Here is a 120,364-nt window from a genome sequence, read left to right on the forward strand (position 1 = left end):
ATGACCACCGCCTAGCTCATCCAAAAGTTCATCAATGGTGGGGATGGGGAATCTATCCTTGACCGTCACAGCATTTAAAGCCCGATAATCCACGCAAAATCTCCAAGAGCCATCCTATTTCCTTACTAACAAAACCAGTGAAGAGAGGGCTTGTACTGGGTTGAGTCAGCCCCTTTTGAAGCATCATCTCAACTTGGAGTTCTATTTCATGCTTTTGAAAGTGAGAATACCAATACGGGTGCACGTTGACTGGTGTAGTCTGAGGAAGCAAGTGAATGTGATGATTTGTAGCTCTCGCCAGCGGCAGGGACTGAGGGAGTTGAAACAGGGCATCAAACTTGATGAGCAAAGTTTGAATTTCATGAGGAAAACTTGAAGCATCCAATGAAGGGGTGTCGTTAGAAAGCATTGTGATGTGAAAACAAAATTCATCCCCTTGTCGGCGACATAAATGGTGGAACCGTGGAGAAGATAATAGTCTTAAATTGGCATCATTGTCGCCCTTCAATTCAACTAAGCGACCTTCATGAAAGAATTGCATGTTTAAGGTGTTGTAATAAGTGAGAACATGACCCAATGATTTGAGCCATTGAACTCCCAAAACTATGTTGGCACCCAGAATTGGTAAGACATAAAGGTCCACCGTGAACTTGGCGGTCTGAATTTCAACTGGAATGTTTGTACATAGGCAACTACACTCCAAGTGTTGGACATTTCCCACCATTACTCATAATGGAGTCGTCTTCTAGCAGGGCAGCCCCAATTGCGTGACCAGTTGCTTTTGAATGAAGTTATGAGTGCTTCCTCTGTCGATGAGGAGGATAACCTTGTGGTCACCGCAACATTTTTGGTGCCACGTGACCCACTAAGCGTCACCAGTGTTTAGACACTTCTGAATTTTTAAAATTTTGTCTCAGCGTTAAGCCTGACCTGTCAAGCTAAGCACCAATATGCTTATGTTTTTCAGTCCTTTGAATAAGGCTAAGCGCAGCTTGTTGCGCTAAGCCCTTGTTGTGTGTCAAGGAGGTTGAGCTAAGCGTGCCCTGCTACGCTAAGCTCAACTTTCTCACTGTTTTTGAGCTTTTGTAATCAGGCTAAGCGCGCCCTGTGCGCTAAGCCTGAGTGTCACTCTATTAAAGCTAAGCTAAGCGCAGCTTGCTGCGCTAAGCCCGTATTATGTTTTAGTGAGGTTGAGCAGAGCGCACCCTGTTGCGCTAAGCTCAAGTCCTCTTCTGTTTTAGAAATTGTAGATCTAGGCTAAGCCCAGCATGATGCGCTAAGCCTAATCTGCAGAAAAATATTTTCTGTGTCTTCAAGCGCGTGGCTATCGCCCTTAGCCCATGAGTAATTTTTCATAAGGCGCGCTAAGCCCAACATGTTGCGCTAAGCGCCCAATCCTGTTTTCAGTTTTATTTTTTGTTTTGTTGAAAATAACCTTGATTAATCTTGTTTGATCTTATATTTTCATATGGCCTCAAAGAAAAGAAAATCATCTGCTTCTTCATCTTCCCAAGTTAGATTTGACAGATCAAGATTTCATTCACAGGAAGCTTGGGACAGATATAATGACATTGTTGTACCTAGGAAGTTGCTTCCGGAAAGAAATGTGGTAGTATACCACACTGAATTTGATGAGTTCAAGGAGGAACTAGAGAGAAGAAAATGGGATGAGGAACTGACTAGCTTTGATGAAGGTAGCATTGATGTTGTCATAGTAAAAGAGTTTTATGCTAACCTTTACGACCCGGATGATAAGTCACCTAAGCAAGTGCAGGTCAGAGGTCATTTGATTAAGTTTGATGAGGACACGCTAAATACATTCTTGAAGACCCCTATGATTATCGAGGAGGGGGAGACATTATCAACTTACTCTAGATTTTCACTCTTGAGGCCTGATCCTCAAGAGTTGGTTGTTAAGCTCTGCATCCCAAGGAGGGGATTTGAGCTGAATGTTGATGGTCAACCTCTGAAGATCCTCAGAAAGAACATGACCACACTCGCTCAGACTTGGAGTGTTCTTTCTTACTCCAACTTGGTCCCTACCTCTCACACTTCTGACATCACACTAGATCGAGCCAAGTTGATTTATGGCATTATCATGAAGATGGACATGAATTTGGGCTACCTCATCTCCCACCAGATTTCTATCATTGCCCAGCATGACTCCTCTAGGCTTGGATTTCCATCCTTAATCACAACTTTGTGTAAAGCTAGATCTTTGGAGTCACATCAGATTCTAGATCTTTGGAGAGTCTTAGCCCTGCCATTAACTTGGCATATATAAAGAAGAACTGTTGGAATCTAGATGATCCAACAGTGACATTCAGAGGGCCAAGGAAGGCCAGGGGTAAGAGATTTGAGGCTCCCCCTACTTCAACAGCACCAGATGCTTCTGCTCCTTCTTCATCTACTTTACCAGATCCTTCAGCACCATTCACTTCGACTCCACATCTTCCACAGTTTCCAGTTCAGCTCCTGCATTAGATTTCTTGTTTACTCTAGAGATGTTTCACTCCACAATGTAGAGCCTTCACAAAGGGCAGGTTATTATTATGCAAAGTTTTCAGAGTCTAGGCCTGCCCTCTATTATGTCTATGGAGGATTTCCATGCACGGATGGCCTAGCCAGGAGTCCAGCCTTCTCCTTCTGGAGGGGGTGGGGCCTCCGCAGCCCAGGAACCTGACTCTGCTGAGCCAGTGGAGGAGCACACAGAGGAGCAGGTAGCAAAGGAGCCAGTTCTAGCAGACGATGAGCTCACTCCTCTTGAGCCCTTTTCATTTGCTGCAAATACATCTATGGCTCAGAAGGAAGAGACTTCTCCAGATCCCATGCTAGAGCCATCCCATGCCCCTCCATCTATCTCTGAGGATGCACCTATATCTGAGGACACCATGCCATCAGCACCAGCCATGGAGCCAGAGCAGCCCATTCTTCAGGATGTACCAGCTGCTCCAGTGCTGGATTTAAATGAAGATCAACCACAGGATGAGCAGGATGTTTAAATTTTGTTTTGTTTTAATTTCTGCAAATCATGAACAATTTAGTTTATTAGTTATTCAGTTTTCTTTATGTTTCAGTCATTTAAATTCCAATTATTTTAGTGTTGATTACTTGTACAAAAGCATGTTTGAACAGTGAACTGATTGATTATGATATTCAGTGGTGTGATTTTTCTTATGAATGAGGTGTTTGTGAATGACTTGAATGAGCAAATGTATGAAGTGAGTGGATTGGAATGTATGGATTTTGTTTTGATCAAGCTTGAGCCATTAGAAGAGAAAGAACATGTGAGTAGTAGTAGGACTAAAAATGTTAGTCAGATTTGTCAAATTGATTGTGAAGGAATGCATTGATCGTATCCCGGTGAGAGTGTGATCCTTAAATTTTGAGAGAAACAACTATCATTTAATACTGATTTTTGCATGAATCTCTGAAGTATGGACTAAATGCATGAAATTGAGGATGATGAAGGCCATGTTTGATTGTGATAGCCACTTAGCCAAAAAGTTGACCATGTGCTTGAATGAATTATCCCTTGCACCTAGTTTTTAGCTGAATGATTGATTGATTGATTGAACCTTGAGCCTATACAGTTTTATCTCCTGCTACTCAGTCTTAGGTTGTAGGAGAGCATCATCCACATAAAAGCTTGGTTCAAGACAAATTTGTCCCAAATTTGGGGGAGTTATTTGTCAAAACAAATTTGTCCCAAATTTGGGGGAGACATTAGGTAAGAAATAAAATTGTCAAAGAAGAGTAGCATATACACACTGTGTGTTCAAAAAAAAACTGTAAGTACAAATAAAAGTGTTTAAGTGTGTGTGCTGCAAATCAAATCAATGAAAGCTAAGTGCCAAAAAAAAAGGCAAGTATTGGGGGGCGATGAATGAAAAGCAAAGGTTATCTATGGATGAATGCTCTCCTAGAATCTAAGCTTTTGAATCCTAGAAAAACCATGATTTGTCGGCAGCCTAACCTCATTACAAGCCTAGAAAGTCCTTCGGATTCAGTTTGTGTGTTTATTTCTGTATGGCATGAGATGAAATGCAAAGGTTAGGATTTGTGTTAGTTTTTTATGATGGAATGAGCCTAAACACTTGAGCTTGAGTGAAACAATGACTCTGAGGTTTTGGTTGATGATCCTTCCTTGATTTCTGCCATTCTTACTAGCTTATTTCAGTTGTGAACCTAATGAATATGTTCCTATCTTTGAAAAGCTGCATGTTTGTGAAGGACATTTGATTGAAGCATTCCATGATATTCATTTCATATGATTAAATTTTTCTGTGAAACAAACACCATTTTGATTGACCACTGTATTTTGTCACTTGAGGACAAGTGAACTGTTCTTTCTTTGCTTGAGGACAAGCAAAACTGTAAATTTGGGGGAGTTTGTTAGTCGTCTTATACGACTAACTTTTGTATAGAAAACATTTTCTAAAACTTGTATAGTTCCCCAATTTATGGTTATTTTGTAGGAATTTGTATATAAATCTTGTTTTGTTTGAATAAGCTATCTTTAGAGTATCTTCCATGTGATTTAATGATAAAATTTGCTTAATTTTAGGTTTAAATGAGGCTAAGTCTTGAAGTGCAAAAGGAGTAGTTGCGCTCAGCAGACCATTTGGGCTCAGCGCGCTTAGCGTGGCAAAGGAATCTGGCAGAGTTCAAGAGTCAAGGCCTCACGTTAAGTGTGTGATCAACTCGCTAAGCGCGAGGGTTGTCCTTAGCCAGGCTCAATACATGACTGGCGCTAAGCTCAAAACCACTTACTCGCGCTAAGCGTGATAGTGGCACTAAGCACGACATTGAGATTTCGGAGCCTATTTAAACCCTGTTTTGCTCAAAATTAGGGTGAACAACTTGTACAATTTGCAAAGCACAGAGTACGAAATTGACACCACAAGTGCAGTACTTGGCTTAGAGGCAGCATAGAGGAGCAGCTGTGCAAAGAAGCCTAGGGTTCTTTAATTAGAGAGAGATTATTGAGCTGTAGAGTGATTGTGAGGTGCTGAGAAGAGGAGGAGGGATCCCCCTTCTTGTGTGAGGAACAATTATTTTGTACTCTCTATCTCATTTGTGTTAGGGTTTTTCTTTGTATGGCTGGCTAAGCACCCTTGTTGGGGATTTCTAAGGAATAGTTGATGTAATTACTTTAATATCTAATTAATTGTGTTTTATGTGTTCAATGCTTCTTTCAATGCTTAATTTCTGCATGCTCTTGGTCTGATCACCCATTTGTGTGTACAGTTAGGTGACTTTAGCATTGGGAAATGTACTATTGCCTGATAGAAGCAGGACTGAATAACCACATTACCAGGGATGGATTGTTGGGGTTTTGGTTTTCTGAATATGTTGTTACGATAATGCTGTTTAAGTTAAGCCTAGTCTTACAAGAGGGATCTGCGAATGAAGCTTAGGTTAAATTAGTCTAAACTTATGAGGGATCAAGGTTTAGTACTTTAGACTATAGCATAGAACACAAAAGCATGATTGATTAGAGAAATATCTTCATATGCATCAGCCTGTTTGTTAGAAAGACCCAACACTTTTACCTACTGTTGTCAACTTTAATTACTTACAATTTTACTATTTTTAACATAGACTTTAGTTTAAATTCTGTTTTTAATCATCAACCATCAATGTTTGTTTCAACAATGCCTTATTTCTGAATATAACTCTGTCTAATACTAGTTCCCTGAGTTCGATACTCGGATTCATCCGTTTTAATTTTAAATACTTGACGATCCGGTGCGCTTTCCGATATTTCATTTCCCTTGACTATTTGTGTTAAAAATTGGAGAAAAAGGAACCATATGGGAAAGTGAATAGTGGTCGAATGGGAGCCGGAAGGAGGGGTACCAGTGGTGGAGCTGGAGTGGATGGGTTCGGTGGCACGCGAAAGGGAGTGGGGTTGGTCGAGAAGGGTGGTCACGGTCGTGCGGATGGACGATGATCCAAGATCTTTTCCTCCTGGAGTTGCGCGAGCCCCGCGGCTTGGACTAAGGTCAAAGGCTGAAGCGCTTGAACCTCCCGGTGAATGTCCGGCGTCAACCTAGAAATGAAATAGTTGAGAAGAAAGGGTGGTGGAAGCCCGACAATGCCGTTCGCCAAATCCTCGAACTCTAATAGGTAAGCACCAACAGTTGCTTTCTGAGTCAATTTAAATAGAGCGCCGGTCGGGTCATCATACTGTGATGGCACAAAATGAGTCTATAAGGTGAATGTGAAGAATAGGGTGGTTAATTACTTCATAGTCTTCAATCAATCCCCATAAAGGAGAAGAATCCTTTTGGAAGTCATTAGTGGTGAATCTATAAATTTTTCTTACTCAGAACAAGAAATAATTACTAATATTTTCACAAAAGTAAAATATCACAAGGTACTACAAAATATATAATATCATGATAAAAGAAATTTAAAATTCTACAAATTATAATTGTCCTCTATGCATTTTCATACTTTGAAAATGTTCTATGATTTTTTCATTGTCACTATTATCAAAAATATTTCCCTCTATATATGTAACCAAACAATTATTCAATCATTCATCTCTATGTGATTCCGAATTCTATTCTTCACAAAATTCATTGCAAAGAAACATCTTTCAACTGTTGTAGTTATCACAGGAAAAATCAAAGCTAACTTCGCAAGCTAGTATACCACTAGATACACAATATGTTTTTTAGTTTTCACCAACATTGGAGAAAGATCAACAATCTCTTTTAACTTTAAAAATTGATCATCAGACTGAATATCTCTAATAAAAGTTTCAAGTTGACTTTCAAGTCCCATAAGTTTCACACAAGAAAATTATGATGTTCCCACATCATATCATATAGTCACAGGACACGTTCCCTTCCTATGTGCTCCCCCTTTTTCAACTACTTTTATCTCACTTTCTTCTTTATTTCTACGTCTCTCTCTAATTGATGTCTCTTGATTATTCTAATCTCTATTTATACTAATTTCTAGCAATTTTAATTATCTAATATTGATTGCATCTTATCTTATCTTATATATAAATCTTATATTTTATCTTATATATTGTACTTACCAAAATCCAGAACTAGCACACATTAGGGTGGACGTGGCTAAGATAGGCTCCTGGACTTCGCACGTCGACTAAAAGTGACCTTTGTTAGGAGGATAAGAGGGTGGACTTGCAAAATAAAGGACCCTGACACTCAAGTAAGTATACAAGTTAGGAGAATAAGAGAGAGTATGAATACAAAAGTATGTGTAACATCCCATTTTTTGTAAAATAAATTAAAAAGAATTTTATTTAAAAATAAATAAAGTTTTAGGAAAATAATGAGATTTTTGTAATTAAATAAATAAGGAGAAATATTTTTATTAATTAAAATAATGGGTTTAAGGTAAATAAAATAAATATATGTTCTTAGAAAATAAAAATGATGTTTTGCTTATTCATTTGATAGAAAGTAAAATAGAATTCTTTTTTGTAAAATAATAAAATAAATAAAAATAGAGTAAATAATAGGCTGAGAATACTCTAGCCATAAATAGATACATATTAGGCTAGTTTTTACATTTACGATACTTCTCTACGCTCTCTTTTTTATCAAATTCATTCTTCCTTCCCCTTCTCCCAAAACCTTTTTTTTCATACACTTAAACCTATCTTAATAAAACTATAATCTCGGACTTGTTAAACGTTGGATCATCGTGAAATCTGAACACCAGGTTCGGAATCTATTTTTGCACATACCCACCATTGAGACTTTTGAAATAATGTCAATGGTGAGAGAAATGTCCCTCGCTTATAGCTATCTTTTTCCCGCATACGTTCAAACCTATCTCAGTAAAACTATGATCTCAAACTAATTAATCGTTGGATTGTCGTGAAATTTGAACACCAGGTTTATAACTCATTTTCTCACATCCACACCATTGGGGTTTGCGAAATAATGCCTATGGTGAGATAAATATTCGTCGCATAGAAATAGTGAAGTGAAGGTTCCAATCTTTTCTTCTTCTCTCTAACGCTTGGAAACCCTGGCAGAGCAACCAGGGGAAAAACTTGATGAATCTTAGAGAATCTCTAGAGACGCTATTGTCACTACCAAACTACATATGTGAGTCCACTTAGAGGTAAGAGATGAGTTTATCGCAATTGGGGTTATAATGAACATATGTAGGGATTGTCAATCCGTATTGCGTACATGGCCCATATGATTTTTTATTTTTTTTTCAAAAATATAATTTACAATTGAATGGTCCAAGACGAGATCAAACTTGTGTCACCTAATGTATTGATAAAATACTCAAATCAACTGAGCTAATAAACACATTATGTTATAAACAAATAGTGTGTTATATATAACACTAAAATTTCTAATTTATATTTAATGTATATGTAAATTTACATAATAAATTTTGTGATGATTATTTTTTATATAATAATTATATATATATATATATATATATATATATATATATAAATTATAAATAAAAATGATAGGTTTAATAAGTATTTGCAAATGTAAAAAAAATATCAAATTTATTTAATTATCAATTGCTATAAAAAAACATCTAAATACATCATTCAATTAAATATAATATTCATTTAATTTTTAATCATTATAATAAACATCTAAATACATCATTCAATTAAATATCAAATTTTTTTTATTATCAAATTTTGTAAAGAAATTAAATGAATAAAAAATTTCTAAAAAAAAATTTTAAAAAAAATTAAAACATATGGATTAATAAATAAATTTTAAATCTTGAATTTTGGTTTCAATATATTTTATAACTACCCAATTTAACATATTTTTAAATTTAATTTTAATCATTATCTTAAACTAACCATCTTATCATATTTTAAATTTTAAATTTTAGTTTCAATATTTTTTATAACTACAAAATCAAATATATTTTTAAATTTAATTTCAATCATTACCTTAAACTAACAATTTGATTATATCTTAAATTTTGGTTTTCATATTTTTTATCACTAACAAATTTAATATATTTTTAAATTTGATTTCAATCATTATCTTAAACTAGCAATCTTATCAAATTTTAAATTTTAAATTTTGGTTTCAATATTTCTTATAATTATAAAATCAAATATATAACAATATTGGTGTTCATATTTTTAATATATTTTTTATAACTATTAAATCATTATCTTAAACTAATTTGATTATATCTTAAATTTTGATTTCCATATTTTGTATAACAATATTGAAAATTAATTGTTTCACCAATTTAATCTTAATTTTAGCAATCTAATCTTAATTTTAGTAATAACTAATATATTTTTAAATTTGATTTCAATCATTATCTTAATCATTATCTTAAACTAACAATCTGATTATATCTTAAATTTTGATTTCCATATTTTTTATAACAATATTGAAAATTAATTGTTTCGCCAATTTAATCTTAATTTTAGCAATTTAATCTTAATTTTAGTAATAACTAATATATTTTTAAATTTGATTTCAATCATTATCTTAAACTAACAATCTAATTATATCTTAAATTTTGATTTCCATATTTTTTATAACAATATTGAAAATTAATTGTTTCACCAATTTAATGTTAATTTTAGCAATCTAATGTTAATTTTAACAATCTAATCTTAATTTTAGTAATAACTAATATATTTTTAAATTTGATTTCAATTATTATCTTAAACTAACAATTTGATTATATCTTAAATTTTGATTTCCATATTTTTTATAAAAATATTGAAAATTAATTATTTCACCAATTTAATCTTAATTTTAGCAATCTAATCTTAATTTTAAAAAAATGTTTTTAAAATAATCATATGGATCAGTGATCTGTATGGGTAAAAAATAATATTTTTTTTAAAATAACCATATGGATCTATGATCCATATGTGTTAAAAAAAATTTTAAAAAAAAGGCCATACGGATCAGTCCATATAGGTTAAAAAAAAATTTTAAAAAAAAACCATTGATTCGTATGTGTTAAAAAAAACTTTTTTAAAAAAACTCATATGGATCAGTGGGTGAATTTTTTTTTTTTCAAAAAGAAACCCATACGGATCAGTGACCCGTATGGGTTTTCCTCTGCAACAAAAAAACCCAACTTTCCGGCAAAGCTTTCACAGAAATTTCAATACCAAAAACACTTACAAACAACAAACGCAGAATGACAAAGCAGAACGAAGAACACGAACCGGCACCACCACATGCGAACAGACACAGCGAAGAAGTCAAAGAAGCAGCAGAAGAGGAACATAAGTGCGCAAGAGTGAAATGTACGGACGTCTAACTTTTCAAATTTATATAAGCAGGGTTAAGGGCATTTTGGACTTTTCGCCCTGGGTGCTGGTGCCCCAGCAAAAATGTTGGGTGCACAAAGTAAAACCTATATTTAGCTTTGATTCCTCGGAAAAAACAAATACTATATGATAGTTTTGATTTAAAAATAATACTTAATTATTACTTAAAAAATAAAATTATAAATGTTAGAATTTTTTTCTTAAGAAGCTACGTGCCCATGTATTCTCCTTTATGCCAATTGTTATTTTTCTAAAAATTCCCCTTTTTCAACAAAGAAAAAGTCTGGAACTGTAAAAATTTAACACATCATAAATTTCTTTTGTTAGTTGTAAGAATAGCATGTGAAATGCATATTCAAATGATAGAAATTTAAATATATTAATATTAAGAAGGTCTAATGGAAAGAATGAGAATGTGAAAATATCACTCTTCTAGTTTTGTGTTCTAATTTATAATATATAGGAATGGCTATTTTATTTATTAAATTAGAATAAATTAGAAGATTTTTAATTAAATTAAAATTAAATTGTGAAAAAAAAATGAATTAAGATATATCAACATGACTGCGTATCTTCGAAGGGACTAACTAGTGAATAGTGGGAAAAATAATAATTTCAGAAAGAAAAAATTGAAAACTAGCAGAATTCAGCTCCTCTGTAATAAAAAAAATCATTCAGTACGTAGATAATCAGGTACCTTATCTCGCTATATCCAACTCTATTTTGAAATTTACTTTACTACACCAAATTACAGCACAGTGTCAAATTTGGTGTTGTAAAATGCATAATTATTTACTTTTATGAGCCAATAATGAGTTACTGCTCTGCATAGTTTTTTAAAGAGGAACTGAACTCATAGCCACCAACCAAAAAGTCCCTGTGCTCAAGCCTTAACAAGTGCATGATGCACTTGCACATTATAGGTCCTTCAAATACAGTACTGTAAAATACATCCACATATCTATAATATTTGATACAAAATGCATATGGAAACTGCCAAGCTTTATTCATTGGTAATTAATTAATTTCATCACAAAGTGCGTCTAGAAAGATACTTGAATACCAAGTAGTGCCATCAATTGAGCAATGAACTCAGGGTGCCCTGGCCATGCAGCTCCAGTAACTAGATTTCCATCGGTGAAGCAACGGCTTATGGATTCAGGCTCAAGCCATGCTGCTCCTGACAGAACCACATTAAGCTTCACAGCAGGATAAGCACTACACTTCCTTCCCTGTTACAGTAAAAAAATGTATGTCACCGTGGCACTAAGAAATCATTCTACCTTCCATTGCTCATCAATTATGTCATCACTTAAGCAAAGAAAAAAAAAATAGTAGTGCTACTTTTAAGTTCTGTAATATGTGAAGTACCGACACGGTCCCAAACAGCGGTGTCCCCATTTCTGACACGCCGCACGCACACCGAACACACATTGGACATGTGTCGGACACGCATTTGTCTTGTCCAGCGTAAAAAAAAAAACCTTTCATACGGTTTTGAAAGCAGGAAGCCAACAAACACAACAAGACTTTTCTATTTTTTTTTTTCAAAATCATATTTTTTAAAATCTTAAAAGACAAAAGATTATATTTTAAATTATAATAATAGATTAGATTTTTTATTATTTCTTCTTCACGCTTCCTCTTCACATCGTCTACGCTTCTTCTTTTTTTTAATCTTAAAGATAAAATATTATATTTTAAATTATAATAACATATTAGAATTTAGATTAAATCAAATTAAAATAACAACGCTTAGTAAGAGAAAGAGGAATAACTTAGATAAATTAGGATTAATAATTTTTTATTTATCTCTTCAATTATGATGATTTATCTTGGTACTTTTTTAGGTGAGACTCTTTATTAAATATATTAGCAAGTTATTTTTATATTATTTTTTAAAGAGGCAAAATTTTTGTATTTTAAAATTTTCTTTTGAATGATAATGATGCTCCTTAATATAATTTTTTGTACTTATTTTATATATGTGTGTGTACTTTTTTAGGTGAGACTCTTTATTAAATATATTAACAAATTATTTTTAGATTATTTTTTAAAGAGATAAAGTTTTTGCATTGTGAAATTAAGGGAATGACAGAAATACCATGTTTTTCTATCCATGATATTCAATGATTATCATTATGTGTTTTTCTGCCTACGTTCACCAATGAATGATGTATAGGAAATTAACAGAAATAATAGAAGTAACAAAATATACAATATCTCATCACTAATCATACTATCCATATATTCATGATAGAATTCAATAATCCATCAAGTATTTCAAGAGACGGCAGAATTAATCTAGAGATACCCATGACCAAAGATTTTAATCAATTCATTATAGATGGAGAATTAGAAGCGATCAAACAATTATGAGAAAAATAACAAACACAGTGTTTCTTTGGTCATGTTCCACGTATATTTAATTTCTTTATGCTTAATTCTACAAATTATCAGTCTTTATGTTCCTTGATGGGAGATAAAGGGCAAGGAACTAAGGATTACAATCCAATTGTCCGAGCAAGCAAACAAGGTATACAAAAGCTAGAAGATTGCCTAAGTGAGAAAGAGCTAAGATAAGAATAAACCTGAGTAACGAAAGTAATGATTTCATGAACACAAAATACACCTGGAGACAAAGTCACACAAAAGCTGGCTGCATACATAGATTTAGTTAATCCAGACTAATTAGAAAGTAAGCCTGCACAGAATATGTGTGATTTGGGGACAAAAGCCGGGGAAAACAAAATTTGGAACAAGTGCGCATGACTTATTCAAGGAAATGACTGTAATCCAGTAAATGATAAGTGATAACTTCCTACTTGCTCAACCTTACTAGTTACAGCTTTGTAGCCCAACAATTCAAAAGAATTTTGTCTTCATAGTTGGTACAAAACAAATCTTGACCAGAAAGACTAATAGAAACAAGTGTAGAATGAACATGAAAACAGTAGTAAAATATCTCTACTTCAAGATTGCCTCAACTTTTTTTTTTTTTGACAAACTATATTAATAGCCACTCAATTCAAATACTGGTTGATAGCATATGTGAAACATAACAAACAGTGTTTCTTTTGCGTTTACAGTAATAATACCTTTAGAACACCAGCAGCAGATAAAATCTGTTTGTTAGAATAAGCCAATATTTTACTGTACAACTAACTCTGCATTTGTTACTTGTATAAATAGGGAATTATTCCCCAATCAATAAGAGCGCTCATTTTCACATATCTAACATGGTATCAGAGCAATCAAATCAGCGAGTTGATCTTTGGAGAGACCAGAAAGTGCCTCAGAAACAGCAGATGGATTCAGTTCTTCAGATGAGGAAGCTGTAGCATAAATCTGATTAACAGATGCCTTCTTGGACTTCCAACCAGGAGGATAACCATGCTTTGCAAAGCAAGTATCAACTGTATGATTGTTTCTGCCACAGTGTGTGCAATGGCGAGATTGTCCTTGTTTAGAGTATCCTCTGCCACGACCTGGAGAAGCAGTAGTAAATGAAGGTGCAGACTGCACAGCTAACACAGCAGTAGGAGTGGGAAGAATTGCCAAATTCATATGCCTTTCTTGTTGTATGATGATGGAGAAAACCTTGTCAAGAGAAGGCAAGGGATCAAGCATAAGGATTTGAGACCTAGCCTGGTTATAAGGATCGTTGAGGCCTTGAAGGAAACACAAGACACTATCAATGTCTCGATATTTCTGCATAGCCACAACTGATTTGCATGAACCAGTGGGTGAAGACTCACATGAAGGTATCGGCCTGAAATTGCAAAGTTCGTCCCAGAGAATCTTGACCTTAGTGAAGTAATTTGTGATCGAGAGATCACCTTGCTTTAAAGAATAAAGATCAGAATGTATTTGAAGAATTCGAATGTAGTCCCCTTGAGAAAACCGATTGCGCAGTGCATTCCACACATCAGAGGCTTGAGTGAGCCAAATGACGCTGGTTGCAATTTCTGTGTTTTTCTGTGCATAAACTCAGCCAATACCTTGATTCTCCTCATCAAAGTCATTATTATGCAGCACTTCATATACTTAGGTATATCAAGGGCTGTCCAGGGAAAGGTCTTTTCTTCTCTTCCACTAATGATCTTAAGCTCACGGCCTTCAGTGATTCGGACTGGCCATGAAAGATAGATGCAACTGGCTTCTTGTTTTCAAAGAAATGTTTTCACCAAGGCAATGACTGACTCGTTCAATGCCAAATACTCAGGTGCTTGACCTCCAGGGATAACAAGAGCATCATAACCTGAAGGATCCACATCATCAAAGGTAGCTGTTAAAGCAAAAGTATGACCTGGCTTCTCACTGTAAGTTTGATACCTTCAAAATCATGAACAGCAGTTGGGCAAGTGTCACCAGCCTTCTTTGAGGGGCAAACTGCATCAACATGGCTTCCTAAAGCCAGAAGGGACTGAAAATGATCCTTGACCTCATAATCTTCCATGTAATCCTGCAATTAATGTTATTAAAATTTAAAACCCATCTTCATCAATCATCATTGAAATAAAAGTGAAAAGTTTTATGAAAGAAACGTGAAATTATTCGGTACACTAGATTCAATAACTATGGCAAATGGCCAGCACAATTTAGGTGGAATTACTCAAACAAAATCCCTTTTGGTACTAAATAGTAGATAGTCTCTCAAGTCTCAGCTCTACCCAAAATATTCTACTCCTACAACTTGTCATGCCAAAAGAAGCAAGGTGAGCAGTATTGCAGCCCATGATTATCAACTGTAGGCAACACCATAAACATTATAACCTACCCCACAAATAAAGAGGATTTTCTTATCAAAGCCACTTATTTTGCCTCCAAATGCCTTCACAAAATGGCGAATGAGTTCCAGTGCCCCTCATAAGTAGCTGCAGTAATGAGATTACTTTCTACCACTGTTGCTGCCTCAGTGTCAGGTTCAACCCAATGAGCACCAGCAGCAACCAGCACTGGTTTAACAGCAGGAAAAGCGTGCACTTGCGACCTTCAACCACTCCAGCAGCTGCCAGAATCAACTGTCCATGACAAATGCTAGCAATTTGTTTTCCCAAACTGACAAACTTGGTCACCAGCTCCACAACACCGGGAATGTGAGCAAGATACTCTGGAGCCCTCCCACCCGGCACCCACAACCCATCATAGCTTGAAGCATCAACTTCATCAAACGTTGCATTGAGTGCAAAATTGTGACCAACCGTCTCACTATAAGTCTGAAAGCAGCCAAAATGCATCACCACAAATTAAAACTCCATTATACCAAATACAAAGTTCACAAAGAGTATGCTTGGAACTAAAATTCTAGGAATTGATTAATTAAGAGTTGTTTAGTTTAAGAAAACATTTTATGTTCACACTTTTAATTTTTTTTTTAAAATGACGTTGGTTTTTTGTCCTGTTTTCAAAATTTTGTATGGAAACAAAACTTTTTTTCTCACTATTTCATATAAACTTTTGAAAAGGGAAATTAAAATGGATACAAGTTGGCATTTTTTGTAATTAAAAGTAAAAATAGAAAATAAAAATTCTCATACCAAACTGTCCAAATGAGTTTTTCTTTTCTTTTCTCTAAACCTATGCAATTATATTAGATTTGATATTAAGTTGTTGAGAACATATCAAATATGAGTGATTCCTAATGTAAGAAATGAAAGCTACAAATATTAAATCATTACATAATATTTAAATAACTAAGATTAAAATAAATAAAAAGTATATATGATTTTTTAAAGTATTTTTTTACCTTCCATAGATAGGTGTGTGACTAATATTTATAAATTTTTTTCCACCATATAAAAAATGTTAAAATTCTATTGGTCCATCCAAAATTAAAAAAAAAAAAAACAAGTAGGGAGATTTACACTAATAAACCATGAGCAATCACACTTTAACCTAAAATCTTAAAACTCAAGTTTATGGGTCTTCTCCTCAGTTATATGGTACTCAACTTTTCCACTTATATTCGATGTGGGACTTCATCTCACACTTATACTCCAACAGTTTCATATCTTGCAAATCAATTGAATTAGAGATTTCAATGATTGGAAACACTATATAAGAAGACAGAGACCTGGGTGTCGGCAAGTACATGGATGGCGGTGCAGCAGACATCGTCGGATTTCTTTCTGGGATAGATGGCGAGACCGAAGGCTTGCAATGCCTGAAATGGAACCATGGCCTACAAGCAACACGATGAATGAATGAATGAAGTTATTGAAGAAGAAGTGAAGTGCGAAGAAGGTAGTTACTTCATAGTCTTCCATGAAGTCCCTCCAAAACAAGCTTGTTAAATTAAGATTTTTTACTTTCAGAAAATATTTACATTGAGATTTTGATTCTTCCTTTTATCGAACTAACATGCTATTGATATACGAAGTAATCCTTTCGAAAATGATGACTAATCTTCATCAGATACCTTAAGCATACAAGATGAATATTTTTTTCTCTAACATAATTTATATTTCATACTAGGTGCAATCAGATTCAAACTTTGAACCACTGAACCACTTGATTAAGGGACAAAACAATTTAAATTCATCCCTGTCCTTGGGATAACAAATATGGATATACTTTAAAATTCTTTAATTACCCAAAAAAGAATACTAGTACGGCTATGTTCGGTAAGATATTTTCTATGTTTGGTAAAATATTCCAAATAACTGATAACTTTTTTATTAGTTGAAAAATGCATTTGATTGTTCCATAAACAAGGATTTTAGTAGCTTATACTATGTTTTGAAACATTACTTGAAATAAAAAATATTAGCTTCTAACTTTTTATTATTTTTCCACTTTTATCTTCGATATATTTATTCATTTTTATTGTTATCTTTTTTACCTAAATTATGGTATTACTATTTTTCTCTCATTTTATACTTTTTAGTCACTTCAATAGTTAGTTTTACCGACACTTCTAAGGCTATGTTCAGCAAAGCATTTCAACTAGATTTTAATTTTTTTTACTAGTTGAAAAGTTCATTTAATTGTTTTATAAGCAAGTTTTTTAAGTAGCTTCTAGCATTTTTTGAAACGCTAGTGTTTTTTAAGGTTATACTCTGTTAAAATAACTTGTAAAATGACATGAATAGACATATTTATATTTTACTATTTTATGTTATATTTTTTTTATGTTAAGTATTATACTATTAATCTTATAATATTTCTTAAAACATTTTTAATCAAGTTTAAAATAATATAAGAAAATACACTTAAGTAGATATTATACTTTCATTATGTTAATTATTGTAATAGTTCAAATAAATCATCAAATATAAAAGTATTAAAAAAACAATAGATAAAATATAGTGTTCAAATAATAAATTAAATACTATAAGTGGTAGAATGGTTAAAATAAATAATGTAACATAAAAAAATATAAAATATAGTAACAAAAACAAAAATTATCATCTAACATTATCAATGATTTTATAGTGCTAAATTAATAAAATAAATAGTATAATCATTAAATTAATAATGTGATATAAAAATATCTAAAACATAATATAAAAAATAAAATAAAAGTTTAATAATTCATTTAATCCCTATAATTTCCAAACTTATCCCTTTTAGTTTCTATAGTTAATAAGTGAATTTTTTAATTCTTAAAGTTTACATTTTAATTAAAAAAATGTCTCTGTCATTGAAAATTTTTTAAAAGAATTTTAACGGCAGAGCCCTTTTGGAAATTAAAATATAAGTTGACTAAAAATTTCATTTATTAATTATAAAGAATAAATTTTATAAGTTTGCCATCTTTATCATCAAAGTGGACGTGCCGGAGTGGTTATCGGGCATGACTAGAAATCATGTGGGCTCTGCCCGCGCAGGTTCGAATCCTGCCGTTCACGTTTTTTTGTCATTTTTATAATACATTTCATGGCTTTTTAACTGTTAGTCAATAGTCAATACATTCTAATCAAATCTTTAAATAAAACCTCATTTTTTTTTATTCATAATAATTAAACACGGTACCAATGGTTGACCATACTTGCACGTCCTGCGTAAAAATATTACAAGGCAATTGTTGTACAAACACTATGGAAAGTGCTAGATTTAAGACCCAGAATAAGCAAAGGCAATTTAATTTTAAAAGATTATTATCATCATCATGATTTTATACTGTGATTGCGATCATGATTACGATTTTATCGCAATTCTTGACACGGGAGGAAAATGTGGTTCACACAGCCACAATTGCATTTGTGATGCAATTGCAGTAAAAGTACATGGTGAGATGAAAAGAGAACAAAACACGGAAAGAAAAAAAAAAATCCAATAAAAAAACAAAACTTAAAAAAGGATAACAACACTAAATATATTTTGGGTATCAGCGCAACTAAATAATCTCACAACTGAAGTTATAGATGACAAAAATAAGAATTAACACGTAATATTTTAACGTGAAAAATCCTCAATGAAAAAGGAAAAAAAAAATCCTTAATGCATTGCATTTTTTTAAAATGCATAAACTCATATGATTTCATTGGCAAAAACAACAATAATACAATGATCCGAAGGATAAAGAAAATATTGAGAGGGCTAGCATATCCTCTGGAAGCCTGATCAAGGTATGCCTTACTAGATTAGTTTACCTTCTAGCAAAAATGAACAATATAGACTAAGGTTCTAATTTAGTGCCCTCCATTCTCGAACAAAATAGAGCATGAAAATAACACAAAAGTTAAATCCAATTAATGAGAGATAATTTTCAGGATCTAGCCCAATTTATCATATCAACTTTGTTTCGAACTAATTTTGAAACACTGCTACTTCATATTACTTTCAGTGGATGTGGTTTTTCACGTTGGCACTGGATTTTCAAACACAAATAGTGATGGAATAAATTATACTTATGATATATAAAAAAAAGAAAAAAAGAAAACATATGATTTTGGTGAGTAGAACCCTTCCTGCAATAATCTCTGAAATTGGGAAAAAACTAATGAGTGTGAATGCTCAATAGTCAGTGCAAGGTTGGTTATAATGGACATGAAAGTAGTAGCATGTAATAATGGAGTTTTCTTTAGAGGACATTATATTGCAAAAAAAGGAAATTCAGATAATTTAAACATGAGAAAAATAAGGTATGGGATAAATCAATACCCACTGTCACAAGAAACTTTGCGTGTTGTAGTCGGGCAATTGTGGCGTCCCTAAATAATGATTGGTTTAATAGTAATAAATTAAATGGCAGAAATCATGGAAAAAAAATTTCTTTTTCTCTCTCTCATTTTTTTTCGCACTGTTATTCATTTCACGATTATTAAATTCAGAAGGAAAATTATCATTATAGAGTCCTGAATGGCCAATTCACAACTCTATTCGGATTCATTTCTTTCTGATCACTCATAACCTCCAAACTATTTTTTTCTCTTTCAAAAATATACCAACCATCATTTTAGGTCGTCACGTGAGAAATAATAAGATACGATCGGTAAACTCTTTCCAAATAAAATTTGTTAACACTTCCTTTTCAAATAACAAGATTAAACATAATTATATTTATCATCTAAAACTGTCCAAAATATGGGAGTTTGCAAAATAACATGGTGACATCCAGAGCAAGGTAACCACTGTGGTGACTTCAGCCACATTATATACAATCATCAAAATTTCTATACAATAGGTCTACCCACTCAAAAATCAAAAGAGTAAACCTAGCAGTCTGAACTAGATATACCCACCCACAAAAAGTATGTACGCCTAGTCTAAGGAGTCGTCTGCTACAATGAAGAGTCGTCACTATTCGCTGTTCCTCCAGGGCCACTCTCCTCTGTAGAGTCTACCTCAGATGCTGACATAATATCCTCTGGAGAATCAACATCAATGAGTGGGTCTTCATCATCCTCAGGTAAGTCAAGGGCGTCCATAGCAGGTTCAGGAGATAACTCCTCTGGGTCCTCTTCAAGATCCTCTTCAGAGGATGACACCTCTATCACTTGAACTAGCTCCACTAGTCGATATGGAGTAGGTGTAGGTAATATCGATTCCACAAGCTGCTGAAGTGTGCGTGCGGGTTCCTCCGGATGAACTAATGAAGTAGCAGTGAGTCGAATTGTGCCACGGAATCGGCACCTCTCATTGCCTTCGAGGGTCTCCCAAACACCCTCTAGGCACTCCATCACAACACGATCATGAATAAACTGCGCTGCCATTGCGATCTACAAGAGATAAAAGGAAGAGGGTAGACTCTTTCACAAGAAATCTAACTACAGGTAACACTACAATGCATCCCATAACCGCTACGCATAGTCAAAAGGTCTTTCTCGAGGAATTTCCTCTCTCGTAATCGATTACCAAAGTATGTAATCGATTACCAGTGCCCAAACACAAATTACTCAGCCTTTGCACATGGAAATCTACAAATTACATTGTGTAATCGATTACCACTAAATGGTAATCGATTACCAGTGCCCTATCACCCTGTGTAATCGACATTGGTATTCGATTACCAGAGGCCATTTAACATTCTGTCTGCATTTGTAAGCCCTGTAATCGATTACACACACTTGGAAATCGATTACCAGAGGCCATTTAACCTCCTGTCTCCATTTTTAAGCCCTGTAATCGTTTCCACACCCTTGGTAATCGATTGCCAGAGGCTAAATTTCAGATACCACCCAAGATACATAGCTGGCCAGCTGCCACACAAGCCTCCTTACTTCGTGGACTTTGTTCTTTTATTGGTTGACTGCCAGGAGCTCACCTGTTTAGGTACGTCACAGGTTCTCACTGACTGACTATGCTCGGGTTGGGTCGGGATTGGTCAAGCTTGGCTTTGGGCAATAGCACCCCACCTGACGTCCCCAAGGTCTCCTGATCCCCGCGACATATCTCCAGGTACCACTCTATGGTCAACAAACAAAAGTAGGAAGACTGACTCTTCCACACTTTCTCACATCAAGCTTAGTGGATTATGGGGTACCCGTCATATGTGGTACTAGGTGGAGATCGGGCGATGGCGCAAATCAACTCTCCCACTTCCACAAGTCAAACATAAACACACCATCCCCACTTGCCCACCTTTCAACTGAGCTCACGCACTCCTACGTAGCCCTTATCCTCGTTCCTCTCAACATCGGGTCCCCATCAACCCCTCCAAGCATCCATAATATCCAAACAATTCAATTTCATTTATCATGAAGCTACCCTAAACCAAGAAAACAGAGTAGAGGCAGAAAACTCTGCCCAAAACTCATTCAAATTCCACAGTTTTCCCTACTCAAATATCCCAGTAACATTCTCTTCGTTCCGATTCTTCAACCGTTGGATCGCCTTGAAAGTTTTACTGGACGTTCCTAGTACATAACTCTACATTTTGACCGTTGGGATCTGCTAGCAAATGCCTGGAACACGAGATATACTACCTTTCCCATAACCAGCAATGCACAAGTATTTTTCTGCACATGTTAAAAATCTGCTGCACAATTCAACAACATTTTTCTGCATAATAGGGTAAATTTCGAAATCCAACTTGCCCACATCCAATTTTGCTCAAATTGGATCCTACAAGTCCTAAATCATGTATAAATCATATTTAAACCAAAAGCAAACTTCAGACCAAGGCAAATCAAAATATAGGTATCCAAAACCCACCAATTTAGTGAATTCTCAAGGTTTGAGAAGTGAAAATGAGAATTGGATAATTTTGGGGTAAACTCTCATCCCAATCAAGTCTATAACATTGATTTAAACTTGCTCAAACTAGTTTTAAGGCAAAAACTCGACCTATTCAAAATTTGGCCTCTCAACACCCAATTTACCCTAGAAAATGGCTCTTTTCTTTCACATTTGTCACTCATTTTTCTTATTTGTTCTGCCTAAGCTTTCCTACAAGTCCTAATTGACATTTTAAACTAGGATCAACTCACTTTAGACTCCAATTTCCACTAACCCCAAATTTGGCTTTTCTAACCCTCAAATCTCACTTTTCTACCTACAACATTATCATTCTCACATTTAACCCTAAGTTAACTCTCCCCATCATCTCTACCAGTTTTCTATCAACAATTTCAGCATACATAAATCACAAAGCATCATCATAAAACCCTAAATCAGCATGGGTAATTTTACTCACATCAAACATGTCAAGTTTAGCATGATTTCAACAAATTCCTTCACAAATGACTACCCTAAGGCAATAACCTAGTAGAACTACCCATCATATCTCCCAAAAACCCAACACCCACGAATTTCATGTGAGAAGAAGTCCACCCATACTTGAAATTTGAAGCCCCACAATGTAGAGGTGTGCTCCAAGACTCCAAAAATGGCTTCTCCTTGCAATTTGGAGTAGAAATCAGAAGGAATTTTGGAGCTTCAATGGACAACAATGGTGGAGAAGAAGGAAGAAGAAAAGCAACGTGGGAAGAGAGGAAAAGCTTCTGAAATTTCTGAAGAAGGAGAGAGAAATTTGGCTTTTATTTTAAAAAAGATTTTTTTTTCCTTTTTTTTAAAAGGCACTTGCCACGTGTCCTCTTTTAAGTGGAACAAAAGGGTCCACCTTTTTCTCTTGATGTGACTTCATACTCATCCATAAGGAGAGGAAAAATTTTGACCTTTTGAATGCTGAAATCCTGCCTCGGTTTGCATGCCGCCTCTCAAGTTCTAGTTACCCGCGATTCTCTGCACCCTTCGGGGCCCGTTTTTGAAAGTAGGCAATATATATATCAAAACGCTCAAAATGAGACCCTGAGCGTGGTTCAAAGGTTGGTTTTGTTAAATTTTAAGTTGTACGCAAAACGATAATTTTTAGACTAATTAATTGAGAATTAATCTATAACTGTTCGGTTATGGGTTACTCTTTGTTAATTAGTCTAACCCGCGTATCTTTCCCCCAATGTACATACTTCTACCAAGAATATATATATATACACTGAATAATACATACATACACACACACACACACACACACACACACACACACACACACACACACACACACACACACACACACACACACACACACATATATATATATATATATATATATAATTATTTAAAATATAACGCTTACAAAATTCTGGGTAGAAATTCCAGGATGTCACAATACTCCCACCATTTAAGGAATTTCGTCCCCGAAATAAACTACTCTAGGAACAAACTTGGGTACAATTCTCTCACCCTATCCTCTAACTCCCAGGTTGAATCACCCTCGTCGGGTCCTTACTGCACTTTCACCAACGCGATCTCTTTTCCTCTCAGCGACTTCATTCTTCGATCAGTAATCTCCTGAGGTCATGCTTTATAGGTGAGGTTATCCTTCACTTGTACTTCGTCCAGCGTGAGTACATGTGATGGATCCGGGTTGTATTGTCTCAGTTGAGAGACATGAAACACAGGGTGCAAATTCGATAAGCTCGGAGGTAAAGCGATTTGATAAGCTATAGGCCCAACCTTCTTCAAAATTTGATATGGACCCAGATACTTGGGCGTCAGCTTCCTAGATTTGAGAGCTCTCCCGACTCCAGTTACAGGAGAAACCTTCAAAAACACATGTTCTCCTTCCTGAAAATCTAATGGATTTCTTCTTTTGTCATAATAGCCCTTCTGCCTATCCTGGGATGCTTTTATTTTCTCTCGAATCAATTTCACTTGTTCGGTAATTTGTTGTAGCATTTCAGGCCCAAGGAGTACTGCTTCCCCATCATCGTACCAACAAAGAGGAGTATTGCACTTTTGTCCATATAGAGCTTCAAAAGGAGCCATACCAATGTTGGCTTGGTAGCTGTTGTTGTAAGTAAATTCAATCAATGGCAAACATTCCATCCAACTGCCTTGTTGCTCTATAATACACGCCCGGAGTAGATCTTCTAGAGTCTGAATGGTTCGTTCAGTCTGGCCATCTGTTTGAGGATGATAAGCTGAACTGAGCTTCAGCTTTGTCCCCAATGCTTCATGTAGACTTGTCCAAAATCGCGAGGTAAACCTCGGGTCCCTGTCTAATACAATACTGGAAGGAATTCCATGCAACCTTACTACTTCTTTGATATACAACTCTACTAACTTCTCCATTTTATATTTCATATTTACCGGAATAAAATGAGCAGATTTGGTGAGTCGATCTACTATGACCCACACAGCATCATGTCCACGACTCATCTTGGGTAAACTAGATACAAAATCCATAGATATGCTCTCCCATTTCCATTCCGGAATTTCTAGTGGCTTTAATTCTCCTTATGGTCGCTGGTGCTCAGCCTTAGCCTTTTGACATGTCAAACATTTTGCTACATATTCAGCTACATCTTTCTTCATGCCATGCCACCAAAAACTTCTCTTCAAATCTTGGTACATCTTAGTCATCCCTGGATGGAAACTAAGACAGCTTTTATGTGCTTCTTCCAAGATCTTAACTTTCAAATCATCTAAAGGCGGTACACATATCCTCCCCTTGAATCTAATTAACCCGGTTGTGTCCTTCTTAAACTCCACATCCTTACCTCCCATTGCATCTAACACTTTGCCTTGCAGAAACGGGTCATCCTCTTGAGCCTCGCGTATGTGATCTACGAATTCATTGGTGATCTGCAACGCTCCCACAAATAAGCTCTTGGGTCGCATCTCGATTGCTAGATTCAGATCTCAAAATTTCTCTATCAATCTCTGTTCCAGAATCATCATGGTCGCAACATATAAAGACTTCCGGCTTAGCGCGTCGACTACTACATTAGCCTTTCCTGGATGGTAGGAAAGACCAAAATCATAATCCTTGAGGAACTCCATCCATCTTCGTTGCCTCATATTGAGTTCCTTCTTATCGAACAAGTATTTGAGGCTCTTGTGATCGCTGAAAACTTCAAAACGAGTACCGTATAAATAGTGCCTCCAAATCTTTAATGCAAAGACCACAGCTGCTAGTTCCAAATCATGGGTCGGATAGTTAACTTCATGAGGACGCAATTGGCGTGAAGCATAAGCCACTACCCTTCCCTCCTGCATCAATACACACCCTAAGCCTTGTCTGCTCGCATCGCAATACACTTCAAATGGTCTCTTAGGGTCAGGCAAAATTAACACTGGAGCTGTTGTCAACCGCCTCTTCAACTCTTGGAAGCTTTGATCACATTTCTCATTCCAGACAAACTTCTCATTCTTACGAGTCAGCTTAGTTAGGATTAGCGCTAACTTAGAAAATCCCTCAATGAATTTCCTATAATAGCCGGCCAACCCCAAGAAACTTCAAACTTTTGTTGGAGTTGTCGGTTGTTGCCACTCCATAATCGACTCCACTTTAATCGGATCCACCGCAACCCCGTCTTTAGAAATCACGTGCCCCAAGAACTGCACTTTCTCTAACCAAAATTCACATTTCGACAATTTGGCGAACAATTTCCTATCCCTCAGGATATGCAACACAATTCTCAAGTGCTTTTCATGCTCCTCCTTATTCCTTGAATACACTAGGATATCATCAATGAACACAACCACGAACTAATCTAAGTAATCATGGAATATACGGTTCATATAGTCCATGAAGATAGCCGGAGCATTAGTCACTCCAAATGGCATGACAAAATACTCATAATGCCCATACCGAGTCCGAAACGCAGTCTTTGGGATATCTTCCTTCTTAACTCGGATTTGATGATACCCCGATCGCAAATCGATCTTTGAAAATACCGTCGCTCCCCTCAATTGATCAATTAAATCATCTATCCTCGGTAGGGGATATTTGTTCTTGATAGTGACTTTGTTCAGCTGCCGGTAGTCTACGCACATCCTCATACTTCCATCCTTTTTTTCAACCAATAAGACCGGCGCTCCCCACGGTGATACGCTTGGACGAACAAATTGTTTACTTAAGAGATCCTGCACCTGTGCCTTCACCTCTGCTAGTTCTACTGGAGACATCCTATAGGGCGCGATCGACACTGGATTCACCCCAGGCACCAAGTTAATAATGAATTCCACTTCTCTCTCAGGTGGTAATTCACAAATGTCATCAGGAAAGACCTCTGGAAATTCTGACACCACCGGTATACTGCTAACTTCAGAGACCTCTTCCATGTTCATGGAGAACAACACCATGTAGGTTCGAACATCCCCCACTCCATCGTTGGCAGCATTCTCTTTCGATGGTTCATTTGGACTTACATTTCCACCAAATACTAGCATCTTCTCTTTGCAGTCTAGAAAGATATGGTTAGTAGATAACCAGTCCATTCCCAAGATCACATCTAGATGAGCTAAAGGTAGGCAAATCAAATCCGCCATAAAAGATCGACCCTCAACAGTTATAGGACACTTCAAACACACCCGAGAGGTGGTTACAGACTCGTTAGTCGGAGTAGACACCACCATATCATATGGTAACTCCGTCGTACATAACCCCAACCTCTCCACACATGCATGAGATATGAACGAATGCGTGGCACTCGAATCATAGAGTACATCTAGCAGTTTATCAGCAATCAAACACTTACCCTGTATCAAATCATCGGAGGCAGTAGCTTCTGATCCACTCATAGCAAATACCCGGGAGGGTACCTTTGGTCTTCCACCACTAGTGTTGTTGTTGTTGCTAACATTACTGCTCCTTGTGGGATTAGTAGATCCACGATTGGCGGTGTTAGAATTGGCAGTTACCGTCGGTTTCCCAGTCATTCTACACTCTCGAGCATAATGGCTCACCTTGCCACAAACATAGCAACGATTCTCCTGTGTCTGCTGGAGTTGTGGGCAATTTCTCTTAAAATGCGGTCCTCCGCACTGAAAACACTGTACCCCAGTCCCCTTTGACAAGCTCATGTTGGACGTAGCCATAGGTTGTTTCCCCTTGTTGCTAGAATATGGCTTCATCCTCTTATTACTGTTTCCTCTAAAAGGGTGGCTTCTTTGTGGTCCTCCAAAGCCTCTAGCTTGCCTCTCTTTCATCTTGTCCTCAAATATTCAGCACTTCGTCACCAGTTGATTGAAATCTGTGATCTGCATGTAACTAACTGCCTGTTGAATCTCCAGTCGAAGCCCATTCTCAAACTGAGCACATAAGTCTTCTTTGTTTCGAGCATCTTGGTATTGAGGCCAGTACTGTAGAAGTTCATTAAATTTGGCCGTGTATTCTCCAACGGACATGTTTCCCTGCTTCAAATCCAGAAATCCCCTTGCCTTTCGCTTCCTAAGATCTCATGGAAAATAGTTGTCTAGGAATTTTTCCTTGAAGGCATTCCAAGGAATCACGCCTCCAGGTGCTGCTAATGCAGGTTTCACGAACTTCCACCAGTTCTCAGCTTCTCCTTGGAGCATGAACGTCGCATAAGGGACCTTATGCTCCTCAAGGCAACCCATCGCCTCGAAAATCTTCTCAGTCTCAGCTAACCACAACCTAGCACCTTCTGGATCATAGTTCCCACTGAACTTTGGCGGGTGGTTCTTACGGAAAGCCATGAGTCCCCGATACTCTGCCGGCTCCACATCACGTTCCTGCACTAGAGTTTCCAGCACAGCTGTGATGCGGTCTAGGACATCACGGTTTTCATCCCTACCATGTCTTGCCATACCTAACCTGTAGGGAAGCTATTAGTACCCAAGAAATTCTACTGAGAGAGTGTACCATATAGGTTATGACAGTTACAACAATATCTCTCTCTCCATATATATATACACAACAATTCTACTAAGTCAATTGCACATTCTTGCTTAAGACAAGAAGGTAGAATCACACACAATTTGTGACTTAACGTCACTCCCCGAAACCTACTTCCAAGCTTCAGAGACACACAACATTCACACAGTAAGACCATGAACAGGTTCACTAGAATCCAACTTTGGCTCTGATACCACCAATTGTGCAATCCCTAAATAATGACTGGTTTAATAGTAATAAATTAAATAGCAGAAACCATGGAAAAAAAATTTATTTTTCTCTCTCTCATTTTTTTTTCGCACTGTTATTCATTTCACGATAATTAAATTCAGAAGGAAAATTATCACTATAGAGTCCTGAATGGTCAGTTCACAACTCTATTCGGATTCATTTCTTTCTGATAACTCATAACCTCCAAACTATTTTTTTCTCTTTCAAAAATATATCAGCCATCATTTTAGGTCGTCACGTGAGAAATAATAAGATACGGTCGGTAAACTCTTTTCAAATAAAATTTGTTAACACTTCCTTTTCAAATAACAAGATTAAACATAATTATATTTATCATCTAAAACTGTCCAAAATATGGGAGTTTGCAAAATAACATAGTGACATCCAGAGCAAGGTAACCACTGTGGTGACTTCAACCACATTATATACAATCATCAAAATTTCTATACAATAGGTCTACCCACCCAAAAATCAAAAGAGTAAACCTAGCAGTCTAAACTAGATATACCCACCCACAAAAAGTATGTACGCCTAGTCTAAGGAGCCGTCTACTACAATGAAGAGTCGTCACTATTCGTTGTTCCTCCTGGGCCACTCTCCTCTATAGAGTCTACCTCAGATGCTGACATAATATCCTCTGGAGAATCAACATCAATGAGTGGGTCTTCATCATCCTCAGGTAAATCAAGGGCGTCCATAGCAGGTTCAGGAGATAACTCCTCTGGGTCCTCTTCAAGATCCTCTTCAGAGGATGACACCTCTATCACTTGAACTAGCTCCACTAGTCGATAAGGAGTAGGTGTAGGTAATATCTATTCCACAGGCTGCTAAAGTGTGCGTGCGGGTTCCTCCGGATGAACTAATGAAGTAGCAGTGAGTCGAATTGTGCCACGGAATCGGCACCTCTCATTGCCTTCGAGGGTCTCCCAAACACCCTCTAGGCACTCCATCACAACACGATCATGGATCAACTGCGCTGCCATCGCGATCTACATGAGATAAAAGGAAGAGGGTAGACTCTTTCACAAGAAATCTAACTACAGGTAACACTACAATGCATCCCATAACCGCTACGCAGAGTCAAAAGGTCTCTCTCGAGGGATTTCCTCTCTCGTAATCGATTACCAAAGTATGTAATCGATTATCAGTGCCCAAACACGAATTACTCAGCCTTTGCACATGGAAATCTACAAATTACATTGTGTAATCGATTACCCCTAAATGGTATTCAATTACCAAAGGCCATTTAACATTCTGTCTGCATTTGTAAGCCCTGTAATCGATTACACACACTTGGAAATCGATTACCAGAGGCCATTTAACCTCCTGTCTCCATTTTTAAGCCCTGTAATCGATTCCACACCCTTGGTAATCGATTGCCAGAGGCTAAATTTCAGATACCACCCAAGATACATAGCTGGCCAGTTGCCACACAAGCCTCCTTGCTTCGTGGACTTTGTTCTTTTATTGGTTGACTGCCAGGAGCTCGCCTGTTTAGGTACGTCACAGGTTCTCACTGACTGACTATGCTCGGGTTGGGTCGGGATTGGTCAAGCTTGGTTTTGGGCAATAGCACCCCACCTGACGTCCCCAAGGTCTCCTGATCCCCGCGACATATCTCCAGGTACCACTCTATGGTCAACAAACAAAAGTAGGAAGACTGACTCTTCCACACTTTCTCACATCAAGCTTAGTGGATTATGGGGTACCCGTCATATGTGGTACTAGGTGGAGATCGGGCGATGGCGCAAATCAACTCTCCCACTTCCACAAGTCAAACATAAACACACCATCCCCAGTTGCCCACCTTTCAACTGAGCTCACGCACTCCTACGTAGCCCTTATCCTTGTTCCTCTCAACACCGGGTCCCCATCAACCCATCCAATCTTCCACAATATCCAAACAATTCAATTTCATTTATCATGAAGCTACCCTAAACCAAGAAAACATAGTAGAGGCAGAAAACTCTGCCCAAAACTCATTCAAATTCCACAGTTTTCCCTACTCAAATACCCCAGTAACACTCTCTTTGTTCCGATTCTTCAACCGTTGGATCGCCTTGAAAATTTTACTGGAGGTTCCTAGTACATAAATATGCATTTTGACCGTTGGGATCGGCTCGAAAATGCCTAGAACACGAGATATACTACCTTTCCCATAACCAGCAATGCACAAGCATTTTTCTGCACATGTTAATAATCTGCTGCACAATTCAACAGCATTTTTCTGCATAATAGGGTAAATTTCGAAATCCAACTTGCCCACATCCAATTTTGCTCAAATTGGATCCTACAAGTCCTAAATCATGTATAAATCATATTTAAACCAAAAGCAAACTTCAGACCAAGGCAAATCAAAATATAGGTATCCAAAACCCACCAATTTAGTGAATTCTCAAGGTTTGAGAAGTGAAAATGAGAATTGGGTAATTTTGGGGTAAACTCTCATCCCAATCATGTCTATAACATTGATTTAAACTTGCTCAAACTAGTTTTAAGGCAAAAACTCCACCTATTCAAAATGTGGCCTCTCAACACCCAATTTACCCTAGAAATGGCTCTTTTCTTTCACATTTGTCACTCATTTTTCTTATTTGTTTTGCCTAAGCTTTCCTACAAGTCCTAATTGACATTTTAAACTAGGATCAACTCACTTTAGACTCCAATTTCCACTAACCCCAAATTTGGCTTTTCTAACCCTCAAATCTCACACTTTTCTACCTACAACATTATCATTCTCACATTTAACCCTAAGTTAACTCTCCCCATCATCTCTACCAGTTTTCTATCAACAATTTCAGCATACATACATCGCAAAGCATCATCATAAAACCCTAAATCGGCATGGGTAATTTTACTCACATCAAATATGTCAAGTTTAGCATGATTTCAACAAATTCCTTCACAAATGACTACCCTAAGGCAATAACCTAGTAGAATTACCCATCATATCTCCCAAATACCCAACACCCACGAATTTCATGTGAGAAGAAGTCCACCCATACTTGAAATTCGAAGCCCCACAATGTAGAGGTGTGCTCCAAGACTCCGAAAATGGCTTCTCCTTGCAATTTAGAGTAGAAATGAGAAGGAATTTTGGAGCTTCAATGGACAACAATGGTGGAGAAGAAGGAAGAAGAAAAGCAACGTGGGAAGAGAGGAAAAGCTTCTGAAATTTCTGAAGAAGGAGAGAGAAATTTGGCTTTTATTTTAAAAAAGATTTTCTTTTTCCTTTTTTTTAAAAGGCACTTGCCACGTGTCCTCTTTTAAGTGGAACAAAAGGGTCCATCTTTTTCTCTTGATGTGACTTCATACTCATCCATAAGGAGAGGAAAAATTTTGACCTTTTGAATGCTGAAATCCTGCCTCGATTTGCATGCCGCCTCTCTAGTTCCAGTTCCCCACGTTTCTCTGCACCCGTCGGGGCCCGTTTTCAAAAGTAGGCAATATATATATCAAAACGCTCAGAATGAGACCCTGAGCGTGGTTCAGAGGTTGGTTTTGTTAAATTTAAATTGTACGCAAAAAGATAATTTTTAGACTAATTAATTGAGAATTAATCTATAACCGTTCAGTTATGGGTTACTCTTTGTTAATTAGTCTAACTCGCGTATCTTTCCCCCAATGTACATACTTCTACCAAGAATATATATATATATACACTGAATAATACACATATATATATATATATATATATATATTTAAAATATAACGCTTACAAAATTCCGGGTAGAAATTTCAGGATGTCACAACAGTAGGATCCTGAAGAGCAAAAGATATCACTATTGTTCACCACACCAGACCAAATATCAGCACTGCCACAAGTATGATTTGTTTGTCCCTATGGTATTTGGTATCTATATCTGCAAACTTGAAGAAAAGTTATTAGCACCTTGACTAACAGAATCAAACTTGAAGAAAAGTTTGTTTTTACTATTTATAAAAGTAGTCACAACAATATAGATCAACATGGATGCTAAATATAATTCAGGTTTCATACTCTATTCATGAAGCCATGCAGTAGCTCTACCCTTGTGATAAAATTTGCCTCATAGTTCATTCTAGCACAATACTAACATTTAGTGTGTTTTGGAGAAACTCTCAGTTGCATTCCTAAAACTAGTAATTCAGGATAATTTTCTTTTTTACTGACTCGACATATATGGAACCAATCCTTTTTTGTATGCTTTGGTAACTATGAGTTAGATTAACCCCAACCCCAAGTTCATGATATTGCTTCTGGTTCTGAAGAAAATGGCAAGGGGGTTAGAATTATCCTTGAAATCTTGAATATATTAGTTATTCATTCATACTATACAAACAAAGGGGTTTATATGGGAAAGTAATTTCTTCATGGAATTTATTTTTCTGTAATTTACTTTGTTTTTTAAATACTAAAACCTATGTTGAATAAGCTAGTTTAATGCTTGAGTTATTCCCAAGTAACTGGTGAACTGAATGAAACAGCAAAAAGTTATGTCATATATTCATGGCTTATATTGACCTATATACTGCAACTGAATGATGTATGAAACCAAAAGGGAAAAGAAAAATCAAACAAAACCATCAAAAGGAAACAAAAAGACTAAATTAAAGGCTATCTAGAAATTCCAAAATCCAGTCTTCAAATGCATCATAGAACTATATTAGATTATTGTGTCCATTCAAAGCTCAAAGTATTTTCACCTCTCTTCTCACATCTTCAATAGCAATTGTTGTAGTCATTTGGCAACAAAAGGGGTGAAGATCAAAACACAATCTTTATACACACAAACAATGCCCCGATAATAAAAAGTAGGACTAATTATTAACTTAAAAAGCATAAAAAAATAACAATGAAAAAATAAAATTTATGTGATATTGCACCCATAGATAAACAAATGTAATAATGTAAGGATTTGTGAGTTTTGCTATGTAAATTAGTATTATCCAAATCATATTATCCAACAAAAGTTAACCTGAATTCACCTCTGAGAACTTGACTTTGAGACTCCAGGTCCAATCACCAAGTGTTCTGATATGAACGCTAAGGTAGTCATCACCAGGGGCGAAGGTTATAGAAAATGGATGCCTGTGAAATCATAAATAATAATATCAACTTAGATATTGGGAAATAATAAGATGAAAAATAGTGGGGGTACAAGTACCTTGAGGGTGGTATTTAGATGCAAAATTAAATATAAAAGACAATAGTTATTGAACTACCTTCAAATTTATACCATTCAAATGGAGACTCAACAACACAATTGAGAAACATGTATTGTCCACTCTTGTATCTAAATCCTTAGGGCTTTGACATGTGAAGAGACAACACATTTACAGGATAAACAGCCACCTTCAAATTGTGCAGTGAAAATGTGGTAAGACATACCTTTCGAGAATCTTTTTATGTATCCTACTTTATAGATTAGTCAAAAATTTATTCAATGGAATTATGGGACCATATATTTCTTACATATAATGAGTGATTAAATTATTCAAGGCTCACCTTTAATATTCTCACAGGCTTGATGCTTGATCTGAGTGCTCTAGTCAACCTTTCTGATAGGTAAATCATGATGGGAATAGCCAAATACATCCAAGTCTACAAAACACATATAACAAGTCCCCACAGTATTAATCAGAAGACACTAACAATGATAATCTTAGGTAAAGTGAACCTAGGGGTGGCTAAAGTGAAGGCTATTGCCATTAGAAAAACCATGATAATCCTTGTTACTCCTTCCCATGATTTGACAAAAAAACCAATAACTTGATGGTTGATCTCCGAAAAAAGGTTCCATGAGCTTGTACTTTTCACTACTTGCATCAAGAAGGCGAGGAAAGTCACAAGCAAGATGGTAGATGCCATGTATACCAACTTCAATTGTTACTGCCACAGCTATACACTGTAAAAAAAATACTCTCATTATGTTCTTACTACTTCAACTTTCATTACCTTATTGACCTATGAAAGCTACTAAGTCTCAACAAACATTAGAACAAAGTAGATACATATGTTCCTTTTTAGTCACCTTTAATTTAAGTGTTTTGGCTGCACCTTTGGCCATGCATACACAATGGCCCATCACCTCATATGCAGCTTTTCTCCTATACTGCACAAATTTGTAGGCAAATAGACCTAACATCACGCCAATCCACAGTAGCAATACCTAGGTTCTCTGCCAATTGTCCTGCAGGAAGTACTTGGTGTTTTTGTACCACCTCTTAATAGGATTGTCTTCATCTATAGGCTTAAGCTTTAAGCTTAGCATTTGACTCAGGTACTTGCTATCTCCTCTAGTAGAATGGCTTGGTCCATGCAACAAGAGCATCTCTAGATAGTTTACCTGTTTTCACATTAATAACCACCAAATGGCCAAAGAAATGTGGCTAAGATGAGAATCTATAATAGTGAAAACATTTTGATTCCTGTTTTAAGACTAATAGGCTTATCCAATTACTAATTACCATGATAAATCTTGTGTCTTCAGGGTCTAGTTCTTCCATGACCAAAGTCGCATATTCCTCTGCTTGCTTCTGTATGTTTGCAAGTTTGTTGGTAGTGGCGCTAAGGCAGATAATCTGAAAATAAATTTCTATAGAATTACAAACACATGTTGAGGCAAGGGAAAAAGTACGAATTTAAGATGACAAAACAAAGTCTTATATCTATATTAAGACATTATAATGAGACCGACACGTTCAATTTCAAGCCTAAAATAGGGCTTACAATTTTCCCCCAAATCCGAGAATATGCATTCTAGTTTCTAGGTTACGAAATAAAATAGAATAAAAACCACGAAAACACAAAACGAGAAGCATAAAACAAAGTCTTATTTCTCAAAGCAGAAGAGCCTTCATCATCATCAATACCTCCTGGTGAAGGGGAAGCTCTGCTGAACAGGGACAGGGTCAACCTGGGTGATACCGGGGATGTCATTGATACCGAGGGAGTGGAGCATGTCGAGGGTTTCCTTGTCGACCTCGATGTGGTCGGTGTTGATGGCGAAGACGTCGGGGACGAAGTCCATGCGGCACTCGCGCTCCTCCTCCTAGAGCATGAGGGAGATGCCATGCATGGGGCCCTTCTAGATGCGCTTCATCAGGTGCGTCGAGAACCCCACGATCTTGTTCCTTAGCCTCTTTGATGGGATTATCGCCACTTCCTCCAGAAGCTTCTTGTTCGTATGGAAGTCCAGGGTCATGCACACTTCTTGTCGGAAGTGGAACTGAAAACTGAAGAGACAAAAATTTTATTGATTTAGGGTTCCCCAAGCTAGCCCAATTAAAATGTGCCACATCAACAACAAAAAGTAGAAAAACAATGTTTTCAAAGATGGTTTTAAAAAAATGATGTTGTAAAGCATTTTTAAAGTCATTTTTTAGGAAACCGCCTTTAAAAAGTTACAATTATTTACAAAAATATCACCGCTTTACTTACTACATCGGTCTTTGTATAACCGTCGTAAAACCAGGGTCTAAAAGGCTTTTTTTCTAGTAGTGCATAAATGCACCATAATAATTATTTCTTTCGTGTCAAAAGTTGTTTTACCCATCCACAACTTCATAATATACACATGTATTTTTCTTAAAGTCAAGAGGTACATTTCCACCCATTGAATTCTATGTAGGTCCATCTATGATTGTGGATGTTCAAAGTCAAACTAAGTTCTAAATCACTAAATTGATAAAAATAAAAAATAAAAATCAATCAAATCAAAAAGGAAAAAAAATGAAAATAAAAAGACTACTAGCAATTACGGGTGAGCAAGAAAAGAGAACCCAACCGAAACCATCCAAACCGCCCCGAAAATATGTATTTCAGGCAAGTGAATTCAAGCCATGAGTTGAAAAACTTTAAGAATCAAATTCAAATAGTTAAGTTCAGGCGGGTGCAAATTGAAAATCATGTATAACAATTAGCTTGCACTTTACTTTTGTTTGGTTCAAAATTCATATTTCCAAAGTAAATGATTATACAAGTTTAGAGTTGTCAAAGAGTTGAACATCAAGTCATCAACCTCACTCTCGTGTAATCACTAGTTATAAGCATAAAGTTTAAACTTAGTCTAGAGAGAAGGAAAAGCTATCGCCCTCCCTATATCATTGTCTGCATTCTGCCACTGTTGAGTAACACCCTCACCATACTCTAGCGCTAACATCTTTACATTTTTGTTAGCATGAACGGTGTTGTTCTTTGATGTGTTGGCAGCTATGAGATGTGTGTTTGAACCCGCCATATTGAGAAGGGGAGTTTCATCCTCATTATTGCATTGTTGCATCATTGTTCACTTCTATTTCTTCATCTTTGGTTTTGATTCCTTTTGTATTATTCTTCTTTTTCATCATTGTGTTTTTGATTTTTATGCCGACCTTTGATTTGCAGTTGTTGTCGGTGGTTCTACAATGAAAGTTGTTGTCTTCAACCCGTTTCTACCTAGTCAACTAAACTTGTGAACCAAAAAATTTAAACTAGACGTAACTAAAGCTTCTCACGGTCGAATATGGGTCAAATATTAGCGTGGTCGATTTTGGTCAGATCAACCATTTCAGGCCCAAATCTGACTGATGCTTAGCCCTATTAGCAATAGCAATCAGAATTCTAAAAATTAGAATAAACATGCACACACACGAACATGAGATTTAACGAGGTTCAACAAGTGTGTCTACATTATCGGGAGTAAAGCAACAAGCGACTATTTTCATTGTTTATTTGGCAAATAGGATTATGCTCAGTTGCACTATGCTTCATTCCACTAAACTCCAACATTGTTTGTCCATAAAACATGAGTCATACACATCAAAGGCTATCATATTTGTACACTCTGGCTCGGGTTTTTTATTTCTATTTTGAAAACCAAACTTTATACTTGTATTGAATTTACTTAATGAATATGTAACATTATGTATTCTATAACTGCACCGTTACATGTCATTTTCATATGCAGTATGGATCCACCAATTTTTTTTCTTTTTCTCTTTTTACTTCTCTTGCTCACCCATGTGTACACACGGATCAATTTGATTGATACATTTTTTTAACACTTATTTTTATAAGCATTTTGTAAAGAAATTTAAGTTTAAGATAATAAAATAATAAGATGAAAATGTTTTCAAAGGAGCAAATAAGATGTGATTGTATATTATAGACCAACATGATACCATGCAAAATAAGAATATTATAAAATGTAAGTCCAATTTAGTATATTACAAACTATAATTAAAAGACAACATGAAACTTAGAGTATATGATCTTATTTACTATCTTCATTAGATTTAATGTTAACAACAAATAATGTTTATGTTTCTTGATGTCGTTTCATATGAAGATGTCATATCCTAATAATTAAAATTAAATGTGTTAATAGAAAAATGTATACATTTTTATATAATAAGAAACCTCCTTATTTAAGATATTAGTTGTTTTTGGTAATGTAACATATCGCACTTTTCCCTCCATTTGAAGTCCAAATTGAGTTGAAAGATAAAGGTCAAACAAAGATAACATAATATTAGAGTATGACTTTAGTTGATTGAAGTTATGAAAATTAAATTTTAATTAATTCAAAGGATTGAATATCACATTGGTTATGTTTCGGATTAACAAAGTCAGAATAAAGAAAATAATTCAATAGCGTTGTTGCCTGCAAAAAATGTGATTAACAAAGTCAGAATAAAGAGAATAATTTAACGTTTTAAAATTAATATAGATTGTATCACATATGTGATTTTAAGATATGACATAAAAAATAGAATGTAAAATTATAACTTATACAGCTCAAAATAATTTATTATTATATATTAAATTCCCAAAAGTAAAATGGTTAGAAGAAATTGTACAAGTTTATTAAAAAAATGTAAAAGGTTATTGATGATATATTAATTAGAGAGACTATCTATTTATAAGCTTGTAAAAACAATTTTTCTAGAAAGTTAGCTAATTCCAATAAGAATTAGAATTTTTGTTCGTTAATGTGCATAAAATTTACATGTAAGATTGACATAGATTTTATAGAGGTCAATCTGTATTTTGCGGCCTTTAAGAAAAAATTTCATTATGAATAAAAAATTTTAAGATTTTAATTTTTTAGCATCATGTCAAAATTAAAAATCAAATTTAATTAGATAAAATAAAATATTCAATACATTAGTTAAGTAAAAAAATAGTAAGTTAAGGAAAAATAAATTAATCTTAAAATTTAAAATATTATAAAAATAAATTAAGAAATTCAATTTCACTCTTACAATAAATAATTGATCCTGTAGCTAGGTCAAGTGTAAATTTCCTACTTGATTTTTTAAAAAAATATAAATTTCAATGAATTTTATTTTATATATTATTTCTATATTCAATAAATTTGTCATTCGATTTCAACGTATAAAAGAAAATTTAAACTCATCCTTGCAGCAAACAACACGAAGCTCAATTGATGGAGATGGTACTTAATACTTTGTCAAGCTCAACTATGAAATTGGATGTCAAATCTGAACTTTCTTTAAGGATACATACAACACATAAATATATAACAGTCAACCTCTTGATTGTGTGATTAAGACAAATGATTTCATCTTTACATATATTGGGGCATAAGTCAATAACATTAGCTCCAAGACATTCAATTCCTCTTCTATATAAAAACTTTAAACCTACTTATCAATTCATTAACCCTCCTATTAATCTTTCCCCGTTTGAATTCCAACTTTCCTATTTCTTGAGAACACAACCTTTCTGCTGGCAACAAATACTCCCATACTTCTGTTAGTAGCTCTATTACCCCCATAGACATAGTAGAGTTAATGTCAAAGCATTCGGCACCACTAGATCTCAAAGAATCAAATTTCATAGTGGTCAATCCTTTGTGATCATTCATCATCTAGGGGACCAGCATAAGCAACTTGCATAATAAGATATAAGCTATGATAAAAACGAATGAGACATTTCAATACATTACAACCCTCCCACCCAAATTAAAGTTAAATAATAGGCTAAAAGCTTGATAGTAGCTGATTTGTTAGGTTTCCCAGTTCACACATACATCATACAATTCATCAATTTTAAACTACCATTTAAAAAAAAAAACAACTAATCATCCAAAAATAGAAAACTCAGTGTTTGGGGTTAGAATTTTCCTGCTAACTTCTTAAAAGTTCAATAAAGCATTGAGATTTTTCTCATAATTTTGTAACTATCACAGCTACCTCAAACCAAGTCCCATTCCACAGCCAAAGAAAACAAACTGTAGATTAATTCCATCTCATACCCATCTTATCAAATTCATAATTAATTCTCTAAGGGTGAAAAACCACTTATTCCAAATCCTATAGGACCCTTGTCAAGTCTATTTCTCACTAAAAATATAAAGCAAACATTAATCTATGTCAAATAATACAATTTAATATTTTTTTATCTCGCAACTACACATGATTGTAATCAACAGGGCAGGTTACAGTATAAAAATCCCCAAGAATTGTACAAAATTTGAAATGATGAGACTAAAAGAATTGCAGAGATAATAAATAGATCTACAACACTACCAAAAGGCATTAAAAACAAAGATCTGTAGCATATGCAGTCCAAAACATAACTCGGGTGATGTTGTCACACAATTCCAGCATATAGTGGAGCACAATTATGGGAAACCATCGCAACTAAAATTCAATAACAAAGATTTGTACATTGTTAGTGCCTACCAAGGAGTAAAATAGTGGGATCTACAAGGGATTTTGCTGCTAAAGTGTTAATAGAAGCTACCAATTGATTTTTTTATGACAAAACTATAATGCTAACACAGTGCCAAAATTACTACAACATGCCAAGATTACTGTAAGATCTCAGTGGCAAATATTAACAAAGAGAAATAAAAACACAACAATTGTGATGGCAAATATTAACAAAGAGAAATAAAAACACAACAATTGTGATGGCAAATATATGATAGGGAAGTTAATTATTCATACTACATTCTTCATGTTATGCTGGGAAAACTACTAATTTTTGGAACCTATATTATTACCATTTTCATTGTAGTAGTTAGCTACACCATTGACTATCTCAAATAAAAAAATCAATATGGTGGGATTTGATGCATGGAAAGAAACACTTCAACCTTCTCTAAAACAAAAGAGAGAATAAATTTGAAATCGTTGTTAAAGAGATAGACCCCTACCCTAAATTGTCCTTTTAATACAACTAAATTTATTCATAGCACCAAATTTAACAACATACCATAAAAGAAACAAAAAAAATAAAGACCACAATTGATAAAAGAATTAAACAATAACATGCAATTACCCAAAACATAGAATTCAAGACAGGTCTCTCTATCCCCCCCTCAACTGTAACATGTAATTACCAAAAACTGACCTTCTAAAATTAAACAATGTGGGAAATTAAAGGAACTTACCGTAAGCAACTAATGTTGTTATGGAACTGCAAAACAGACCTGCACCCACATATGTATGCTTTCGATATTATTGACACACTCCAAAATAGACTTATATTGCTTCTACCACCACCATCCGACCCCTTTAAGATACCACTAATCTGCAAACTTTCTAGGATCGAGGTCCATCCCTAACCCCTTTGATGAAGAATATATAAATTATGAAAAATAGTATTGATCTGAATTGGAAAAAATAAGGGACACAACTATGCTAAATTATATTATTAGATGCTTTGCATAAAAGCTATACACACTTTTTATATTGAAGTGCTAAATTAAATCTACAATGGTCTTTTAGCTTAGTGGTAGTGTTATTGCAAAATGTAGGATGTTTTGATGATTCCTGAATTGCACTTAACATTATCTTTTGATATAGAGGGCAAAGGAAAATATGAATACTCAAGCTTTTATCTTTTGATATAGCTTCCCACTTGATTGAAAATAGCAAAAATCCTTCCATGTGTTGTTGCTGAAGTCGAAAATCATGAACGTGGTTGAACTTCTTGAGACGTGGTAGTCACTGACCTAAAAGGTTTATCTGCGGTATCCCACACAAATCTCCCAGGATACAATAAGAACGTCTTAGCAGAGTTAAATTTATAGAACTTGCAAATATACACAACCTAGGAATAAAGAGGAACAGAGATTAATAGAAGTAAAAAGGAGGAACAACCAATATCATTTGAAAATTTTTTTCTCACACCCATACCGTAGTAGTAAAAGTAATAATAATAAAAAAAATGATCAAACCAAGTTGCTCAAGTATGCACCCGTAATAAAGCACCTCGTATTTCTTCCTCTGCCTCCGGTTGTCATGCAATCCCTTCTAAAGCTTGCCCTGCAGCAGTGCCTTGACCAACCCCAGGTCCAATAGAAGCAAGCCCTACGGCCAACCCAAAAGCGCGCAGCAGAAATAATTGGATTCATGATAATTTCCTAGTAACCTAAATATAAAATAAAGAAATAGTTAATGATATATTCAACCAATAAATTATGACTTAATTTTTTAATTATCAAGATTTATTCGGTTTAAAGTAATTAATAAGAATTCGAAAAAATGCAAAAGGAATTATATTTATTTGTAAGCAGGAAAGGCATATATATGGAAGGTATATGTGTGGTCCTTAGCTTAAGCAATAATACCATGGAGCTTTCACATGTTGCATTTATATTCTCCATGCCGTACGTGCCACAAGTTGTGCTTGATTGGTGAGTGTTAGTTAGTTAAACAAATATACAGGCACATCAAAATTGAAAGGTATTATCAATGAATTGTTTTAAATAGTCAAAGCAAATATTGTTAGTTAACAAAATCTCCAACATTCAAAAACAAATTAGGTTAGTTATCAAAATTTCCAACATTTGAATAAGTCAAATGAGCATTGAACCAATATAAATTTATAATATTCTTTAATTAAATCTTTTTTTAAAAAGGAAATTCTTTTGAAATAAACATTAAAATTACAACAATCCCCCACATATTTCAAAAGAATAAATTACATTTAATAAATAAAAGAAAATTCTTGGGTTAACATGAGGTGTAATGCATCGAGCTTGGTATGACAAGATATATGAACTAGACCTAGATTGGTAGGACTTTACCCATAGTGTAGTTGGTGTAACAAGTTATATGAACCAAAAACACTTGGCGTGTGATAATGGTCTACCAATCACAAGACACCCCCACAGTCTTTGTTGTTATTGTTGTATTGCACTACTAGGCCATGCGCATGCTCGGAATTCATGAGTGCTCTAGAGATCTCGTCAAAATCTCATGCAAGCGGCCCCACTTGACACTCATATAGGTGATTTCATCAGGTGCATGCTGCAAATCATACACCACCCCATAAGGGATATGAAAATCATTAAAACCTTTATAAGATATAAAGTTTTCTCAAACATGTAAAATTTATTATAAAGTTTATCCTCTTATTAATGCAACTCTAACACTTTCTCACACCATAGGAAAGGACTAAAAGGAAATTGATATAAATCAATTTGAGTGTTAGCAGAACTAACAAGTGACTTGTTTTTACTCTTAACCTTCTTCATGGGATCTCCAATCACAAAGGTTAGGTTACCGTTACTTGTTTGTTTTCAAGTGGCTTAAGTCCCATTCCCCTCGATGTTTCTAATATCATATTCCTCCCTAGGGGTTTTGTCAAAGGATCTACTAAGTTTCCTTATGACTTCACATAATCTATGGAAATTGTTTCATCTTTTAGTAGTTGTTTAACCACATTATGTCTCAATTGTATATGTCTGTTTTTCCCATTGAATGTTTTATTCTTAACCATAGTTATCGCGAACTTGGAATCACAATGCATAGATATTGATGGGGTCGGTTTCATTCCCAAAGGAATGTTAGCTAGGAAATTTTTCAACCACTCAGCCTCACTACCAGCTGTTTCTAGAGCAACAATCTCCAACTCCATTGTTGATCTAGCAATGATAGTTTGTCTAGCTGATCTCCAAGCTACAGCACCACCACCAAGAGTAAACACATAACCACTAGTGGATTTTTTCTCATTTGAATCAGAGATCCAGTTAGCATCGCTATATCCTTAAAGTACTATGAGAAATCCACTATATTCAATACCATAATCCATGGTACCTCTTAGATATCTTATGAGTCTAGCAAATGCATCCCAATGATCCTGATTAGGACTATGGGTATATCTATTCAATCTTCCTACTGCATATGCAATATCAGGTCTAGAAAAGTTCATTAAATGCAGTAAGCTCCCAATGATTTGGGCATATTGAGTTTGAGCAATTAGTTCTCTTCTATTTTTCTTTAATTGAGAGTTAGCATCATAAGGGGTATTCACTGACTTAAAGTCATAATATTTATACTTCCTATGAAGTTTCTCAACATAATGCTCTTGGGATAGTAATATACTATCTCCTTTCCTTATAACTTTAACTCCCAAAATAACAATTGTTTCACCCATGTTTTTTATATCAAATTTAGATGCTAAGAAAGATTTAGTTTTAAATATTATATCATTGCATGTACCAAAAATAAGCATGCCATCCACATACAAGTATATAATAACATGATCATCATTCACAAATTTCATATACACGCATCTATCAGCATCACTACTAGAAAAACCATCAACAAGTAAAGTCTCATTAAACTTTTCATGTCATTGTTTAGGCAATTGTTTTAAACCATATAGGGATTTCTAAAGTTTGCACACTTTGTTCTCTTGGCCATCCACCACACACTCCTCAGGTTAAGTCATATATATCTCTTCCTTTAAATCACCATTCAAGAAAGTTGTCTTAACATCCATCTGATGAATCACTAACTTATGGATTGAAGCTAAGGCTATCAAAATCCTAATGGAGGAAATCCTTGTAACAGGTGCAAAGGTATAAAAAAAATCTATGTTAGGTTCCTGAGTAAACCCTTTAGCAACCAACCTCGCCTTGTACTTATATATAGATCCATCAGAGTTATACTTCCTCTTAAAGATCCATTTGCATCCAATAGGATTTGCACCCTCGGGTAGATCAACTAAAGTCAATGTATTGTTCTTTTTAATAGAATCAATTTCGATCTTAATGGCTTGCTCCCAAAGTTTTGCATTTGTAGAACTAATAGCCTCTGAAAAATTTAAGGGGTCGTCCTCAATAAGATATGTATAAAAGTCATCTCCAAAAGATTTCTCTCTCTTATGTCTTTTACTTCTCCTCAAATCCTCACTTATAGGTTCACTATAGGTTTCAACTAGTTGTTCAAGACTAGAAACAATACTGGAACTAGCACTAGACCTCAAAGGGAAAATGTTGTGGAAGCAAAGCTTTCCAAGTTTATTTTGATGATGCCAAAGACTCAAGTCAAGAATCAAGAGTCAAGCAAGTATTAAGAATCAAAGAGTTGTTCAATCAAGATTCAAGTAAAGATTCAAGAGAAGACTCAAGATATGCAAGAACTTCAAGAAAAGCATCAAGATAAGTATAAAAAGATTTTTTTCAAAAGAAAAGATTGAATAGCACAATTTTGTTCAAGAGAATTTTTCAAAGAAAAATCTTTTATCAAGAGTTTTACTCTTTGGTAATCGACTACCAGAAGTCAGTAATCGATTACCAGTAGCCAACATTCTTTTCAAACTGATTTACAAATCAGTAATCGATTACCATAAGCATGTAATTGATTACCGATGTTTTTGAACGTTGAGATTACAAATTTCAAGAGTCACAACTTGTGATAAAAAAATTTCAAACTTGTAATCGATTACACAATATATGTAATTGATTACCAGTGTTTCTAAATGTTTTGATTTTAAATTTAAACATGAAGAGTCACATCTGTTGATGTGTAATCGATTACACTATAATGGTAATCGATTACCAGTGACTTATTTTGAAAAATAAATTACCAAAAGTCACAATTCTTAAAGTGACTAGTTTTTGAAAAAATTTTAAGAGTCACAACTTTTAAAGTAACTAGTTTTCAAAAAGAGTCACAACTTTTAAAGTGACTAGTTTTCAAAAGAGTCACAACTTTTAAAGTGACTAGTTTTAAAGAAATTGCCAAAAGTCACAAACTTTAACTTGAGTCATCAAATGACTATAATTATGTGACCATTGCACGAATTTTATAGAAGAGATTCCTTTCATTCATTTACGAATTTTAAAAACAGATTTCTTTCGTTCATTCAAAGCATTCTTCTAAGAGTTTTTGTTCAATACTTTCTTTATCAAGAAAAGTTCATTGGCCAAAAACTTGTGTTATTCTTCTTCTTCATTCCTTCCCCCTCTTACCAAAAAGAATTCAAAGAACTAATCGTCTGAGAATTCTTTTGATTCTTTCCTTCTTCCTATTGCCAAAAGAATTCAAAGAACTAACCGTCTGAGAATTCTTTTGATTCCCCAAACAAAGAATTCAAAGAACTAACTGTCTGAGAATTCTTTGCCCAAACACTAAATTCAAAGAACTAACCGTCTGAGAATTCTGTGTAAGAAGCAGGTAGCTTCTTGGTTGTTATAGTGAACACAAGGGAGGGTACATCCTTTGTGGTTTGCTTCAAGTAGAGGGTACATATACTTGGCTGTTCAAAGAGAACAAGGGAGGGTACATCCTTTGTGACTCTTTGCTTGTAAAGGATTTTACAAGGTTATTGGAAATCTCAAGAACCGTAGGTTGCTTGGGGACTGGACGTAGGCACGGGTTGTGGCCGAACCAGTATAAATCTTGTATTTGTTTTCTTGTTCCCTACACTCTTTACTTTTCCGCTGTGTGCTTTTTATTTCCGCTTTACTTTTGTCTAAGTTATTGTTTCTGTTCTTTACTTTCTCATAACTTAGTAGTAAAGCCTAATTGAATCTAGTAACATTAAGAAGGATAATTTTTAATTAGTCAAGACACATTAATAATTAATTCAACCCCCCTTCTTAATTATTCCGAGGCCACTTGATCCAACAAATTTCCTCAAAGAATTTGGCATTCTTAGTCTCCATAATGGTGTCACACTCAATCATATCACTTTTAAGAACTAGAAACCTATAGGCAACACTATGTTCAGCATAACCAATAAACAAGCAATCAAAAGTCTTAGATCCTATTTCCCTTTTTTTTGGATCGGGTAACATCACTTTGGCTAGGAACCCCCGCACTCTCAGATATTTCAGGTTCGATTTATATCCTTTCCATAACTCATAAGGGTTCAAACCTATTTTCTTATGTGGAATTGTATTTTGTAAAAAACAAGCAGTCAAAAGGGATTTTCCCCAAAGGTTGTTAGGAGCATATGAACTAACAAGTAAAGCATTCATCATTTCCTTAAGGGTTTTATTTTTCCTTTCAACTACTCCATTTGACTCGGGTGAATATGGTGGGGTTACTTCATGAATTATACCTTTCTTTTCACAAAATTCATTGAACAAAGTGTACTCACCACCCCTATTGGATCTTAGCCTCTTGATTTTTCTATTCAATTGATTTTCCACTTCGGCTTTATAAGATAAGAACATATCAAACACTTCATCTTTGTGTCTAATTAGATAAACTTTAGTATATCTAGAGTAATCATCTATAAAGGCTACAAAATAACTCTTACCTCCTATTGTCATAGTTTGTTTTAAATCAACAAGATCAGAATGAATTAAGCCTCAATTCAATTTCACATTGTACAGAAGGACATGATTTCTTAGTTAATTTTGATTCAACACATATTTTGCATTTCTTACTTTGTTTATCGTTCATGTTAATTAAACCTAGTCGTTGCAATTTTATAACACATGTTGGAGTAACATGTTCTAATGTAGCATGTCATATATCATAAGAATCGATCAAGTAAATAGAAGAAGATGCATTCTCATTAATCACTTCAGAAACATTGAGTACAAAGAGACCCTAATCACAATAACCCTTTCTCCATGAATACATTATTCTTAGTCATAACTATCCTATCAGACTCGAAGGATATCTTTACCCCAACCTTTTCCAACAATGCTACAAAAACAAGATTAACTATGGTAAAGAGAACATATAGCACATCATTCAAAGCCAATGTTTTCCCAAATTTGAGCTTGAGAAGAACTTTTCCCTTTCCTTGAACTGGAGTAGTTCTCGAGTCACCAAGATAAACTTGTTCTTCTCCATCCCCCACAATAGCGTAGGAGGTAAACTCTTATTAGCACAAATGTGTCTGGTAGCCCCAGAGTCTACCACCCATTTGTTCACATTGATGACAACATTCACTTGAGAAATGACTATAGAAATAATGTCATCTCCTTCAATCAGGCTAGCCCTAGGCTTAGGAGGATTGTAATTTCTCACAACTTTGAACTTGCACTGAGGAGCAAAATGTCCTAGCTTCCCACAAACAAAACAGACACCCTTTTTCTTGAAAGAAGAATTAGAAGCAAAACTTTCCTTCTTATTTGTATCTTCAATGATAATGTGGGTGATAAGGTCTGGTAGTGACATCTATTTGTGCCTAGGCTTTAACTGTGTTTGTAGTCTGTCCAGGACTCCGACAGCTTCTCAATCAAGAGTTCAAAAACAAACTCGTCAGGCAGAGAGATGTTTTTAGTCTTTAGGTCTTTCAGCAGCTTGTGGTATTCGTTGATTTGTACCTTGATGTCTTTTTCTTTGTTCATGGTCCAACGATACTAGTTGGCTATGATGAATCTCTATCTTACCACATCCTCGGCAATGTATTCCATATGAGAAAGTCATATATCTCTTTGGATTCCTTGTAGGAGCAGTAGACATCGAAAAGATCATTAAACAAGACTTTTAACAAAGTGTGACAACATGTCTTATTGGCTTAAACCCATTGTTGAAGTTGACTGGCATCAGGGTTGGGAGTGGAAAGAGCGAAGAGAACTCCATGGATGTCCAACATGGTATGAACACGCAGTGAAAACCTCAATTTTTGAAATGTCAGGCAGCTGCTTGGCAAAGGTTGCAGTTAATGGCGTGGGGTTGGAAGCATCGACATTGTTGACAGGTTTTGTGGCTTCAGCCATGATATAAACCTTTTAGATTGTTGTTGTTGAAGTCGAAAATCACGAACGTGGTTGAACTTCTTGAGTCGTGGCAGTCACTGACCTAAAAGATTTATCCACAATGTCTCTCGTAAACCTCACAGGATACAACAAGAATGTCTTAGCAGAGCTAAGGTTACAAAACTTGTAAAGATAAACAACCCAAGAATAAAGAGGAAGCGAGACTAATAGAAGCAAAGAGAAGGAACAAACAATATCACGTGATTTTTTTTTCTCACACCCATGCCGTAATAATAATAATAATAACAATAATAATAATAATAATAATAATAATAATAATAAGATCAAACCAAGTTGCTCAATTATGAACCCGTATTTTTGCAACAAAAATGCCAAAGGAATTATATTTATGTGTACGCAGGAAAGACATATATATGACTGGTATATATGTGATCCTTGGCTTAAGCAATAATAGCATGGAGCTTTCGCATGCACTTGCATTTATAATCTCTAATGTTTGAATAAGTTAAATGAACATTAAATCAATATAAAGAAAACCAGAAACAAAGAAATTGAGAGTTACAAATAATTTATAATATTATTTAATTAAATCTTTTTTAAAAAAGAAATTCTTTTTAAATAAACATTAAAATTACAACAATGTACCCATTACCCAGAAGGCATACGATACTATAAACATGTAGATTTCCTTCAGAAGAAGACAATCTCTACAGTAAGTGACACTAATCATTTTCAATCAACATAAATCATTTTCTATATCTTTTTCAATCAACAGATACCAACTTCTAATATCTTTTTCAACCAACACAAATATTCATTATGTTAACAAATAACTTTTAACTAACCATGTAGAAATCATTTTGTTAACAAATAGAGTTACGATTTTGGAATAGATTACGTGAAAACATAGGTGAGTTGAAATCTCTATGTGTTATTACCATCAAAACAAAGAAAACGCAAAGGTCCCTATTTTGGTGTTCTACTTTTCGAGAGAGAACTCTATGAAACTTCGAAAACCCATAATTTAAAAAAAAAATTAAAAAATCAAAATTGGAAGAAAGTTGTTGGAATGTCTGACTGAAATCGCACTCAATGGGTAATGTAGCCGAGCTTGGATCTTGTTTGTTGTATGGATGAAGCAAAAATCGTTCAATCTGTGATTTCTCCTCAAATGCTAGCTAGCACCATTCTTGAGTTCTTTGGTCTGTGTTTTGGGGAAGGGAATAAAAAAAGGAAAAAAAATAGAAAGAAAGAAGATATTGAAAGGGCAAGAGATATCCATATGAGAAAAGAGATGGAGGGAGCACGAGATGGGAGAAGAAGGGGATCAAAAGTGTCTAGGATAGGAAATTTTGAAAGTTGAGTAGAAGAAGGATGAATAGAAAACTCAAAAGATAAAAAAAAAAAAAAACAAAAGACGTAACACGTGTCATTATACCAAAAAGAGGATACAATTGAGTTTTCTAAAACCTATTGTATGCATAAAGAAATAGTAGATTTTGAAAACCAGACATATATTTATATTAAATTTATTTAAAGAATATGAAACATTATGTAATCTATAACCACACCATTACATGTCACTTTCGTATGCAGTATGAGTTTATTATTTTTTTTCCTCTTTTATCAATTCTTTCTCTTTCTCTTTTTATTTCTCTTGCTCATCTAGATTGTTATAACATGTGATTTATAATGTAGAAGTTTGTAATGTATCACCTTTGTTACTTTACTTGTAACAAGTATTAAATTATTAATTTCTTTCTATCTTTTTGCGTGTAATTTAGATGCATAACTTTTCTTTATATATTATAAAAATGGCATGTCAATATTGTTAAAATACAATACTAAAAGTAATTTATATGGTGCATAATTTATTTTTATGTTAAAAAAGATATACAGATATTATCAAAGAATAATGTTAAATGGGAGGGAATGAAATGAAAAGTAGATGATTAATTCAAGTGTTTAGTTAAAGAAAACTACTCGGCAGTTAAAAAAAAGTTGAAGTAAACTAAAAAAACAGAATGAAATCATTTTTGTGAATCTCACCAAAACTAAATTATATTTAGTTTAACATAATCCAAATTGTGGACAACCTGAAACGAATTGTTTAATTTTGTACTTGAACTGCTTGTAAAAAAAACTTTATACTTGAGCCCTAATTTATTTAGATTGATTTGGATTTACATGTTAAAAAATAATTAAAAAATGAAGATATTTTTTTTATAAACTCCATTAATTTATAAAGGTACCATATAACTTATTTATATGATTTTGTATAAGATTAATATGAAAATATTATAATAAAATAATAAAAATAATTTAACCTAAAAAAATAAAGCAATACAGTAATAATTTTATATTAATCTTCTAATTTTTATAATAAATAAATACCTCTCATTTATATAGACTTATTTGCAAATCTTACCACTAAATTTTTATTTTGTAAATTTTATCATCTAAGTTTATTTTTTAAAATTTTATTATTCAAGTTTCAATTCATGAAATTCATAAAAATGTGTAAAATTCGAATGGTAAAATGTGTAAAAATAAAAAATTTGAATAGTAAAATTTATTAAATATTAAAAATTAGAAAATAATTTTTTAAAAAAAATTAATGATAATTTTTTTTTAAAAAATTAAATGATATAATTTACAGAAAAAAAGTTAAATAGTAAAATTATCAAAATAATAAAAATTAAATGATAAAATTCACAATTAATTTTTTTTATATTAAACTTCAATTCCCACCACTTATTAGTAAAACAATCTTCCTTCCACTCCACTAATTTTCACTCCTAAACGACATCGTCGTTCAAACAAACACTTCTTCTGCAAACAAAAATAATCCCGCGTTAAAGCTTTCCTTCTCCGGCGACAACAGCGAACGCGCGAAACCCCGCCACGAAGCGAAAGTCGTCGACGTCGATCTCTCCCTCCTCGAAGCCATTGAGAAATCGCAGAGCGCCGTCGAAGCCCTCGACCTCCGAGCCCTAAAGAAGCACGTTCTCTCCTTCGAGCGTCGCCTGAAAGAAAACATCGAAGCGCGCCTCAAATACCCTAACCAACCGGACCGCTTCGCCGATTCCGAAGTCGAACTCCACGAAGAGCTTCAGAAGCTAAAGGTCCTCGCTAGCGCGCCAGAGTTCTACCCGGACCTCGTGAGCCTCAACGTTGTTCCCTCCATCGTCGACCTCCTCAACCACGACAACACCGACATCGCCATCGATGTCGTGCAATTGCTCCAGGACCTCACCAACGAGGACGTTCTGGACGACAACGACGACTCCGCTAGGGTTTTGGTCGACGCGCTTGTCGAGAATAGCGCACTCGAGCTCCTCGTGCAGAACCTGCACCGGTTGAACGACTCCGATCCCGACAAGAACGCCGCCGTGTACGGCACTCTCGCCACGGTGGACAATATGCTTCGGAGATTTTTGGCGATTTTTCATGGGTAAGGCAAGTGATGCTGCAACTTAACACTGTTGCCCCTTTGCAGAAGTTGTTGAGAGTTTATCTGGTGCTTGTTTTTTGAATTGTTGTTATTGGTGTTTGTGGTCTGCTATGTTGTTACTTTTTTGGTTTGTTTGAATTGCATTGTGCGTTTGCCTTTTGCTTGTAAATGGATTATTCTAAAGGAGTTGTTTGCCTTTTGCTTGTAAATGGATTATTCTAAAGGGATTGTATGTTTTGATGTGTAGATTCCTGTAAGTAAGAAGAACAAGAAAGGAAGGTACCAGGAGGATTTGGAGGAGCGCATTGTGTCACTGAACGCTTCATTATTTGGTAAGCAGGCATGTGAAATTTTATTTGAGTTTGGATTTAGGATTTCTTGTTTGGCAAGCTACTAAAGTTTCCAGATTGTATGTATAATTAGTTTTTTTTTAATTTATTATGGTCAAGTTGCAGTTGCTCTGCAAATACACTGTGCGTCTGCGTTTGACTGGGTATGATCATCAATCTTAAACATGAAGGAGGATTTTTGCTTTAAACGGGTTACTGAAAATTTGGTTTTTAATAGAGCCCAATTACATCACTCCATCTAACTGATCTCACCTAGTGCGATAATGCCTGGTTGTTGTTTGTGAAGGTGTCTTCAGCATTGTTGCTTATGCCTGGAATGTGGTCCATGCCTTTATGGATTAAAATGCTGTTACCTATTACATGTTATTTGTATATGATTAAATGATTAATGATGCCAAATTTTTTAATTGTTCAAGTGAAAGTAATTGAATCCAGTCATAAAATTGAAATATGCATTGCAGTGAGACATGCGTGTGTATGCCACTGTTATCACTTATCACTATAGTATGATTCATGATACTATTTGTGTGATATTATACAACTTGGGTGACTGAATGCAAATCGGATGCTGACTCATTTTGGCGCTTGAACCAAACCACGAATTGCAGAAATCATATGGTTCTGAGGCTTAATAGTTTGATTCTACCACAACTGGGTCACACGTCTTAACTAAGTTGGGTCATTCACAACTTGGTTCTAAAAACCCTAAAAAACTATTTTTGTTCCGAAAAATTAGTAGAAAAGAGAGGGAATCAGCTTATTCTATCCCCCCGATCAGACCCAGGGTGGCCCATTCTTCATATGCATCTCTTTTGCCTATTTTTTGTTCTCTTCTTTGCCTCTCCCTCACTTTTGTGTGTGTTTCTCTTTCTATGCGATTTTAGGCCTTCTGATTCATGATTTGAATATGGATTCAATTACCATGGTGTATACTTATATATCATTCGTGATATTGAATTTCAGTGTTCTATATTTTTGCCAGGTGGAACTGTGGAAGCTTGAGGGGTTCTAGGAGAGAAAGACTATATTAAGTAAATTTGTTGAAAATGAGTGTGAGAAGATAGACAGGCTAATGGAACTATATATCACGTAGGTTGGACTTGTTCTCTCTTCATTGTGAAGTTTATGATTATTGAACTTTGAGAATGTTAACTAGTGCCTTACTAGCACTGGTTAAGGAATTAAAAGTAGAAAGTTATTACGGGAAGTTGCATTTAATGTTATTGATGCACCTTGATCATGATTTTCAATAAAATACTTCTATTTATTGTTTCTTTAAACACTTAGTGCACTTGTTAGCAGGACCCAATGAACTTATTCCTTTTGATTCTTAACCAATGCACTTAGCACACTTGTTAGTCTACATCTTGTCTGTATAGAATTTTAAATTTGTGGTAGTAAGCTCTTGATTTAGAGCTCATATTCTCATTTGAACATACTATGTTTTCCCTCACTAGATATTCAGAGAGTCAAAGCAGAAACTAAACAGTTGGATCAAGTTGAGCCTGATGACTTGGAGGTAGTTGACATATTATGCTTCTACATTTCATAAAATAACCTTTTTTAGCACATTCTAATATTTCTGTATTTTGTAGATAGATGAAGATGAAAAATACAACTGTAAACTAGAATCTGGGCTATATACTCTTCAGGTAAGATTTTTTTTTTTTTTAATACGCTAACTGATGCTGAGAAAAATGGCATAGGTGTAGCTTTTTGCTGTTTTATGAAGTCGTCTGTAATTATTTTAAAAAATGGATGTCTTTTGATAAGCATAAGCATCAGCCACACATCACCAAGGTGTACACCCGCAAACAGCAAGCAAGAGAAGCAATAACCACCAGCAGCAGGGCGCACAACACTCAAGGGGTGCAAACCACCCAACACTTACGACCCTCCCAAGGGATGCAAACCACCCAATAGTTACGACCTGCCCAAAGTGTGTAAACCACCCAGCAGTTACGACCCACCCAAGGTGTGCAAACCACCCAATAGTTACGACCCACCCAAAGGGTGTAAACCACCCAATAGTTACGATTCACCCAAAGGGTGCATGGTTAGAAGATGTGAATCAAAGGGACATGACCCTTGGGAACAGTCACAACCAACCATTATGATCCGCTCAAGGGGTGCAAGGTCAGGAGATGCGAATCAAGGGAATGACCCTTGGAAACAGTCACAACCATTCAGAATAATTGTGTCAATTAGATGTAGTATAAATATAAGTAAACCAGAATGGGAAAGACACTTGGGAATTAGGAAGAATCTGAATTGTGGAGAAACAGACTCTCGAAAACTTGTGTAATAAAATATCTCAAATTATCTATAAGAACTTTTGTTTCATCTTTTCAAATCTGTTCCATTTTTATCTGTTCTTATCAATTTGGTATCAGAGCACCAATCCGGTGCTTGTTTCCAATAATGGTGACAACTCGATCTAATTCTGAAAATCCAGACACAACGGAGAGAATTTTGGAGATGCTAATGGCGGACCGACAAATCTGAGATGCAGAACGACAACAACTTGAAACACGTTTTGCGTGCCTAGAAGCCATGATGAAAAATTTGTACAAGCATACAGATGATGGCACACCCAAAGGTTCCGTCAATAGAGAAGAGACACCTAAAAACCACACCGACGAAGGAAAAACAGAACGATGGAGAAAATTGGAAATCTCCATATATGATGGGGAATCTGATGCTTATAGTTGGATAAATAAATTGGAATGCTTCTTTCAAATGAGAGATATACTGGAAGAAGAGAAAATTCAAGCAGCTATGGTGGCACTTGATGGAAAGGCGCTATCTTGGTTCCAATGGTGGGAGACTTGCAATTCTGATATTGGATGGAGCGATTTCAAAGTTGCCATTCTTGAAAGATTCCAAACTTCAACCACTCTCAACCCTTTTGCCGCCCTCCTTGCACTTAAACAAGAAGAAACGGTGGAAGAGTACATTGAGCAATTCGAAAGATTTGCAGGAATGCTGCAGAATGTTGATGAAGAACATTTAAAGGACATTTTTGTGAAAGGATTGAAGGAAGATATTGGGGCAGAAATCAAACTCTACGAACCCCCCCACTTTATCAATCATGGTCAAGAAGGCATTAATGATCGAGCAGAAAAACAGAGTAATTTGGAAGGTGGGACCAAATGTTGCTTCAAACTCAATTTCAAAAGTCAATACCTCTTACCGAAATCCATCCTATACGAAGACTGATACTTATGGTATGAGTCAGAAAGGTGGAGGAAAAAGTAGTGGCCCTTCTAATTCTTTCACTAGCAGTACATCCGTGAACACACCAAAAAACAGCAACTGACCCAAATGATTTCAAAGATTAACCGAAACAGAGCTTTAAGAGAAGAGGAAGAAAGGGGAATGTTTTCGCTGTGACGAAAAATGGAGCACCTCTCATGTATGCAGAAATAAACAACTTTGGATAATGTTAGTAACAGATGAAGATGATGCTGAAGACTCCGAAAAGGAACCTGGACCAGAAGTTGGAGAAACACCCCAATTATCCATGAATAGTATTGTGGGATTTACTTTTCGATGATCCTTAAAGGTTTGGGGAAATATTGATGATCACAAAGTCAAAGTATTGATAGATTGTGGTACCACCCATAACTTCATTTCCAAGGAACTGGTGAAAAAATTACAATTAAAGGTGGATGACACTCCGTTATACGTGGTAGAAGTTGGAGATGGACACAAAATTAAATGCAAGGTAGTACGTAGAGAAGTTCCCCTGAAAGTGCAAGAAGTACCGGTACAACAACAGTTCTTCTTGTTTGGCCTCGGAGGTGTAGATATGGTTTTAGGTATGGAATGGTTAGCAAGCTTAGGAGAGATTAGAGCCAACTAACGCTGGTCCTCAAGATTGATGGCAGAAAGGTGATTATAAAGGGAGAACCCGAACTTTTAAAGAAAGACGCCTCACTTAAATCTATGTTGAAAGCTTTGCATCAGGGAGAAGGGTTCCTTATCGACTATCACCACATTCAAACAGAGATAGATTGGAAGGATACAATTCCGCCATAATTAAAAAATGCGCTACATGATTTCCCCTCCATTTTTGAACCTCCAAAAGGACTTCCTCCGCAACGGCGTCAGGACCATGCCATTCACCTCAAAGAAGGAGCCCACATATCAAATATCAGACCATATAGGTTTCCTCACTATTAGAAAACAAAAATTGGTTGCTAAAATGTTAGAAGCAAGAATCATTCGACCGTCCACGAGTCCTTATTCCAGTCCTGTCATACTAGTCAGAAAGAAAGACTGCAGTTGGCGGTTTTGTGTAGTTTACAGAGCTTTGAACAAAATCACCATTCCCGACAAATTTCCCATCCCATTAATTGAAGAGTTGTTGGATGAGATAGGAGGGGTTATCGTATTTTCAAAGCTGGATTTAAGATTCGAATACCACCAAATCAGAATGAAGGAAGATGACATTGCAAAAACTGCTTTCCGCACACATGAAGGCCACTATGAATTTATGGTACTTCCATTTGGACTTACTAACGCACCTTCTTTTCCATCATTAATGAATGAAGTTTTAAGGCCAGTACTCTGGAAATACGTTTTAGTATTCTTGGATGATATCCTAATATATAGCCCTTCCATGGAAGAACACAAGCAACACCTTCGAAATGTATTGACATTATTGCAACAAAGTGAATTAAAGATCAACGGCAAAAAATGCTCCTTCGGTCGAGCAAACTTGGAATATCTAGGACATGTTATTTTCGCTGGAGGTGTATCCGCAGATCCTCAAAAGTTGGAAGCAATAACATTATGGCCTACGCCCAAGAATGTCACCAGCTTAAGGGGATTCTTAGGCCTTACTGGTTATAACAGGAGGTTTGTTGATAATTATGGAAAAATAGCTAAAAGGATTAATGAAAAACTCCCCTCGATTTTATGATCCTTTCCAGGTGTTAAACAAGGTGGGTGTTGTTGCTTACAAGTTGGAACTTCCATCTCACAGTAAAATTCATCCGGTCTTTCATGTCTCTTTCCTCAAGAAAGTCATTGGTGACTCGTTCCAGTCCCAACCTTTACCACCTATGTTATCTGAGGATCAGGAATTACAAGCTTATCCAGATTCTGTTTTAGATATTCGTGAATTACAACCTGGCAATGTGGAAGTTTTAATTCAGTGGCAAAATCTCCCTCCCAGTGAAAATAGTTGGGAATCTGTGGCTAAATTACAAGAGGTTTTTCCGACTTATCACCTTGAGGGCAAGGTGAGTCTTTTAGGCGGGAATATTGATAAGCATAAGCATAAGCCACACATCACCCGCAAACAGCGAGCAAGAGAAGCAATAACCATGGACCACCAGCAGCAGGGTGCACAACACCCAAGGGGTGCAAACCACCCAACAGTTATGACCCACCCAAGGGGTGCAAACCACCTAATAGTTATGACCCACCCAAAGGGTGTAAACCACCCAATAGTTAGGATTCACCCAAAGGGTGCAAGGTCAGAAGATGTGAATCAAAGGGACATGACCCTTGGGAACAGTCACAACCAACTGTTATGATTCGCCTAAGGGGTGCAAGGTCAGGAGATGCGAATCGAGGGGGCATGATCCTTGGGAGCAGTCACAACCATTCTCAATAATTGTGTCCATTAGATGTAGTATAAATAGAAGTAAACCAGAATGGAAAAGACACTCAAAGTGTGTTTGGATGAGGAAATTTAAAATTCTAGAGAATTTTAAATTTTGAGAATTTCAAATGCTTCAATTTAAATTCCTTCATTTCTAAAATTTTGTGTTTGGATAAGAAATTAGATTTCTTCATTTTTAAAATTTTGTGTTTGGATAAAGAAATTAAATTTCTTCATTTTCAAAATTTTGTGTTTGGATAAGGAAATTGAATTTCTTCATTTTTAAAATTTCTTATTTTGATAAAATAATCAAATGCATTCTCTTTTAAAATTTTATATTTTAATAAAACAATTTTTTAATAAAATCATTATTTTTTTCATTAATAAATTCTATGTACTATTTGTCGAGTGTGATATTCCAATAAATATGTACTATTTTAATCTATTTCAATTAAAAATATATAATTTAACTATTTAAATTATTATTTCATTTACGACACACTACACCACTCACAGCATAAACAATATTTAGTACCGTTTCACCTTAGAATGTTATTTAGAAGTCTATAGATGAAACTTGTTTTTTTGCCAAAGTCATTGGTCAGTAATGCAATTACACCAAAAAAAACTTAGACGGAAATAAAATCTAGTCACAAAATAAGTCCAACTTCCAAAATAATTCTGAATTTTCTAATTGCATTTGTTTCAACACAGGAATTCCTTCACATATATTTTGCAAAAGAAGACATAATGTTAAGTGTCACTAAACAAATCATATTTGTTAAAACATAATTTGTTATATAAAATGAAAGATATAAATGTAAAACATAATTATACAACATCAACATACTTGTCATGATATCAAATGTACCTGTAATTTGACATCAAGGCATAAAAGATAAGATGTAATCCTCTTTCACATCCAATGGAAGAGCTTTTATAATCGCAAATTTAATGGAATTTTCTGTCAACCAATCAATTGCTCTATGTCTAAGTGCACCATTAAAATTAGGTATATTATCTAGCTCACCCACCACTTCTTGTACCACTTCTTGAGCTTCTTTTATCTCCATCTTTTTTTTGTTCTCCATCTTCTTCTTAGTCACTTCAACAAATTCTTTCAATGACTCGGCTACTTCTTTCATTGAGGAAATCATCCCTTCTTTCTCTCCACTCTTACTTGGGCGAATGTTTTTTCTCGTGGCAGAACTTGATCCCTCTAAGTCAAAACTCACACTATGAATTGCTTCCTCTTCATTTGTTTCTTTGCTCATGATATCATCTGCATCTAATGCATTTTCTACTCCGAGTCCAGTAGCTCTATCCTTTACACATAGCTCAACAATATCATCCCAATTAGGAATGACTTTGAATCGAAATTGTTTGTTCTCTTCATGTGACTTGAAAAAAAATAGAAACATGTTAATAACAACACAAATAATAACTACTATTGAATAAAATTAAAAGATAATTGGCTACCTTAACATATTCATTCCATGCAATTTCATTTTCAACGGTAATCATGTACTTTGTGTTGTCCCAGTCAAATCCACTTTGACTAAGAATGTCACTCACAATTCCATACCATATTCTCCAAAGCTTAAAACGATTCTTAACATTATCTGCTATGAGGTGAACTCCAAAACGCTTGGACAAAATTTGAGCTGCAGTACTGTATGCTACTGCTTTCCAATTTCCATCACCTTTATTGCCCAAATTTCTTTGATCTCTAAGCACATCAGCTAGCACACGCTCCATTTCCAAGTTCCATGCGAAGTAACTTCTTGTGTCCTCACTAGACATCTTTCTTTTTCCACTTGACTTGTTCTTCACATTGCTTGATTCCATTTCTCTAAACAAAAAAAAATAATCTCACATATATAATTACATATATATAAAGGTGAGACATGTCAAATTAGCATTCTACGAAAGTATAAAATTAACTACACATAAAAAGAAAACAAAATCCAAAATATTATGAAATACATAAATCCAAAGTATCACACATACATGAGTATAGAGTCAATTACACATAAGAAACAAAATCCAAATCCACTGAAAGCATCTCCCTAATCAAAGTTTCTTCTTATTTGATAGGTGGCAAACATATTCATTGCTAAAGTATCACGAAATCTTGTCCATTCCTCAGTTGCTTGGATAGTTGTGACTTCATCTCCAATATTATTTGTGACTCTTTTCATTTGTTGATTGATTAACTCATTGTCAACAACAGATAAAAGTTCCAAGTCTTGGGCTTCCAAAATTGGATCACTATGTTGTTCATCTCTTATGAAATTATGTAACATGAAACAAGCATTAATAATTCTTATTTGTGTTTTTATATCAAAAAAAGAAGTTCTTAATATACTCCTTTTCTTCAATACCCCAAATGACCTTTCAATAACATTCCTTGCACTTGCATGATAAAGATTAAATAACTCCTTATAGTTTTGAGGAGTGTTTCCTATCCACAAGAAAATATTTACCTACAATGGTTAAAAAATATTATATATAAAAATATGCATATTTCTTTTATATGTTAAATAAAGTTTCATCATTTCATGATATTACCATTTGGTATATGGAGACAATTTTGACGACGCAAAGCATCTCGCAATACTCGAGAATCTCCTGCTGACCCTTCCCACCTGGGCAACACATATATAAACCTTAAATCTGGATCACAAACTCCTAAAACATTTGTAGAGATATCACCTTTTCTATTACGATATCTAGGTCTATCTTCTGCAGAAACTGTTACAGGAATATGTATCCCATCAAGTGCTTCAATCGAATTCTACAAACATTTGAAAATAAAAAATAAGTCACAATCACTTAAAGTACCTTATAATTACTAACAAATGACAAACTTACCTTAAACCATCTCCATTTGTTTTCCATCGAGCCCTCTATATTATACTCATGGAACTTCAAATATTCTTTACTTACTTTCATTATAGCTCGGAGGACATTCTTGAATTGCCTACTAATTGTTTCCATGGATCTACAATAACTAAAGTGCACAACTTTATACTTTAGGTTGTGAGCAAGGATATGCAAAAACATTACCACAGCTTCATTTATAGGAACATTTTTTGTTTTTACCAATTGCCCTTTCTCTTGTAAAATTCTACAAAGCTTAAAAGATGCCTTTTTACTGACCCTTAATTGTTCAATGCAATCAGTTTTTGTTCCCCTGTATAGACGATTGAGGAAACTATGCCTTTCTAATTCCAAATTTCGGGCAGGTTCCTTAACAAAGTACTTGTCATGATACCAAGTCAATGCACCCAAAAGCATAGTGACAACACTAACAATAATGAAAAATACTTGTTCAAGTTCTTCTTCCTCCTCTTCATCTCTTCTACGTTTTCTTGAAGCAGCCGAAGCATCAACTATACTACTTTCCATTTCTTGACTATCCACACTATATAACTAAAAGAAAAGTAATATAATAACAAAGAATGTTATTAACTTTAATAAACTATTCACAAAAGCTCTATGACAAAGAAAGAAAAAAAGAAAATAACAAATAGTATATATAATGCATAAAATTATGGGTAAAGTTTTCTTTCCCTTACCTATGAGGCACAACAGAATTTGTATTGAAATCCTAATGGAACAACAAATTTATTATACATTAAAAAATCCTAGTGCTGACAAGTTTATTATACATTAACATTTTTATAAAGACAAGCAGCATGGTTATTAAGAAAGTGGAGCATGGTTATTAAGTTTCAGCGGTAATTTATTAAGTTTATTATACACATGATAGTCTGATTTTGTTAACTTTTCCTTGTAAGTTGAAAATTTTGATTAAATGAAAGGTTTTAAAACAGCTTCGTAATTATAATTTCAGCTATAACCTCAAGGTTTTTGGATTTTTTTTATTTATTTATATTAAGAAAACAAAATGTATCTACAATTTCTCACTTACAATGTCAAAACTTGCGACAAAATGATGATCACAATTGAAAACCTTAGTTATATGCCATGTGGAGATTTAAGCAAATTATAAATACACTCATGACCCACCAATAATTTCTCATCAGCTTGGTTCTGATCTCAGGGTAGAAATCAAAGTCAAATCTATTTTTTTCAATTTAAAAATAAACCAGTTGGGTTTCGTGAGCTGTCCTACAACTTGTTTATTGGTTGACTAAGATTGCATACCACCGGCTGGTTCAATGTCTCTAATAAACAACCACATTTTGAATATGTATCACCAAGAAATTGACTAAGACCATAGACACATAATGGTCTAAAACTTCCTAATAATTGTTCCTAGCTATGTAGATCAAAATTTAGGTTGCTTAGAACCTTTAATCAATCATCTTCATATGTCATTTGGACATAAGATTCACATAATATATTTACTCTATTATTATTTTGTGTAATTGGGTATGCATAGGTGGTGGTCCAAGGAAACTGTTGCTGTGGTTACAGGTGGAAACAGAGGAATTGGGTTTGAGATATGTAGGCAACTTGCTGGTCATGGAGTGATTGTTGTACTGACTTCAAGAGATGAAAGTGTTGGTGTTGAATCAGCTAAGGTCTTGCAAGAAGGTGGCTTGTCATCAACTTGACATATTGGATCCTTCATCCATCAACCAATTTGCTGACTGGTTGAAAGAAAATTATGGTGGTTTAGACATTCTGGTCAGTTTCTAAAACGTAATTACTTCCTTACAATCTTACTGCACTTGAATTAGTGGCCTATCCTATAGTTTTGTCCATTTTTTTTTATTACCGCTATGGACTAGCTTATTTTCTCAACAAGTTGGGAAACCGAGATCGAACTTCTATTAAGGGTCCATCATAAGAATCTCGTTGGTCTTGTTGGTTTCTGTTTTGAGAAGGGTGAACAAATGCTGGTGTATGAGCACATTCCAAATGGCACTTTGATGGATAGTCTCTCGGGTACTTTCAATTCCTTCACTACTCCGTATATACCATGCATGCTAACAAAAACTAAAAAAATAACTATTGACATTTACCCGATAAAAAAAAACATACATATTGTATCAGACTCAAATATATAAATAAATAAGGATGGAGTGAAGAAAATTTTTTTTCTGTAAATTTATACAATCTCATTTCTCTTGACTATTAACAAGCAAACCTCTTATATGTCCATTTCATTGTAAATCACCACAATTGTTCTTAATACTAAGATGGTTTAACATTCACTTGTCAATTATAAGCCCCATATCTATTTACCAGATCAGTATACTAAAATGGACCTGTTAAGATCCTGATTTTAATACAAACTTGTAGATGAATAACAATGGACATACTGTTGAGATTTTAATACAATCTCATTTCTCTTGTCAATTATTCTTTCCTAAACTAAAGGTATCAAACATATTCTCAATAGTTAGAAATACAAAGTAATGGCTTCTTCTTCGTTACCAATTCTAAGACTAGAAATCTGTGTGTCATGGAGAAACTTTGATAAGAGTTAACCGGAACATAACACAAAATAGTAATATAGCTCTGATGCCAATAGTCACAAATTATTAACTCTATCACATTACTTAAATTATTTTTCTTCATTTGATTTTGCCAATGCAGGAAAGTCTGGAATCTGGATGGATTGGATAAGGAGGCTTAAAGTAGCATTAGGTGCAGCCAGGGGTCTGGCCTATCTTCATGAACTTGCTGACCCACCTATCATAACTAATTAAATACTATTCTATTACCAGCAAGAGCTTTTACAAAGAGTATGGGCAATCTTCTAACACTTTTTCCCAACTAGACTTTGAACCCTCTCTTCCAACACAATAAGCCCTTTACCCTTCTTCCATCAACATTAATTTAACATTAACATGGAATAAAACGAACCCCACTTATTACAAATAAAAAATATATTCTTAATCATAGATTTAAATATAAAAAAAATTCCCCTAAACTGCTTACTATCTTTCACTGTTTCTTCAACTAACAGATCCCAAAAGCTACATCTCTCTCAAAAAACCGGATGATTTATTGCCCCTAAAACACATTCTTGAATCTCATATTTATACCATAAAAAAACTAAAAAAACCAACTTCCCTATCACAAACCTACTAATTTCACTAGCTTTCTTTCTTCAGCAAGGATTAACTTATAGGAATTGAATCTTGTTTGAATGAACTATTATCAAAGGAGTCAAATTGCAGGCATCAATAAGAATTAGAAATTCCAGCACAAACTACATAGCATATGAAAATAGACAAGAAATAAATGAACACCGTGATTTCTAGATCTACGCCTTATTACACTTAGATTGAACAATAAGGATAGAAATAGAAATAATAATTGTAGGAATAATGAAAAATGAACCATCTATTTGAAAAGTGCATCGGTGGAGGCGAGAACTGGCCTTGCTTGTGATCGGCACCTTTTTCGGAATAATGCAGAGGGAAAAACTGCTGCAAGAGAGAGACAAGAGTGAGAAACTTTGCAAGAATGAAGGAGGTTTTCGATGCCGTCAAACTTTCCGTTGCAGTCAAGAATGAAGGAGGTTTTCGATGCAGTCAAGAGTGAGAGAAGAGGCGAGAACTGACCTTGCTTGTGACCAACACAAACTTTCCGATGCAGTCACCGGAAACCACCACTGGCAGCTGAGTGTGGAGGTTTTCGGGAGAAGCCAAGAGAGAGAATAGTGAGAGGATGAAGGATGTTTCGGGAGAAGCTGTGGTATCCTAGCATAAAAGAATTTCAAATTATTTCCTAAAAGGAAGGAATTTGAAATGTTAATATTTAAGTTAACTAAAATCCCTTATCAAAATACTCAAATTTCAATTTCTTTTCAAATTTTTATCCAAACATCTTATTTAATTGAAAAGTAATTAAAATCCTTTAAAAAATTGAATTATCCTATTAAATTTCTCCATCCAAACATACTCTCAGGAATTAGGAAGAATCTGAATTGTGGAGAGACAGACTCTCGAAAACCTGTGTAATAAAATATTTCAAATTATCTATAAAAACTTCTGTTTCATCTTTTCAAATCTGTTCCATTTTTATCTGTTCTTATCATCTTTTATGATTTCTTTGGAATTGTTCTTTGTACATAATCAACTGTATTACCAAATGGATTTTATAATGGTTTAGTTTCTTTCCATTTCGGAAGAATTTTAGTAATCAGGTGGTTCTTCTACTAGCATCATCTATGTAGAAGCAGATACCAGTTTTACAGCACCTTTTGTGCACTAACAATTTTATATATTCTTCTGCAGTTGATTGCTGTCATTTTGGGTCATCTTTGGTGTTCAGAGCAAGTATTTACATCTAAATATTGGTAATGTCAAGAGCTTTGATATATATGTTTTCGCCTGACTAGCGTTGATTAAAAATTGTGTGATCAGGCATCCACAAATGAGAGGGAGAATTGAGCTACTTCTCAAGCAGAACAAACTTAGTGAGAAGCATATCAAGGATCTACTTCAGGTATATGTCCTCAAGGACTTATTATCTTTTCAGTGTTGGTTTCTGTGTGTAGAATGAATTGATGAAGTCCGATGCCCAACTAAATATCAGTTTGCAATATTTCTTTTGCTTTTCCGCATTTCAAGGCACCACCAATTGCATGATTTAAAAAGAGTAATATTTTAGTCCCTGAACCCCCCCTGCCCCCTAAAAAAGAAATTTCAGGATACGAGTCTGTGAACTTGATTATCCCTTAGTGCAGTTTACCTGTCTTTAGAAGGTTGCAACCTTGTACTTAAATTTTGGTAATTTAATTATATACTTAAATTTTGGTAATTTAATTATATTTCCTTTTTCTACAACTGACGATGCTTAGCTTCCCCACTTATGATGTGTTTGAATGATTCAGTGCATCACCCATAGAAACCCAGTAATTTAAAAAAGAAATAGCAGAGGTTCAAATCTATTGAAATTTCTTCCAATTTTCAGGAGTATCATGACAATATTGGTGACCTTGATGGACCGAAAGAGAAGGAGAGAGCACAGACAAAAATTCAGAAGTTCATAACGGCATTATAATTAGTGTAAGACAAATTTAAATGGAAGTGACTAAAGTTATTCCTTTAAGTGCATTTAAAAGAGAATAGATTAGTCAGGATAATGGAGAAAGAACGCCGATCTGCAAATGTTGTTGAGTTCATAGCCATGTAGTGCTTTTTCCACACAACTTCTTAATGTAGTTATAATGGACATTATTTTTTCCCTTGGTGGGATGTCTTGAATTTTGTTCCTCTATAAAGCAATTTCAGTCCAATAGGAAAACTTTAGTCTTTCGCTGCCTATTTTCATAGGTATAACCTGAAATTAACCGCTACGCTAAGAGTGGTAGTTAAAGTTTTCCTTGTAGTCATTTACTCATTTTAACATTGTAGGTAAATTTGTCTGGGGTTATAAAATATACATTGGCTACAACTAACTATTTTTACTTTCATCAGAGAACCTAACTATAGTTTGGTAATATTCTTGTGTTCATAATAATAAGATGATGAGGATGATGATGAAATACAGTGTATTTCAAATTTGTAGGAGGAAAATATACGTAAGAATAGGGCTAAGTTTACAATGTTCAGTTGTACTTACGGCTTACGGGACGGGATCCAAGTTCTTGTTTGATCATGATCTGAATGGTATGTTATTGGGGATTCAGTGTCAAAAGATGAAGCGGAAACAAATGAAACTAATCATGCTATCAAATTTGATCGAAATGGAAGAATGCTTTGAACATGTAATTCGTATATATAGAGTATAACATTATTTTTATTGGATTTGAGAAATCACTAAAGTTATTTTTGCTTTACTTTGACCCTTGTACACAGATATACAATATATTAACTCCCTCGTGGATTTAGCATACTTGGAACTGGCACACCCTGACGCCCTTTCTCATTCACTCTTCGACAGTGCAGATACTCGAGATAAGAGGGCACATCTTACACCATCTTCAGGTAAACACAGCCTTGGATTTGCCTTAAGAGGAGTGCTAGCATTTCTCTAATATAATATAAAAGGACACATTTTACAACATCTTCAGGCAAACTATTACAACGTGTATCATTGTTCCCCGGTGCAAATCTATATAATCCCTTCCCTCACCATCACCACCTTGGTGTCCTTGGCCTGCCCCTGAAAGACCCTCTGGTATGTAGGTTAAATGATTAGTTCTTCACACTAGCTATAACGCTAATCTAATGTGTACATTATGCTTTTGCATGCTTGTTACGCCTAAATAAAAGCATTACTTCATCTTTCAATTGCCAAATTGGTTATTAATGAGTAAAATGAAAATTAATGGCTAGGCTAATTTCCCCTTACCTGAAGGTGGTAGCAGTTGTTCTTGTTCGTGAAGTGCTCCCTAGACTGAGTTTCTTAAATGGGGACTCATATTCATCAAGTAGTTCAATAAGCAAGGATTCTTCCTCAATGGCCTTTGCCAGTTTCTTGTCATCATCAGCATTATGGAAACACCCTCTTTCCTTAGCATCATTGACTAGATTTCTCCATAGAGAGTAGTCACTGCTTAAAGTGTTTTCATTCCCTAATATCCACAGGCAATATCTGCACAAATTAAACCCAGTTTTTAATCAACTTATATCTGTTCTCATAACTTGAAAGCAGCAATGCATGAGTATCTTATATTAGTAACATACCTAGCGCGAGTCAGTGCCACATTAGCTCTTTGCCTATTGTCAAGGAAACCTATTTTTCCATTCTTATTAGATCTCACAGTGGAGATTATTATTATATCTTCTTCACCACCTTGAAAGCCATCAACAGAACGAACACTGACAGAGAAGTTAGGATCAGAAACCAAATTTTGCCGTGTGATTCTTTCCTGGATTTCATACACTTGAGCATTATATGGAGATATGATTCCTATGCTAACTTTCTTCCCTGTACTAAAAAATTCTGTAGCAAAAAAAGGAACAATGGTATGTTATTGTATCCAAAAGAAAGTTATATTATTTTAGATTAATACAACTAACGATTCACAAACACATATAATTGGACACTAGAGAAGGAGGGAGAAAAAAGTAACCATTTTCAAGGCTTTCAATAATCTTGCAAACAGCAGCAGCCTCAACCATGTTCTTCCAACCATGTCCAGCACGAGGCATCTTCTCTTTACCCTTGGCTATGTTTATAAACGAGTACGAATCATACATTTTTCCTTCAAGGAAATGCCTGTTGTAGCTCACTTCTCTGACAAAAGGGGAATCAGAAAGTTGCTTCTCATAGAACTCCTTATTTGGGAATAAGCTGATGGATGGGTGCATTCTATACTGAACATTAAGCAGATGCTTCTTGTGTCCCAACGATACCAGCCTCTCAAACAAACTTCTTCCATATTCAGCTTCTTGAGAAACCTAAATTTTGATCATTATAATCATATTAGAAACTAACCCTTAATTATGCACACAATCCAAATCACAAAGAATGACATAAAAAAAAGAAGCAAGTACCTGGCTTTTGACTACCGCAGGAAGTTGTTTTTCATCACCAATGAGGATTACATGGTGAAGGCCTGGTAGCTGCAACGGAATGGTTGATTCACATTCTTTCAGCTGAGCTGCTTCATCAATAACTAGGAATTCTACGGGTGTCATTCCATCTGCGAACAATTTAGTAGAACTCGCAGCAGTACAGAAAATCAGGCGTGCACTCATCAAGCAAAATTTTGCCATTTCATATTTGTCAGTAATGTTTGGAAGTGAAATTGTCTGAGAAAGTGATCTCAGTTTGACAAGGCACTCTTCATTTTTAATGCTTAACCTTCCAAGGCAGTCAAGAATGCTTTCTCCATCCTCACAGCCATCAGAAGTTTGCTTGAACTTATCTTTACTCAAAGAGTTTTCAAGAGAACTTAGCAAATCAAGAGCTACAGGCATTTTCTTTATCTCCTCAAGTGGAATTAAAGAAGTTGGTAGGTGTGTATGCAAGGTTCGCATGTATTCCTCGAGTTGCTCTCTATTGGAACGCAATCTCTGCATAAAATATTGCTCCATTGTCTTGATATTTTTCCTTTTATGATCCTTATACAAAAGGTATTGCTCTTCAATGCAAGTGGATTCCTTCTTCAAAAATTGCTCTAATGTCAGATGATCATCATGCTTTTCATTAAAGTACTTTTGCTTAGCAAATTCTTCCAATGACTTAAGACTATTTTCTTCCTCACGCTTATACGAATCATATTGCTGCTTGGGGTACTCGATTAACTTGATCATTGATTCCAGGGAATGTTTCCATCCAGAACACTTCAAGAGATTATCTACGCGATAATCAAGAAAGACATCGTTGAGGCACCGGTAACTGTCTACTTTCATTCGAGATTTATTGCCAAATACAACTATGTCACCAAAGCCAAATGTATCACACTCAAGTGTCTCCATAACTAAATTCTGCAGGCGAGCAGCCACTTCCAAAACTGCAGTATTAGTTGGAGCACATGCTAATGTTCTGGCTTTTAACTTGAGCAGGGAAAATAACAAGGAAGCCACTGTCTTTGTTTTGCCAGTTCCTGGTGGGCCCCAAATAAGTTTAATAGTGTCATTATGATGACATTCCCTCGAAGTAACACAGCTTACAACTGCTTCTTTCTGGGATTGATTCAGATTTTGAGACCGGATTATGTTTTGTACACTAGAACAAGCTACACTATGGTTTTCCCCAGAAAAGCAAAGTTGGCAATTTTCTCCATTCTGTAAAATATAAAGCAAGAAAGAATTAGTAATGAATATATAATACTCTCTCCGTCCCAAAATGACTACAGTTTTAGTCTTAAAAAAAATCCAAATTGACCGATGTTCTCATTTTTTAATGAGATATTAAAACATCTATTCCAATTTTACCCTTAATAAATAATATTGTCTTGAAGACTTAATAATATATTTATTAAAATTAAGAGGGAGAACAAGGATATTTTAATAAAATTATTTTCTAATAAATATTAATTCTCTTGGAATACTTGTTTTATTGGTTTGTGTAAAAAAAATCTTAAACATTAGTCATTATGGGATGAAGGAAGAAGCATTATGCACTAGAAGTGTTAAATATTTGTTTATGTTTTCACTCAATCACAAACTATCATGTATAAGTTTGTTGACTTTTATCATATTATCAAAAAGTAATAATAAAGATGATATTTGATTGACAGAGACTAAATGCTTATTATATGCATTAGTTATTAAGGCAAATATGTTTCCTTGACAAGTATGTAGGGATAGAATCTTACAAACAGAAGTAATCTTAAGAAAAACATTGAATTCCTGTCCAGCTATTCAAGGATTGAATTTGAACATATATGGCATCATGCCACTTGCACAACAAATACATGAACATTTTAAGTACCCATGTTTAAGAAGTTACAAATGATACTTCATACTTAAGTAAGAAAAAATGCTCAAGTAGTATGTTATCAAATAATAAAAAAGCTCGTTATGAGTTGACTTAGTGATTCTTACATTTATATCAGCTTGCAGCACTTTCTTCATCATGCTCAAGCTTGCACCCTCAAGCTGTGACTTCAAGGCTTTCCAAATTCGAACATTTGTGGTAAGGTTCAAAAGATGGAAGGCATAAAGCTTTGGTGCATCACTCTTGCTCCTCAAGGCAAACTGAATGTCCATGTCAAAGCTTTTGGATGATAATATTGAGATCTTGTCAATACTTTCTTTTATTCCATGAACATAACCGATATGGTAGTTTCTTTTAGGCCTGTTGATTAAGTCATCTACGGTTTTCGGTTTAATATCAGTGAAGGCAATGAGGTCTCCAACCTCAGGCTCATATTTTCCATTCACATCATTGCTGCTTCTGTTCACAGATATTTGGTAGAACAAGCTCTTGGTAGGTATGAAGCTTCTTGACCTCTCGAGTTCAATGCTTGAGATTTCGCAAAAGGAAGCCCGCGACACACCTTTCAAGTTCGAACATAGATCGCTCCGAGTTTCCTCAATCAGTGAAGGAATGAAGGAGTTCAAGTAATCTGTTGTTGACAGGAATGTCTGTGGGATCTTCAGTACCTGAGTGGAAACAATGCTTCAAGCTTACATATTTTTATAAGAATAATGTTTTTTGTAGACACCAATAGCTAGTCTACACCAAAAGAGAGAAAGATATAAAAGAGGGAAGAGTGACAATATGATAACTGATAATGATATGATGTGATATAGGAAAGTAGAGACAGGGAAATGAGAGGTGTTAAATGCCAGAAATGGATTCTCTTGCGTGATGTTACCTCTGCATGAGATCCTAGCCCTTCAATAAGTTTCATTAACGTAAATATATTTTTATTTTAAAAATGAGATTTAAAAGAATAAACGGTGAGATTGTGACACTTAACATGGTCAAATAGAGAATCCATTCCAACTAAATGAGTGTTTATATGATTGAGGTGTCTATGCATCATTCATTGTTGTTTTGATAATGTGTCTTTGGAGGGATACAACTAGTTAATATTTAGATAACTCAGACTGGGTCAATCTAACTCAACTTGGTCTTAATTTATCAAAAATGGGTTGGGTTTTATCCGTTTTGAGATTAAGCTGAAAATCTCAATGCTATTCACGCTTTGGATTGATTTGATTTGCTTGCCAATTTTTTTAAAAAAAAATAATAAAAAATGGATGACTTATAAATTGACTCAACAAATAAACAAATATAAATAATTTGAAAATAATATCATAATCATAACAATATTATCCTATTAAGTTGGTTTTGGCTGAAGTGATTTTTAGAAGCTATCATCCGAATTTAAATAAATGTGGTGTAAAAAAATAAATAACATAAAATTCATAATAGTCTACAAAATGTTATATCTAATAAAACATTACTTAACAAAAATATCCATAAAAAAGAAACACAAAAACCTCAACTCAGCTTGTTAAAGCAACCTAACCTGCCACCTATGAAAGTTTAGTTAATTTACATACTCCAACTCAATTCTTTTTTGTCAGTTAAATGGACTGATCCCTCCAGTTCAATCCACATTTTGACATCCCTATTAATGTTAATGCATGTGAATCCTCCTAATAGATTGTGGAGACAACCATGTATCTTGTGTACATAAAGTAAGGTCTTGTTTGAATAATTTTTTTATAAGTGCTTATAAGAGAAATAAAAAGAAGAAGAAAAAAAACGTATCCTATATGTTAAACTTGGCTTTTGCATACATTAACATAAGCTCTGTGAGAAACAGGGGCGGCCAAGAATTGACAAAATAGGGAGGGCCAATAAAGACAAATTTTCTAAAAATTTGTTTTTTTTTTTGTCACTAACACCAATTCATAACAGGAATTAAATTAAAATGATTTTCAATAGAAAAATAGAAATTAAAATAATTAAATTATGGACACAAAAAATTAAATTAATTACATTTTTTACAAATAAAAATTAAAATATAAAAATAAACTAAAACAATTTTAGTTATGAGATAAAAAAACAAATAAAACTATCAAAATATGCTTGTTAATACCACAATGTGAGAAAAAAAAATATGCACATGTAAAATATTTTACATAATTATTCAATTACAAATTATTGTCTAGTAAATTTGTTAACTTTTATAATAACTAATTTTAAAATCATATAAATATTATAAAATTATTTTATATTATCAATAGATAATTATTAAACTTTTATAATATACTTGTATCAATCTATATCGATACGTAATTAAATATGATGTTATATTAATAAATTAATTTATTAAGATTTTTTAATAAGAAATTAATTTATTCAGATATGTTCTACATTTCTAGAAGAATTTAAATTTTTCTTAAAAAAATTGAATGAATTTTCTAAATTTATCCTATCTTTTTTTAACAATCACGAACTGGAAGAAAAAATGTCCACAAGACATGTACAATGTTTAAAAAAAACCTTTAATGTAGAGTAAAATCTTATCTAATAATTAAAATTAACAAAATAAAAAAATTTATATTCAAAACATTGATATTGATTGTGAAACTTAAAAAAAAAATGAGGGGCCATGGCCCCATAACCCGCACATAGGTTCCCTCTTGGAGAGAAGCTAATATAAAAGAATTCCTTTTTTTTTAGAAAAACTCCTGAATAATAAAATAAGCTAGTTTTAACTTATTAAAAACACCCGTTTTACTTTTTTGTCCTTCTATAAGTATTTATAAAAATAAAAAAAAAAAAAGTACTCAAACATGTCCGTAGTAGGACACATATAGATATATTTCTCATGCCAAACTAATAAAAAAATGCAGAGGATAGATAAGTAAGCTTAGCAACCAATAAAGTTATCATATGCCCCCCACATATTCCATGAAGTATATTTCCTCACTAAAACAATATAACCAAACAATACAGAGTCTAAGAGAAACATACAGGATTTTGTTCAGCACGTGACTTGCTGAGAGAGCTAGGATTCTAATGTTAATTATCTATTTCAAATTGGAAAAAAAAAATAACTGAGGTGTAAGAAAATATAAAGCACATAAGCAGTGAGGATCAAATGAAAAGCAAATTTCATATTTTTCAAATCATTGTATATGAATGTCATAGAATTAATGGTTTCTCATCATGCAGTTCTAAAATTCAATCTCCTCTCTAACTAAAATTTCATATTTGAGGTTAATGTGCCTTTTCATGTTAAGTACTGAGAGGAGGGTTGAACAACCTTGTGTTTGCAGAGGTTGTCGTTGAGAACATCCTTGAGAGACCAATTGAACACAGTCTCTACCAAATCAAGACCTTCCTCATTGTCTTTGGCAATACAACTCCTCTCCATTCTTTCTTTCTCTTTGTGCTAAAACCACTTCTTTCTCAACAAGGAGCAATAGCTAACACAAGAATGTTATGTGCAAACCAAAACAAAAGGGAAGAGAGATACAAAGCATTCCTTACATCTAAAGGAAATAAATAGTTTGCACAAAACTTCCTCAACAAGGTATACCTACTTTAATATCCATGATGAAAGTTAAAAGAAGATTCTCATAGTTGATGGACCCTGTTTTATGGTCATCAAAAGCAACTCACCGTACAACATAAAACGTCACAGCTATAGAAAAAAAGAATGGTAAAGGGGTGTGTGTGTGACTATGAAACAAATTAAATAAATGCACATAGGCATTGACGCCAAGTCAACTACAAGTCATTCCATTGGAGCGTGTAAAAGAGGTCGGCTACTCGCGTCTATTGGTTACTTACATTGCAATTTTTGAGGAATGTGAAATGAAGCAACCTGAAGGGTACTGTAGAAGACTGAAAATTACTATGAGAAATTTAGTTGGATCTTTCCATCACTTTTAATGTTGTGTACTAGTTTGTCGACTCTGATGGAAAATGTTGAGAACCAGCATAAGGAATTCTACTATGTTGCTTAATGTATAAGCATCCATAAAACATAGAACATAAATAATATGAGTTTAATTATCATATACGCTTAGTATATAGATTTTTACATAATTAACTAATCAAAAATATAATCCCATATAATTTTTTTAAGACGGTTTAATTTAAAATAAATAAATTTATCATACATATATTATATAACGTGATTGAATGATAATAATGTTTACATCGTCAATAATATTCTAATTAAATTCAAATAATATTATCATAATCCTACTCAAATCTTAATTAAATATTTTTTTCTTAATAATGCTAACATTAATTTCTTAAAATCAATAATTGATCAAGAAATATAAAATTTTAAAAGTAAAAGAAAAATCTGATGAAGATAAACTTTTTAACAATTTTTTTTTCTGATCTAACATGAATGGATAACTCATGATCATTTTGCTATTCTTTTCTATGCGTGAGCTAGGTTTCTATGCATAATTAATCATTTACCATATTAACACATGTTATAAAATATGCTATATAAAGTTAGTTAAATAATTTATACAACACATATTTATTAGATCATTAACCAGTGATCAAGATAATAAAAAGTTAGTAGTAAATAAATAAATTAGGACTAAAATATGATTTGAGTCCTCATAAATATAAAAATATTCGAAATTCATTCCTATAAAATTTTTAATATATTTTTTATTTTCACAAAATTGAAGACGAATTTTAAATATTTTTATATTTACGAGGAAAAAATATTTTAACTTTAAATTAGTGATGTCAAATTACAAAATACTCATAATAAATACTCAAATATTCAAAATCATTGAAAAAATTACAAAAATCATATTTTCCTCATAAATGAGAGTGTGTACAAATAAAGTCAAAAAAGTTTAGAATTAATAATTAATTAAGGATCTAGGTTAATGAATTAATAAAAAAATGTTAAAAAAATACAGTGCAACTGAATTGATAATTATGATGAAGTGTTCTGATAACACTAACTAACTAACTATATATATATATATATATATATATATATATATATATATATATTACTTTTAATTCCTTAACTAAGTTACTAATTAACATTCTTTTCTAATCAAAAGAAGAATAACTTCATTATGGTATTTAAAAAGCACATTTCAACAAAACTATGATTCAATGAAAATAGTTTGGAGTGTAAAATGAATTATGATTTATAAGCAAATTATCATTAGGAGTGTAAAATGCAAACAATGGCTTTTTGGAAGACTATACTGCAGGATGACTTTTGGTTCATCCTTCTTGGTCAATTTTCACTTTTCAGGATAGGGCAAGTATGTATTAATAAGTGTTTGCGTGTTTAGTTAATGTAACATTGCTTTCTCTTTTCTAAAAGTATCACTATTATTATTACTCCATTTCAATACGTGTAATGTAAAAAAAAAATGTTTATTTTTATAAAACTAAAATTTGTAATTAATAAATTTTTAATATATAAAAATTACATTATAATTAAAATTCATGATAAATAGATATTTTCAAAAATATAAATTAGATTTTAGATTTAAAATAAATAACTTATATTGTGATACAAATTGATTCACATATTTGGTGATACACTTTTGTTAGTTTAGTGAAGGGAGGAATATCCAAATTTTATTTTAAGTTTTTTTAATTTAAAGACTATAAATATTATTTACGAAAAATATTCATGTTTAAATTAGATTCCACTATTATACACAACACACTATATTTTTAACCCAAAATTACTAATTAAATTGAAATAAAACCTCACATCATCTTATCTAAACACTCACTGGTAGATTTTTTTTTTTTAATTTAAAGTATGATACCAATATCACTTTTCCAATTTACTGTAACTTGATTTTAATGTTTGGTAATAAAACACCCACTGGTAGATTTTTTTTTTAATTTAAAGTATGATACCAATATCACTTTTCCAATTTACTGTAACTTGATTTTAGTGTTTGGTAATAAAGAAAGCATAATACTTTTTAAAAAAATTAAAAATTAAACCAATCAATTAGTCAATATAATTTTATCAAATCTGAATTATGGTCACTGCGATTATCTTTTTAAAATAGTAGTTCACATGTTTATGTTTTTCTGAATCTTGATCTTTATCGTTGAAGATTCCATTCTATGTTTCTCACTTATTGAAATTTTAACCACAATTTATTTAATTTAAGTACTGTTCTTTACATTTTATTAAAAATTGCTCCTTCCCGTTTTCAAATTATTAAGTTGGCACTTTTCCCCAAATCAAAATGCTTTCCACTTTATCAATTCATACTACCGAACTTTACAATCTTTAAGAGCATATTTCATTTTCAATGGTAAAATTACGTTTAAAACAAAAGTAATTTTACCAACAGATTATATAGCCTTTAATTTTATGTTCATTTTACTTTTATTCGTTGAATTTGCATTAGAATGAGCGTCACAATATTTTTAAATGCAAACCAAACATGTATTAGGATGGAAAAGCGCAGGCAAGGATTGACCTCTTAAACCTCTTACAACCCTACTACTTCAATTACAGAGCTTAATGACAATTAATCAATTTCATCTGATTAACCAATTGTCATTAACCAATCATTTGCATATGACCTAAATCTTATTAACTACAGAAAATTTCCTCATTCACCTTTGTTGGTTCATCTTGATTTTATATGTGCAAGTGCATTAGAAACAAGGAAATCAACAAAAACGCAAATGACAGAAAAAAAAACACCCAATATATTATAAACAATCAGCATGCGATGTGGCAGAAAAGAACATCCCTTACACCAACCTCATGCCTGATCTTGTACACATATAATCGGACTACTCAAATATTCATATTTATAGAGGATATGATAATTTTTAGTTCACTACATAGAGGAAAGTGAGACACCTCAATCAATAATGAAAAAATTACGACAGGAGATTTTAACAACTATATATGGTTTTGTTGGACATGTTCATGTAATATCAACTGTTGATCTATGAATGATTGAGATCTTTTACTTTTCTCTCTAAAGTGAAAGCTTACTCTAGAAGAGTTAAATCCTTGGAGAAAAATATCACCGCTTCTTCCTTATCATGTCAGAAATATAGCCAAGGCAAACCCAAAAGAGACATTATCTTACTTAACCTATGACTGTATGCATAGAGTATACTCTTCTATACTTACACCATTGCTATTGACATTGCAGTTGAAGCAGATGTTTACCCAAACTTCAAACTCAGTATTGCTCTCCATACCAAAGCTGCATGGTATAGGATTCCAAAATCCAATATTTCTGAAAAATGAAAATGAAAGTATCATCATCTGCCTCAACATCAATAAAAAAAAAAAAAAAAATAAACAATGAGAAAGCTTGCGAAGAAACCAAATTGGAAAGCTCAAACAAATTATTCTTAGTTGCGAAAGTGTAAGAGACCCAAATGTTGATTTCTTATCAAGTTTTAAGATGGACATACAAAGTGATAAACAAAGATAAATATCTCATTTGGATTAGCAAAAGGAAAGACTTACTTTAGAATTTAGAATTACCACAACAAAAAATAAAATAGGGCATGATCACAACATTGAAGTCCCAAAAAGGCAAAAATGAAAAACTTACCCGTAACTTCTGACTGGTTGAAATTGAGAGTAAATTACTCTGACTCTTGTATTTTACTTGCGCTACACTAACCTCTTCTGTACTTTAAAAACCTTCACTTAAAATATGCATTGGAAACCCTGCATGCACCACTCTATTTTTTTACACATTTTTTTTTTCAAAACAGAGGAGAGATTTGTGTAACAGAACAAAATTTAAGTGAGGTGAGAGTAGTATACTACTGATTCCAATTTATGTTCCCCAGTCCAAGAGAAGAAAATTGGTTACATTGAAACTGCACAGGATCAGCTTGTGGAAGATTATAATTGGTTTGATGATTTGAACTCTTGTATGAAATGTCAATATCCCTTGACAAATTGGATACCTCAGGCAATGGCAAAACATCCCAAATCTTTAAAACTTAAACATTATTTGAGTTCTCCTCAAGAACATCTATGGTCCACGCAAGATAAAGTGACTCATTGACTTTATACAGTTCCAACTGTTGGGAAGTACCATCCACAGCTCTAGTATTTATCTCCTGGTGAGGCTGATGCCAACCACTAGAAAGTTGCATCAGCAGGAAACATATTTTCTTGCAAATCTCAGTGCTCTTAATTCTTGCCATAGAGATCAGAAAACCTTGATTGAAGCAAATCTATAATAAATATAGATTGTCACGGAAAAGACTAAGAATACATGAAAATAGTAAAGCTGGTTAAGAATTGTCAAAAGATTTTCATCCGCTGCATCTGTCATAAGGGTTAAAGAGCAGCTAAAATTCATCAATAGCTTCTCCTAACTCTTCAGGAGAAAGAATTTTAATTTTAGCGCAATTTTCTGCGTATGAAAAATACATTGATTTGTTATGCATTTATTATGTGAGAAATTTGTAGGTTGGAAATATTCTCTATCTCTTGTTATGTATGCTTTTGGGAGATTTTGCTTGACTTATTATGGCAGGTTTAATAATAAAAATAAAAATAAAGGTGCATGAACAATATTCAAGCAGCATACCTTCCACTTTGCTTTCTTAAAGAGCAGAGAATTCAAATTCAATAGATCATTAACTTGACCAAGCTCAATCACAGAAGTTGCAGTAGCATCAGATAACCTCTCATCCTTGTCAGCATTATGCCCTAGCATCAACGATTAATCTCTCCCAAATAGAGCCACGATTCACCAAAGTTTCACCATTACCTACTATCCAAAGGCAATACCTGTATAGATAAGGAAAAGTACACCCATAATTAGAACATATGTAGAACAAATAGTGTGTACAATATCAGGGCACATATCATACCTTGCTCTTGTTAAAGCAACATTAGTCCGTTGAAAATTAGAAAGGAATCCCACATCCCATGTTATTACATCTCACATCCTCTTTGCCACCTTGGAAACCATCAACAGTGGAAACCTTCAGGGAAAAGTCATTATCAACATCACCACCAAACCTTTTTCCAATAGAATCTTATATGGCAAGAACTTGAGCTTTATATGGAGATATAACACCAACACTAACAGTCTGTTTGCTAGAAGCTGATTCTGTAAGTATCAACAGATGAGAATAACAACCCCAAAGTTAGGATAAAAGATATATTCATAAATTATATGGATGAAGAAACTCATCACTACCATTTATATTTCAGTCGGTTACTTTTGTTCATACCCATACATTAGATCACATTATAAAATTACCTTTATAGAGGTTGAGAACAATCTCAGATACCACAGCTACTTCCACCATATTTTTTCGGCTATTCCCTTCATCAAATTCATCTTGTCCATAAGCAACATTTATGAAAGAGTAGAACTTAAACATATCTCCATGTAGAAAATGTTTCTCATGGCTTCTTTCTTCGACATTTGGAGAATCCAAAATCTGTTTGTCATAGAATTCCATATTTGGAAACCGGCTTATGGATGGATGCACTCTATATTGAACATTGAGAAGGTGTTTTTCATGACCCAAAAGAACCAGCCTTTCAAACAAACTTCTCCTAAACCCTGCCTCGACAGAAATCTGCATATTCATAAAATTATCTAGATGTTGAAACCAATTGGAGCAGAATTTCTCAGACCATTGCCCAATTTTGCTGAAACCTGCAATGGTTGACTAGGGCCCGAGACCCTTCCAAGTTCTGAACTACTGGTTTCAAGATAAATCATTTAGGAGAGTTGTTCAAGAGTGTTGGACAACCAACCCGATAAGGGGCTGGGGGGGATTTGTGCTAAAAGAAAAAAATTAAAGGAATTAAGGTGAGGCTGAAAGCTTGGAACAAAGATCAATTTGGTGATATGCAGAAGAAGCTATCAAGGATCGAGATCGATTTAAACAAGCTGGAAATTGAAGGAGATGAAAGGCAGCTAACTGACCAGGAGTTAATGGCACGCAAACAGCTGTAGGAGGACCTATGGGTGGCAACTCAATCTCATGAGTCTTTATTAAGGCAAAAGGTCACGATGGAACAAAGAAGAGGATTGTAATTCCCGCTTCTTCCATATGATGGTGAATTTTAATCGTAGATACAGTACCATGAAAGGAGTGCTTGCTGATGGGTGTTGGATTAATGAACCTGGAAGGGTGAAAAAGGAAATTCACTTGTTCTTTAAGCAGAGATTTGAGGAGATCGAATGAGAGAGACCCAAATTAGATGGGGTCAGATTTCAAGCCATTGAGCACCATCACAATGACCTATTGACGGAGCATTTTGATGAGAAAGAAGTAAAGCTTGCAATGTGGAAATGCGGGATTTTTTATTTTTTTTTGGAAGGCAGAAAATATATATTATTAATAAGAAAACATCAGTACCAGAGGTACTGGTGAAAATAGACAAATACAAAGACACCTATGGTCATCCACACCATCTGCTATGATTTCTCCCTACCCCAAAACCATCACAGAATTGGACAAAGTGAGATGCTGGGGAAACTGAAAGTGCTCCTACAACCTGCTTCCACCTCATGGATTCCCACCATAAGCCTCTAGTCATTTTGCAATTGAAAAACAAGTGACCAGCATCCTCTTGTTCATTCCCACAGAGAGGACATTCAGTTTCCTGAATGGGTACGTTTCTTCTAAGAAGGTTATGTCTAGTGGGGAGCCTATCTTTAATAAGTCTCCAAGAGAAAACCGCAGCCCTTGGGGGGATTTTCAACTTCCAAATTGTCTGGAAAATGTTTACCTCTGAAACCTGTCTATTACAAGTCATCAATAACCTGTAAGCTAACTTAGGGGAATACACACCGCTAGGATCAGCTTTCCACAACATGGTACCCTGCAGATGACACTGAATAGGAATAGCATTGATTTCTTCCATAAAAGCCACTGCAATATCATCCTCATGGTCAAATAAGTTCCTCCTCCACTTCAAGTCCCAACTCCAATTACCCTGAGAAAAATTTCCCATCATAGAGATGGTATTAGTCTGCTGTCTACTAATCATAAACAGCTGATTATACTTCAGCTCAAGGTTACACTCCTCCCCCAACCATTTATCTTTCCAGAAATTAATTTTATCCCCACACCCAACCTTCCAAACCATCTGATGCTAGATAGAGCTAAAATCAGATTGCTGATTTAGCTTTCTAAGGTCCCTCCACCACTGGGAATGCCAAGCTTTGTCTCTACCATTCCTGAGTTCTGACCATCCTCCATATTTAGAAATTAAGATTCTGGTCCACAGCTGATGCTGATTATAGGATAAAGCCTAGATCCATCTACCCAACAAGGTTGCATTGAATTTAGAAAGGTCCTTAATCCCGAGGCCCCCAATCATCCTTGGGGAGACAAATCACATCCCACTTCACCCAAGGGATTTTCTTATGCTCTTGATTCCCCCCCCCCCCCCCCAACACAAAAAATTCCTTTGCAAAGACACCACTTTGTCAACTATTCTTTGAGTTGAAGAAAGATAGAAGGTATATTGGTAGGGCAGTCAAGACAGAATTTATCAGAGTGACCTTCCCAGCCATGGATAAAATTTTCTGGTTCCATTTAGATAATTTAGCCTCAAATTTTCTGATCAAAGGTTCCCACACCAAACGACTTGAAGGCTTAGCCCCAATAGGAATTCCCAAATAGTAAAAACGGGTATCCATGTGACTGCAATTCAAAAATTGGGCTGCTTCATAAACCCAATTGGTTTCCTCCCCAAAAACCCCAAAATGACTTTTTGTAAAATTAATCTTCAAACCAGACACCATTTCAAAACCTCTAAGCATGGCCTTCAAAACAATAACATTCTCCCATGAAACCTCACCAACAAACACTGTATCATCCGCATACTGCAGTATATTTATAGGCTCTTTTTTCTTTTCAACCATGTAGCTTCTGTAAAGGCTTTTGTTAATTACTTCCCTCATCATTCCAGGAATTCATTAAGGAATTCTAGGAAATTATCAAACCTGATGAGCTCTGCTTCATGGATGAATTCGTCGTTAACGGAGTTTTTGCGAAAGGAAGTAATGCTTCATTCCTAGCACTAATTCCTAAGGTTCATGACCCAGAGAATCTCAATGAATATAGACCTATTTCATTAATAGGTTGCATGTATAAAATTGTGGCCAAGTTACTAGCAAGAAGGCTGAAGAAGGTGCCGGCAATAATTATAGATGAAAGACAAACTGCTTTCATAGAGAGCAAGCATATGTTACACAACATTCTTATTGCTAATGAAGCGGTTGAGGAAGCAAAAAGGTATAACAAGTCATGCCTAGTGTTCAAAGTTGATTATGAAAAGGCTTATGACTCAATCTGTTGGGATTTCTTGTTGTACAAGTTGAAGAGGATGGATTTTTGCTCTAAATGGATTACTTGGATTGAGGGTTCCCTCAAATCCGCTTCTATCTCGATTTTGATTAATGGAAGCCCTACAACTGAGTTCACCCCACAAAGAGGACTCAGACAAGGGGATCCACTAGTTCCACTTTAGTTTAATATCGTTGCAGAGGGTCTAAATGGCATGATGAGAGAAGCAATGGAGAAAAAATTGTTTAAAGGTTTTTCAATTGGAAGAAATAATGTAGAAATCAGTATTCTACAGTATGCAGATGATACAATTTTCTTCGGGGAAACCTCAATGGAGAATGTGAAAGCAATCAAGGTGATATTGTGGAGTTTTAAGCTGTATAAGGGCTCAAAATTAACTTTGCAAAGAGTAGTTTTGGGGTAGTTGCAATATCGGAGTAGTGGAAGAAGGATGCTGCAAGGTATCTAAATTGTAGACTGTTGGTTGTATCTTTTCTCTACTTGGGTATCCCAATTGGGGCAAACCAAAGGTGTTGTGAGGTTTGGGATCCCATTATCAAAAAATGTGGGAGGAAGCTATCAAAATGGAAACAAAAGTATTGTTCTTTGGAGGTAGGGTGACCCTCATAAATCAATCCTAAACTCCATTCCTATTTACTTCTTTTCTTTTTTCGGGGTACCTAATAAAGTATTGGACAAGCTGGTGAGGCTACAACAGTGGTTTTTGTGGGGTGGAGGCTTAGGACAGAAGAAGATTGCTTGGGTAAACTGGGATTCAGTGTGCCTACCAAAGGAGAAAGAGGGGCTGGGGAACAGGGATTTGAGGAAATTTAATTATGCTCTTCTTGGAAAAAGGCGATGGAATTTATTCCATCACCAAGGGGAATTGGGGGCTCGGGTGTTGGATTCAAAATATAAAAGATGGAGGAACTTGGATGAGGAAAGAAGAGTCAAAAGTGAATCCTTTTGGTGGCAGGAGATCAGCTTCATTACTCATTCTACTGAGGATGGTAGTTGGTTTGAAAAAAGGATAAAATGGAAGATGGGGTGCAGAGCAAAGGTGAGATTTTGGGAGGATGGTTGGAGAAAAGATGATGTGCCACTCATGCTGAAGTACCCTAGGCTATACATTAATTCTTATCAGCAAGAACAGTTCATCCAACAAATGGGGAGTTTCTGAGATGCAGTCTGGGAGTGGAGATTTCAGTGGAGGCGACCATTTTTTGATGCAAAAATAGATATGGTTGCTAAGTTCCTGGAGGACATAGAAGGTATCACCACACATCCTGATCAACAGGACAAGTGGGTCTAGAAGGGAGATTCAAGTGGCAACTACACAATGAGGAATATGTACATGTTGCTTATGAGAGATTCAACAGATGAGAATCAAGATGGAGCTTTTAATGAATTGTGAAAATTAAAGATCCCAAGCAAAGCCTCCTTCTTCGCTTGGAGATTAATCTGGGACAGATTGCCAACAAAGATGAATTTATGTAGGAGAAATATTGAAAGTATTCATTCCATGTGTTTGTTCTGCAGAAATAAGTAAGAGGACGCAACACACCTATTTTTCAATTGCAGTAAAATTCTACTGCTTTGGTGGAAATTAATGTCTTGGAAAAACATCAGGAAGCATTTCCACAAACTTCGAGACAACACTTCCTCCAACATGCTTTTGGGAGGTCTTCTGGTATCAGGATGCAGTGTTGGTATATTTGGGAATTTCCTTAACTTGGAGTATTTGGTAGCATAAAAATAAGATTGTCTTTTTAAACAAAAGTTTCAATGATAGTAAATTGATGGAGGGTGCTATTTCCGTGTGTTGGACATGGCTAAAAAACCTAGAAAAAAAGCTTTGACATACCTTTTCACCACTAGTCCAGTAATATTAGGGATGCATTTTGTAATCAGGGAGGGATAAGTATATAGACATTGGGTAGTTTTGGGCTAAGCATACTGTCAGATATAGGGTCTCCTAATTCTTGAGATATATAGCTTGTATTAGGGTACCATATTTCTGCTTATCTTGCTCATGATCTGTAAATTCATTAGTACCCTTGGTACTGAATTAATTTTGTTGATAAAAAAAAAAATTGAACCTCATAAACATTTTTGTCGTCATTTTTCTTTCTAACCCTCCTAATTAAAGCAATAAGATAGAAATTTCCATGCTTGTTCAAATCATTAATGCACGCTGCCCTCTTATCGGTCAAAGCAATGAGATGTCCAACCTCAGGCTCATACACATCCCCTTTTTTTATCACCATCTCTACTGTTTTCATTTCTATCTGGTAAAACAAATATGTGGAGGTGAGTAATCTTCAGACAAATTAATGTCAGTTATTTCACACACCGGAGCTCCTGACAACATCATCATGCTTGAGCATAAATCTGTACGAGTTTCCTCAGTAAGTGGAAAAATAAATGATTTCAGATAGTCACTTACTGACCAGAATGCCATTGGAATTGGCCTCACCTATTAAAACATACAAACATGATAGTTTTAGTAGCTAATTATTATATTCAAAAAGCAAGGAACTTCCAGTATGCAATGAATGTTGACTGCACAATCTGTTATTTATCAACTTTTTAGCAAAATGTAAATGCTCAGTACTCAGTCCCACAACTTCCTGTAGAAAATTCTTTTGGTTTACGCATAACTCATTGTAAAAAAAATGCATATTGTTCACGTCAAAGAACATACTCAGTGATCACTGCCTATTTATTGAGCGTGTCTTTTCAGACGATCCAATTCGAACAGTCCATTTATGTTGTCAAACAAATTGAATTACACAAACACTTAGGAACGAACAAATTGAATTACACCAACACTTAGGAACAGTGTAAAGAGGAAAAATTGAACTATCACACCAACTCTAAGGAACAATGCATAGACCAAACGAAACTCAACAGCAATGCGGCAATGGAATTCAGTTGCTGAAACCTTACTACCGGACAGTAACATTACAAAAACACTCATACATTAACCAAATTCCATGAGAAATTTATAGCATAACTATAACCTAAACCTAGTAATGATGTTTTCAAAAACAGGTAATAGAGGAACGAATGATCATATATATGATAAAAGTTGAATATGTGATGAAAATGAGTAACCTGACCTCGTCTTTGTAATGATCATTGTTGAGTATATCCTAAAGAGACCAAGAAAATATCAATTTCAATAAGCCTTCACTATTAATTTCCATCACCTGGGTTTCCCAGAAAAATTAATCAATCAGATTAATCACTGATCACAGAAACACAGTTTGTGGTGCAGAAAAAGGAACAATTTGTAGTGCAGAGAACAGAAAAGGCAGAAGAATGGTAGAGCAAGTGAGACAATGAGTAGTAGTTAGAGCGGCAATTGGTCTATTGGAGTAAGGATGTCAAATTTTTGGTGCTTAAAGGGGTAAAATATCTATATCTATATTTATATATAGACCATTAAAGAATTAAACAATTGATGAAAATCCTTTTTAAAGAATTCTTATCTCTTACACTTCTTTTCATTGTTCCGTGCATCCCATTACAGTTTTAGTCCTATTTAATTTATACAGAAAAAAATCAATAAATAAATAAAAGAAAATATTAATTTTACAAAATTAACATTATCATTTTTTATTCATTTGTTGTTTAACTCAAATCATTAATATTATAAGCAATATAAATATAAATAAGTAATTAATCTCTAATAAAGAGCTTGACTTTCTGGGTTACATTTTTTTTCATCCATAATTTTTTTATGCAAATGTAAATATTTGAAAATAATATTCTTAATCTTTTTTTAATTTTACCTTTTCATATAATGATTTTATTAGTAGATAATTTATAAGTATTTTTGTAAGTGATTATTAAGTATTGATGTTTATCTTGATTCTAGTAAATCTTGAGATCTATTCACTTAAACTTTTAATATAAAAAAAATGTATAATTTTATAGGCATTTCTTATAATATGAACATAAAAACATTTATTCTTATGTTTGTTTGTTAGGATGTTATAAAAAAAATCTCAAATATCTTTCATTTTTAGAAAAATTGCATTTTCGTATCTGCATAACTTTTATTTTCATGCTAATAAGATGAGAAAATTACATTCTCATGAAAATGTGAAAAATTATTTTCTAACTCCAGTAACTTTCATTTTTACTTTTATTTTTCATTTATTATTCTAAAACTTTAAAAAATTTCCTAAAAAAGATAAAAGTTAACCAAACGTATTTTTATAAAATCAAAATAATATTCATAGCCATAATATTTTTGTTGTGATGTGATTCCCAGAAATATAAAAAATTCTGTAAAACAAATACCCCTGATTCTTCTATCTCTCGTCACAAGGATAAATTGTTCCCAATTCCAAGGAACGATTATTTATATTATCAAATACCAAACTATTATTCCTCTTTTTAAATTGTATTCACATTATTAATTGGAATTGCAAGAACCGAAATTATTACCTGGAATAATTACTAAATTTTAATTATTTTGATTGTCTTGACGATTTTTTTTTTTGAGGGAGTCTTGGCGATTATTATATTTAGATATATTTAATTTTTTTATGCAAATAAATTTATTAAATTTCCCCAAAGTCATTTGATATATATTCTTTAATTAAATGATATGAATAATTTTTCATATTTTATAATTAACAATTATAATCAAAATTTTAACTTTTATGATAAACAATTATAATCATAAAATTTGTATATTATATTTGATTCGTAAAATTCAATGGCTATTTTATAATTCTTTAAAATAAATAGAAGTTTCGTTTATAATATATGTTTGAAAAATAATTAAATTTAAAAAATGTTTCTAAATTTTATTAATAAAATTTCATTTCATTACAAAGTTTAATTGCCATGCATGTTAGTATATAAAAATTATATAAATAATTAATCAGGAATTATCATTTTCATAACTTTTAAAATAATTGTTATAAACCTCAATAAAGTAATATATGATTGAATAACAACATTTAAAAAAATAGAAAAATAGAGAGAACAACAGTTAAAAATATAGATAAAAAAATATATGAGTTTTATTTACTTTTATGAGAATTAATGGCATGTTTTGATTAACTGCAATAAGGTAAAGGAATTGTGGCGTACTACAGGTGTTTGGCATCATATGAGCAAATGATTGACCGTGTAGATGGAATTAATGACTTAATTTTCAGCCTATTTGAAGATCTTAATGCAGATTTGAAATCCCAGTTTGTTCTTGCTCTTTGGTGCTTATGTAACTGCAGTAATGATAAACTATGGAATGATTTGGAGCAAATATCTATCTCTCAATCAATCAGTTTTTACAGGAATGTTTGACTGCTAGGAATTCTCAGGTTGTATTCTTTTTTTTTTTTTGTGGGCAGGTTGTGATTATGTATGAGATGCCATCTTCGTAGCAACCACCATATATGCTCCTGGTTTTTTTCAAATGCAATATATGTTGATGCTGCGATCTTTGAATATGATTGTTTTGAATTGAAGCTGGGATGTGCATTCGTAATGACCTGGGTGAATTCATCAAAGCCAAAACATCCTTCGCACAAGGTCGCTTGCGCCCTCCAGAAGCTGAAGCATGGGCTCTTTACCAAGCTATTCGGTGGATAAATGATCTTGGTCAGCATAATGTTTTTGAAAATAATTGAAAGTCACTGGTAGACAATCTTAATAGCTACTCAAATGCTATTTCTGATTTCAATCTTATCTTATATTTGTTAGAAGTAATGTTTGATATATCATGTGTCATCATCTAACTTATCTAGGAACTAATAATAAATAATTAATAACTAAGGATTAAATTATAAATGAATTAAATAAAAAAAAATTTAGAAATAATTGTTATTTGATGGGAGTAATGGTAAGAGGTTATAGTCATTAAACGTGAAACAAGATCTCTTTCCTCACAAGTGTTTTATTTAATCTTTTGGCGTCACAAACTTAGAGAGATAGAAAAGGAATATAATTTTGTTTCTCTTTTCTTATAAGGAATCAAATTATATCGAAGAGAAGTCTCACTATGAAAAAAAAATATATATCAATTGTTTATCTATTATTTGTGAGAATCATAAGTTTCAAGATCTTCTTGATTTTTTATAATTGTTAATCAAGAAAATTATTAAAATTTTCAATATTAAGCAAATATAAAGCATGTCTATCTAATATTTTGAACTTAATGATAAATTTTGTTAGAAGACAAACTAATTTTGTTGTCCATAAATTAGTTAGAGTGTCAAGAGGTTATACTACAAATCACAAAAGGATGCACATTCATCATTGTGGGAACAATTGTCCCCACTAACTTTTTAGTTTTACTTATGTAATAGATATGTATAACTATTATTTATTCTTATAACTTAAAATATAATAAAATAAGTCTATTCATAATATAAATATTGTCTCCACAAATTTATTTTTAGTCTCATTTTTTTTATTCTCTCAATTAAACATTTATATTATTATTTGTTTTCATTTTTTATGTGTATTTTACCTATTATATTTGTAATTAATAAAAAAATCTCTCATTCATTTTAAATTATCTTTCTTTCATCTTTACACACATATTTAATATTTACATTTTTTGAATTGTCTATCAATGTCAATCTACCTTCTTTCTATCTTCATCTTTTAACTAAATTTCAATAGTTTTTTTCAAAATAAATTATCAATAACTAAAAATAATCTTAAATTATAATTTAAGTTCATCATTCTAAATTCAAAATATAAAAAATATATTTTTATTATTTTTATTATGAAATTTAATTATAATGTAATTTATATATTAAAAAAACATTTATCTATTATTTAAATTTAATTATATGAAATAAATATTTAGTATCTATCATCCATAAACTAAAATGTTGATTTATGTATATGAATATTGCTCCCGCAACTAAAAGCTTCCATCCGTCACGGTTAGAAATCATGTTTATCATGGATTGTTCTAGTTTAAGTCCCAAGTTCAAACCTTGGATATTATATAGCCCTAAATGCTAAATTGTCTCCCTAAAAGATACAAATAGCTTGTACAAGAAAAATAATTTAATTATAATAATATAAATTGTTTCATTCAATTAATTATGATTATGATTCTATTAAAAAGGCAAGACCTCACTACTACAAAAAATATTTTCTACGTCAGTTAATTTGCACTTTGGATAATAACCGTCTTAGAAAGATAGACATTCTAAGACGGTTTTTTAGAGAACTTTCTCAGAATGTAATTTTTTTTAAAAATAATAATATATTAAAGATTATAAGACGGTTTTATCAAAAAATCATCTTAGAATGTAAACGTTCTAAGATGATTTTTTAAATAACCGTCTTAAAATGTGTTTTTTTTAATAAATATATATTGAAGATTTTAAAACGGTTTTTCAGAGAACCTTCTTAGAATGTGTTTTTTTTTAAATAAAAAATATCATATACATTATAGTCCTCATTCACAGCATGGACAACAACATCAATTAAAATCTGTTTATAAAAATCCCACATGCCTTTCATGTGATGCAATGATTTTCCTAACAAAATGCAATAATTAATCCCAATGGGAAATGCAAGATTGGCGATCCTTAATTGGATTGGATAGCTGGGAGCATATAATGCTCTAAATAACGATAACCTAATCAATTTGGAATCACCTAATTTCTCTGGTTTGCAATTGGGTTGAGATATCAAACAAATTAAGTCTTGACCTCATCTACCATGCATGCATTATCTATGTCTTGGAGCGGTGACTCGCGAGTCAACATGCACAGTTGATTACAGTGACTCACGTCACGTAAACTAAAAATTATCAGAAGATTTTAAACAAGTCCAAGTCTCACACATAAAGAAGGAAATATATATAGATTAGTTTACTTTGTGGTGGGGTCTGTCTTCCACTAAGATTAGTTTTTGTAGCTCCCTCGTTTTTACTAATTACATTATTTTGTATTGTGTTACTTTTTTCTTTTTTGTCTTTTATTTGTTTGATTTGAAATTTTAAAATATGAAAATATTTTTAATTGAGAGAAATAATTGATATGCTTATATACATAATCATGCATTATACAGGGATTGCAACTCTCAATTATAGATGCTGATTTGATTTTTATTTTATGTGTGTAGTTTATGGAGGCAACAAGGAAGGAAGTTAATTTTTTTTCTTAATCTTCTTATTCATTAGGAGAAAAGAGATCCTAACTAATATAAAGTTAGGCCGAGAGATAAGTAAATTTTGATTAAGAATTATTTTTATCAATTAAGTAAGAAAGTTAATTTGAAGGAATTTAATTTTTATCTCTTGACAATTTGAAGGGAAAGAGATTAAAAAAATACATTAATTGGAAAATTATTTCATAAAATCTCATACTAAATACTAATATTTTTTAGATTTGGTCTTTAACCAAGTTTTTTTTTACATCTTGATTTTAACTAAGTTGAATAGTATTGTATGATTCTTATAATAGACATCACACGTTGAAATAAGACTTTTGTTATCGTTTTAGTAGTATATATATTATCCTTGCATTGCATAATAAAGTTAAATTAAAAATAATTACTAATAACTTTTTTATGAGATACAGGGTAACTACGAGAGATTAAAATCCAGGGGGTAAAACAACAACTGATTTGTCAGCTAACAGGTGTAGACTTATAAAATTAGAAGTCACTTACAAAATCTAGGACTGAATCTGAGAAGATAAACTAAACTTTGCCAAGCTATCAGCAGCTAGGTTAGCTTTTCTTCTAACACGAGAATGAGATGTCTATTTTCTTCACGAGAGGATAAGTTGAATGCAAAGAGGGACAAGTGTGGAAAATCAAAATGACAACAACTTGAAAATTTGATTCAACAATAATCACTACTAAAAATAGCATTTATTACGACGCGTTAACGACGACGGTTGACAAAAACCGTTTTAGAAAAATATCAAGGGCCAAATTGTAATAAATTTATTAATAACAAAAATAGTTTTAAAATACCCGTTTTAAAATTATGAGTTTAAAGACGGGTTATTTGAAAAAACGTCGTTATTGAATGTTACATTTTTTTTATTTTTCTCTCTCATGAGACAATTGTACGTTAGCTTTTATTGTGACTTTCTCTCTCTCGCCTCGGGCAACGCATATTTCCGCTTCCCTCTCTCTGCCTCTTTCTCTTCCCTCTATCTGCCTCTTTCTCTTCTCTTCGTTTCTGATAGAAGCCATGATGAATAAGCTTTTATCTTCTTCTTCTTCTTCTTCCCTTAATCTCATCAAACCCTTTTCTTCTCTTCTCCATCGATTTGATTCCGCCAAATTCTCATCAATGCGTTGTTCCTTCACCTCAATTTCTTCCAAGCATGAAACCTCACCCCCTCCATTATCGAAACCCTACCATCCCTTATCCCATCTCCGTCTCCGCTCACTCTAAATCATTTCCAAAAACCACCATAGAATTGGAGAAAAACGGTATGTATCAACTTTCTTATTGCTGCTGCCTGCTTAGATAAGGTCTCCATAGAATTCTTTTTTTTTTTTAAAAAAAGAAGATAAGAACGATATCTTTGAGGGGCATGAGGCAGCTGTATATTCTGTCTGTCCTCATCACAAGGAGAGCATTCAGGTACAAATATGATATGATATGTTTTCTACGAGTTTATTCTTTGGATTTTGTAAGTTATAATCTCATGGATTGTTCCTCTATAATTTTACCTATGGGCAGAGTGATCTCTTCTTTTAATTTATTGAACTATAAAACCAAACATGTCTCTTTTATTGTGATCATTAGAATATTACAGGTATAACTACTTCCTTCCCTCTCCACATATTGTAATCTTGCTTTCCATCTTTCTAGTGCCAACTTCCATTCCATGCTTTTAATTTTTTCATTATTTATTTGGTTCTAGGAAAGCCCAAGAGTGTTCCTTGTATTTACATGAGTTATGAGTACATATTATTGATAATTGTATTATTCTATTAATTAATAAATATTGCCTTTAATCTAACTAAATGTTGTCATTGTAATTTTGCAGTTTATATTTTCAACTGCCATTGATGGCAAAATTAAAGCTTGGTTATACGATAATATGGGTTCTAGGGTTGATTATGATGCCCCAGGTCATTGGTGTACTACAGTGCTTCATAGTGTTGATGGAAGTAGGTAAGAAGGATTTGAGTGCGGATAAGTATTTAAGTTTCGTGTTCAATGGATAATTGAATTTGAGATGTATTAAATAAAACCGTATTAACATGTCTTCCTATTTATCTTCCATTATTTCTATAGACCGTTTTCTTGTGGAATTAGTAAAGATGGAGAGTCATTTCTTGTTGAATGGAATGAAAGTGAAGGAGCCATTAAGAGAACATACAATGGGTTCAGAAAGAAATCCACTAGTGTTGTGCAGTTTGACACAACCCAAAATCAATTTTTGGCTGCTGGTGAAGATGGCCAAATCAAATTTTGGGATATGGACAACATTAATCTTTTAACAAGCACTAATGCAGAGGGTGGACTACAGGTGGAGTTAACTTTTTTAAGTCTTTTGGAATATAGCTTACACTTTATAAGACATTCCTTATATAATTGTATGAATCTATTAAGACCCTTCTGCTGTTAATGTTAGTCCTGTCAACTGTAAAGTAGAAAAGAGCTCACCTGCAGGCCTTATCCAATTCTTGTATGAATCTGTCCTTGTAAACTCTGAATGCCTGATTTTGATGCTAGCATGATGACTATGATATACTAGTCATAGTTTAACAATTAGAAATTTATATTTAAGCATTAAAACTAATGTTTCATTTCTATTAATATTTGTGCAAGCATGTTGGATCAGCTTGTTATTTTTCTAATTTCTTCTACTGGTATCTTAATTCCACTATGTCATACCCTTGCATATCGTAGAGGACTTAACATCTTTTGGATATCTTTATTATTTGATGTCTGTATTTCTTTGTGAAATTATTCGATTTAATTTATTTATTTGAAGTCACTTTATTAGTCATGAATTATGTACTGTGTCTTAATACTTGTTCACAACTCATTGATTGGTTTTGCCATTTTCAACGAAGAATGAAGTCAATACCACAAGTCAAGATGCGGAGAAAACTAGAGAACTGTGGAAGATGGAGTAGATAGAGCTAAACCATGGCAACTGTCTGAAATTGTGGTTGCTGATGTTTTGGCACTTGGTTCAAATGGTATTCAGAAGTTGTGGAAGTGGGCTCGTAGTGAAAAAAATCTCAATGGGAAGCTAATGATAATTCTTCTCTTATCCTTAAAGTGCATTGAAGTTGCAATTACAATTTTGCATGTCATTCTAAATTTCCTGTTTTAAAACTGAAACCTGAAATTAAAGTACATTAAAGCTTAAAAGTGCATTAAACCCACAATATTTGGCCAATTGATTAGTAACAAATACTCTATTCTAAATTAAACGAAACTACAATGCCGGACTAATTGCTTAAAGACTTAAAGTGCATTAAAGTTGATTTAAATATATATGTGCACAATAAATGCCTATGTTCAGAATCAAGGAAAAGAGAGGCACCGCATTGTCTGATATGAAATAATGGCCTTTGTTTATTTGTTCAATAATTCAATTTTAGTTTTTTTAGTGATATTCTTTATTGCAATGTAATTTTATTTTGATAATTCATATAATAAAAACTGATATTCAAACTTAACGTTAATTATTAAGATAAAACTCTAATTTTAATTGATAAATATAGTTGTAAAAAATAAATTCTTATGTTACTAAGTCTCAAAACATGGAAACTACTGATAGCAAATAATGCTTTTGTTATTTTTTAAATTTAATATTTTTTTTATCAAAATAACATTCTAAGACGATGATTAATTAATGACCGTCTTAGAAAGTTACATTTTTAAGACGGTGATTAGCTAAGCAACGTCTTGGAAAGTTACCTTTCTAAGACGGTCGTTAGCTAACGACCGTCTTAGAAGACAACGTTTTTCTAAGACGAGTTTTATAGGTTTGTCATAAACTTTCGACAATGTTAGATTCGAAGACGGTGTTCCACCGTCTTTGTATGTTAGTTTCCACCGTCTTTGTTTGTGTTTTTTGTAGTAGTGAATATTTCGAAATCAAACAAATAATAATACAATATATGTTAAATTAGTTTTTAATTTAATGGGAAAATATTATTAAAAATGATCCAATAAAACATAAGCATAATAAGAAGATAATTTATTTGTGGACAATATAAAATATCAAGGTGAAGTGTAAGAAAAATAATAATTACTAATACAATTAATAAAAATTTATAACTATTGATTACAATAAAAAAAAACTATTTTTTTTGTCGTATATCTTTATAAGAGATACAGTAAAAGCTAGTTTTAATAAATAATATTTTTTTGTAAAAAAAATTAAAATAACTTTATAGCTAACAGCTACAAGGAATCAACCTAACACGGTCTTTGATTCCAACAAATTGAAAAAAAAAAAGATTGGCGAGAATATGGATTAGTCTTTTTTTGATTTAATGAGAGGCTCTGTTAGGAGAGAGAGAAAGACACAAGATGCATGTGTACCTCTCTAATAGAAACTTCCACGAATGGTGAGGATTTCTACTCTCTAATCCTAAGTTTGGTCCATTGTGGAGAATCTTTTCAAGTACGGGCTATTTTCTCGGCATGCCACGTAGGTTGGGATTGGGCTTTAATATGGACTGTATGCTCCCAATATATTTTGATCCATCATCTTGAATGTTGCAATAGAGAAAATCAAAAGCTGAATCGTTTTCTGTCAAACAAGCATAGAAATGAATTTAGAAACTTGAAACAGCAGACTAACAAAATGAAGATTGCTGCCACTATCATTTAAAAGTTATAAACACAAGTATTTTCTTCAAGCAATGCCATTTCACATGAAAGATTTTTCATGAATCTAATACAAATTATATAGCACCAATCAGACGAGAAAAAAAAATTTAAGTTAGAAAAGATAAGTGAAAGAGAGGTAGTGGAAGAACCATGCTCCGTAAAAAATGCCTTTTTAAATCAAAACAAATGTACCCAATACTTTTGTAACATTTTTCATTTTTCCATTTTGTTATGGTTAAGTTCCTACCTCCCTGCTTCCCATCCAAAGTAAAATTTATAGATTAATGAGAGGAATAATAACCTGCTTCAAGATCCAGCATTCCCCATACATAAAGGCATCCCCCATTCATCCTTTTATACATGAAATATACAGAGACTAGAAAACTAAAAGGAGAAGTAAAATAACCTGCTTCAAGATCCAGCATCTGAATAAGCATGAATGTGATGTTAACACCAACAACAACAAATGAATATTCCCACACTGATAGATCTCCTTCATGCTTCCGTAAAAGGTCTTGAAAGGGTTTCTACAAAATGAAACGTTCAAGCCTTATGATTAAGATAAATGAGTAGCAAAGACTAATTTATACTTAGGTTGACCCGAAAGTTCTTGGAGGATTGAACCAAGACTAGAGTAAAAAAGACAAACCCTTGGGGAATTAGGGTCTAAAAGAAACGCAAAAAATGTGTCTGGTAAAACCTGAAAGATCACAATGACATGTCTGATATATAATATTCCTTAAAAAAAATTGGCAACCACTCATAACAAATGAAATCTGTAGTCTATGTTTATTCAACACCAAGAAAGTAAAAATATACAACAAAATCAGGGATAAGAGCATGAAAAGGAGGACACCCTATTTTAGAAAATTATCTGAAGAATCTAAGCATTTAAGGCATATATTATCACTACGTCACAATATGTATCCAGTTCACATTGCTAAGATAGGCACATATTTTCAACATCCCGAAAACAGTGAATAACAAAAAAATTTACTATAAAGTTCCTTGACTATATTAGTAAATTTTACATGACTCTGATGGGGCTGGTGAAATTCAACAGACAGAGACCATTGGAAAAGAAAAACAAGAGCAATTCATTTCAATGTGATTCTCTTTTCTCATTTATAATTCAACCTAAAATGCATGACTAATACGTCAAAGATAAAGAAAAAGAACAAATTAATATGGCAAAAAATTTCTATCATGAAGTCCAAAATCAGAACACAAGAATTTTATTCAGATCGGAAAGGATTTCGGCTAAATTGTTGCCTATTAGATTTTCCCCCCATATCAACCATCTAATAAAGCATGCAAGAACCAAGAAACAAAAAGATGACAATCCCTCATTTTTAACTTTAAAAAGAGGATGTATTCATTCTTCAAACAAATAAATATCCTAGAACAAAATATTTATCTACAGAAGTCCCATAACTATTTACAATTAGAAACACAAATGGCATTTCTTTTGGGTGAAATCCTAATATGATTGCATTGTTAATCCCCTCATGTGATCAAATAAGCTTTATTTATAACAATCTAAATCTACACATTGATTTTGGTCAAGCAAAAAAGAGGCTCTAAAATATTTTTAACAATACAATAAAATGTGAACAAAAATAGAAAGAGACCATACCGGGAAATGATGGTTTTGAATTGTAGAGGTGAAGTTATCTACAATGATGGTATTGAAGGTGCATTCTGCTTAAGAACAAATCAAAATGGGATTGTACATTTTAACTGTGCTTATATCAATGAATGGTAAGCTATTCATAGGATTGCTTTAAGCCCAGAGAGATGAGAGAGAGTGGGAGAGAGAGTGGGTGGGAGACACACAGAGAGAGAGAAAACCAATGGACCACTGTGAGGAACAGAAAGAGAGGAAAATGGAGAGTGAACACAACCGAGAGAGCGGATCCCAGACATAGCTACGAAGGAAAAAGGTTTGGACAACACTCCAACTACCAATATGCAAATTGGAGGGATAGAACAGACATCACCTCATTCTACTTCACTAGGTTTCCTGAGGACGCAACAAAGAAGGAGCTTTGGACCCAGTTCAAAAAATGGGGGGATGTAAGGGAGATTTTCATATCTAAACAGAGGAATAAAGGAGGCAGGAGGTATGGGTTTGTGAGATTCAAGGGAGTAGCTGATGAGAACAGATTGGAAAGGCAACTCGACAATATCATAGTTGGGGGCTTAAAGTTGAACGTGAACATTCCAAGATATGGGAGAGGAAAGGCGAGTCAAGGGAAACCTATAGTTAACCAAAGCAGGCAAGGGGGAGGAGCAAAGCAAACAAGAACAAAGGAACGACAACAATTCAAAACACAGAAACACATACCACGGTACCTAAAAGGACATACACGGAGGCAGTTGCTATACGCACAGACAAGGTTGGACAAAGAAGGAACACAATCATCCCCCAAGTTAACTACGGGAAATCACACTCATTGGTCCAACTCGACATTTCAGTGGGAGAGAAACAATGGTACACAAATGCATGGGTGGAAAGTTTGAAGAAACAAGAGACTTTTGAAAGAGTTGAAGAAGAAATCCCATGGAACTTAGGGTCAGATGTTATACCTAAGTATTTAGGAGACAATATGGTCCTCCTCCTTGGCCTTACAGACACAAAAACTGAGGACATGATTACAAAAGAAACTAAGCATGGTGCGTCCCTGTTTCACTCCGTAGAAAAATGGAACCCACAGATGAGGCCCGAAAATAGGATGGTATGGATTCAATGCTGGGGGATCCCATTAATCGCTTGGGACATTGGGCACATTAGTATGATCATCGCAGCAATGGGTGACTTGGTGGACGTTGATGATGATGTGGAAGAACGACGAAGGTTGGACAGGGCAAGGATCCTTATCAGAACCCCTTGGAGATCGTCAATCCACCATTCGGTAGCATTCCTCATCGGTGGCGAAACCCACATAGTTCATATGGTGGAAGAAACCTCCAGCGCAGAAGGAACGCAAGTTTGACATCGGCGAAGCTCCTCTGGGTCATCGGAAGAGATTGTGTCCGACGATAGCGACTTCGACACACCATTGACGAGGTCCAACGGTTCATCGCCGAGGCTTCTCGCCGCCAAATCCATGGCTGGAAGCGATGTCCGCCAGGTCGAGAAAGTACCCAACGGTCTCCCAGGGAACAAACACCCAACGGGTAATGAAGGAAGCAGCACGACACATTGTCCAATACCTGAGCGGCGCGTGATAGAAAGCGACAAGGGAAAACTCATCGCACTCGAAGCTGGCCCAATGTCGAAAGAAATTGCCATTAGCGGTGAAGGTGCAGGCTGGAACGTGAAAAGCACTGCCAACTCTGGGGAAAAAAAGGAAAGTGAGATGAATAAGTTGGCGAGGTGCACAGAAAGCAGCTCTGAAAAAGCAAAAAAGGTCATGGAGTATGGTCAAAAGGAGGCAAATACTCAAAATCACAATGGGTCACAGGAACCTTTATTCAAAAATTCACGTGACCTACACATGGAACCTACTGGGCCTAATTCTAAATGGGGCCTTACCATCCACACATACAGAGCAGTCTCACATTGTGAATGTGAAAAACATCAAGAGCAGATAACAGAGATATGGAGCGCTTTGAAGGTGTATTCAAGGGCTAGGGGGTGCAGAAAGAAAGCAGCCCAACCAAGCAGGAGAGAAAATTTACCTGTAAAAACAAAATTTATGCACTCTCAAAAACAACCCCGACAAGAACTGCAAACAGCAAACAGAGGTAACGAAGGTTACACAGCTTCCTCGGATTTAGACTCCGATTCAGACTCAATGGATCTCAACTCACAGCCAGAACAAAGGAAGACATTACAAAGTAGGAACCAATGTAGCAACAACTTTCTTGAAGAAGCAACAACGCAATGGGAAATGGAAAAAGATTTGGGGATGACATGGGGGTCAAAACAACCAGAAATCATTGAAAAAATTGCTTCAATGGAGATAAGAGACAGGAAGGAGGTAAAGCTACTGGGAAAAAGAATTAAGTCATCATGAATATTCTATCCTATAACGTCAGAGGGTTAGGGAGAGGGGTGCAGTGGACAACTATCAGAAGATTGGTACAGAAACACCAAGTTGACTTGTTGTGCATACAGGAGACGAAGAAAGAACATATAGAAAGGGCTATGTGCATATCTTTATGAGGGGACAGTGAAATGAGTTGGGAATCTCAACCTGCGATTAACACAATCGGTGGACTGCTATGCGTATGGAACGAACAAATTTTTAAAGTGGAAAGGAGGGTCTCTGGTAGGGGATACATTCTATTGGAGGGCACGTGGACTCAAGAGATGTAGAAAATATTCATTGTGAATGTATATGCACCATGTGGTGCTGCCTGTAAGCGTATCTTATGGGATTCCATTAGGCAACTTAAGAACCTAGTACCTATTGGGCTTTGGTGTATTTTGGGTGATTTTAACAACATCAGGCATCCATCTGAGAAAGTGAGTGTAGCTCAAAGGGAGGGGGATCTCAATAACATTACAGAGTTCAATGACTAGTTGGCGGACTTAGCAGTAGAAGAAGTACCATGCGTAGGGAGAAGGTTTACTTGGTTCAGACCAAACGAGGCTGCAAAAAGAAAACTAGACATATTTTTCGTCTCCGATGAATGGATACCGAAATGGACTGGATTCACGCAGTTCATTTTGAATAGAAATTTTTCGGACCATTGCCCAATTTTGCTTAGAGCTAAATATGTTGATTGGGGACCCAAACCCTTTAGGGTTATGGACTGTTGGCTGAAAGATAAGGCATTCCAGAATCTAGTCAAGGAGACCTGGTCAAATACACAACTAAGAAGGTGGGGGGGATATTCACTGAAAGAAAAGATCAAGACACTTAAAAGAAAAATCCAGCAATGGAACAAAAAGCAGTTTGGAGACACATTTAAGAAGGTACAACAGATTGAGTCTGCTCTAAATAAGCTGGAAGTGGGTGGCAATGATAGACAACTGTCCTCTCAAGAATTGACGCTCCGCAAAAAGCTACAGGAGGATCTTTGGGCTGCTTCCCAATCACATGAATCTTTGTTGAGACAAAAGGCAAGAACAAGATGGATAAGGGAGAGGGGCTGCAATTCAAAGTATTTTCACATGCTCATGAATTCTAACCGCAGGAGAAGTACAGTCAAAGGCATGCTTATTGAGGGGTCATGGATCGAAGAACCAAACAGAGTGAAGGAGGAAGTATGTAATTTCTTCAAGACCAGATTTCGTGAACCTGATTTTGGCGAACCTGAACTCAATGGGACCAAATTTAAATGGGACCAAATTTAGAGGCATTAGTCAGCAGCAAAACGATATGTTGGTGGGACGTTTCCAGAAGGATGAAATAAAGTCAGCTATGCGGGATTGCGGTACTGAGAAAAGCCCAGGACCCGATGGTTTAAATTTCAAGTTCATAAAGTTCTTTTGGGAGCTACTTAAACCTGATTTCATTAGGTTCCTTGATGAATTTCATGTCAACGGTATCTTTCCAAAGGGCTGCAACGCCTCTTTTATTGCACTAATCCCCAAAGTGAAAGATCCACAATCTCTTAACGAATACATAACTATTTCATTAATAGGTTGTGTTTATAAGATCGTGGCCAAGATCTTAGCAAATAGATTGAAAAAGGTGCTGCCGGACATCATAGATGAGAGACTAACAACATTCATTAGGGGAAGGCATCTACTACATGGTGTAGTGATAGCTAATGAAGTGGTAGAGGAGGCAAGAAGGCGGAAAAAACCTTGTCTGGTGTTTAAAGTAGACTATGAGAAAGCATATGACTGTTTCATGGGAATTCCTAACATACATGATGAGGAGATTGGGTTTTTGCACCAAATGGATACACTGGATCAGGGGTTGCCTTCATTCAGCATCGGTGTCTATTCTAGTCAATGGAGGTCCTACCAATCAATTTAATCCATAAAGGGGGCTCAGGCAAGGGGATCCCTTAGCGCCCATGCTGTTCAATATTGCTGCAGAAGGTCTAACCGGGTTGATGAGAGAGGTTGTGGATAAAAAGATATTCAATAGTTTTTTAGTAGGGAAAAATAATGAACCAGTCAGTATTCTGCAATACGTTTGATGATACCATTTTCTTTGGGGAGGCCACAATGGAAAACGTGAAGGTTATAAAAAAGATCCTCAGATGTTTTGAATTAGCATCAGGCCTCAAGATAAATTTTGCAAAGAGCCGATTTAGGGTAATCGGGAAACCTGAGCAATGGGGGAAGGAGGTTGTTGAGTTCTTAAATTACAGTATGTTGTCTATGCCTTTTTCCTATCTTGGAATCCCAATTAGGGCCAATCCAAGTCATAGCGAGTTGTGGGATCATATCATTAGGAAGTGTAAACAAAACTAGCTACATGGAAACAAAGATATATATCCTTTGGGGGGAGAGTCACACTTATAAATGCAGTTCTAATAGCGCTTCCAATATACTTCTTTTCATTTTTTAGGGTTCCAAACAAAATAGTAGAGAAGCTGGCCAACATTCAGCGCTGATTCTTGTGGGGTGGAGGAATGGAGCAAAGGAAAATTGCATGGGTCAATTAGGAAACAATATGTCTCCCAAAAGCGAAAAGAGGTTTAGGCATAAAAGATCTCCAAGCGTTCAACACAACATTGTTTGGCAAGTGGAGATGGGAAATATTTCAGCACAACGGGGAAATGTGGACCAGAATTCTACTTTCAAAGTATGGAGGATGAAGATCTCTAGATGATGAAAGAAACAACACATATCACTCTCACTGGTGGAAAGATCTAAAGAAGATTAATCAATAGTATGAGACATCTGTTCTTAAGAAAAAAATAAAATGGAGGGTGGGATGTGGCGACAAGATCAGATTTTGGGAGGACACATGGGCAACTGGGGACAAACCACTAATGGTAAAATACCATAACATGTATCAGATATCAAACCAACAACAACAAACTATCAACCTCATGGGGAGCCATACCAAAGTAGAGTGGGAATGGAAGTTCAGCTGGAGGAAAACCTTATTTGATAATGAAGTTGTAATGGCTGCAGATTTTCTGGAGGAATCAGCACAACTAATAATACAACAAAATGGAGAAGATTCATGGATATGGAAGGCTGATCCAAGCGGGAATTATTCAACAACAACTACATACGAGCTACTGTTGGAAGCAACAAGGGGGGAAAATGAGGATGGGACTTTAGTGGAATTATGGAAACTTAAGATTCCTCTCAAAGCAGCAGTGTTTGCATGGAGGCTCTTTAGAGACAGACTACCAACAAAAGTGAATTTGAGAAGGGGACAGGTGGAGCTCAATGACTCACTTTGCTCACTGTGCAACACTAAGAAGGAAGATGCAGCTCATCTATTCTTCAACTGTAGCCACACACTCCCCTTATGGTAGGAATCATGGACATGGGTGAATATTGTGGGTGTTTTCCCAAGAAATCTGAAAGACCACTTCTTACAACACAATAGAGGGATGGCTGATGGAATTAAAGATTCAAGATGGAAATGTTGGTGAGTGGCATTAACATGGATCATCTGGCAACACAGAAATGGGTTGGTTTTTGAAAACCAATCCTTTGATGGAACTAAAGTCCTGGATGATGCAATACTACTAATCTGGTCCTGGCTTAAAACCATAGAGAAAGATTTTGGAATGCAGTTTAACTACTGGTCAACTCACTTGAGAGATGCTTTTGGGTAATTTTGTAAGGATGTCAATTGTAGAGATCTGCATATATAAGTGCAGATCACTCAAAACACTTGTATTGGGTTCAGATGGTTCCCTATATGTTAAGGCTAGCATTGGGAACCAGTTGTGCACCTAATCTTATTATGTAATTTGGTACCTCTGGTACTCTTTATTTATATATATAAACTTAATTTTGCTGAGCAAAAAAAACTACCGGGATATTCCTAGCAAAAAACTACAAATTCTCCAATGATATGAAACCACCACCCCTACCAAATATACACATTTAGACATTATTAACAACAAGTAGTTCCACTAAAGACAATATATGGCATAAAGATTAAAACATCTAGAATAATATCTACCTAAAATCTATTGATGGATCCTTCCCTTTCCAACCCATATCCTTCCACTGCTCAGAAATCAAACCATGGAGTTCTTCTTTAGGAAATGCAGCACTCCATAAAGCTCTTAGGGCATCCTAAGGCAATGCATCAAAAGCAAATCTAAATTACATTCTTGAGAGATAATGATTGCACACATGGTAAGACAAAGGCAGCACATAAAGTTATGTGTACATGGCTTAAAGTCTTTGATAAACTTCAAAGTTATTGCCATACAACTCACAACAACTTGAAAAATAACAATAGAAGGAGTACCTGGTGCTCAGGGATAGAACCATCACATGGAATATCAATGCGATTCTGTAGCCTCTGTAAGCACTCCTCCTGAGAATTGAAGATTCGACACTAAGAATTAGTCATGCCATAGTTATAAACAATATTTAATAGAAAGAATAAGTAGAGAGTGAAATGCTATTTTGATCTCACAAGGTATGCAACACAAGCAAACATTATAAGACAACAAAAAAACCAAGCATGTGAAACATGGGTGTCAAAGAAGCCGTTACAAGTTCAGACCAAGCTATAAATTGTACGTGACTACAATTTTTTTTCAAAATGAGTGAAATTTCCAGAAACAATAAACAAAACACATAGTCCGAAATACAATTGAATTTTATTTTTTATATATGGTAAAAAGGTAGATGTTTCAATAAGAATTTATAGCTCTATGTTTTTATCGTATGAAATTCTGAAAAGGCTTTGGTTTCTGCAAATAGTTCAAAAGAAGCTTATCTCATTTAAAGAAGAAGCACATCATCAACAAAGTCACATTATAAAATTTCGTTTGTTTGTTTGTTTATTTATTTATTTTTTGGAGGAAGATGCCAAGAGAAAAATTAATAGAATTACCTAATGAGTACTATCAAATTACTGCTTCAGTAATTAAATCACAAAAAAAATTACTTGGGCTGGAGTTAAATCAAAAGAGGGTCTGTCATCGCTTTCTCTTCTCTATGCACAAATTCAGGACAGACCTCTGCCAAGCCATGCTATTGATCCTGTCACAAACTCAGCTGTAACAAAACAAAATTGGCCATAAATGAAGATTGAGCTTCCAATTTTTGTGTCACAAATCTACAATAAATTTGTTCGACGGAAATCAATTGTGTGTTTTATGAGTAATTAATTATTCCTCAACACACCACAACTGTTGTTCACCAAAGCTTCTACAACCACCCACCTTATCCTAACCACAAAATATTGCCTACCCCTTCGCTGTTTCCCTATCTATCGCTTTTCTGAGCGGCGTATCACTCGACAAATATTTTGTTCTCTATTACTCATATTATTGTCTATGCTGAGGACAAGGAAAAAAGGACAAAGCCAAGCAACCAAATATAACCCGAGGAAAGAGTGGTCTTTGCTTTAATCATTATGCTATCCACTTGCTTAGTTTCAATCATAATGCCACCCACCAAGCTTGCTTTATTCATAATTTCCCACTATTTCTGCACCTAAACAGTAGAACTCACCTCCACGCTAGAATGAAAAGAAAGAAATACAGCGCGGGTTTGCACCCTAGTGAGATCGAAAGAAACACAACCCATCAGAGAAAATTTATAAAAAAAAATTAAGAAAAAAAGGAATTCTAGCCATGACCTAGAAAAATTCAAGTCTGAATCTCTTTCACTGCCTCAGACAAACCTCTCCCTGACTCACTTTCGCAGAGTCGCTACATTGCTCTGAAAGTTGGACTAGCGCTTGTCGCGGACGAGGGATTGGCCGAGGCGGCAATCACCGTTGAGGACCTCGATGACGGTGTAGTTGACGTGGTTCTCGAGTTTGAGGATGAGGTCAAAGTTGTGAAAGCCAGCGTCGGCATCAATGGCAGCCACCGAGAAGCCCAAACAGTGGGGGGTTTGGGTTTTTTGGGGGTTAGGGTTTTAACGGTTCCACTGGAGGATAGGAGAATGGGGGCGGAGGAGGAATGTGGAGTTGGGGGTGGTGGTCGTGTCGGGGAGAAGGTGGAGAGAGGGAAAAGGGAAGAGGAAAGAAGAAGAAAGAGAACACTGAGCGAGAAGAAGAGGAACGAACACAAAGTTTGTGAAAGAAGAACAGACGCAAGGGATATATAAAATTAAAATTGCTAACATTCAAAGACGGTTTCGCTACAATCATTTTTTGAATAATTCACAATATTTATAAAATTGTCACCGTTATACAAACAAAAACAGTTATTTAATGACCATGGTAAGTATTGCATCGTAAAAAAGATTTTTTTTAGTAGTGCCTGTTCGGAAGTATAAAAACATACTTTTAGAAAAGCCTTTCCAGAAATCTAAAAATATAATTTTAGAAAGGTATTTTTGGAATAAATTGATTTTTTTATACTCTTAGAAAAGTCTTTTCAAAATTATGTTTTTATACTACGATAAAGGCCTTTTTAAAATTATAAATAAAAATTAGCATATTTCAAAAAGGCCTTTCCATATATATATATAATAAGTATATTCTGAAATGACCTTTCTAGAATATGGTCAAGTTTTATATTTCTCTTTCATTCTCAACTCCACCTGTGTTTCTTTTTTGTGCATTAGGGTCCTTGGCATCATTGACGGTGGTGTTGGGTGGTTGCGGCAGTGGTGTTTGTGTCAACATGGTATTGAGTGGAGGCCGGACTTGCTTGAGAGAGGCAGGGGTATTTGTGTTCGATCAAATAGTTTGGGGGTGCAGGAAGTAAAAGCCTTAATTTTCTGTAACGCGTTCGTTTGAGAAAAAAAAATTGCTTGTGTTCAGCCCAAAAATATTTATTTATGTTTATGTATTAAAACAATATACGAAAAAGAAAATGACATTTCTAGGCTGTGCTGTGCCTGTGTCTTCCGCTGACTCCACCTTGTATTGTATCTTCTTCCAGCACTGCGTTACGTTGCGTTTGGAAACTCTGATTAGAGCCTTCGAGTTGGATCTCAAATTTTGATTTCGTAAGTTCACTTCTCATTTTCTCTAGTCTTTATTAATTTCAAAGTCACACACACTTGTGACCGTGATTGCTGGAAAGAAATAGGAAGGGATTGTGTATCAAACAGGTGGTGGGCGTGGCACCACGAAAACGTTACTCCTTCATTTAATTTCAAATTGAAGTTGTATGCAAAAACAGAACTGAATAAGCCTAAACTGCAACATCACCCCAAATTTCTATCCTGCAACACAATTCAATAAAACCACAGCGGTTAGTTACCGTCTTCCTCCCAGCGTGCTCTATGTAGGGTTTCTAAGTTATCATCTTTTGCAATGGATTTCTTCTGGGTCGATTTCAATTTTTTTTTGTTTATAGATGCTGTTTGGTACTGTGAAGGGAACATAACAGTGGCGTGGTTGTAGTGCAAGAGAAGGTATTGCAGATTGATTTGGTTGTCGGAAGATGCATCCTCCTTTAACATTGCACAAACACCCAATGTGTGCTGAAGTGAGTTTGTTTCATCATTCTATTTTATAAAAAATATTAAAATTATTTACTCTTATTATTGTTTTTGAATATTAGTATTATCATGGGATAATGGCTAGCTGTAGGATATTTGATCCTAATCCTAGAAATAGAGGACTTTGTTTATGGACTATTTAGATAAACTTATTTGTAAGAATTCATGAGAAGAAAATAAATAAAAAATGAATTTTTTTACAAGTTAAAATTAGCTTACGAACTTACAAAGTTGCCATGGCTATGTGGAGCCTTATTTTAAAAAAAAAAATGGAATGGAGCTTTGATGGCAAAGTGCTTCAATCTCCTTTTGCATGACTTTGCGGTCCACAGTGGATTTAGGAATCTCGTCGTAAATTTAGAATTTCAGATCAATAAATTTTCCTTTGGTCCTGAAAGTGATCATAATGGATCTTGCAAATGTGAAGCAGTATATGTATTTTAATTTAGACTGTGCCTTTATGCAGATTATTGAACAGTTTCAAAAGTGTCATATAGAACATCCTATTGCAAAATTCTTTGGTGAATGTACTGATTTGAAAATAAAATTGGATCGTTGTTTCAGAGAAGAGGTGAGATTTTCTTTTTCTTTTTTTTTTTATCTCTTTCTATTTTGTTGATTTGTTTGATCTTAAGGGTAACTGTTGTTTTCCAACAGAAAGCTTTGAAGCGGAAGGCTAACTTTGAAGAGAGCAAAAAGTTGAAGGAACAGTTGCGAGCTTTGAGGAAAGAAAATGCTACAAGCAGTGGTCAATAGAAGAATCTTTTGAAATGTTGAAAATACAAAATTGTTTTGCAAATTACAATCCGTAATTTTGTACAATGGCTGGATACGATATGTATCTTGCAGCCTCAAAAAAGAGGGTTATTACACATAATATTGTTTGGAGTATATCTGATGCTCTTGCCTTCAGTGCTCTATCTTTATGATGCTCATTTACTGATTTGATGAATCACTATGTATGCTGCTCACTTACATGTTATTGCCTCTGGTCCTTTTTATAAGAAACAAGTGATTGTTTATTTTTACACCACTATCACGTGTTAAAAGACTGAAGGTAGTATCTGATGACAGCTATATGTAAAATTTCAAATAAGGATACTAGACATTTAGGTAGTTAAAATCCAAATCTGATTTGATTTGATTCTAGGAGATTTAGTTAGCTGATATCAAGATCATCTTATGCAGATCTAATTTGGTTCTTCTTTATTTTCTTCCTATCTTAATATTATTTCTAGTCAATATAGGATTTCAATGTGTCTTTTTTTTTTTTTCTTACCCATGTTATTTGTCACAATGCGGTACTTCGACACACTCTTATTTGCTTATAGCCTAAGGTGGTTTTCCAACAATATTTCATACATGATGAGAGTATTATGCTGAAAGCAAAAATTAGTAGGAATTCTTGATTTATCTATCTCTCTACGTGTATATGCTGATGTCATTGGGGTTTAAACTTGGAATCAAGGAATAGAAAACACTCATGTAAAAATATATAGTTTCTAAGCATCCACCTTTTAGCCGTAACTTAGGCCATGAGCATAACGTGTTTGGATTCCACTTCAGATAATAAGTTAGCATGTTTCAATACCTATCTCTGCATGGTGTTGATGGTATATATGACAATTTAGCTTGAAGATTTCTTCCCTTCAGAGGATATCTTATGAAAAAGACAAAAGTCAATTTAAGAATCACGAAATTTACTGTTACCTTTAATCTGTATATAGCTCACTTATTTAGGGTTAATTACGAAAATGGATAGATTTTTAAAAAAAGTGCCATAATGGGTATATTTTTTTAAAAAAAAAATCAAAAATGGGTAAATTGTATTTTGATATACAATTTTGCAATAAAGAAATCTTATATCAAAACACGATTTCACTCTTTATTTGTTTAAAATATTTTTTAATACATGTTTTCTAAAATAATTATAAAAAAAACATGTTGAAATCATATGTGCATATATAATTATAACTTTTAATAAATAAAAAAACTGAAATCGTATGTATATATATGATTTTAATGTAATAATTTTTTGAAAAACAATTGTATTTTGAAGCACGATTTACTTACAATGAAATCGTACTTCAAAATACAATTTATCCATTTTTGTAATTTTTTAAAAATATACTCATCATGGTAGTTAACAAAAAAATATCTCATTACGGTGCAAGATCCACTTATTTACTTATTTTAATGAAGTCTCCTCAAAATTAACACCATGCTTTCTTTTGCTAAGAAAGGGCACTGCGTAGCACTTAGTGTAATTTTGTTTTCTCAAGTCTCTTTTATTTCCGTTGGCATAACATCCTACAGAAATGGGTACATGTTCCCTGCATTTTTTTTCAGATTATAGTTTATTCAATGATCACAACCAAAAAAAAGGAGTATAAAGAAATGTAAAATCAAACCATTTTATATATACTTTAAATGCGTATTTTGGAACACTTGCGCAGAGGATAAATCCACGTCAAGTTGGCCTTTGATGTAGAACTAATATGGGAAACGTTAGCAAAGACATGCTTATAACTATAGAGAGTTTCTGATGCGGTTCCAAGGCTGTTTCTTTGTGCACCACTCATATTATTTGCGTACCCAATAATATTACAATATTCCTGTGTGCTCTTCTTCCTTTTAATTTTTTCTTTCACGTTCTTGACTAATTCATTCATTCTGTTGGTTTCATTTTTTTTTCATTTTTATGAGAGGAGAGGTTCATTGTGTCCGCTTTAGTTGAGGTGAAAGTCTTACAGAAATACGTCAACAAGTGATGGTTGTAGTGGTGGTTGGTGTCTTTGATAATTTTTTTTCCTGCGTATAACACTTATAGATTAAGAATCCGTGAGTTATATAATATTTACAGATTGTTAATCTGTAAGATAATTTTAGTTTTTTTTAAATATATTTTATTGTTTATTTTCAATGTAATTAGCATTGTTATTTTAAATGTTTTTAAATAAGTATAATTTGATAATTAATTTGTAAGTATTTTTTATATATTTTAGAAGTGGTATTAATTGTAAAATAATTTACACTTATAATTTATTTGAGTCGTTGTGCTTTGAAATTGGTAGTTTTTTTGTGCTTATAATTTGATGAATTACAATTAAGTTCAATAATATTATTTATTTTTGTATATATGGTTAGGTTATCATTTTTTCATGTATTATATGGTTATGAATTTTAAGTAGAGAAACTTGATATTATTGGTTTTTTAATATATATATATACAATTATCGATTTTAATGTTTTATATTATTAAATACAATTAAAAAATAAAAAAATTGTGTGGTAATATATGTATGATGTAGTTAGAGGTCGTTTGTTTGTGATTGAAAATTTTCAATATCTTGTTAAGATTGACGAAGATCAGTGGGTGTATGATAATATAATGTCTAAAGAAGTTGATATAAATGAACAAAAAGAAGATGAAGTGAAATCAGAACATATTGAATGTTCTGGCACCTTCAATACTTTTCAGGTATTAATATGATTTTTTGTTGTTAAAGTAAGTTATTGAATGTCTCTTGAAGACTAAAGATGTTTGGATTGCATTGTAAGTGTTTACTACTTGTGATGATGTTTTGAATTGGGCTAGAAATATTGCTTATGAAATTGGTTTTGTAGTAGTTGTTAGTCCAGCGGCCTCGATAACTTAAGAGGGATAGGCTTAGAATGCAAAAGAAGTAACAATCAATTTAATAATGTTCTTTAAACATGAAAGACAAAATTGATTGCAACAAAATAAATAAGATAAGGGAAGAGAGAATGCAAACACAGTTTTTATACTGGTTCGACAAAGCCCGGGCCTACGTCCAGTACCCAAGCAACCCACTTGAGATTTTCCACTCCCTTTGTAAAAATCCGTTTACAAAGTTTGAACCGCATAGGGACAACCCATCCCTTGTGTTCAGAATCCTTACAACTTAAGAGACCCTCAGTCCCTTAATCAATCTCTTTGAATGAGAAGAAAGAAAGAAGAATTTTCTCTTGAAGAGAAGGATATTACAATTGAAGTCCATGGAGAAACTCTTAATGGATTTGCAAGTGTTTGTCCAAGAGTTTCTTTTGAGAGAGCATTTGGCAATGAAGTTCTCTTGGAATCTCTCTCATTTCCTTTTGAGAGGATAAGATATTTTTAACAAGCAAAACTCTCTCATTTCTTTTTGAAGTCAAACACACATATATATAGGCCCTTCGTGCCTTTTCAAAATGGTTTGAAGAGATGTGTCTTTTCAAAAAGCTTTTCTGAAGTTTTCTCACTAGTAATCGATTACAGGTTTATGGTAATCGATTACACAATTATATTTTGAAGGGTTACGATTTTTGAATTTGAATTTCCAGAGTTCCGTTACTAGTAATCGATTACAAACATATGGTAATTGATTACATGTTCAAAATTCAAATTCAAAACCCTTTTCAACATCTCTTTTTCATTCTTCCCTTCTGGTAATCGATTACCAGAGCCTTGCATGACTTTGAAACACTTTGTTTTAAGGCAAGACTTGATCTTTAGTGAATCTTGAAACAAGGTTTTGTTTGTTGAAGCAATCTTGAATTAATCTTGAAGCAAATGCTTATCCTTTGAAGCGGCCTTGTTTGATTCTTCTTTGGCATCATCAAAATTCATGTATTCATACATTCACATTCTCCCCCTTTTTTATGATGACAATCAAGTGATTTCTTTTCGACATCATCAAAACAATGCATGATCCACATTCTCCCCCTTTTTTATGATGACGCTCATTATCAAGAAAATTCTTTTTGACATCATCAAAACCTGCATGATTTACATTCTCTCTCTTTTTGATGATGACAACCACCTGTAGGTTAGGAGCAACAACAACAAAAAATATCCATTTGTATATAGTTTTACCCCCCCCCCTTTTGTTTTGCAATGATTGCTTATATGAGACAGTTGAAGATTTCATATATAAAAAGTTGTCTCATAAAGATTTCATATATCTTTTATCTATCTCTCCCCATTTGTCAACATAAAAAAAATCATGAATAGAGAGGAGAAAAATGTTACCACTTGTTGCAATGTATGAGAATCAAGCGATATCAAAAGGTATTAAAACAATCATTCAATATTAATCAAGCAAAAACAAGTACAATAACGCATCAATCAAAAGCAATCAACAAAACACAATAAAAAACAATCATCAAAGACAATCAAAACTCAATAAAAAACAATCATCAAACACAATTAATCAAATATAAAATATAATCAATCAATCAAACTAACAAATATTGAATATCAATCAAACAAAAACAAACACATCAAAAAAACACAATCAATCAAATTCAATCACAATCGTCAAGGACAATCTAAACTCAAGTAGAAAACAAGCATCAAAAGTAATCAATCAAAGACAAGTGACCTGTTAGTATCATTTGATATCACTTGTTGGGCTTGTTGATCAAGTGTCCTTTGTTTGTTGTCTTCATAAATTACATATCCACTTAACTTGGGGAGAAATATGAATAAACTTTGATGCATGCCATGTGTTTGGAGAAATTGTTATCAATGTATCGACTTTGCTCTTCTTCATTTTCATAGTCTTTCATCATGATACCCAGACTTATGATTTTATTCTCTAAATCACTTGAAGAATTTATGAAATTATCTTCCCAAGTAATGTATCCTTTCTTTTCTTTCTTCTCTTTGAAATTCCTCTTGTTAGATTTTTTGTTCTTCTTTTGAAGACAAGACAATTGAATCTCATGTGCCCATATTGATTGCATTCAACATTTTGGGGCTAAGGAGGAATCTTCTTCTTTCTTTTTTCATCATCATCTTCTTCTTTATTTTTTTTATAGTTGCATTTCTCTCTACCATTGTAGGAATAAAGGGATCAAATTTAATGGCTTCACATATCTTTAAATCTATGGCTTCTATAAAGATCTGCATTCGGGTTTTCCAATAATGATGACCCTCACCATTGAACATAAAAGCCTATTGATAGAATTTCCCTCAAGAAATGGAAAGTTGGATGAGGCCATATCTATTCTTGAAGTTATTAAACTTTATACAAGAATCCTGCTCTGATACCACTTGTTAGTCCAGCGGCCTCAATAACTTAAGAGGGATAGGCTTAGAATGCAGAAAAAACAACAATCAATTTAATAATGTTCTTTAAACATGAAAGACAAAATTGATTGCAACAAAATAAATGAGATAAGGGAAGAGAGAATGCAAACACAGTTTTTATACTGGTTCGGCAAAGTTCGTGCCTATGTCCAGTACTCAAGCAACCCACTTGAGATTTTCCACTCCCTTTGTAAAAATCCATTTACAAAGTCTGAACCACACAGGGAAACCCATCCCATGTGTTCAGAAATCCTTACAACTTAATGTGAATGTATTCATACATTCACATTAGTCATTATGAGATCAATCACAAACACTAGTATGAGAGGAAGGACATCATTTGTCTTAATTGGTTGTGAAAAAAGTGGTCAGTATATGGCTAGGAAGAAAGATTTGGTAAGAACAAATACTGACAGTAGGAAATGTAAGCTGCGTGGGAAACTAGTGGTTGGAAGCCAAGGATGGATGGTGAAGTTAATGTGTGAGAGTCACAATCATGAAATGGAAAATTCATTAGTTGGACATCCATACGTTGGTCGATTGACTAAGGATAAACAGATTATTATTGCTAATATGACAAAGTCAATGGTAAAACCAAGAAATATTTTACTAACGTTGAAATAGCATAATGTCAGTAGTTATACAACAATCAAGCAAATATATGATACAAGAAGTGTATATTGTTCTACCATAAGCGGTAGTGATACTAAAATGCAACAACTAATGAAGCTTCTTGAATGAGATCAGTATATTCATTGGCATAGATTAAAGGATGAAGATGTTGTACGAGATATCTTTTGGTGTCATCCTAATGCAGTGAAGTTATGCAATGCTTGCAATTTGGTATTTTTGATAGATAGTACCTACAAAACAAACAGGTGTTGGCTCCAATTACTTGACTTTGTTGGTGTCACACCAATAGGGATGACATTCTCTATTGGTTTTTCCTATTTGGAGGGAGAACATCTAAATAATGTTGTATGGGATCTAGAACGGTTTCGAGGTCTTTTTCTTAGACGTGATGTCCTCCCTGAAGTTATTGTTGCCGACAAAGATTTAGCATTAATGAATGCAGTGAAAATTGTATTTCCTAAGTGTACCAACTTGTTGTGTCAGTTTCACATTGATAAGAATGTGAAGGCGAAGTGTAAATCCCCGGTTAGTCAAAAAATGCATGTGATTATGTCATGAAAGCTTGGGGGAATTTGGTTGATTGTCCTTCTAAGGAGGAGTTCGATGAGTGGCTTGAGAAGTTTGAAATTAATTGTTCACCATGGCTAATGTTTGTTGATTATGTCAACCAGATATGGATAATTCCCCACAGAGAAAAATTTGTTAAAGCCTGGACGAATACAGTGATGTACTTAGGAAACACAACAACAAACAGGTATGAAAATTGTAAAAAAAAATTTGCTTAGGGTTTATGACTTAATGGATAAAAATAGTTGTCTTTGTTTAATTTTTTATGTATTTCATATGCAGGATTGAATTTGCTCATTGAGACTTAAAAAGACTACTACAGAATAGTCTTGGAGACCTATGTAGTGTTTGGAAAGTCATCAACAACATGATCATACTGCAACACATTGAAATTAAGGCATTTTTTGAGACAAGTACACATGTGGTTGAACATGTTCAAATAAAATGAATAACAGGGTAAGTTGAATTTATATTTTACCACTGCATGTTGAGGATGCTCTACATGAACAGGTGCATATGCAAGTGCCTCGTCCATAGCTGGTGTTGCCATCAGGTGCTGAGGAATATCTGGTTCAACAAATGTGTCATCATGCACGACAAGTGGATGTCTAGGTGGATCTCTAGGTTGTGCCAGACTCATGAAAGGATGAGAAATCATGTAGAATCACTCCATGTAATTTGCTAAACATTGTCCAGGCACAACACATATCTGACCCACCGGTGTAAGATATTCAGAAAACTGAATCCATTTATCATCAATATCTTCTATGCATAACATTGACGTAATTGGGAGTGGAGGAATGGTCTGCACATACCTAAACTGTCGCACAACCCTCTCTGGTCGGTGTATGACAATAGATGGACCCTATCGAATATGTCCGGAAAATAGAAATCAGCTTGAATTCTCTAATTGCATGGTGGTCACCATAAGGAATTCAGCACACAACATCAGACATCAATCTATGCAAACGCTTTCGATACGTCGACACTGGTAATGTCTTCCCTGACTTCCAGTGGCAGGCATGTGGTTTCCTCTGATCATAAGCAGCAACAATAGACTCAGCAACAAAAGGAAAATGCTCGTAGATCCAACACTACACATATTTTGAAAACAAAAAAATCAAAACAATAGTCAACATAAAATAGATAACAAAACTAAAAAATTAAATTCAATTATAATTACATGTGAAAGTGTGTTATATCCTGCAAGTTGTTTGGCGTTGCTCTTAGACGCATCATTCAAATTGTCATACATATGGACTAGGGTAGTAGCTCCCCATGTATAGCTTCCACTTTGGGTGAGGTCATGAATGTCATCCAAGAATACCACATGCACGTGTGTATCACTCTTGTTGGCAAAGAGAGTGCAACCTACCATATGCAACAAATATACTTGAGCTGCTACAGTCCACTGTGCGGCATCACATTCGCTATGATAAATGTCTCGCAGCCACAATAGCTGAACATATGCCCCATGGCATTGTACTGTCTCAACTCTTGCTTCATCTGCACTAACTTCAAGCAATTCAACTAACAGAAACACAACTTCGTCCATATGAAGACCCTCGAAGCTATGGAAAGCATTTGTGATGGACAGATGAAGCAACGGTGCCACATCATCGAAGGTGATTGTGACATCTCCTATAGGAAGATGGAAACTACTAGTTTCCTTATGTCACCTCTCTGCAAAAGCAAATATAAGTCCCTAATCGCCAGTGTCTAAGGAATTTCTCAAACTTCCTTCCATGGGAGGATAACTTCAACTCAGGACGTTCCTGAAAATAATAACTTACATATACTTATGAAAATACGATTTATTTAAAAATATAAATACTTCTCCATTCCAAATCAGAATTGATGTGTTGTGGGGCCCCCCTTGTGATGAGGACACAACTAAGGGTAAGGACCACGAAGCACTTAAAGGGCCCATGACCAGAGGCAGACTTAAACAAGCCAAACACGTTATAGAGACAAGGCTGGTCATTTGTATAGCTGTCATTGATGATGATTGAAGGCCCATGTTTCCATAATTTTTATTTTTATTTTATTATTTAATGTTTGCAATTAAATAAATAAAATTGGTGGTTGTGGCTGAAACCTATGCCTTTTCAGCTACACCAATTTATTTCGTTTTTTAGGGTTTGGTGAACTATATGTATTTTTGTCAAAATGAATGAAAGGGGACTTTTGGCATTCTTTTCAAATACGTGAGAAAGCTTCTCTCAGGGTTCCTGCTGAACCAAATTCTGACTTATCAAGGTTGTTTCCTTGTGGCGTCACCGTGACTTATCTTCCATCTCTGGAAGTGGCGTCCCTCTCCGTCAACAATCTTGTGTCAAACGTTCTGCCCCGTAAGATTCACGTCATCTGGTATCAGAGCTTCGGCACTTGATACAGGTTCTATTGTCATTTTCATTGATTGTCAATTTTGTTTATTTTCGTTGATTGTTCAAGTTCGTTTTGTCGTTGCTACTCTGTTCGTATTTCGTTTGTCTTCTGTTTTTTTTCGTTTTGTCTTCTGTCATTGCTTTCGTTTTCGTATTGTATTCTATTTGTGCCTGTCGTATTGTATTCTATCTTCTATCATACTGTTCATCGTTTCCGTATTGTATTTTGTCTTCTGTTCATAACTTTTGTTTCAGCCTATTCGAATTCTGTTTGGGTAAAAATTGACCAATTGCCGAATTGCTAAATTGTCAAATTGCCTAATGTTGATTGCCTATTGAACGAATTCTAATATTTGGACATCTGTTAAAAAAAAGTTTGGAAGAAATTTGGGTGTTTGATCTTTGAACACAAAATTAAGGTAGTTAGAGGCGTTTTTTGGGAAAATTGTGGGGCCAAATCCCCTTTAGGAGTTGCCTAGGGATTCTCCTCTCAATTTTGAGCATTTTGACATATAGTGGGCCTCAAATGGACGTCTGTAGCAAAAGTTATGGTCATTTGAAATTTGTAAGTCAATTTTGCTATTTTTGTGTCTTCTTCTCTATTGATTGCATAGTTTCCTTGTTTTCAATCCTATCTATGTGTTCTGTTTATGTCCTTAAACTTCTTCTTATGTCTTTTCCCAAGCTTGCGTGCAGTTTAGTTTAGGATAGTCACTGTTAAGTGCATTTCTGTTAATTGTGTCAAGTTCTGAAGCGTCACTTCTTCATGCATCTAATCATTGTTGCAGCAACCTTCTTGTGAGTCCAATTTGGTCCATCCAGGAACTTAAGAGGGAACACGAGTGGTAAAGGGCAAGAGGGAATACATTACACCAAAGCCTATTGAGAGCATCAAACACGAGTGTATTACCATCTAAGAGATAAACACGTGAGTGGAGTGTGGTGAGGTCCTGAAACCTTAATAATTTGTTACTGCAATCTTTTCTGTTGAATCATGGCAGGAGCAGGAGCAGGTGGTAGTGGTGGTGATGAGTATCATCAGTTGGACGGAGCTCAGCGTATGTTACTGGACGCGATGAACGCACAGATGCAACATTTGTTGGATTGTAATGTAACGACCCGCCTCGTCGCTACGATATCCACACTCTAATATTCGATAATTTCAATTTTTATAAAAAAAAAACCCTTAATTTTTGCTTATGAAAATAGAAGTGATTTTGTCACAACATAAATTCATCCAACAACACGCCATTACTTAAGTGAATATGCATAATTACATAGGAACAATAATTCGGTACATGTCATACACATAACGAAAATTAAATTTGTTCATAGATATAATTAAAATCCCAGTTTTACATCTTTAACTCAACAAAATAAAACTTAAAAACCAACTACAGAGGAGTTGATTACAAAACACTACTCTCTCCCAAAATAATGCCAACGTCATCACGTCGGCTCGGCGACTCCTCACCAAAATCTTACTCCCTGCACCTTGCCACTGTTATTCTGCTCCCACGAACAAGGTTCGTGATCATCACAGGTATCAACCACACGATACAAAATTGCAAGGGTGAGTTCATTATAAAAAGAATCAATACCAATTCCAAATAACCACAATTAGCAAGGAACATACGCAAACATATGAGCATACACAAGAATCATTATTCAACACTCATATCCAACAAATATTCATCATCCACATCCAACAATTACTCATCATCCATCCATGGACCCAATCAAGACTGCATAGAATGATGCATGCACCTGACTCAACACTCAGATGCAATGTGGTATGTACCAACAACAACCGAACATCAGGAAATAGCCTAAGCATGTCCACACGACACTCTCACTTAGGGAACTGTGCTGAGTTTGTCGAGACCACCCGGTTGTGCACGTAACAGCCCCCCTCCCATAAGTGATCAGCCTGGGAGCCCAAAGGTGTTCCCTACCAGGTGACAACCCCCTAGTACAAAGTACACTTGGCCATAGTTACTCTATTTCCTGTGTCGTATGAGCTATGATCACAGCCAAAATTAAGTGCCAAAGACCATGGACCAATTAAAGCACCTAAGCATCCCCTTAGAAATGCTTAGATTCTTTAACCACACTAGTTACCCACGTCTGGGTCATCCGACAAGGTCAGTGCACTCTACCCCCCATGACACACACTCCATACGACGTATGATCGTGGCCAAAAGCTAGTGCCAAAGACCTTGGAAGGTCAGTGCACAGTGCCCCCCATGAACATACACAACATATGAACGTGGCCAAAAGCTAGTGCCAAAGACCCTAGAAGGTCAGTGCACAGTGCCCCCCACGAACATACACAACATGCAAATGCCAATGCATTTCCAACATCAATCAACATTCTATTTCCATGTCATTCTCAACATAAATATCATCTCATCTCAATGACATTATCAACAACAACAGCAACCTCATTTCATATTCACATATTCATCAATAATAACAATTCATGTTGACATGGTCTTTATTAACAACGTCATCTCAAATCAATATCATCATAATCATCACATATCAATTAAAATCCTCAATAGCAACATCAACAACAAATCGTATTTCGCACACACACACACACACACACATATATATTTTATGCCTGAGATTCACACTCACGGTCTTCAAACAACACAATTCAAACAAACACAACAATAGCATTCATCACAATACATATATATATCGCATCCCATTCATCAAAAACATAATTTTCTTAAAAGAAAAATCAGCATGCAACAGGGACAGACAAATATCCTCATAGCTAGGTTCCGTGACCTAACTATGGTGTTAAAACGGTAAATTTTATAATAAACTCCCATCACCTATCGTGAACTACCCCGCGGATTCCTCGTCGCGTCACTTGAAGATTCTTTTTCGTCCTTTCTCGTCGATTCCACGCAAGCCTCTACCATGCCAAAACAAATGAGACTTAGTATGGATTTCAGAAAACAAAGCTAGTAACAGTGCTCAGGGTCAAACACCCACATCACTACATGAAAGAACTGAGAGCATTTCGGGTTTTACAAAGGAACATCATTTGGAAATTTCGACCATGCCAATGTGACCGGGGTTCAGTGTAGGTTATGAAAATAACATGCATTTCATGAAAGGATAACGTTTACAAAGTCTCTTTCTCTAAGGTTTTTCAAAGGAAACATAAGACATGCAATGACGGTTCCAAAGTCAGAAAAGATGCAAAGACAAGATGAAACTAAAAAGAAACAAGCGTAGAACCATGGTTACCTCGAAAGAAAATGAAAGGTTAGATTAGGGTTTCGTTCTCTACCGAAACCGCAAGCCAAGTTGGAAGATTCCGCTTCGGTTGAAGGGTTCCTCTCGGTGTGGGGTTTCAATGGAGAACAATGATGGTTTGTGGTGGCTAATGGTGATTGTGGTGATGGAGAAAGTGCTTGGGACGTTAGAAATGGCTTTGGAAGAAAGAAAGGAGAAGAAATGGCGTTTTTCCTAAGCTACACGAAAGCAAAGACTGAAATGCTTAAATAAGAAATGCTCTCGGGAACGGAAGCTTCGAGCACACTCCAGAAATCTTCTGAAAGATCCCAACGGTCAGATTATGGGCATTTGTCTTGTGAAGCTGCAGACCAAATTTCGAGAAGATCCAACGATTAACGAAGGCTAGGCAGCATTGTTACCGAGGCAGCTTCATGTAGCTTTCTCAAGAAGCTTCATTAAGAGGCTTCCTCAAGAAGCTTCCCCGTGGCTTTTTAGAAGCTAGATTCTTATCTATCCACACCCTTCTATTAACTAAATTAACCTCTTTGAAAATAATTACGGATAAAAATAACACAATAAATAATCAAACATCAAACATAATTACTAATATATATATATATATATATATATATATATATATATATATATATATATATATATATATATATATATATATATATATATATATATATATATATATATATATATATATCAGGGTGTTACACGTAACAATCAGGAGGTCTTTGAACGACTAGAATTATTGGAGAACCAAGCAAATCAGAATACTAGACGAACTACAGGTGGGAACAGAGGTAATAATGGCGGTAATGACAAACCGAAGCAAAACCGGGTTGAGGGAGTAAAGCTCAATGTTCCTCCCTTCAAAGGCAGAAGTGATCCAGATGCCTACCTGGACTGGGAAATGAAGATTGAACATGTATTTGCCTGCAATGACTACACTGAAGAGCAGAAAATCAAGCTAGCAGTAGCTGAATTCTCTGACTATGCCCT

General features: G+C 34.4%; 7 protein-coding genes, 1 long non-coding RNA gene, 1 other non-coding gene and 2 pseudogenes across 21 annotated transcripts; 4 read left to right on the forward strand and 7 right to left on the reverse strand.

The window, feature by feature from the left end:
- Nucleotides 1-18,059: 18,059 nt before the first annotated feature.
- TRNAS-AGA lies at nt 18,060-18,141 on the forward strand. The gene has a single exon. It is a non-coding gene; the product is annotated as a tRNA-Ser (tRNA).
- Nucleotides 18,142-33,062: 14,921 nt separating this feature from the next.
- On the reverse strand, nt 33,063-43,488 carry LOC114373235 (annotated as a pseudogene).
- Nucleotides 43,489-50,814: 7,326 nt separating this feature from the next.
- On the forward strand, nt 50,815-69,198 carry LOC114373236 (annotated as a pseudogene).
- Nucleotides 58,181-59,291, reverse strand: LOC114376432. The gene is made up of 2 exons (XM_028334545.1): nt 58,920-59,291; nt 58,181-58,840 (listed from the first exon to the last, which is right to left on the reverse strand). The coding sequence occupies exons 1-2, from the start codon at nt 59,286-59,288 to the stop codon at nt 58,325-58,327; spliced, it is 885 nt and encodes a 294-aa protein (XP_028190346.1). The 5' UTR covers nt 59,289-59,291; the 3' UTR covers nt 58,181-58,324.
- LOC114376430 (helicase sen1-like) lies at nt 66,119-73,345 on the reverse strand. Its single transcript, XM_028334544.1, has 7 exons — nt 73,057-73,345; nt 69,872-70,432; nt 67,874-69,109; nt 67,450-67,777; nt 67,061-67,319; nt 66,726-66,968; nt 66,119-66,548 (listed from the first exon to the last, which is right to left on the reverse strand). The coding sequence occupies exons 1-7, from the start codon at nt 73,165-73,167 to the stop codon at nt 66,509-66,511; spliced, it is 2,778 nt and encodes a 925-aa protein (XP_028190345.1). The 5' UTR covers nt 73,168-73,345; the 3' UTR covers nt 66,119-66,508.
- A 3,110-nt stretch (nt 73,346-76,455) lies between these two features.
- On the reverse strand, nt 76,456-85,481 carry LOC114376921 (probable helicase MAGATAMA 3). The gene is given in 7 exon segments (XM_028335247.1): nt 76,456-77,023; nt 78,344-78,464; nt 78,466-78,546; nt 78,630-78,683; nt 78,685-78,871; nt 79,025-84,552; nt 85,199-85,481. Coding segments are annotated over 6 exon segments (837 nt in total). The 5' UTR covers nt 79,362-84,552; nt 85,199-85,481; the 3' UTR covers nt 76,456-76,966.
- LOC114373237 lies at nt 80,182-80,871 on the reverse strand. Its single transcript, XM_028330751.1, has one exon. It carries the CDS (start codon nt 80,869-80,871, stop codon nt 80,182-80,184), a length of 690 nt encoding a protein of 229 aa, XP_028186552.1.
- Nucleotides 85,482-91,170: 5,689 nt separating the features above from the next.
- Nucleotides 91,171-93,316, forward strand: LOC114376922 (topless-related protein 2-like). Of its 3 annotated transcripts, XM_028335249.1 has the most exons (4): nt 91,173-91,668; nt 92,078-92,205; nt 92,329-92,563; nt 93,114-93,316. In XM_028335249.1, the coding sequence occupies exons 2-4, from the start codon at nt 92,132-92,134 to the stop codon at nt 93,174-93,176; spliced, it is 372 nt and encodes a 123-aa protein (XP_028191050.1). In that variant the 5' UTR covers nt 91,173-91,668; nt 92,078-92,131; the 3' UTR covers nt 93,177-93,316. The 3 variants fall into 3 exon arrangements, 2 of the variants coding, with proteins under 2 accessions (XP_028191049.1, XP_028191050.1); XR_003659021.1 differs by having other exon boundaries at nt 91,171-91,514; nt 92,329-93,316; XM_028335248.1 differs by having other exon boundaries at nt 91,172-91,668; nt 92,329-93,316.
- Nucleotides 93,317-94,484: 1,168 nt separating this feature from the next.
- On the reverse strand, nt 94,485-105,040 carry LOC114376924. Of its 3 annotated transcripts, none has more exons than XR_003659024.1 (6): nt 103,896-105,040; nt 103,248-103,316; nt 102,954-103,069; nt 95,540-95,590; nt 95,297-95,417; nt 94,485-94,810 (listed from the first exon to the last, which is right to left on the reverse strand). It is a non-coding gene; the product is annotated as an uncharacterized LOC114376924 (long non-coding RNA). The 3 variants fall into 3 exon arrangements; XR_003659023.1 differs by lacking the exon at nt 95,540-95,590 and having other exon boundaries at nt 103,896-104,005; nt 104,465-105,037; XR_003659022.1 differs by lacking the exon at nt 95,540-95,590 and having other exon boundaries at nt 103,896-105,036.
- A 722-nt stretch (nt 105,041-105,762) lies between these two features.
- Nucleotides 105,763-107,447, forward strand: LOC114376923 (COX assembly mitochondrial protein 2 homolog). Of its 9 annotated transcripts, none has more exons than XM_028335253.1 (5): nt 105,769-105,916; nt 106,000-106,164; nt 106,270-106,401; nt 106,881-106,985; nt 107,072-107,447. In XM_028335253.1, exons 3-5 carry the CDS (start codon nt 106,357-106,359, stop codon nt 107,168-107,170), a joined length of 249 nt encoding a protein of 82 aa, XP_028191054.1. In that variant the 5' UTR covers nt 105,769-105,916; nt 106,000-106,164; nt 106,270-106,356; the 3' UTR covers nt 107,171-107,447. The 9 variants fall into 9 exon arrangements, with proteins under 9 accessions (XP_028191052.1, XP_028191054.1, XP_028191055.1 ...); XM_028335252.1 differs by having other exon boundaries at nt 105,772-105,916; nt 105,994-106,164; XM_028335251.1 differs by lacking the exon at nt 106,000-106,164 and having other exon boundaries at nt 105,763-105,916.
- A 6,925-nt stretch (nt 107,448-114,372) lies between these two features.
- LOC114373238 (protein MAIN-LIKE 1-like) lies at nt 114,373-115,263 on the reverse strand. Its single transcript, XM_028330752.1, has 3 exons — nt 114,892-115,263; nt 114,653-114,802; nt 114,373-114,573 (listed from the first exon to the last, which is right to left on the reverse strand). The coding sequence occupies exons 1-3, from the start codon at nt 115,261-115,263 to the stop codon at nt 114,373-114,375; spliced, it is 723 nt and encodes a 240-aa protein (XP_028186553.1).
- Nucleotides 115,264-120,364: the final 5,101 nt, after the last annotated feature.

This window comes from Glycine soja, chromosome 11 (genome assembly GCF_004193775.1).
Source record: "Glycine soja cultivar W05 chromosome 11, ASM419377v2, whole genome shotgun sequence".
In the NCBI taxonomy this organism is placed as follows: domain Eukaryota; kingdom Viridiplantae; phylum Streptophyta; class Magnoliopsida; order Fabales; family Fabaceae; genus Glycine; species Glycine soja.

What these genes read in the sequence shown, in the direction of transcription:
- LOC114376432 (XM_028334545.1), bottom strand. Translation starts at nt 59,288, where the DNA reads ATGGAATCAAGCAATGTGAAGAACAAGTCAAGTGGAAAAAGAAAGATG. An exon ending in CATGGAATGAATATGTTAAG is followed by an intron (nt 58,841 to 58,919) that starts GTAGCCAATTAT and finishes TTTTTTTTCAAG; the next exon opens with TCACATGAAGAGAACAAACA.
- LOC114376430 (XM_028334544.1), bottom strand. Translation starts at nt 73,167, where the DNA reads ATGGAGAGGAGTTGTATTGCCAAAGACAATGAGGAAGGTCTTGATTTG. An exon ending in TGCTGCAAGCTGATATAAAT is followed by an intron (nt 69,110 to 69,871) that starts GTAAGAATCACT and finishes TATATTTTACAG; the next exon opens with AATGGAGAAAATTGCCAACT. An exon ending in CTGCGGTAGTCAAAAGCCAG is followed by an intron (nt 67,778 to 67,873) that starts GTACTTGCTTCT and finishes ATCAAAATTTAG; the next exon opens with GTTTCTCAAGAAGCTGAATA.
- LOC114373237 (XM_028330751.1), bottom strand. Translation starts at nt 80,871, where the DNA reads ATGGTTTGGAAGGTTGGGTGTGGGGATAAAATTAATTTCTGGAAAGAT.
- LOC114376922 (XM_028335248.1), top strand. Translation starts at nt 91,619, where the DNA reads ATGAGGCAGCTGTATATTCTGTCTGTCCTCATCACAAGGAGAGCATTC. An exon ending in ATCACAAGGAGAGCATTCAG is followed by an intron (nt 91,669 to 92,077) that starts GTACAAATATGA and finishes GTAATTTTGCAG; the next exon opens with TTTATATTTTCAACTGCCAT. An exon ending in CATAGTGTTGATGGAAGTAG is followed by an intron (nt 92,206 to 92,328) that starts GTAAGAAGGATT and finishes TTATTTCTATAG; the next exon opens with ACCGTTTTCTTGTGGAATTA.
- LOC114376923 (XM_028335251.1), top strand. Translation starts at nt 106,357, where the DNA reads ATGCATCCTCCTTTAACATTGCACAAACACCCAATGTGTGCTGAA. An exon ending in AACACCCAATGTGTGCTGAA is followed by an intron (nt 106,402 to 106,880) that starts GTGAGTTTGTTT and finishes GCCTTTATGCAG; the next exon opens with ATTATTGAACAGTTTCAAAA. An exon ending in ATCGTTGTTTCAGAGAAGAG is followed by an intron (nt 106,986 to 107,071) that starts GTGAGATTTTCT and finishes GTTTTCCAACAG; the next exon opens with AAAGCTTTGAAGCGGAAGGC.
- LOC114373238 (XM_028330752.1), bottom strand. Translation starts at nt 115,263, where the DNA reads ATGGACGAAGTTGTGTTTCTGTTAGTTGAATTGCTTGAAGTTAGTGCA. An exon ending in GATATAACACACTTTCACAT is followed by an intron (nt 114,803 to 114,891) that starts GTAATTATAATT and finishes AAATATGTGTAG; the next exon opens with TGTTGGATCTACGAGCATTT. An exon ending in ATAGATTGATGTCTGATGTT is followed by an intron (nt 114,574 to 114,652) that starts GTGTGCTGAATT and finishes CATATTCGATAG; the next exon opens with GGTCCATCTATTGTCATACA.